The sequence below is a fragment of the Rhinolophus sinicus genome, chromosome 15, assembly GCF_057876585.1.
Source record: "Rhinolophus sinicus isolate RSI-liver-muscle chromosome 15, RSI-T2T, whole genome shotgun sequence".
NCBI classification, from domain to species: domain Eukaryota; kingdom Metazoa; phylum Chordata; class Mammalia; order Chiroptera; family Rhinolophidae; genus Rhinolophus; species Rhinolophus sinicus.
This window is the reverse complement of record NC_142515.1, coordinates 89,987,372-90,088,577: the sequence shown is the minus strand read 5'-3', so window position 1 is coordinate 90,088,577 and position 101,206 is coordinate 89,987,372. Positions and strand designations below refer to the sequence as shown.

The 101,206-nt window shown below is 53.2% G+C and overlaps 1 protein-coding gene across 2 annotated transcripts; it reads left to right on the top strand.

Annotated features, from left to right (window-relative positions):
• The first annotated feature begins 9,804 nt into the window (after nucleotides 1-9,804).
• On the top strand, nucleotides 9,805-96,203 carry GFRA2 (GDNF family receptor alpha 2). 2 transcript variants are annotated; one of them, XM_019744670.3, is made up of 9 exons: nucleotides 9,805-10,544; nucleotides 15,737-16,051; nucleotides 21,877-21,960; nucleotides 42,807-43,146; nucleotides 81,060-81,166; nucleotides 81,914-82,054; nucleotides 84,010-84,182; nucleotides 93,839-93,892; nucleotides 94,807-96,203. In XM_019744670.3, the coding sequence occupies exons 1-9, from the start codon at nucleotides 10,505-10,507 to the stop codon at nucleotides 94,927-94,929; spliced, it is 1,377 nt and encodes a 458-aa protein (XP_019600229.3). In that variant the 5' UTR covers nucleotides 9,805-10,504; the 3' UTR covers nucleotides 94,930-96,203. The 2 variants fall into 2 exon arrangements, with proteins under 2 accessions (XP_019600229.3, XP_074194375.2); XM_074338274.2 differs by lacking the exons at nucleotides 15,737-16,051; nucleotides 21,877-21,960 and having other exon boundaries at nucleotides 10,362-10,544; nucleotides 94,807-95,072.
• The last annotated feature ends 5,003 nt before the right edge of the window (nucleotides 96,204-101,206 follow it).

Genomic DNA, 101,206 nt, shown 5'->3' with positions numbered 1-101,206 from the left:
GCATCCCCTGGGGCCCACATGGTGTCTGTCTCCTGCTCCTGTGGAAATGCCAGGGCTGGCTTGGCTGCCATTGTGATATTGTGTGTGGCTGGCTCATTGTTGCTGCTGGTTCCTCATTGAGGGGGGAACCTGAAGGGAGGTTCTTTCTCATCCTCTGGTGGCCTGGGACCCATCCAGGAGCAGATGGATGCAGCATCCAGGGTAGTGGTCCAGCAGGGGCTATGAGCAGCACCTCGGGAAGAAATGCCCCTCCTTGAGGGCCGATGGGAGGTAGAAGCCCTTCTGTAGCAGAGATTTGTTCTAATTGGTCATCCGATTCCAACAGGGCTGATACTTTTTTTTTGGCACAATAGGTCTCCTGCAACAGACCCCTTCTCTGTCCTCCTTTGGGGAGTGGGAGGTCTCTGTCTTTTGAAAAGCCTTTTGGACACCCCTACTGGACACTCCTGGCTAGGCTGGGCGGCTCAGGTCAGCCCATAATGTGACATGAAGGGGGGAGGGACCAGCCTCCCAGTCACCTCCCAGAACCCCGGTTCTTAGAACTTGAGAGCATTCAGAACTCATCCAGCCAGCACCTGCAAATGGACTAGATGGACCTGTCTGCGTACCGCAAGTGACTGGTTGTGGCTGCCTGGGGCGCTGCGTTGAGAAGGCTTAGCTGCCATCAATTAACAATGTCTGCCATGGTTAGAAGAGGGGAGAGGCACGTGGATGCTGCAAATTCTCCATCTGGGTTCTCATCTGAATCCCTTTCTCCTGTGCCTGATTTCTATGATTAGAGGGTCATTACTTGAATTAAGGCTTTGTTGGTCCATATTTCTTTAAAATGTGCAGTAGTTAGAGAGGAGTACCCAGAAGATATAGAAGAATTCAATGATTGATTGATTGGGATTGATTGCAAAAGAAGAGACCATTATCAATTTTGCTCGTTCTGGAAAATGCAACGCATTGGCAACTCTTAAAATACATAGATTATTACTTGGCTGGGGGTCGGTTTATCGGACTGCCTTCCAAAGTGGCAGCTGGCGGAGAGGAAATGAGAGAGCAGGTCAGTTTGGTGGAAGGCGAAGCTGGAAACTAGAGGTCCCCCCCGACCCCAGCACAAGGTGTACCTTGCTGTGGAGACACAAGGGGCCGGAGGTAGGAGGCGCTGACCACTTGTGGGAGGCGCCAGACCAGTTCTGCTCCTTTGTTCAGAAACTCCTTGAGGAACTTGTGCTCTAGGCCCTGGCACCCGTTCTCTGGGGACTGTGCCCTCCGGCACCTACTTCAGGGGCGTCCAGCTGGGGGACAACCCACGTTGTAGCTGCTTCGTTTCTTTAGACCAAAAACGTATTAGGGTCACTGGCTTGGATAGAGTGTGGGGCGTGGGACTCACAGGCTAACAAGTAGGAGCGAGGCAATTCGTTGTGTCGATGGAGAATTTTAACGTGTGCACTAAATCTTTATAGAATTAGACTTTAGAGTGAAGAGCATAAGCCAATCTAGTTTGAATTAAAAGAACTTAAATGGCAAAAAAAAGAAAAAAAATCCTCTGGTCAGATTTATCAGGTTTTTTCTAAGGAGAAAAGAATGGAAGGGAAGGCATTTATGTGTGGGTCAGTGACACCCTAGTGAGTCCAGTAAAAGGGTACATGCTTTGAATCAGGGCAGCGATTCTGGCTCAAGTCCCTTTGCTAAGGTTATACCTATGAGGTAAGAGTCATCATTTCTTTCTCCCTCCCTCCTTCCCTCCCTCCTTCCTTCCTTCCCTCCTTCCTTCCCACAAGCACTTACTGAGCACTTTTGATGTGCCAGCCTCTGATGACACAGGGATGAAGATGACATAGGTCCTGTCTGCAGAGAGCTTTGTGTTGAGTGAGGTGTGCGGACAAGAAAACGGATATTTCCAGCCAAGTATGAAGAGCGCTGAGCTCTGGAGGCCTCGGGTTCTCCCATGGAAAGGGAATGTTCCTCGTTACCATGGAGCTCGAGTCACTAGAGCAGCAAGAGCTGTCCCAAGCCGGGCACTGGGTGGGGGCTGCCTATTCCTGAAGCAGGTGGGAAAGTGGCCGAGGGTCACCATGGAGTGTGGGCTGCCCCCAAACGCCATGACTCCTTCTTGCATCTGCAGTGTCTCAGACATTTCAAGGCACTGTCCCCTTCAGTGTCTCATTGTTCTTCCTTGTCCTGTGTGAGACAGGCAGGGTGGGGATTCTTGTCCCAGAGGAGCTGAGGTGACATATGTGGCTGGGGACAGAGCTGGGTGTTAGAGCCCCAGTCAAAGCGATAACCCGAACCCTATCCCGGCCTCTTTCTGCAATGCCACACTTGCAGTTGGGGTGTTGCCCGGGAGCCAGGTAGCAAGAATGTCAAGAGATGGGACTGCCCAGGGCTGGGAACACTGCAGAATCCTGAAGCTCCCATTGCTGTCAACACTGCAGACTCCCTACTGCAGCCAGCCCCTCCTTTCCAGGGAGCAGGGACTCACCCATTGTGGAGAAGGGAGTCCGCAGGTGCCTGGACCCCTGGGAATGGCCCCTCCTGGAGTGGGCTTTGCAGAGGTGATGACTTCTTCCCCATGGTGACTCGGGCTGGAGAGTAGTAGGTGGGCAGGGCTGATGGCTTTGTTAGGAGCAGCCTCTGTCCACTCTGCTGAAAGAACAGGCCTATGACCTGGGAGGCTGATGGCAGCTGGCTGCCCATGGGCATGCGCAATCTGAGGGACTCCTGGGACACTCCCCATATTTCCCATCCTTGTGGACATGGGAGGCAAATTCCGTCTTGGCCTAAGGAGGAACTCAATTATCTCAGCTGTCCAAGACCGTGGAATGCAGGCCCCAGGAGAAATAAACACCCTGTCCTGGGTAGTGTTTCTATGAAATTGTTTCTGTTTTTACAATGAAAAAGCATTTAATTTTAATTTTATTTTTCTGAAGTATTGAAGCCAAGGCCACCTCACAAATAGGGAATTTGGAATCAGAATGCCTGGGTTCAAGTCCTAAATCAATCAGCAATTCCCTGACTCTGCATCATGGACCAGTCGCTTGATGCCTGGACTTTGTTTGCTCATCTGCCCGCCTCAGAGGCTGTGTGGGAGGCCTAAGCGAGACGGATTTATAGAAAAAGCTTTGTAAGCTGTTGCGTACTCTACCCCTGTTGGCTGTTTATTATGGTTGTCCTGGAAGGTTCCTTCCAACCTGAAGAGCCTGAGGGCCCAAGATGATTGAAATTCTACCATTAGCAATTCACTCCTTTGGGTTACACATTGCCCCTCCCACTGGGCATAATTTCCTACTCAGGCAAGAGCTGACAGGATAGTGGGAAAGCACTAGTGCCTGGGGACAGTGAGAGTAAGGAGAGAATGTTCTGAATGATGTAACAGAAGGTCCCAGGACAGGAAGTCAGAGTGAGGGAGGTGAGCATGCAAGTAAATGTGCTTATGTGGCCAAACTCTGGGGAAGCATGTCTGTTCAGAAAGGGTCATTCTGGTTCCCATTGTCTGTCCAGAGCCCCCTGCGAGCTGCCTTCTAGACCCTGGTGACTGAGCTGAGCCCTTCACGTGACAGTCCATCTCAGACCTAGCTCCGATGCTCCACCTACCTTGTTGGGCTTAGCTAAATAAAGACACAATCCCTGTCGGGGGCCACTGGGGCTGAGAGCTTTCCTGGGGTTTCCAGGCAGCAGGAGCTGGCTCCCCACAGCTTGGCAGAGACAATCACTGCCCTCTCCCTGGATTCTACTACCTCTGACCTTGGGTAACCTGTCAGGTTGCTAGTGCCTAAGACCTGGGGTGGATGTGGGTGCTCAGGAGAGAGGCTGTGGGGTTGTTCCTGGCAGCTGGGGTTTGCCAAGCATAGTGCTGGCCCTAGTACAACGCCAAGGCGTGGCCTGGCAGGTGCCAACACAGGCGGAGTGCAGTGAAGTCAGTGCCAGTGGGGAGGAGGCTTGAAAGTCAGCTGGGATATTTTAAGCTGACAGTAGCTCACCAGAAGGGTCCTTACCAGCCCGGCTCCTGCTGCCACTGGGGAGTTGTGAAGGGGACGGGAGGAGTGGGGCATCACAGTTTTCTCAGGACGTCTGTGACTTCTGGTGAAAGAGGAGTTTCGAGAAACAGCCCTTCCCAGGCCCCTCCTGGATGGAAAAAAGGCAGTGCCAAAAATTGTTGGATGCCTCTTCCGCCCTATCCATGATCTTCTAGGAGGGAGAAAGCCGTGCAGGCGGATGAATCCTAGGTTTCTGTGTCAGAGGGAAACGCTCACGAGGCCGGGGTGTAGGAGGAAACACTTTTGAGCCCTGGCTCGGCCACTTGCTGGCTGTGTTGGGACCTTGCCCACGTCATCAGCTGTCTTCAAGCCTGAGTTTGTTCTCCTGGAAAGGAAGGTAATTGTGCCCCGCCTTCCTCCCAGGTATGTTGCGAGGTCTCCAGACCAGAGAGGAAGTTGTGAAACTGTGAGGTGCTAGATCCAGTACCGTGATGCTGATAGCTTCCAGCCAGTCACTTCCATCTGCATTCCTGCCTCCTCCCCCTCTAATGGGCTACCCTGGGGCTGGGGGCTCCCAGGCCTGGGTGGGGCTGCAGAGAGGTCTCTGAGGCCCTGAGGAGAGGCTAAGTAAAACCAGATTCCCACCTTCTTCGGTGTCTACCTCTAAAGAGAATGATGAAGCAGGAGAACATTGACTGAAATCAATTAGAGAAATCAATGCCCCTGAATGCAGCGGTGTGCATTTCTTCCCTCCTCCCAGGCCCGTCCCACCCACTCTGCCCGGCAGCCCTGCTCTCTCTTTGGGAATCAGATGGTTTTGTTAAATCCCTGCTGGTCTCCATTCCAGCCAGGCTGGGCCTTCCGGATCTGGAGTGGCCAAGGGGGGGCGGGGGAGGGAATGTTGGTGAGGGGGTCAGCCTGGCATTAGGAAGGAGACAGAGGCTGGCATGGGGCTGGGAAAGCCCATGGATGAGCTGGGCACTTGCTGGACAGGGTCCTTTCTAGGCTCCAGGCCAGACAAGGGCCACAGGACAGATACAGAGAAATTTCAGTTCCCTTGATGTCTCCACACTGCTGTTTTACAGGGCAGGGGGAAAGGGAGTATTGAAGGTGTCCTGAATCGGGACATGAAAATGTACAGCCTGGGAGAGCCATCACTTAGCTTATTTATTCAGCTCACAGAAGCTACCAAGGTAGGACCCTGGATCCCAACTGCTAGAGTTCGAATCCTGGCTCTGCCACTTAAAATATAACCTCAGGCAACTTAAATCACTTTTCTTGCTTCAGTTTTCTCATTCGAAGGGGGGCTATTAATAGGACTTACCCCACAGAGTTATTGTAAGAATTAAAGGAACACCAACATATATCATGCCATAAAGGTGGCTACTGTACTTTTTCCAATGACAAAGCCTCGGAAATCTGGCTGGTCACTTTATCCTGGCCTGGCCACCGTCTCAGGGGAAGGCCATTGCCCTCCTCCCTGTCGCCTGTGTTGCACCTGTCGTCACATCTTGCTGATTCATCTTCACAGGGCCTCTGACAGCCACCACCTTCATCCAGGCCCCCCATCTCCTGTTTCGGGCCCTCCTTGCCTTGGGCTGAGACTGTTACGATTGCCTTCTAACGGGTCCCTTGTCTCCATCCTTCACAGAGTTGTCAGATCAATCTTCCTAGAACACCATTCTCCGTCATGTCACTCGCCTGCTCCGAAAGTGTCAGTGGCTCCTAGGGGTACAAGCCTGAAGCCGTCAGTGCTTTCCTCCACTGCTCATCCCAGTTGGATCTTCCAGATCTTCTCCTCCCAGGCCCTCCCTTGCTTCCTCCCAACTCTTAGGCTGTTCCTCAAATGTTTCTCACCACTGTGCTTGGCCTATGCTGCCCGCTTCTCAGACTGCCCACCTCTGTGCTCAGCACCTTTCCACCATCCTTTGGGGTCCAGCGCAGATCCTGCCTCCTCGGCAAGTCCTCCTGACATCCAGGGGTGCTAACTCCTCCTTCCTCTCCCTGGCCCCAGTGTGCCCTGGGGTTGCCCACTCTTTTCATCGGTACCTGACCTAAGTCTATCTATACATGCTCCCATGGCAAGGGTTGGCCTGCTCAGGGCATATTCCCCATGACCCTGGCACTGTGCTGAGGACAGAGAAGGATGTAATAAGTTCGTGCTGGTTGATCGATTGTGGGAGGCCCTGGGTCAACGGCTGTCCCATGGCACCTCCACTTGCCAGCTCTGTGGCTCCTGACACATCTTAGTGGGCACCGTCTTCCTTTTATTCCTGGTTGGTTTTGATCTCTGGGGCAAGGGAAAACCCTCAGCTTTCTTCCCAAAGGAAGGGAAGGAATGAGCTTTTCCTGGGAATGGCACAAGTCTGGTCAGTTGACCTGTGCAGCGAATGCGTGCTTGTGTGTGTGTGTGTGTGTGTGTGTGTGTGTGTGTGTGTGTGCATGTACATGTGTATATGGGGGTGAGGCTGCAACCCTCTCCCCTTCCACTAGTTCTTCTGTCCTATCTCTGCTTCTTTACTGCTCTTGCCCTCCAGAGAACCCGTCCCATAAGACCAACAGGCCTAGAGAGGTAAGGGAAAAGGAAGAAACTAAAGGCCTAAACCAGGTGTCCTCTTTCCTGCCCCTGCACATGACAACTCCTAGATCTGTGATGGGGAGGGACCGTCTTGGGTGGGCAGGAGGCTCATGTGCTGGTGAGCTCAGCTGCCGCTGGAATGGGCCCTTGAAGGTGGTCCAAAGGATGCAGTACCTGCGGGCCTGTGAAAGCGTATCAGGGAACAGGGTTTGCATCTGCTGACTCTCCTCTCATGACTTCCTCTTGCAAGATCTTCTAGCCCTGATACTCTACAAGTAGTCTCTATTTCCCTTGAACCCCATAGCCTTTTCTCTCTGCCTTTTGTTTGTCACTTAGGTTTTATGTCTTGTCATGGGTTCCCAATTCTTCTTCTGGATCCCACAGGAAAGGGGTGGCATTTTATGAACAACTATCTGTGAACCTGGTGTTTCACTAGCTGCTCTGTGTATTGTATCTCATCTAATCTCTACAAGGTTGTTTTTTTTAATCCCCATTTTATAGATAACTGAGGTTCAGCAAGATGAAATTGCTTATGACTAGTAGGTGTTCATCTGTGTTTCCTCTGCAGATCCTGGCAGAGGGGCCCCTCACACATAGCAGATGCTCAGGAAATAACGGTGTGACACTTGGACTCTACCATATCTAAGGACAGCTCAGGTTGAGGGTTGGAGTTGGCAGAGAGTGGGTGGGATGTAATATGAAAAGCTCATATAGACAGGAGGAAAGAGAGGACCAAAGGTCAGAGAGTCCCACAGCCAAAACAGGCTGAAAGTTAGTCTGGCTGGTGTTGCCCGCTGTCCTTATGAAGGCGGGTGACCCCTGAGTCCCTGGAAAGCCTCAATCACTCACCTCCTGCTTCTAGATTCCTCTCCCTCCACCACAGGAAATCAGTGGGAGCCAACCCCTGGGTATCCACTGCTGCTTTCTTAGCCCCTTCACTGAAAAGAGGGCAGGGCAAAGCTCCCATATACAGAGTTTTCCTCCTTATGTCCAGTGAGGGTTAAAAGACATTTAAAAACAGTTTTGGAGGAGGGCAAGGGATGTACTGAGCAGTAATTTTGGAGCCTGGAGTAGAGCTCTTGGAAGAGGGATAAGCTGAGAGGGATACAAAAAATGTGGAAGTAATGGCGGTATCTGGGCCACTGGAAGACCCTGGAAGTAGGGGGAGAGGTAGAAAGTTCATACACGCCAGGCTCCCAGCTTCTGGCCTCTGGTCGGGGACTACCCAACAGTGTAATTCCTGTTGGGTTTTTCATCCTCTAACCTACACTTTTCTGAAGCCCGTCCCCGAAGTGTCCCAATTTTGGGGAGGAAGCCAGGAGACCTTGTCTGATCTTAACTGATTTCCTAGAACTGGAGAGGTATGACAGGAGGGAAGCCCCCAGGGGGCTCACCCCAGCTCCAACCCCCAAGCTCTCTTGGCCCAGGTCCTCCACTAACCTAGGGCCGTACCTCATCAGACACTATTCCACCGCTGCGACAGGGTGGAGGGACGGCCAACGCCCCGAGATGCGCCAAATGAGAGAGGCGTTCAGAGCTCAGCGCTCCCAAGGCAGGGAAAGCCACGTTCCCGCCTAAATCCGCAAAATGGAAGTTGCTCCCTCTAGCTTTCCCACGAGCGAAGGCTGCGGGTTTTGTGAGTGATCCCTCCCTTCGCGCCCAGGTCGATTTCTCTCTAGCATTTACTCTTTTCCAGAGTCTTGTACATTTAAAAATGCATCTTAAAAGGCACCACCAACTACGCCTTAGATGGAGCTCAGATACGGTTTGGGGTACAGCGGAAAGTTTTTGAAGCACTGGGTGTACCCCACCCCAGCACACCGGGTGAGCGCGGAGCTGCATGCAGGAATTTGTGCGCCAGACCGAGGGGTGCAGGCAGCGCTAACGTATTGAGAACGCGTCAGGAGGGAGCGTGAAACGGGAGTGCCTGGCGTGCATGCGTGGGTGTGTACCCCCGCGTGTCCCCAGCCCCGCCGCCACGCCCTTCTTGCGAGAACGTGTCAGCAACCTCACCTCTCCTCTTCAGCCCTTTCCCAGTTAGACGCTTCCTTTTTGGTGTTCCTGGGCGTTTATTGTAAATTCTGTGACTAAAACACACCAGTAAGCCTGGCCCTTCGACAGATGGATCAATCACCCCCTTCCCGGCTGGAGGAGGGGGACTCCACCCGAAGCCTAGGCTGCGAGGAGCTGCCCACTGCCCAGGAGAGCTTCCCGGTGCCCAGCCACTGCCGAGCGCGGAGTCGCAAGCCTGGCGCTGAGCCCTAGCTGGGTGATTTCTGGGCGCTCCCGCCGGCGTACGGAGCAAGCCCCCGCCTGCCCCATTCGGCGTGGTTCGGGCAGGTTTGGCTGCCCTGGAGGTGGCGGTCAGGGCGGCCGGCTCGGCAGCCTTCTGCCAGCGCCAGGGAGGAGAGAGTAGGGAAAGGGAATCTCGAAGGGTTGCGACGCTAGGCGTGCGGGGGGCGAGTGCGCCACGGGCGTGCGAGGAAAGTTCTCGAGCTTCGCGTGGAATGCACACGTGTATGTGTGCAAGGGGCTAGACCCGGGCCAACGGGCTGCACCGAGACGCTGGCGGCTGGCGTCCGAGGGGTCCTTCTTTTCCCTGGCGCCTCCGGGGAGACTCTCGGCTCCGGTTCCCCAGCCTTGGACGTAGCCGCGGGAGGAGGGTGTAGCTCCCTCCCCACACCCCAGCCGCCAAACGGGGTTTTTCTTTTCTACTGCTCCTCCTCCAACCCCCGGGATGACTGGGGGTCCTGGACTCGGCGGCCTTGAGCTTCCGCTGACCCTCCTCCGGCGTCCACAACTCGGTGGCCGAGGGGGCGGGGCAGGGGTGGGGTGGGGGTGGGAGAGCGCAGCCAGCCCGCGGCTGGAGGTGGGGGTGGGGTGGCAGGAGCGCGGAGGATTTGGGGGTTTTGCGCGGCAGCCGGGGGAGCCCGTCAGTTTTCGGCCCAGGCAGCAGGTCAGTCCAGGGAACAGCGGGCGGCCGAGCTCTTTCAGCCAGCGTTCCCCGCGACACCGCCGTGCTGCCGCTGCCACCGCTGCAGAGTGTCGCTGCTCCGCCGCGCCCGCGCCCCGCGCCGCCAGTCGCCTGGGAGCCCCAGCGCCGAGCCCCCGGCGGAGGAGAGGGGCGCGGGCGCGAGAGCCGAGAGCCGAAGCGAGGGAGCCGCGAAGGGGGAAGGGGGCGGGCGGAGGGAGGAGCGGGAGAGAGGGAGAGGGGAGGGAGAGAGGCGAGCCAGGGAGAGCTGGGGAGAGCGAGCAAAGAGCGAGAGCCCGGAGAGAAGCGGGAGGGAGAGGGAGGAAGACACTCGCACGCCGAGACTCGGGCACCAGAATTCCATTAGAAAAAAGTGAGCCGGCCAAGGGGTAGCGAAAGAAGGTTTTTTTGAATCTTTCCTTCGTCTTGGAGAGAAAGAAGCGACTCCAGTCTCGCGTCCTCCAAGCTCTCGCTGGATTGTTCCCTGGCGCTTCCCCCATCGGTGGATTGCTTTCTATTTGCGTTTTTTTTTTTTGTTGACCCCCACCCTCGCCGATTCCTTCCAGCCCTTCACTGTCCCATCACCTCTCCCCCCACCTCCTCCAGCCCCTCCAGAGGAGCACAGGGGATCGGACCCACGGGGACCCGCGCCTCCCGGACCAGCAGAGGGACGGCAGACCTCGGGATCGCTGTCGGCTGGGAAGCAGACATCCACAGATATACCTGTGCATTTGATTTTAGTGGGCAAGGGGGCTTCGGGAGGCGCCCACCGCCCTCCTCTCCCCACCCCCTCCAGCCAGAGGCGAACATCGCAGGACTCAGGATATTTATCGGGTGGACTCGCTGGGATCTCCGCATTGGATTTGGGGCTGATTATCACTGCTTGGGTATTATTACTGTTGTTATTTTTATTTTACCCAAGGGAGAAAGACAAAAAGAAACAAAAACACCAAACAACCAACCACAAAAAACCTGTGGGATTTATTTAACATGATCTTGGCAAACGCCTTCTGCCTCTTCTTCTTTCTAGGTGAGTACCTGCAGGCGACGAGGGCAGCAGGTCCGCTGGAGCCTGGGGTGCCGCGCGGGGCTGCGCGTACGGGCGCCTGCGAGCAGCCGGGGACTTGGGGATGGGCGTGCGGCGAGCGGGGCGCCGGGGAGCGAGGCGGCCCGGGCGCTGCCAGCCGAGCAGGGCCGTGCGCGAGGCTGCGGGCAGAGGGCAGGAGCCGGGGTTGGCTGGTTACACGAGGGGGTCTGGAAGGAGACTTAGCACACCCAAGCCATCCCCGCGCGCACACACTCATGCGCGCGCGCGCGCACACGCACACACACACACACACACACTCGTCATTCACACACAATGATAGCACTCATTTCTCTCAAAATAATGGGCAACTTAAGAAAAATAAATCCAACTCGATCTGGAAGAGAGGAGGGAGGGAAGAGACTCAGTGTCGGGAGAGAAAAATCCTGCCAATGAGAAAAATCCTGCCAATCCCTCCTTTCCCGGCTCCCCGGTGGATGGTGGTGGAGGGCATGGGTGTTTCACCAGTAGCTCCTGGTTGGACATCTCTGTGTGGGGAGGGCTGGCAGCCATCCCCCACCTAGCAATCAACCTCTGGAGAATGCACCCCGTTTCCAACTCCCTGAACCTCTTCCTTCGTCTCTACTCCCTGGTACACTTTTCAAGTTTCTCCTACCTTTTACCCTCCCCTATGTCCAGGCCCAGTCACAGGGGTGGGCGGGTGTGTGTGTGTGTGTGTGTGTGTGTGTGGAGGGTTGTGAGCTGTGTTCACTGCTTTCCCGGTCTTACCTCTGGAGACCGGGGGACCCTGTAGCTGGTGCAAAGAAGAAGGAGGGAGGCCAAAGTTTGGGTGATGTAGGAGCGGTAATGAAAAAACTGGATCGGAACTACTGCTTATTCTGTAAGAACCCCAAGGGCAGGAAGGAGGGCTGCCTGGTGCTGGGGACCCTGGGCAGTCTCTTTCCCACCCAGAATTCCCAACCCTGGTCCTCTCTTTTATGCTCTATGAGATCTCAGCTGCTTGGGAAGTTGGTAGAGAGGGAGCCTTCTGGGAGTGGAGCTGAGGAAGAGGGTGTTTGCAAGGCTGTGTGCTGACTGGGAGTCCCAGGCAAGGCTGCTCCAGGAGCAGGTGCTGTCCAGGGAGCTGGGTGACGGTGTGTGTGTGTGTGTGTGTGTGTGTGTGTGTGTGTGTGTGTATGTGTCTCAAAGGAGCACATATTTGCTTTAGTGTGGGTGCTATTACTACCACCCTGGCCTGCTGTGTGGCCAGTGGTGAGCCAGGCTGCCTCGCTGGGTCATGAGTACATGTTGTTCCTCCTGAAGGAGGGGAGAGGGGATGGCCTGGGGAGGTGGGTGCTGGTCTCAGAAAGATGTGGGTGGACTAATAAGTGCCCCCTGACTAGGACAGGGGATTCCGGTCACTGTTGGTTGGGCCCTGGGCCCTTGGTCCACCCCGTTTTCTTTCCCCTCTCCTAGGCATGAGTTCCCCAGGGGGCTTAGCCTTGCTCTAGGGTGTGGTCACCACTGTTCTGCTGTCCTAAGCCAGAGGCAGCTTCTCAGGTGGGAGGGGCTGAGGGAGGAAGGTGGGTAGGTGTGCTGGGCCCACTGAGATCCTGCAGCCCTTCCTGGCAACCCTCTGCAAGTGGACTCTCATTCAGAAGGGGCTGCTATAAAACCTGACCTTTTCTCCCACTGGTTTGAAAACCCAGCTTTCTGGGACCAAGTAGAAAATAAAATTATATTTCCTGGAAAAGCAGTCAGATTGCACGCTGCTGAGCTGCACACACACCCCAGGCCTGCAGGACTGCCAGGCATCAGTGTCTTAGGAGGACCCACAGTAGAGGCGAGCCGGATGGTTCCCTGTGATTTCCAGCCCAGACCCTCATGTTGCAGGCAGGCTTTTCCCAGCTGAGAGGGCTGAGGAGTCCACTCTGTTCTTATGGTGCATGTGTAGGGGTGTGTGTGAGAGCGTGTGCTGGTCAGAGATGCTCACCCTGGTGTATGCGACCCTGGGGGCTGAGGGGTGAGAGAAGGGGGTGAGAGCAGTAGAGGAGTGGGGTCAGCAGCCCTTTTGGTCAGAGCCCTTCAGTTCCTTGTCCTTGAGAAGTCCCTTTCCAAAACTAGGTGAGGGGTTAACCGAGTGACCACAGGACATTGAAAGGCTCTGGGTTAGGCCAGCCAAGAAGGAAGGGATAGGTTGGTGATAAGGAAACTCCAGCCCTAGGGCCCCTTTCCCAGCAAGAAGCGCACAGTTGGGAGTTGGTTGGTGATTCCATTTGGGGAGAGGTTTTTCTGGACTTGGGTTGGGGGCATGGTGAAGCATGTTCCCAGGAGCAGGGCCGTTAGTGTGCCCCTCTCAAGGTTCTGAGGGCGGTCTGGGGCACAGAGGCCTTTTCGGCCCAGCCCTTCTGATCTCCAGTGTTGACATGCCCAGGGACACAATGAGATGGGGAAAGCTACTTGGGTGGGGTGGGAGGGTCTGGTCAGAGGGCTCACTTCCCACTGGCATCACAGCTCTTCTGGGGACACTCATTGCAGGAGGGTGACTGTAGCTCTGTGTAGTTGCTCAGTCTCCAGTGTCTCTAGAAGCTCTTCCAGGTGTCTTTCTTGATGGATCTGAGTTTTCTCCCAATCTAGAACTTGGAAACATCATCAGGATACATTCTGACCTTCACTTTCTCAGAATTCTTGGCCCTGAGTTGCCATGATTTCTTTCTCTGGCTGGGCTTGAATGCTTCCAGGGGTCATGACACCAACTGGAAGAGTCTGGGACAGGTGGCAGTCAGGCAGTTTGGTGAAAGGATGCACCAGCATCTCCTGCCCCAGTCACATGTGTCAGCTGGCAGGATGGGGGAAGCCCTTGCTTTTGGCACAGGAGCCAGGATTCTGTAAGGATTGTCTCTAGGGCTCTAGACCCCACCTGTAGGGTAGGCAGGGTAAGTGTTATTGTCCCACCCCCCTGGGCTAATATCCTGATGGGCAAGCCTGCTGAGGGTGCCCCTTTCTCAGTGCACCTCAGGCACAGTCAATATGGGAGGTGAGAAGCCAGCTGGGATGCTGGGATGAGTGAAATCAGTGGAAAGCCAAAGACTGGGTTGGTCTTAAGGCTCCAGCCGGCTGGCTGGCTGGTTAGGTGGACGCAGCAGGTGCAAATGAGGCCGGGTCAGCTCCGCTGCTCCTGGTGGCCCAGGTGCACCAAGTTCTGCTCAGGGATCTAAGAATTTGCTGAATTCAGGAAATAAAGCTGCTGCCTCGGCTTGGGTGGTGGACAGGGTCTGGGCAGATGTCTTACTGTCCATGCTGGCACTCCATGCTGGTTTCTTCTCTGGTCTCGGCTTAGCCTTCAGCTTTTCCTGTCCTGAGGAAAGAGGTATGGTTGGTGGGGGAAGGAAATGTCTATTGCGCTGGCCCCCGAGGCTTCCTCCAGGCCTACTCTCTGCCCTTCAGTAGGCCTCCTCCCCCTAGGAGCCAGATTCCTTTCCCTCCGTGTCTCTTTCGGGAGACAAGTTCACAGTGCAGTGCTTTACCTCTAGGTGTCGCTGTCTCCCTGCGGTAGCTCCCCCCTGAGCGCGGAGCGGGCTGAGGGGGCAGTGAAAAGTGGCCTTTCTGGGTAGACGTGGGGGGATTCTGAGGAGGAGACTTCTGGCCTAGGATCATAATATGTTTTGGGGTAGGATGGAGTGGAGGAAGCTTTTCAAATCACTCCTTGGGTCTTGGAAAAGGCAGTCTTGACTATAGGCTATGGTATGGCCTTTATCTAGGGCAGTATCTGGAGTGAGAGGCTCGGAGAGGACAGGGAGACCGGGAAGATGTCTATGATATGGGAAAGCATTTTGGGAGCTTGATTTTGAAAAGATCAAGTGGACCTCTCCGTGCCCTTCCCCTCTGAATCTTGTTCCCTGATCTCCCACCCTCCTGAGGACTGTGGGTTTGGACACTGGGGGTGAACGATGAGAAGGGGGGACCTTCACTTTTGGAGAAGCCAGGTTTCATGTATGAGACCAGCTGAGGAGCGATGCTCTTTCCCTTTTGTAATTGCCTTCATATTTGCCTTTTGGGGAGAAGACAAAAGGGAGAGACAGAGGGCAAGAGGGTTTCAGGGGAGGGCGGGAAGTGAGGAAAGAAAGAGAAAAATAAATAGGAGGTGACTGGAGAGAGAGCGATTGAGAGACGGATAGGGAGAGACAGAGAACAAGATTATTCAAAGAGAAATGGTGATAGAGAAATAGACCTCTTAGGAGGAGGTGAGAAAGAGAAAAGTGAGATAGAGAAACAGGAAAAAGGTGGAGAGAGAGAAACGAAAATAAAATGAAGTTGCTCTCAGGCGTACCTGCTGGATTTTCTTTGGTGGGGGCTGGGGTGGAGATTGTCTGTGGAAGGCACGGTTTCAGGCGGTGGCTGCTGCAAAGTTAGACTGGGAGGTGTGGTGGGGCTGGGTGGGACTGTGGTACACCTCAGACATGGGGTCAGGCTGGTCTCTGGGTCTTCTCTTAAAGTCTAGGAACTCAGAATAAATAGGCTAGGGGTTCAAGGAGCCTTTGCAGCCTGTGTGTGACTTGAATTGTCATCTCCCTGCTTTGGGCCTCAATTTCCTCAGGGTAAAATCGGGCCGGACTCTGTGGTGTCTAAGGTCCTAAAGGCTATGACAGTTAATTACTGTCTGCCTCTTTCACAGTTTAACCAGTGCTTTGGTGGACCTCTGGCTGGAACTGAAGTTGACAGGAGGCATAGGGGCTATGAATGGGCTCCCGCCTCTGCACACGCCAGCAGGCCCTGCACCCTGAAGTTCTCTGCTGAGGTTGTCACTGTCTTCTCTGGCTTCCTGGCATCTTGGACTGTCTGTGGTCTTGCCCGAGGGGCTTCTGGCTTCACAGTGCTTTGCTTCCAGGTCCAGGGCACATGCTGAGGGGTGTGTGGTTGCAGCCGGAAGTGCATCTGATAGAGGAAGTACATCTGATAGTCTGGAAAGAATGGCAGCTTGAGTTCTCCTTGGGTTTTGAGGAGGGAAGTTGGTGCCTTGGGACCAGCAGCCCTTCCTGAGACCTGCTCTGTTGGGAGAGGTGGCACTGAGTGGGCCTTGATGTGCTTTGGAGTAAATGGGTGTGAGGTTCCAGAAGGGCCTGACCCCCAGCCCTGCATCTTGGGTGGGAGACTGTGGCGGTCCTCACTCATGCTTGTCTTCCCTCCCCACCACCCAGAGGAGACCCTCCGCTCTTTGGCCAGCCCTTCCTCCCTGCAGGGCCCCGAGCTGCACGGCTGGCGCCCCCCAGTGGATTGTGTCCGGGCCAATGAGCTGTGTGCCGCCGAATCTAACTGCAGCTCCCGCTACCGCACGCTGCGGCAGTGCCTGGCGGGCCGGGACCGCAACACCATGCTGGCCAACAAGGAGTGCCAGGCGGCCCTGGAGGTCCTGCAGGAGAGCCCGCTGTACGACTGCCGCTGCAAGCGGGGTATGAAGAAGGAGCTGCAGTGCCTGCAGATCTACTGGAGCATCCACCTGGGGCTGACAGAGGGTAAGCCTGGCTGGGTGGGGGAGGTGGCCAGATGTGTGTGTGTGTGTGTGTGTGTGTGTGTGTGTGTGTGTGTGTGTGTGGTGGGGGTGGGGAGCGCTGCGGTTCAGAGGAAGGGCTAGGTGATGGAGTGAACTGGCCAGCTTTCTAGTCCTCTCTGCTGGGGGGAAACTAGATCCCCAGGAAGTAGTTACCCAACCTAGGAGGGCAGCTGAGGAAGAGGGAGGGTCAGGTGAACACTGCTGGAGAAAGAAGCCAGGAGCAGGGGTTGTGGGGAGAGGAAGTAAGCCGGGGACAGAAGGACCTACGACTATATGAGGTGGTCACAGGAGGTGAGTAAGAGTCCCAGGAAGATGGAGAAGTGAGAACAGAAGCGAGAGAAGGGTAGACCTGCAGAGCTGAACGGCCAGCCCGCCAGTCACTGCCACTCCCATTGCTTACCCACCGAAGTGAGGCCTGGCCCCTTCCCGCTCTTCCTGCTCTCAGGAGGCCTGCTCTTCAGGTCGCTTCCTAATCCCGGGACTGGGCCTAAGCACCTTTTACAGAGCTTGGAGCAGTGTGAGGGCAGCACGTCCATATCATTCGGCAATCCTGTCCCCAAGTCCCAAAGCGGAACCTGTATCACTCCCCCCACAAGACCAATTCCCCCGTTGACTTCTCCTGCAGACTGGAGTGTAGAGGATTTGCATATTCTGTAGGAGGGTTGGCCACCTGGGTCAGACGTTCATTTATTAATTCAACAACTGTTTGAGAGTTTACTGTCTGCTAGGCATTGTGGGAACAGTCGTGAACAAGCTGGGGCTGCCTCTGCCTTGATGGAGTTCATAGTCTGGGGGTGCAGATAAGTGAGGGGCGTTCTGTTTTTTGGTGGTGAGAGTGCTGTCGGAAGCACTGGAGGCTGTGGTAGCACTGAAGGGCATCTAATCCCTTGTAACAGAACCCAGAGAGCCTTCCTGGAAGAGGCAGCCTCCCAGCTGAGCCTAAAGAGTGTGGTGCAGTTACGTGGTGAAGGGAGGTGCAGGGAGTGTGGGAGGTGCAGGGAGGGCTGGGTAAAGGCCTGCATGGGAGAGAGCTGAACTCGCTTACACACCTGCAGGTGACTCAGTACGTGGAGGGAGGACGTGGGGTGGGGTGAGGAGAGGTGGGGTGCATGGGATCTGGTGGACAGCAGGCCACCCTGGATGGTTGTAAGTGAGATCATCCTTGAGCTCTGCTACAGGACGATGCCTGTGTCGTTCCATGAAGAGAGCAGACCGGAGAGACCTGAGGTGCTGTGTGACACAGGCCAGGAATCATGGCGGCTGAACAAGGATGGGTCCGGAAAGGAGGAGGGTCCAAGAGCTAGACAGGAGGTGGAACCCACAGATCTTGGTGAAGGGAGTGAAGAGTCATGGAGGGACCCTGTTTCTGTCTTGGGAGACTGGGTGGGGGGTGGGGCCAGCCATAAGAGCAGCAAAGCTTTTGAGCAGGGGGAGGGCAGGGAGATGATGAGTTTATTTGTGGTCATGTGCCTCTCTTTGGCCATGCCCTGCAGACAGCTGGGGATGCAGGGCTGGAGCTCAGGTGACAGAGATTTAGAAGTTGCCATCAGCTTGTAGGTAGGAACCAGGGCCAAGGGAATGGGTGCAATCACCCTGGGAGGATGGTAGGGACGGAGCCCCCAGGACCCCCAACATTTACAGATGGGTAGGGGAGGAAGGGGGGGCCTGCAAGGGTGACTGAGGAGGCTCAGAGAGAGGTGGGGGGACAGCAGGAAACCAGGGAGGAGCTCACTCAGAAGGAAGGTGTGGATCAGCCTCCAGTACTTGAGGTTCAGCAGGAGAGAAGGTGGAAAAGTGTCCCTGATGCCTTGGGCGTGAGCTTCTTAGGTGGCTGGGAGCAGAAGCCTGGCTAGGGAGTGAATGGGAGGTAATTGGGGAGCTGGGGATGATGAATGTGGACAGCAACTTGTAGAATTTTATGTGTGAAGAGGAGAGAACAAAGGATGACTGTGTTTTTTTTTAAAGATATGAGAAGGTTGAGCAGTTGAAATTCTAAGGCACTACAGTGGTGATTGAGTTACTGAGGTGAAGGAAAGAGGGGTGCTCTGTGGATAGTGCCTAGGAGAAGGGACGAGGTGGGTTCAGTGAGGGGGTTAGCCTTAGGTCAGAGGAGCAACCCCGCCTCCAGGTGCTGGAAGGAAGGTGGAAATGGACCAGGTGTGGAGGGCAGATAGCGAGGGGTTCCTGACCAGTGGCCAAGATAGTTCAACTATGCCCTGAATATGGAAATAAGCCGTGCATATAATTATTAATAGTATCAGCACCATTCATAACAGTGATTCCTTATGAATCAGGTGGTCACTCTTCCCATTTCTGGCAACTTCAAGTCCTAGAACTGGAAATGAGTCAAGAGAGGGGCCCACACACTTTGTTCTCCATGTGTGGAGCTGTCTGCGCCCCAGGCTGACTCTGTATTGCACAGAAAATTAAGGTCCCTAATTCAGGGAGCTGGGCTGTCTAGTTTCTTGTTTTCTTTCCTGCAGTCTTCTGTTTCAACCCAAGGGAGATTGGGCAATAAGTTGGGGTGGGTGTCCTATGTGCTGCGGAATGCAGAGGGGAGGGAACAGAAGAACTGCCAGCCAGGAGGGCTGGGTGGGCCACCTAAGGACCTTGCCGTCTGATGGGCGCCCTCTGACATCACCGCATCAGAGCGCAGAGGACCTTCTGATTATACGCGGGTAATGAGGCGCTTGGATAATAGCAAGCATAATATACATTTATGCTGTGGATTGCCCTGTGGTCTTGAAGGCCCCTTTGACCCAGAAATGCCTGGCTGGAGTTGGCTCGGTTCTAAATCCTGAGATGGTTTGTTGGGTCAGTGACTCAACAAACATCTGTTAAGCACCTATTGTGTGCTTCAGAAGATAACAGCATGAAGAAGCCATGGTATGGTCCCTGTACCAGCCCTCACACAGGTTGGGAGGCCCTTTCCCTGGACCCATTCTAGAAAAGCAGACCCCCAGTTTTTCTCATTCCTCAGAACCCTGCCCCCTCCCTGAGTCTTGGGGGCCAGAGGTAGTTTCTGCCCAGGGCTGACCAGGGGAAGCCAAGAGGCCTTTTAATAGTAGGTACTGTTCCTGTGAGTGACAGGATCTATCTGAGACGTAGTTATTTATGGCACGGGGGAAATGGTCCACCGAGCACTTCCTCCCTATTCCTTAATAAACCGAATAATGTGGCTTGGGCCTGGGTGGGATAGGGGGAATCGGGGGAGACCTATGTGGGTCTGGGCTTTGATTCTTGGCTTCTCCTTGGCCCCTGCCGGTGGGTGAAAGTCCCCTGGAGACTTGGCCCCACACATCTCCCTCTGCCTGAGGCTGAGGCTGTGGCCATTGGAAAGAGCTCATGCGGGCAGCAATGTGGCCTCTACCGAGCTCCTACGTGGTCCCAACTGCAAAGAAGCTGGAGTTATTTGGTCCCACTCCCATTTTGATGGGGAAGCTGATATGCAGGAAGGTGAGGTGGTATCCCAGGGCACACAGCAAGCAAGTGCATGGCAAGCTGACTTTTCATCTGGCCCCTTTACCCTGACCTGGGGGAGAGCCTGTGGCCTTGGGCCTGTCTTCCCTTTTCATCCTCACCACCACCATCACCACCGGTATTTACAAGGTGGGGCTGTTGCTGTTGGCTGCATGGGGAACTCGAGACTACCTTGTTGCCTTCTCCAAAGGTGGCGCTGAAGTTCCGGGTCACTCTGGTCCTTCAGATGTGAAAAGCCAATGCCTCCCACATGTCCTCTCCCAGCTCATGGCCCAGGAGCCTGATGTCCTGTTTTGGTTTCAGTCTGGCTGCCGGGGATGCCCGAGTGGCCAGGCCTCAGATTTCCCACTGGTGGATTCTGTTGACTTAAATAGGATGGGCCCCTTCCAGCCAGTGCTGTGAGAGGCTGTTTTCCCCCAGAGATCCCCTAGCCAATCATACTGGCTGATCTGTACCTAGGTGCAGACCTGTACCAGATGCAATAGAGAAGGACAGGCCCTGCGCGGGGCCAGCAGTCCAGCTGGGGGAAGACCAGTCCTGTGAAGAGTTAAACCACAGCAGTACTTGTTTAAGAACAGTGTGGTTTCAATAACACTTCATGTTTGGAGACAGCGTTCATAGTGATTAAGTGCTTAGACTCGGTAGCCAACTGCCTGGGTCTGAAGCCTGGCTCTGTCACTTTACAGCTGTGTGACTTTGGGCAAGTTATTTAGTGTCTCTGTGCCCCAGTTCCTTATTGGTAAAATAGGGAGACTAATGATCCCTACCTCATAGAGAAATTAGGAGGATTGAATGAGTTAGTACATCTAAAACACTTTCAATAGGGCTGGCACGTGGAAAACACAGTGTAACATCATTTTTATTATAAAAGTGCTTCCTAAGCACTTATGTTATTTGGCCCCAATGACTAGCGCTGGCTGGTGACCCCACCACAGGGAGTTTCTCCAGGGCTGGTGGGTAGAGATCATACAGGCCCCATGGGGAAGGTTGGAGACGGGTCTGATGGAATGAGGGACGTTTGAATCAGGTCGATCGTCAAATACTAGTTTGGCACCCACTGTGCCTCAGGCTGTGTATTGGGTGTTGTAGGGCGTGAGGTGCTGTACTGCTATGAGGGCAAGTGAAGGGTGGGCCATTTCTCCAGGGGAAATGTACTTCCCGTGTTATCTGGGGGTCTATGCCCTTTTCGGGGGGTCTGTCAATATAGCTGACAGCTGCCTTGCTCTGTGCACTGCTGAAGGTTGGTAAGGCCTCCAGTCCTGGCCTCTGGGTGACCTCAAGGGCCTGGCTGACTGAGCCGCCCCCCCCCCCCCGCCCCCCAGGCGGATTCCCAGGCCTGCTTCTGGATGGCTGGCACTTTCCTGCAGGTGATCCCTGTGGAGTCTGCCCACATGGGCTCCCCTAGGCAGGGGCTGCCTGCCGTGGCCCCGGGCCCTGGGTGGGTGGGAGATCGGTGCGTGAGGTGGGTCTTCCATGTCTCCCCTGCCCCTCCACACACATGCACAGCCTGAGTGATTCTTCATTGATTTCTTCTCACAGTAATGTCTCAAGAGGATAGTTCCTTTCCTGTGAGGTGTTAGCTGAGTGGGCGGGAGTCCAGTGAGGTGGTGGCGGGTCTCTAGGGCAGCCCTGTGTCATTTATCTCCTGTCGCTCCCTTGCTTTTCCTGTCGCCAAGCCTCGGACACACTCAAAGCCCCCAGGAGAAGTCTGAGGAGCCAGCAGGTGGTGGTGAAGACAGGTAGGGAGTGCAGGAGGGGGTCAGGTTGCCAGGGGCCTGGCACTAGGCTTCTGCTCAGATGACCTTTAGCCCTGTGTGATTCTGGTGTCATGATGGGAAGCAAAGAGGACATTCTGTGCTCTCAAGTGGCCTGAGCAGAGCCAGCCTGGTGTGATGGGAGAGAAAGCCAGTGTGAGGGCAAGGAGACCAGAGTCTAGCTCCAGGGCTGCCATGAGTCGCTCTGCGATCTCAGGCTGATTGCTTCACCTCTCTGGGCCACCTTTGCGCCTTCTCTGGTGAAATGAGAGTGTTGTATTGACGGATCGGACCTGGCCTTCCACAGACTATCATGGTTCTACCTCCCGCATGCCTTCTTTCCAGAAGCATTTGGAAGTCCTTAGAAGAGGGCTAGTCATGCTGGGAGGTCAGGAGAGAGTGGATTAGGCAGTCTGACCTGCTTCGGGGGACTTTCTGCTATTCTAGCTGGAGGAAATAACTCGCCCATGTGACATGTCTAACATTTCATTCATAACTTGCCCATTCACTTTGGGAAGGGGGCACTTGTGCGTGACGCTGTTCTCTCTTCCAGGTGAGGAGTTTTACGAGGCCTCGCCCTACGAGCCGGTGACCTCACGCCTCTCGGACATCTTCAGGCTTGCTTCAATCTTCTCAGGTAAGTGGGTTTGTGCTGGGGCCTCACTGCTTCTCCTCGGCATGGCAGATAGAGCCCTGGGCTTGGCTCAGGCATCCTGCAAGCCCCTTTACGTTTCTGAGCCTCATATCCTCATCTGTAAACAAGGAGACATAACACTCACCCCAAAGCTGTCTGTGGAGTAAAGCGTTTATGGGAATTGCTAGCGTTAGCCGGCCACGCAGCCGGTCTTGAATCTGAAACTGGATGTCACTCTCCTATTCTGTCACCTGTGTTTGCCTTACTGAGTCCTTCTTTCCAGTTCCCCAGCTCTTCCACTTTGGGGCTCTTTTACTTTGCTTGAGTTGCGCAAGCTCTTTGGGCCTCAGTTTCCTCAGCTGTGCAGTGGCGCGAGTACCTACCTTGTGGATTGTCGTGAGCTCTGAATGAGCGAGTGGTGGTAAAGGGGTCCGCATGCTGCTGGGTGAGCATTCAGGAAGCGTTATCTGGGTTTGTTGGCATTAGTGTCACTGCTGTTCGTTGTGCTCTGGGTTCCTCATGCTCCTGAGGTCCCCATGCCCTCACTCCTTGCACCCACTGAGGGGTCACCTGAGGGAGAGCTCTGATCCCCGGCCACCCCCATCCTGCCTGCCCATGGAGTGAGAAGGCTCAGGTTGAGCTCCAGTTTTGCTTGCCACCCATGGTCCACTTGTGGGAGCCCAATGAGTATTTTTGATTCTTCTTCTTGGTCTTGTGCCCTCTGTCATTTGGGGGACCAGTGGGCAGCCAGCGCCTGCTCGGGCACTGAGAGGGGCTTCTGGTCTTTAGGAGGGCTCTTTGGGGGCTGAGGGTGGGCTCTTCCTGGAGTAATCGCTGGTGCCCAAAGGTGGCGGGGTGGGCTTCTTCCCTGGGGTCCCTGTGTTTCCAGATGGTTTGGGGCAGTATTTGAGGCCTTCTGAAGTTCCTTTTGCTGTAACCAGGGTTTCTCCACAGCACCACTATTGACAGTGTGAGCTGGCTAATTTCTGTGGGAGGAACCATCCATCCTGTGCCTTATAGGATGTTTGGCAGCAACCCTGGCCTCTGCCCACGGGTGCCAGTAGCTCCCCCTCCCCAAGTTGTGATGACCCAAAATGTCTCCAGACATTGCCTGGGGGCACAATCACTGCCAGGTGAGAAGTGGTACTCTAAAAGGTGACACAGAAGATTCTCCAGTGAAACCCAAGCCCTTTCAAACGAAGAATTCTTTAAGACAATGTTGCCCAGCCTCCCCCCCCCCCCGCCATTATCCCCCTAAGGAGAAAACTTAATTTTCTCTAACGAGAGAAAGTCTGTCTTAGTTGGCTTGGGCTGCCATAATAAAATATCAGAGACTGAGTGGCTTAAACAACATTAATTTATTATCTCACATTTTGGAGGCTGGAAGTTCAGGATCAAGGTCCAGTAGTGTTCGGTTTCTGGTGAGAGCTGTCACTGACTTGTAGAGTGAGAAGTCTCTCTCCACTTCTCACTGTGTCCACATAGGGCTGAGTGGGACAGGAGACCTGGTGGAGGTGGGGAGGAGAAGGGGGGGAGAGAGAGACAGAGAAAGCGGTCTGTTCCTCTTCTTATGAGGCTACAGCCCTATTGGATCAGGGCCCCACCCTTACGACCTCATTTAAATTTACCTCCCAAAAGCCCTCTCTCCAAATACTGTCACATACAAATAACAACTCTTTGCGACGCACAATTCAGCCCCTAGCAAATGCCAAAGAATGAAATTTTCTCCGCAAGATTCAGTTTTGGAGGGCCACAAACCATTGTCATATCTACTTTGTGCTGAATCCAATTTTGTTCCCTTGGGGGTGACACCCTCCTCTCCTGTTGAGAATGCATGTCGAATGGATTGAGATGAGATGACACACGTATACCTGGTGGGAGAAATCCTGGACCCCCAGGAGAAAGGAGTCACTGGTTAAAGGGGGACCATTTGGACATGCCCTTGGGCCTTGGTGGCGGTGGTGAATGGAATGGAGACTTCAAAGGTGCTTTGTGTGTTGGGCCCCCTGGCCTGGGCTCTCACTGTCATAGGCCCTCGGTGGGATAATAGCAGAGATGTTATTTTTGGATAGAAACTCGCCTTGGACCCCTGCTTTGAGACAGTGCTCAGGGGCACAGATGCAGGTGGAAGTTATGGTGGACCTGTGGATGCGATGGTGGGGGTGACTTCCTGGCTCCGATGTACCCATTTCCCACCCTCCCAGTAGCTCAGGTACCAGTTGAGTACAGCTGCCTAGGCGGGAGCCATTGGGTTTCCCTCCAGTGAAGAAATACCTTTAACTTGCTCCCTGAAGGTTGCAGGTCAGAGGTCCTCATCTTAGCCAGGCCCGTGCTGCTTCCCAGACTCACATTAAGTATCTTCTTAGCAGAAAATCTTTACGGAATGTTGACAAGACAAATGAGGAAATTACTGTGTCTGCCGCTCATGGAATCAACTTCCTTTACCTGCGGCCCAGATATAACTGGGCGCACACAACCCTGGGTCCCTGTGTCTGGAGACCGCTCCCCACAGTGAGGGCAAGGCTTTGGGGTCTGTGACGGATTCCTCCTTGCTCCTGGTAACACGCCCTAGAATTGATGTGTGGGCGGCTCTGTCTGGGGAAACTTGGGTGCGTAGCTGGGTGGGGATTGCTACCAAGAAACCAAGCGGGCCGTGGTGGGCTCAGCAGAGAGAAGGCTGCATGGGGAGCTGGGAGGCCCGGGTTCCAGTGCCTTCTCTGCCACAAATCAGCCGAGGGGCTTAGGCAGGTCACTACCTGCTCCAGACTTTACATTTCCTTTCTGAAGAAGGAAGACATGGGTGTAGAGCAGGATTCCTCAACCTTTTCCCGCCAGGCTGCCCAGACAGCATCAGTGTTCTTTAGTACACTAGGGTGAGCAGAGCAGCTCGGAGCTCATGTGGTCTCAGGCCCCTGCTTGGCTGCCCTGTGGGCCAAGGGGTCAGTATTGGGCACGTGTATTACTGCCTGTAGTTTGCTGGCTGGGAAGGCCTGGCCTGCACCCAAGCCTTGGGTGCATACAAGGCTGCTGCCCTGTAGGGTGGTGTGGAGACGTTCTCATTTCCACACCCCCATATTTGGCTGTATGCTGCCCCACCACCACCTCTGTGTGGAACAACGGTGGGGTGGGGGGGTATCTCCAGGAGTCTTGGTGGCCCTCCTCTAGGCCACACTGCCCCCAATTGGGGCCCCAGAGACTGTTGTCTCTGGGGGGCTCAGTTGCTACTTTCTCTTTACCATCTACTGTCTGAGAATTGGGAGCCCTGGTGCAGGGCCCCTAGGAATGTGTGTTCTTCTCTATCTCTGGCCTTCTCTTTCTGCTGGGGTTCTTGGAAAGTCCTACTGGGATTCTGTTGACAAAGAAAGCTGCCAGGATTCCCCCAACACTCTGACGCCGGATACCATGGGGGCAGGGCAAGTCCTCCCGTCCTCTCTGCCCAGTTCAGACACAGGCCCTGGCTCAGTGACTGGTTCTGGGATTCCTGGTGTCCAGTTAGTCCCAAGTCCAAGACCAGGAGGAGAGCAGTCTGGGTCTGCCCTGAACCATGGCGACGGTGATGTTGGAGGCATCCAATGGCCTGCCCCAGCCGTATAGATGGGAAGGGAGACTTCATGGATAAGTGACGTTTGTCCTGGTTGGAGCACTTCAAACTGCCCTTGAAAACACGAAATGGAGTGTTCAGGGCACCAGTCCCACCTGGTACGTGGGATGAGTGTGGGCCTTGAGCCATCCAGTTCTGGGTTTGAATCCTGACTCATCCACTTACGGCTGTGTGATTTTAGGCCTCATGGTGGCCTTTTGGAGCTGTGGTGCCCATGTTTGTCAAATGGGAGTGTGATACCTGCCCGTAGGGTTGATAAGGAAACTTCAATGAGAGTGGATATAGGCTGAGCGACAGTGAGTCATCCTCTGTCTACCGAGGGCATTCAGTCGTGGCAGCGTACCTTCTACAGGGGGTGCAGGGGAGGAGGAGCTAAAGGTGAGCGTTCTTCCATCTCCAGGTGTCGTGTGAATACTGATTCCCAGCTGGTCCTATCTGGGGAGGCAGGAGAGGATGGACTAAGGTGGAGAGAAGAGAGAAAGCCTTCTTAGGGCAAAAGAAAGATCCTCCAGGCAGAGAGACGTTGTGAAGGGATGATGTGGAGAGTGAGGGAAGCAGAAATGCCCCATCCACCTGGAGGGAGGCCATCAAAGTAAGGATGAAAGGCCTTGGTAGTCCAGGCAGCGGTTTTCCTTATAACCACAGGCCACGCTGAAGGGAGAAGTGACAGGCAGATGGCCTCGGCTGGGCTGTCAGCAGGCGCTGCCTTGGCAGTCTTGGTGAGAGGCCAGGGCCTCAGGGCCTCTGGCATCCAGTGCAAGCGTTGCCAGATGCCCGGGTAGGAAACATATTTACGCAAACATGTCTTTTCTGCAGCTGGAAGGGAACTTTGAGATCATTACCTGATAGGAAAGGAAACTGAGGCCCAGAGAGAAGGTACAGACAGAGACCAAGGTTTGAATCCTGGTTCCACTCCTGCCCAGTGGGTGCCTCACCTCTAAGCCCGTTTCCTCTGGTATAACATGGGGCCGATAGAAACCCCTACCTCCCAGGGTTTTGGAAGGACTGAGTGAGATACAGCAGAGAAGTGCCTGACCCGGTACCTGGTACATTGCACTAAAACATGTAGCTACTAAAACTTCTTGTGGAATAATTTCTCAAGGTCGAATGGCAGGCCGTGGCAGGGCCAGCCTGGAACCCGGCATTTAGGCAACACATGCCTATGGTGATGCGAGGCTGCCTCCAACCCCTGAGCGTGCTGGGTGGGGGCTAGAGTGGGAGGTGACTGGGTGGTTTTCAGGGGACAGGGGGCCCCAGGGTTCCTGCTGAGCTGCTATGGCCTTGGTTGCTCCACTATGACTGGGTAGCGACACACGGAGGCTGGCGAGAAGCTGGGCTTGGGGCCTTTTGTGGGTAGAAAGAAGAAGAGATGGTGGTGTCCACCTCAGTTGGCAAGGACGCCTCTGGGTGGGCCATCTTGCTTGGATGGAGCCAGGACATGTTCTTGTTGGAGGCTCAGGTGGTCCCCTTTTGGGGGGCTCAGGAGAGGAGGGAACCCTACCCCTGTCAAGAAGCCCTGCAGAGGGCCCCGGAGAGGTGAACACCACTCTGCCCCCTGGTGCCATAGCACGTTGTCCTTTAGCATGGTGCTCACTGTCATGTGTTGGGGCTCACGTAGGACTGTGGGTGTTGGTCTCTGTGTCAGTGCTGTGCTCCTAACACAGCTCCAGGGAAGGTCCTGGAATAGTGGGTGGAACGTGGATTCTGAGGCCTGCTGGTCCCAGTTTTGAATCCTGGCCTTGACCCACCAGCTGGGTGACCACAGGTAGGTCACTTGACCCCTCTGAACCTCATTTTTACCATCTATAAAATGGAACAGTTCAGGGCGGCCAGATGGCTCAGTGGTTAGAGTGCGAGCTCTGAACAACAGGGTTGCCAGTTTGATTCCCACATGAGCCAGTGAACCGTGCCCTCCACAACTAGATTGAAGACAACGAGCTGCCACTGAGTTGCCGGAAGGGCAGCCGGATGGCTCAGTTGCTTAGAGTGCGGGCTCTTAACAACAAGGTTGCTGGTTCAATCCCCTGCAACTAAGATTGAAAATGGCGACTGGACTTGATGCTGAGCTGCGCCCTCCACAACTAGGTTGAAGGACAACAGCTTGGAGCTGATGGGCCCTGGAGAAACACACTGTTCCCCAGTATTGCCCAATTGAAAAAAAAGGAACAGTTCGACCTACCCTGTAAGGATTGGCGATGACGTGTGCACAGCTCCCTAACACGGTGCCGGAGCACGGAGCAGTGGGATGGTGGCCACAGGTGGCACTGTCACCGGCTGGAGGGTGTTAGGCCTGCACAAGGAAAGGTAACTAGCAGGTGTCCCGTGTGTGTCATGCATAGCAGTCCCTGAAGCTGAGAGAGGCAGATCATGGCTGGGTGCTCAGAAGTGCCTCTGGCAGAGGTGGGGCTGGGGCTGGGGCTGTGTCTGGAGGAGCACGGTTTGCTCAGTAAACATTGAGTGCTCAGTGGTTTCCACATAGACGCGGCTTTGAAGTGAATCAGACCCATGTCCTCACTGTCCAGTGGGCTAACAGGCACCCCCTTAGACACCCATTAAGCGGTTTATTGGTGGTGGTGTAGACAGAGTGCTGCCCCAGGAATCCAGGGAGGCTGCAGCTGGCAGTGTCTGGGGAAATCCGCGAAGTCTTGGAAGAGGAGAGAGTGGGATCTGGGAATGATGGCCCTGGCAGCGTCATGGCTCGGAGGCCTGGCCAAGCTCAGAGTGTTGAAGGAACCACTCATCTTCTGAGCCCGGTGGGCTCAGGGGACACTGAATAGAGACCCTTCTGGCAGATGGGAGATTGGTCTCTCCGGGGTTTCCTCCCTGACTCCTGCCCAGGACTTTTCCAGGACTGAACTCAGGGTTACTGCTTGGCGAGGGGTCCCAGGTCCCTGGGGAGGGACCAAGCTGCCCTTGGTGGTGGAGGGCTTCAGTCCCCCATGAAGGTTGCCTCAGCGGCTCTAGCGGGGGTGGGAGAGGAATTGGATCTGACTCAGTTATGGTGGATGCCTAAGGGGCACTGAGGGTGCGCCTGAGCCTTTGTGCCCCGAGCCCCTTCTCCCCTTGGGTTGCAGAAGACTGGCAAGCGAGGGCTTTATCAATTCATCTCGTTGGTGGGTGCCTCACGGAGACCCCATTCTGAGGCAGCCCCTTTGAGGAGGTAGTGGTGGGTGTGGGGATGGAGGGCAGGGGAGGAACTGAAGGAACAAGCAACCTCTCTCCCTGCCCCCACTGCATGGTGGCTCGGCGATAAACTGCTTATCCTCAGGTTGTCTCCCTGAGCCAATGCAGAAGTGTGCCATTTAAATTTCGAAATCACATTCTTCTTCTAACAGCTGTCAGAGACTCTGAGTATCAATGAAAATTGGGCTTTTGCTGCAGCTCTGTTACCTCTTACCCCTCCCCTTTTAGGGAGAATTCGTCAGATGGCCAAGGAGAGGCTTGTGGGGTAGAGGGGACCGGGAGAATTGAGGCGTCTGGGTGGATGGGGCCAGGGGACCAGCGACTCCTGCTGAACAGCAGCGAGGAACAACTGGGAGAAGACCAGCTTTCCCATCACATGGTGCCAAGGCATCTGGGGGAAACGGGAGAAATCTGTTTTCCCCCTTCCCTTTCTGTGCCATTTCTGCCCCCTCTCTCAACAATGCCCGGGGACGTCAGGCTCCTGTCACACTGGCTAGAAGGATTTGCTCACATTAAGGTGTGAGCAGGGTGTTGACGTCATGTTTCGTTGCCTTTGTGTCCAAGGAAAAAATTGCTATATATAAAAAAAAAAAGAACAGAAAGAGAACAAAATTTAACCCTAAACAAGGGTTTTTCATGGTAGTATTTCAGGTGTCATGGTTGGGGTGAAGTTTTTTTGGGTGAAGGTATTTTCTGGTGCCCTTCAAATAATACCTCCTGGGGTTCACCTCCTTGCTTCCTCATGGGAACATAAGACAGGCTGTGCCAGCAATGGGATGTATGGTGTTCTGAGCTGGGTCTCCCTGCTCTTAGCTCTGCAGGATTTTGTGCCCTCTGAGCCTACTCCTGGCTTAGCCATGAGCTGTATTCACCGTATTTACTGGACATCTGCCCTGGGAATTCCCCTCCCCACCATATCTGTCAACATAACCCCAGGGGTAGGTATAGCAGGGAATGTGTCTGAGAGAGATCAGAATGTGTGCGCATGTATGTAGTGTGTAGGTGGGGGATGTAAAGTGTGCATAGTACGTGTGTTGTGTGAATGTGGGGTGATGTGTGTATGTGTGGGGTGGTGTGTGTGTGTGTGTGTGTGTGTGTGTGGTGGGTGTAGTGTATGTGTGGGTATGTGTGTGGGTGGTGTGTGTGGGTGTATGTATGTGGGGTGACGTGTGTATGTGTGAGGTGATGTGTGTGTGTGTGTGTGTGTGAGGGTGGTTACCAGTGTTTGTCTGTGGCCTCCTCTGCGTGTGAATAGGGAAGGAAGGGAGGCCGGTCGGAGAAGGCTGAGTGGGAAAATGGTGAGTGGGAAAATGGTGAGTGGAGATATGGCCCTTCCCTCAGAGCAACAACTGCTGCCCTCCGCTCCCTTATCTCTGGGGGAAACCCTGGGAACGGTGATCAGGGGTGACTGTAGACTGGCATTAGAAGATGGGAAGGTAATCTTCGCCTGGCCGACAAAAACGATGAGTGGACTGAACTTCGGCATGTGTATGTTGGTGCTTTCTAGTCTGGAGGTTATGACATTGAACTCTGGACCTTAGTTAGTTACCTTCTCTGCAGAAGCACAGTGTATGAACTTATACCTAAATACTCACCGACCATCTCTTGCGTGCCATACACTGAGGGTATGTCCATGAACAAGACAGAGGAGTCTCTTGCTCTCATGTAGCTTATGTTCAATTAGCCCGAGACAGAGGAAAAACAGAGAAAGATAAGCCAACAAACAAATTAACAAAAACATGTAAAATAGTGATGAATGCTAGGCCAAGAATTAAAATTGGATGACAGGACAGAGATTCATGGGTGCTGCTCTAGATTGGGAATGCCAAAATATGGTTCCCGAGAAGGATCCAGCCATGGGAAGGTCTGGGGAATGGCAGAGGGAGCAACTGGGGAAAGGCCCTAGGTGGGGACATGCGTGGTGGAGGGCGGGACCTAAGGCAGGCCGTGTGGCTGGGGCCCAGGGAATGAGGGGGAGGAGGTGGTTTGGGAGGTGGGCACAGAGCCAGGCAGGAGCCGGATTGCTACAGGCAAGTGGAGTTTGGAGTTCACTCTTAAGAGTGATGAGGAACCCTTGGAGAATTTAGACACTTGAGTAACACAGTACAATTTATGCTTTTGAAAAGATTACCATGTTTTGCTGTGTATAACGTGCTCCTGTGTATAATGTGCACCCATGTTTTGGCCCAAACTTTCAGGGGAAAAAAAAAAATCTTTCATTTTAATTTTTTAATTCGAATTTTTATTTGTTTACATTTAGGTACTTGGTTTTTTGTTTTTTTGTTTTTTGTATTATAAAGGAATGTTAACCTTTATTTTTTAACATATTATGGTACAAGAAATTTTATGTACTGGTAGCAAATTTGAGATATTTACACATCATAGAAGGCCAAGAACTCTTCGTTGTTGCAAGTTCATCGTAAGTTCAACAAAACTGATTGTCATATTCTAGGGTATTATTTTGCATATGGATATCGTTATTGATTTCTATAGTTACACTTTTAATTCATAAGCATAAAAGCATTAAAAACATTTATATACATATGGAATTAGTACTACCCATGTATAATACGCATCCTTATTTTTCCCTCTCAAATTTGGGCAAAAAAGTGCTCATTATACACGACAAATATGTTAACTCTTGTATCGTGGGAGACTGGATCTTGTGGTGAGGAGGGGCTTGGATAAGAGTGGTAGCAGGAGAGCAGAGAGAGGCTGTTGCAGTGGCCACGTCCCAAGACAGCAGAAGAGATGGAGAGGACGCTTGGATCTGGGGTCTGTTGTGGGCAGAGTTGAGTGGATGTGGGCTGGAGTTTAGGATAATGCTGATAATTTAGGATGGAACCACAGTGACACTGCCGTATGTCATGATGGAGCAAATGAGGGAAGGAACAGTTTTGGGGAGGGGAGCAGAAAACCAGAATTCTCTTTCGGCCCCGTTAGGGTTGAAATGCTACTCTGAAAATAAGACCAGGTCTTATATTCATTGTTGCTCCAAAAGACACATGAGGGCTTCTGTTCAGGGGAAGTCATCCCGACAAATCATGGCAGGGCTTATTTTCCAGTTAGGTCTTATGGGTGGGGAAACATGGTAGTTAGACATCCACCTGGAAATGCCAAGTAGGTAGCTGGCTGTAAGCCTGGAGTTCTGAGGAGAGGTGAGGGTTGATGTATAGATTGAGATTCATTAGCATATAGATGGTGTTTAGAACCAGGGAATGAGGTCACTAGAGAGTGTGGAGAGAGAGAGGGAGGCAGGGACTCTCCAAGCAATGAGGAAGGGGAAATCAAGTCAGGGATGCCGGGGGGTGGGGGGGGAAGGGGGCCAAGAGAAGCATGGGTCTCAGGACAAGAGGTGGTGTCAGCTGTGCCAGTGCAGCTCCAGAGGTCAAGTAGGAGAAGTTTAGAGAAGTGACCTTTGGGTTCGGCAGCATGGAGGTCACAGAGGACGTTGACTGGAGTATCCTTAGTAGGGTGGTGGGTTGAAAGCTTGTTTTGGGTAGGATGGAGGTGCAAAGGTGAGGGGAGAAGGTGGCTCACTATTGGTGGCTCTTGGGAATTTCTCTGTGAAGCACACAACGAAATAGGAGGATGTGGGGTTGGGTCATGGGAAGCCTTGTCGTGCATTGTTCTTGTCGTATTCTGAGATGGGCGGCCTGTCAGATGCTGTTGGAAATGACTCATTGGAGAGAGACTTTGAAGCAGAGAGGGAGGGGTCATTTCAGGAGTGATATCCTTGAGGGGGAGGAGGGATGGGACTTTCCTCTCTCAGAATAGAGGAGGCAGAGCTGGGGCCTAGCACAGGTGGCAGACGTTGGTCTTGCCGCGGAGGGAAGGCGAGGGAGTTTCTGTCCACACCTTCTGTTTTCTACGAAAGTCTGAGGCAAGAACAGGGGGAGGAGACAGAGTAGGAAGATTGAAGCAGGAGAAGATGTGAAAATGGCCACGATGGCATTTGAGGTGTGAAGTCAGGAATTTAAAGTGAGACCAGTCAGCCTGGTTGTGTGTATTTCTCCAGCTACAGACATTTGGCTCAGAGGCACCATGGGAAGTGCATGGGTTTAACCAGGATTGGGCAATGAGCATGATTGAGGAAGAGCGGGCTGAGGAGGTCCGGGTGTTTGCTGGGTGAGGAGGAAAATGAGGACAGTGTGTGTGTGTGTGTGTGTGTGTGTGTGCGTGCGTGCGTGTGTGTGTGTGTGTGTGTGTGTGTGTGTGGATGGCTGAGGAAGAGCAAGTGAAGGGGTTAGTGGGTTAGGGTGTGGGAGTGGGGTAGCAAGGAGGGAGGGAGGTGGTGAGGAGAGGGTGGTCTGAGGGGTGTGTTTGAGGGCACCGCTTCAGGAGTGCTACAGCTGCTGAGGAAGTCCAGAGGGAGGGTGTGACATGACAGTAGGGAGAGAGGATGGGCAGCGTCTCCGTAGGCAGGAAGGCTGAGTGTTGAGTGGGAGCCAATGGGAAGGGGAGGGAGGGAGGCGAGTGAGCCAGGGGTGAGGTCATCCCTGACGGCGGGCAATGGACATAGTGGGGTTGGTAGTGACAACCTCAAGGAGGAGCAGGGTGGTAGCCTGGTGACAGGAGACACACAGGAGAAGAAATGGCAGAGGTAGCATGAGGAGAAAGGCCTCCCGTTGTTCCTGGGCCCAGAGGTCAGCTGTCCATGAGCTGCCTAGGGGTCACTGTTTTCAAACTCAGTGCACTGAATGACCAAATTGCCAAGTTTACCAAATTTATTGATTGATCAAAACTTGTTTCTTTTTGTTATTTTAAAAACGTGTAGAAATTCACATTGAATGGTTTTCATTTCTTCTGAAGATTTTTGGAAATGGTTTTCATAGCTGTATTTTAAGGTATATTCAGGTTTTGGAATCTAACGGTCGTGGTTGATGTATACGTCTTATGGTGAGAAAAGTAGATTCATAATCAGTAAACAAAATGTAGTTTATGATTAAGGCCCCCTCATTCCTCCATTTATTCAACACAAATGAAAAATGCTGAGAAAAGATTTAGGTGAGTCACGTCAATATGAAATGCTTCAATTTTGGTTTTGAATTGTCATAAATACAAAACTAAAGTTCTTATACCATTGTGGGAATTGGTGTGAGAATGGTAAAAATCCTAAATATTAAAAAAACCCCAAAACTACCAAAACTAGTTGTAAAAGGATAAAAGTGGCTCAAAAGTGGCCAAAAAAGTCCCTTTAAATGTGAAATAATGAGATTAAAGTTTTTAATCTCTAGAAACACAAAATTAAGTCTAATATACTTTTCGTAGATTTGGAGAAAAGGTTCTGACAGTGGTTGAAATTTGACAAGATACCAAATGATATGCAAAAGCAATTGGTTTTTTTCGAACTGATTTTCATGTGAATTTGCCTTTCATCAGATTGACTTTGGTGGTTTGGCCTGCGTCCAAAATGCAGGTGGCCCTGACGGTGCTGGGGTGACCACCTCTTGGGGGGACTGGAAGGGAAGGGAAAGTTCGAGAGGAAGTCAAGGGTATAAGGGCGCCGGGCCAGTTTGAGGAGGATAGCACCCTGGCCGTCCAGAGCAGCAGGGGATGAGGGTTGGGGTCCCGCCGGATCCCTGGGCGAGGCATGCTGGGGCAGGATGGTCGCTTCTTGGGGAAACTGAGGCATCGCTTCATGCCGGATGGTTTGGGGCTCCTGGCCACCACTGCCCACTTCTGGTGGGGCCCAAGGTGAGGAAGGTCCCTGAGGCCCTGCTTTCTTAAGCTTCCTGGATGAGCAGCGGGAGCTCTGAAGGTTGCTTCTTGCTCACCAAAAGGAAGACCAGGGACCCTTTTACCTTCTGGGGTGTGGCGTGTGAGGCTGGAGCACGAGACACATGAGACGGGCCTCTGCTAGCAGGGCCGTGTGAAAACCAAGTGATAGAGGGGAGGCTTTTTCCAGCCAGGGACCATGTTCTCAAACAAGCTTATGTTGTGTGTGTGCTATGGGCTGGGAACAGCGTGAGGCAGTTTCATCTACATTTTCCCATCTGACCTTTAGCGTGGTCCTGTGTGTAGGCAGGGTGGGTGATGGAGCCCATTTTGCAGATGAGGAAAATGAGGCTCAAAGAGGTTGCATAACCCGTGCTCTGCTAATCGGTGGCCCAGCCAGGTCCTCTGCCTCCCAAGCCACTGCTGGGCCAGAGGACCTGCTCTTTATTGCCAGCCCAGCCCTGAGCCGAGTGGCAGGGACCCTTGTGAAGCCCAGTGAGCGAGCCTCAGGCCAAGGAGAGAGTTTTTATTTGTTACTTGACTATACTGCACGACCATGTAAGCTCCATTCAGCCCGGTCAGAGTTTGTGGAGTCCACACCTCATGGGTGCTTGCTCCTCTGCTTACGCTTATGCCCCTCATTGTTTGGACGCAGTTGACTGTCCTCCTTTTTGAATGCTTGTCTTGGCTTCCATGCACCGGTATCTCCTGATTTCCTCCACCTCATGGTTCCCTCCTTCCCACTCACTAAGAGATGGTCCCTGGAGCTCTGTCGTGACCCTTTCCCTCTTTCTCACCCTCGGCCCCCTCACTTAGTTATGTGGCTTTGAACAGCTTCCAGTCAGTCAGGCTCCCTTTATGTCTGTAGCACAGATCTCTCTCCTGAACTCCAGACTCGTTTATCCTTCTGCCTCTTGAACGTCTCCACTTGGACGTCTAATGGGCGCCTTAACCTTATGTCCAAACAGAATTATCCATGGAGTTTAGCCCCTCCTTCTTCCCTCCAAGTCTTCCTGTTTCACAACACGATTCCACCATCCACCTGGTACACAGGCCCAAAACCAGGGACTTTTCCTTGATTTCTTTCTTTTTCCCCCATTCAGCTTCCAACCCATCCCATTGGTTTATCTCTAAATTACATGCAGAATGGGCTCATTTTTCACCATTGCTGCAGTCACCACTGCACCAAGTTGCCACCGTCTTTCACCTGCTACTGCAACAGCCTGTATGTAGCTGGCCTCCTCTTTAGCCCCGACCCCCCGTGTCCTCTGTCTTCCGTGCTTCAGCCAAAGTAAATAAGGTCAGTAGATTCCCCTCCTTAAAACCCTCCAGATACTTTGCATCTTAGAATAAAATCTGAAGTTCTTATGCTGCCCTACAAGATCCCATATGATCTCCCTGGACTGTCCCTCCGGCTTCTTCCCCCTCCTACTTCTGATTCATTCGGGAAGCTCCAGCCACCTTACCCTTCCTTCTGCCTGTGAACACGCCAGGCTCATGTCTGTCTCAGGACCTTTGCACCTGCTTTCCCTGTTGCTTGGGATTTTCCTACCTTGGATGTTTCGAATGTTTCATTCCTGCCTGTCCTTCTGTCTCAACTTGGATGTCCCCTCCTAGGAGAGACCCTCCCTCATCTCCCAGTCATTCTTTTCTAAATTCCCTTATTTTACTTTCTTCATAGCACTTATCAGTACTTTAAATTACTTTATTTCTTTGTTATGTGTTTATTACCAATCTTCTTGTCATGAGAATAAATGGCCCGGGAGAGCAGGGACTCTGCCTTTCCAGCTCACAGCTAGATTTCTAAGGCACATAGTCAGTACATGAAAATATTTGCTGACTGACAGCCATCTGACTGATGGTTAACCAACGGGGATATAGGTAACGTGCGTAAAGGATATAGGTGCCTATGTGTAGATGCGTGCTGCTGTTTGCATACCTGCAGTGTTTGCACAGCGTCAGGCTGGACTCCTTTTAGCCTGCTCATAGGAATCGGGTGGGACAGGGAGCTTCCTCGCTCCCTGTAGCCTGCAGAGTCTTGTGTGTGTGTGTTCGTGTGCGTGCATGCACAGGGGAGGTGGGTAAGCAGGAGAGTCACAAAATGTAGGAGACCATATCGTTTCAGGTGAAGAAACGAGACCCAGATTGGGTCAGGCTTTGTCTGGGGTTTCACACAACTGCGAGAGGCAGAGACAGAATTAGGGCCCAGGTCTCTCACTCTCACTTTAGTGGCAGAGCTGCAGACCATAGCCCAGGAGCTCGGTGGGCTCGGGGATGGACACTGCAGCTGGAAATGGGATTAGTGGCCAGCAACCAGACTGGCAGGTTCCTGGAAGGCCAGAAGGGGAGCTGAAGTACTCGGAAGTATCACAGGATGGTGAGCATCTTATTTCTCCTCTTGCAGGGAGAGGCCTGCTTGTAGTTGCAAAATCTACCTTGATGACTCTCTTGGTTGGGTGGGGAGGTGAAGTCCCGAGGGGCATGCTCTGGTGACAACACAAGGCCACCAAGTTATTTTCTGCTGAGAGGGAGTCTGGTAAATTGTGTGCTGGGTCGGGCGCGTACATATTTGGGAAGCAGGTCACAGGCAGTTCAGCCTCTCCTCGGTCATTGGTTCTCCAACTTTGGAAAGACAATCTCAGAATCACAGGGAGCTTGGAAAATCCAGATTCCTGGGTGCCAGCCATGGAGCTTCCAATTTGGAGGGTCTGGAGTGGGGCAGTGCATCTGTGTGTCACAGGCAGTTCTAGTGAGTCGCAACGCACGACTGTTACATCAGTTCCCTTTGAGTGCACACACACCCCTGCTGGAATGGGTGATGGGCATGAGAATAAATACTTTTGCTTTAATAGCAGTGCTTTTGAACACATACTAGAAAAATCCAGAACTAACATAGTTGTTATTATTTAGAAAAAATCTAGGTAGGTATTGAAACATTTAACAAAAGTGAGTGAATTGAAGAAATTTAAACATTTCATTTAATTGAAGAAGTAAAGGATTTAAAGAACAAAATAATTAAATATTATTACAGGTGGTACTGGAAACATGGCCAAAATGATATAGGTGGTACCTGGGTGATTGAAGCACTATATACGTGTCAAGCAAATATTTGGGGGATATCAGTTTGAAGATCTAGGGACAGTTGGTCATTGGCTCAGGGCAGCCGCCCAGGAGGGAAGGGGGTGGCTGAGGCTTGTCTGGGGTGAGGCAGCCCCTCTACCGTTGTCCTCTGAGTTCCTCCCCAAACCCCCTCCGCCTTTGCCCTCACCAGGGAGAGGAAGGGAATGGGATGAAGATGCCAGAGCATGTCCCCAGAGGCTGGAGCTGGGAGGTTTTGGAAAGTGCCAGGTGTGGTTAAATTCCGCCTTACTCTCCTGGGGGCAGCTGTTACCATTTACTCCTTGGCTGAGTCTGCCCATCTGACTCCTCTCAGCAGGCCTGGTAGGAGTGGGAATGAGTCTGGAGAGTGGGTTGGCCCAGGCCTGGGATAGATTTCTAGTTCCTGAGTCCCTGGCAGTTTCCTGTGTGGTCTCAGCAATCTGTGCAGGGATGGGGAGGGGTGTAGGGGTGTGGAGTTGGGGGCGGTTCTAGCAGGGGCCTCTGGCTGTCCTCCGGACATTTTAGTTCCGGGGCTGCTTCCTCCACTGGCTGAGTCTGGTGTTTGCAACCCAGCACCTCCTCCTTGCTTCCCAGTGGGGACTCTTGAAGAGGAAAACACAGCCTTCTGGAATGGAGGGGAGGGTGCCTTAGTGTGGATGGAGAGGCAGTGATGGGTTGGGAAGGGGCTGTCCAGTCCGCCTGTCAGTCCCCCCCACCCCTCCATGTTTCCTCACCGACAAGGAGAGCCAGAGCCGGGCCCAGCTCCCAGGACCTTTCTCCATTGTGGAGTAGAGGCCCCGTCGTGGGTGCCGTGTCATCGGGCCCACTTGCCCCACGTACCCACTCGGAGGACCAGAAGGGACATCTTCCTGGTAACTAGGCAATTACTGTTACTGTTGCCACATTTTTTTTGTTTCTTGTATTTTTCTTCTATGAAATTTACCAAGTTTTGGCGCAGGGGTTTACATCTGCCACCCCCTAGCAAAAGCTGTCACTATTCAAGCTCCAAATGGAAGCCACTGAGGCTATAATTACACTGGCATTAGCTCAGGAACATGCTGAGAGGAGCGGGAACGGAGCACCTGGGGAACCTAAAAGCAGCCGCAGGGCTAAATTAGCTGCTGTTCTGTTCGTGGTTGTCGCCCTGCCCCTCGCTGGGGTCTCTCTCCGTCTTCGCTCTTCTCCACCTCGGCCCAGGCTGCTTCGCTCTTCCCTTCTGCCAGCCAGTGTCCTGACAGGTGCACTGAATGGGAAAGAACCACCTGATTGGCTGGGGAGAACCCTCCCGAAGAGGCCGAGCTTCCAGAATAGCTTTTGTGTGGACCGGCATCCTTGGGTCCTTGCCGGGCCCAGGCAGAATGGCTTGGTAGCAGCTCACGGAGCTGCTACGACAGTCAACCGTGGCTGGCAAGCCCCAGCTTGGCTCTCCAGCGTCATCTCGGCTCAGTCCCTCTTTCAGTCTCTCAGTACCCATCTCCGGGTGCACCGAGAACTGTCAGCACCTCCCAGCCTTTTCCCTTGCTGTCAGTTTCCTCTCCCTGGACACCCCTTTCCACTCCCTTTTCTCCCTCAGACTAATCACCCTGTAGGTTTCAGCAGAGATGTCACTGCTTCTGTGTGTCTGGGCAGGATGCTTTCCTTTGCTGCCACAACAGCCCAACTTCCCCAATGCATGCCTTGTACCTTTGTCCCCAGCTGTGTCTCTGGGGAAGTGCCTGCGCATAGTAGGCCTTCAATAGATTTGTTAACCGAATGAACAGGAAAACCAACCTTAATGCCCTTTCTGCCTTAATTCTCCTTTTATTTTTATAAGAAGAGAGAGAGTTTGCTCTTTCTGCCTTTGTAGGGCTATTGTTAGAGAGGCAGGGTGTTGGGTGATGGCTCAGTCTTTGTCGATTTTCCCTGAATTTCTCTTCTGAGCACCTCTGGGCTGGGCTCCACACTAATTCCGGATCAGACATGGTCTTGTTTTGACCACCATTGCCAACTCTGCATCAGCTGCGCTTCCTTAATCATGTTAACCGACACTTTTTGAGCACTTAATATGAACTAGGTATTCTAAGTACATTTATTCTTTTACTCCCCAAACTCGTCTTCAGTACCCCATGTACCAGACACTGGGAAATATGGATACAGCACAATGAGCACAGCAGACAAAGCCCTTGCCTTCACAGAGCTTATATTTGATACAAACGAACAGATGAGTCAGTAAATATCTACTATGGCAGATGGTAATGGGTTCTGTGGGGAAAAGAGGTCAGAGTAGAGGGGAAAGGCAGTGTGACTTGTTATTATGTATAGGGAGGTCAGGAAGGACTCACAGATAAGGTAACATTTGAGCAGAGACCTGAAAGAAGTGAGGAAAGTAGCTTTGGGGTGGTGGGGGTGAGGGAAGCAGGGAGTGCAAAGGCTTTCAGGTGAGGGCGTGTTTCAGGAAGAGCAGGGAGGCCAGTGTGGTGGAATGGAGTAAGGGAGCTGGGGAAGAGGAGGAGGTGAGGTTATAGGAAACAGTGCTGGCTAATAGCAATATCATATGGGTCACAGGTGTAATTCTGAATTTTCTAGTAGTTACATTCAAAAAGTAAAAAGAAGCAAGTGAAATTTTAATAAGGCATTTGTTCAACACGCTATTTCCAAAATATTATCCCTTCGACATATATTCAGAATAAAATATTACTGAAATGCTTTACTTTTTTTTTTCTCACTACGTATTCAAAATCTGGTGTGTATTTTCAAAATCCAGTGGGGACAGCTCATTTCAGGCTCGCCGTGTTTCAGGCTCAGTGGCCACTGGTGGCTAGTGGTTACCATATTGGACTGCACAGGTATGGAGCGCCGTAGGCTATACCAAGGCCTCTGAATGAGATGGGAAGTCACTGGAAGCTGGGGGGGCCCAGGAGCCTTATCTCTCTGCCTTGGGTTCTAGAAGGTTTGCTCCAGCTGTGATGAGAGGATTGTTTTGGGGCAGGCTGGCCTGTGTGTGTGTGTGTGTGTGTGTGTGTGTGTGTGTGTGTGTGTGCACGTAGCAGGGAGCCTGGGCAGGAGGTCCTTACCAGCACGGAGTGGCAGTGGCTTGGACCAACTGGTAGCAGTGGTGGTGGTGAGAAGTGGTTGGATTCTGGAGGTATTTTGAAGGTAGAACTGCCAGGTTTTTCTGTCATGCTGTGTGAATGCGAGAGGGATCGGGGAAGCAACAGGAGTTTTGGCCTGAGCGCTGGAAGGGTGCAGCTATTTTCAGAGGGATGAGGAAGACCAGGGCTGGGGCAGCCTTGGGGGAACATGTGGGGTTTGGTGGGGGGCATAAGTTTGGGATGCGGGTGTCAGCTTTTTAGGTGGAGCTAGTGAGCAGGCAGGTGGACGTATAAATCTGGGGTTCAGGGGGAGGTCTGCTTGGGGATATATATTTGGGAGTCAACAGCGTACGGATGGTGTTTAAGGCCCTGGGGTGCAGGTGCATATAGAGAAGGGGGTTTGAGCCTTGGTGGAAAAGATGGAACCAACGAAGCAGGCTGAGGAGAGCACAGGGAGGCAGCAGAGGACCTGCCGAGAGCAGACAGCCAGGAGGAGAGGGGTTGAGGAGAAGAAGCTGAGGGTCCCTGACCGCTGATGAGGGAGGGACCAGTGCCAGGCTGCCGTGGGTCCAGGAGAGAACGGAAAGGGAGAAGGAGACCGCTGGTGTATGTGACTTGTTTGAGGGGCTTTGTTTTAAAGGGGAGCAGGAATATAGGGTGGATGCTTAGTGGTGGGTGTATAGGCAGGGGGAGGTCTTTTTTCTCCTTAAAGATGGGCGATGTCATAGCTGAAGGGGATATTCTAGCAGACAGGGCAAATGGATCACGTAGCAGAAAAGCATTTGTTATGTGGATGAAGAGTAAATGAGAAGGTATGGCTCATCCTAGAACCTAAGCCAGCGCTTCTCCCTGCCGTACCACAGTGCTGCTGAGGTCTGGGTCCCTGGCCTGCGTTGCTCCCCGTGTGCTGGGTGACCTTGGACAAGCGCCTTCTTTCCTCAGCACCTCAGTCTCCTCATCTGTGAAATGAAGAATTAGAGTTCAGCGAGCGCCCATGTGCCGTCACCAGAATGTCTCTGGGGGCATGTGCAGACTGGAGTCCCACCTCCCCTCTCTGTCTGTCATCAGGATGGACAAGAGGTGCTCTGGAGGTGGGAGTTGGCTGGCGGTGGAGGGTGGGGTGGTCCCTGTGCTGTATGTTCCCCTTGGAACAGCTGAGACTTGCGAGGGGGGGCAGCCACCCCAGGGGAACCTAACGATTCCTGGGGGTCCTGCTTTGTGCCCAGACGATCTGCTCTGCGGGCAGTGGCACAGGACTCAAAGCTGCGGCACTGACACCAAAGTCCCAGTGTCCCGCACTTCTGCCCTGTGGCTGGTGGTGCACTCAGCTTGGTAGCGTCCGGGGCTGGACTTCAGCCTGCATCTCACACTGCCAGGCTCCCTGCCAGGAGTGTCCTCTTTCGTGGGTTATGACACTGACTCGTGTGGTAGCAGGGGCAGTCACGGTGGTCACAGGGGTAGAGGGTGAGGATGGTGGCAGCGGTTCTGTGTGAGCCCCGGCTGCTGAAGCTCCCATATGATAGTTGTTCCTCCGTAAATGCCAATAGTGTCCCTGCCAGAAGCCCTGCTGCAGCGTGCTGCCGCTGGTACTCAGGGGCCCCACACTCGTCTGGGCTCCGCTGCCACGCAGCTGTCTGATCTTTATTTTTTATTTTAAACTTTTATTTACTTAAGTGTGTTTTTCCAGGACCCATCAGCTCCAAGTCAAATAGTTGTTTCAATCAAATTGTGGAGGGTGCAGCTCAGAGTGGCCCATGTGGGGATCGAACCGGCAACCTTGTTATTAAGAGCACCGTGCTCTAACCAACTGAGCTCACTGGCCGACCCCCAGCTATCTGATCTTAAGGCAGCATCTTATTTCCCCATTTCCTGCATTTGTGAACAGAGCCACGAGAACACCTGGTTGCTCTCCTTTTCAGCTTGTGATAAGTCTTAAATAAGACATTGGCGTAACAGTCCCCATCGTAATAGCTCACCACACAGGCGTACTCCGCTCCAGGCACTATTCTGGGCACTGTGTGGACCTGTACGCACACTCAGGTAATCCTTGCCACCACCTGAGTAGGTGGGGCTGGGATGCGATCCCATTTCACAGACTAGGAAGCTGAGGCCGGTGCTAGTGCACGTTGGGAGGTGCGTGTGCAGGCCTCTGAACCTCCCTCTCCCTGCCTCTCCAGGGACAGGGGCGGACCCGGCGGTCAGCGCCAAGAACAACCACTGCCTGGACGCTGCCAAGGCCTGCAACCTGAATGAAAACTGCAAGAAGCTGCGCTCCTCTTACATCTCCATCTGCAACCGCGAGATCTGTAACCGCCGCAAGTGCCACAAGGCCCTGCGTCAGTTCTTCGACCGGGTGCCCAGCGAGTACACCTACCGCATGCTCTTCTGCTCCTGCCAGGACCCGGGCTGTGCCGAGCGCCGTCGGCAGACCATCCTGCCCAGCTGCTCCTACGAGGACAAGGAGAAGCCCAATTGCCTGGACCTACGCAGCGTGTGCCGCACTGACCACCTGTGCCGGTAAGAGCGCAGGCCCCTGGGGAGCCCTCCCTTCCTGGCATCCTGCGGGTCTGCTGGGTGATGACTGCGCCCAGCAAAGAGGGTGACTTGGACTTGTGCAGAATGAACGGTTCATTCATTCATCCATCCATCCATTCATTCATTCATTCAGCACAGGTTTATTGTTTGCCTTCTCTGTGCCCAGCCTCATGCTAAGCACCCTGGAGAAACCAAGATGAACAACTCTAGGAGCTTATAATTTAAATCACACACCCCCTAGAGCCGGGAATAGGAAGGGTCCTTCTGTGAATTCAGTCCCCACCTCTAAAGGATGCCCCCCCCTCCTAATATATGAGGTCATGTGGCCATTAGGTTGGGGCTCTCGTTAAGTCACAGAGGCAGCTCCTTCCATACTGAGAACTAAGTCCATCCAGTACTGGGGTGGACAGTCCTGGGTTTGAATCCAGACTTTTCCACTTACTAGCTATGTGACGTGGGCCAAGTTTGAAAAATGTCTCCGGTCTCCATTCCTTCATCAGCAAAACAGGAATAAAAATACCCACATCCCAGGGTTATTTGCGGACTGATTACATCCTGTGTGTCCAAAGCTAAGCACGGAGACTGGCGTATAGTAAATGCTTAATAAGTGTGTCCTAATTAGTAGGAAGGTTTTTGTTGTTGTCACGGCAAGTTGAAATTTGCCTCTTTATAATTCTTATGTTTCCCCCGTTTGTTGCTAAGCATTTATCAAGTCCCTCCTGCATCCAGTGCTGGCTTCTAAGGCCTGGGCATGCTCTCTAAGGAGCATCCAGTACAGAAGGGGAGACAGCTAGGATAGCATTGATCCCAGTGCAGTGGATCAAGGGCTGAGGGCTTCCTGAGGAGGGACATTTGCCTCAGCTTGGGGGTCCAGATGAGGGGCTTGAGCTGAACCTCAGAAAATGAGACGGGAAAGCCAGGGAACAAGTCAGCTGGGAAAGCATAGGCAAAGGTCAGAGGGTAGGAGAGAGCCTGGGCAGGTAGTGGGTGCATATGGAGTGTGGGCCACGAGGTGGGGAGGCCAGAGGTAAGGCTGCTGTACACACAGAGCTCACAATAGTTTAGATAGCCAGAGTGCCTACTGTGTGCAAGACACCGGTCTACTATGTGGTTTATCTCATTTAATCCTTGCAACAGGCTATGAGATAGGTACTGTTGCCATCTCTATCTGCCAAACGAGGAAACAGAGCGATAGGAAGTAATCTGCCTAAGGTCATACATAGCTGGGATTCGGTCGATACTGCTTTCATCCCTGTATAGCATAACTGGACTGGACTAAGATAGTGGCTGTGGGATGGAGATAAGTGTGTCATTTCGGAGATGTCTGGTAAGTGGACTTGACAGGACTGGGTGACTGGTTGAGAGTTCCCTGGAGGCAAAAGCTGTTGTTTCTGTTGTTACCCCACATCTCATCCTGCACTTAGAAGCTGGCCGTGCTCAGCGCTCCACCAACATTACTTGAATGGATAAGTGGATGGTGCCCGCCATGTTTCCTGGCTGAATATCTCTGGGGCATTGGAGCCATTCAGTGGGGTGATGTTGGACGTGCAGTGTTTGAGGTGCCTGGGGGACCATGCCATCCCCATGGCAGTGTCTGGAGGCATCTGCCCATGTGGGCCTGGAGCTCAGTGAAGGGGCCAGAGTGGAGAAGTGGGTTGGGAGCTGCTGGGTGCCTCGCTGGTGTTTAAAGCCACCGCAGTGAATGAGAGGGCACAGAGGAGTTGGTAGAGCCCAAGAGGGAGTCTAGGCAGGGTATGCCCACCGATTTGGGCATCCTCAGTGTTTAGGTGACAGAGACAGTGTTGCATGTGGACAGTGAGGCAGACTCTGCTGGAAACGGCAGGTCTTAAGGGAGGGGCAGCAGAAGTGGAGCCTGTGAGTTCTGATGGGGAGGAGGAAGTGGAGGCAGAGGGGGCACCCCGTGTTGAGAAGGACAGGGTGGGTGGGGGCAGGTGCAGTACATAGAGGGGAGGGGAGGTCTCCTGTGTCCCACGGGAACGCTGGGCGGCATGTACACTGCAGGGGAGGCACTATGTTGTTTTGGAATAAGTGCTGCTGGAATTGAGAGACGGGGCCGCAGTGCTCGGGAAAGCCAGGAAGAAGGGGGGCTCTTCTCTCTTGCTTACTTAAAAAATACACCTTATAGTCCCCCAAACCCCTGGATTGAGGTGACTTAAACTCTGCATAAACAAGAGGGTGGTTGGAAGTAAAAAATTGGAGCCTAAAGAGGCCCGGGGAGCACATGCTGACGTGTGCGATCTGGCGGGAGCTCCGAGCTTTCCTGGTAGCTGAGAAATTACCAAGACTCGATGGGTAGGTAGCACGACTCCCCAACTGGATGGAAAGGAGCATGATCATTCTCTGTCCTTGTTCTAACTGCTGCCATGACCCTGTCAGCATATGTGGAATGACAGGATGGATGAGAGCCTGGAAGGGAGCTGGAGGGTCAGCCTGAGGCCAGGCCCAGTGACCTTCGGGATGCAGTGCACACCTGTGGGCCAGGTGTATCCTCCTCAAGGCCCGTGGGCTGCAGGGGTCTGGAGCCAAGTTCATGCAGATGTCACTGAGGAGTTCTGAGCACAGGAACAGCATGGACACTAGCACCCCCTTTATTAGTGTTATTTCAAGGAGGGACAATATGTGTGGCTCCTGAGGGGTCTTCGGCTCCCAGTGAGACAGAGACGGGAGAGCTTGGAGCAGGCTGATTTTGGTGGCTTATAGGCTTGTAAAATATCTATATCTGTTTAAGAGCCAGAGGGGTTTCTGGTTGGTTGGTTTGTTTGTCTGGAGGTGGGGGAGCCAGGGACAGGAGTATTGGGGGATAAACTTCAAAACTTAGAATGAGAAAAGGTATTTAAACAAGACTCAGTACTGGGCAGGTCAGGGAGAGGCCTCCCAGGAGTTCAAGGCAGGCAGTGTCTGAGAGATGCTCAGCCTAGAGGTTAAGGGGACACACGCTGGCATGTAAATTTAAACAACAGCTACTGCAGGACCCTTGAACAGTGTGGTCTCCAGAGTTTTGAACTGGGTCTTGTGTAGGAAGTTCCAGGTGTTCCTGGCTGTGGCCAGGTGAGCTCCTGCTCCAGAACCAGGGTATTTCTCTAACCTGTCTCCCATCCCCATGGTCCTGCAAGCAGTGGGGCAGGGATGAGGTCAGAGCCTGCATCTAGAACGAGGCTGGCAGGACCTGGGGGGTTGTTACAGCATGGCCAAGTGTCCTTTAGGGAGTTTTGCCTAGAGTTGAGGCTTGAGGTGGGGTGAGAGAGGTGCACTGGAGAGAAGCAGAGGCCGGTGGGTCATGGGGTGGAGCGGGTTGCCATGGTGGCCCTGGAGCCAGGAGAACTGCCTTCTGTGCTCACTCTGCCCCGATCTCCTGAGTGGTTCTGGGTGGACCATTTCCCTCCTTGCAGTGGCCTTGATTTCTTCATTGATCACACAAGTTTGCTCACCTGTCTCTAAGGACCTGCCCAGGTCGATGGATCTGAGTATGTGGAAACAGCTTTCCGGTCTGCCTTCTCCCTCTGTGCCTCCACCTGAGATTAAATTCTGGAGAGATTAGCTCCTGGTACAAGAGGAAATGACCAGAGACACCTCTTCAGGGTAGATGGAGTGGGGTTGGGTTCCAAGGAGAGGAGCTGACCTCTTGCGATGTGCATGTAGGCCTGACTTACTGACCTGTGGACCCTGGGGGATTTAAGGAGGAGCCTGGGAGGTGACAGGAGGCTGGAGAGGGCCATCCAGAGAACAGGCAGTCCTCTGCTATGCCCAGAAAGGAGCGCTCTCCCTTCTCTTCCTGGCCTTGGCTTCCTCCAGTTTTCTCCCCTCTCCCCAGAGTGGGTGCCCCAGGTGGAAACCTTTACTGTGAAAATGGGAGAGTCCAGTGCCGTGTTGTTCGGAACAAGAACTGGGGATACCCCCAGCCTTCCTTTCCTGGATACTTGAGTGGCAAAGCTGGCCTTGATGGGGGTCTTGGGAGAGCCTCTCTGGGCTGAGCCTTTGGGAATGACGCCCTCCTCCATGGGCATCTCCCTGCTTCAGTGCTATAGCACCTAGGCCTGCCTGGCCCCTTCACGCTTCTGCTTGGGGAATTGGCACGGCTATGCCCACCCAGGCTTCTCCCTGAGGGAATCTTGGCTCAGGATTCTTGGAGGGGTGGAGGGCAGCTTGGCCAGGGCCCACCTCAGCTGGCACTACATCAAAGCAAGTCCCTGGACATGCTGTGTGACACCCCCAGTGGGCGCCTCATACACCCCCGTGGGATAGTAACAGACCCTCTTGTGTTGTCTTATGAGATCTCACTAACAACAAAGTGTTGGGGATTGAAAAACCCTTTGGTTACACCAGGGTGTCCTCTTGCTGGGGTCCCAGGATTATTGGAAGCCCTTCCGAATCCTTCTCCCCCCACCCTCTCCCTGCTCTTTGGATCAGGATCACTTTGGGGTGCGAGTGGATGTTTCCTGCTCTAGCCACCTTGTTCCGAAGGTGCAGCCTGGGAGCCCGTGCTCTGCCGTTCACCTTTGTCTGGTTTCCAGCCCATGAGGCTTCCAGGCTGTGGACTTAAGACCAGGAGCGGCTTTTCCTTTAAAAGTTTCTGACATGGAGTCTGGAGAATCTTTTAGAATGAGTCCCTGGAACTTGGCCGAATTCTCTCACCCCAGCCCCCAAATGCCTATGACCTACTTCTTTTTTTTTGGTTTCTACTCTTACAGCTTACATTCATTCAAGGATGAGTGCGTAGAGGTCCAGTTTTTTTTTTTTTTTTTTTTTTTGTGTGTGTGTGTGTGTGTGTGTGTGTGTGTTGGGGAGCTGTGGGAAGGAGGATTCTGTTGTCCTGTAAACTGTGTCCCTTCTAGGCCTGTTTGGAAGAGGCCCCCTATAATGTCCTGTTCCTCTTGGTCTGCCAAGAAGATAAAAATAACTCAGTGCTGGCCCTGTGCCATATCCTGGGCTGTAAGCTAACCTCTGGGTGCTGAGGATGTGTATAAATAGATTCCAGCCTGGGGCTGCCCGGGCTGCCGGGGCCCCTCTGTGCAGTGGACACTGTCCTTGTCTGAGGATTGCTGGGATGGCAGAGGGCTTGGGTACCTCCCCTCCTTTAAGGCTGTCTACAAGGAGTGGGGAGCAGTACCTTTAGCAAGCCCTCTGTTACCTGGCTTGGGGCATGTCCGGTGTCTATAGGCAGTGTGGATGGACCAGTCTGGGTTTGATTTTTGGCTCTTTGGGGCTGTCCCTTAGCTTCTTTTGGACTCTCCATAGAATCTGTTGGCTGATGCTTTTAGCAGGTTATCTCTAAATGGCAGCAAATAACTATTTGCATAGAGATAGGTGGGCTGTGGAGCTTCCAAACCTTCACTTTTTTGAAAGGAAAGGGTCTTGAATATTTTGAAATCACACACAAGGTTTTGTGTGTATGTTCCAGAGAGAACTCACTGCTTTTATTAGATTCTCCAAGGGTCCCTTGACCTCCCAAAACTTAAGAACCTCTGCCTTCTCTAGATGGCCAACTCGGATTGGCTACCCCTGGGCCCAGTAGCAGAGAGGGCTGTGATTGATTAGTGATGCGTGCCATGGGCATGGGAAGGGCAGAATTGATGCCCTTGGACTCCAGCCCGTTGTTCCTGAGGCCAGTGGGTCACCTGTAGCAGGAGGATGGGGGCCTTGGGAGCCATTCCTTTATTTTACAACTGTTTATTGGTCTTCGACTCTGGGACAGGCCTTGTGTTGGGATTGGAGAGTGAATGAAGTAAGTAGTCCTGGCCCACAGGGTGCTTCCAGCCTAGTGATGGGACACTGTGTTTATTGTCTCTGCAATGGGAATAGAGCCGCACAGTAAGCGAGATGATGGTATTTCCACTCAGGGCCTCTTGACATCCCAGTTCTACTCTGCTACCTACCAGGTCTTCCCCGGGCCACTCCAGTGGCACAGGGGTGTCGCCTCTTCTTGAAGGAGATGAGACACACAGATGAGGACCTTGCTCAGGGGTCTACCTGGACTTGTGCAGAACTTGGAGCCCGACAGCCCTATCCATACTCAAGAGCAACACTGTGCCCAGAAGTGCCATGGGGTAAAGAAGTACCATCTTCCTGAAGAAAACCTAACCAGGAAGGTTGCCAGTAGAAGGAGACTCTCTCTGAGGGAGGGGCCTTGAATCCTCAGTCCTGCCAGAGATGCTGAGACCCGTGCTGCTTCCTGCTGCTGGCCTCCCTGGGTAGGGGCCTCTCTCACCCTTGAACTCAAGGTGAAGGGTGCCCAAAGGACTCCTCTTGGAATTTCCTATGGCAAGTTGAGATAAGGCTGGAATGTTGACCATTACTTTACTGAAGGCTCTGGGAACATAAACACAGAGAAGCTCCAACAGAGATGTCTAGTTGACAAGATCTGGTTTCTGTGTCTTCCTGCTCTGGCTCCTACAGGGATGTCAGTCCAGCTGGACAGAGAATGCCTTTAACCTTGGCTGTCCAGGCTGTTCTCTGGGCATCTGGGTTCCACAAAGCTTACACCCCGGAGAGATGAGGTGCGCCCCTTGTGTAGCTAAGGCTCCCACTTGTGGAGCTCCGCATGAGAACCCACTCTACTGGGCGAGCAGTAGGAAGAATGACCCATTTGGGGAGATGCTACTATGCAGAAAGAGTCAGAATACAAGTCGGTGAGGTTTGTTTAGACCCGAGGCATCACCTACAGGTGTGTGTTTGCTTACACAGGGGCAGGGCACACATTCAGCTACCCTGAGCTTGCAATGTTCACTGGCTCCTTAATTATTTCTGCTTCCATTCATTGCCATGGGCTCTTTCCTTGCTAGTTAGTGTCTAAGTCTGCTTGGCTGCTATAACAAAATTCCATAGACTGTGGGGCTTAAATAACAGACATTTCTTTCTCACAGTCCTGGATGCTGGAAACCCAAGATCAGGGTACCAGCATAGTCGGGTTCTTGGTGAGGGCTGGCTCTCTTTGGGGTCATGTCTCCTCAGATGGCTTTCCTTGGTGTGCGCATGAAAAGAGAGATCTGGTGTTTCTTCCTCTTTCTATAAGGGCACTAATCCTATCATGGAAGATGTGCCCTCATGATCTAATCACGTCTCAATGACTCCATCTCCAAATGTCATCACATTGGACAGGAGGGTTTCAAGATGTCAGTTTGGGGTGGGGGGAGGACACAAGCATTCAGTCTACAAATCCAGACTTATGCCTCATTCGAAGCCTGTTTGGTCCTCATCTCCCTGAGCCCTGTTTTAGCCACTCCTTCCACTGATGCTTTCTAGAAGTTGTCTGTGTCTTTCATGTGGCATTGATCACGTGGCTTTCCTTTAATACTTTATCTTTGCGATTAGGTCTTTGATTTTTTTATTTTTATATCACTACCATGTTAATTTATTTATTTAAAAATTATTGGGTGCCAGGCACTGTATAGACACTATATGTTTACTGGAGAACAAAATGGAGATGGTCCCTGCCCCCTTGGAGCTTATAGTCAGTCTTATGGAGGAAATAGACACTAATCAAGTAAAGAGGCAAGTACATAATTCATATTTTCAAACTGAGCAGGATGTAGAAATAGAGAATAAATGGGGAAGGAGGGTAGTCCTACTTAGAAAGGGGGGGTCAGGAGAAGTTTATCTGAGTACGACATTTAAACAGACCTGAAGCATGAGGAGCCAGAAGTAAGACAGATGGGAGAAAGAACAATTCATGAGGGAGTAGCACGTGCAGAAGTTTGGAGGAAGGAAGGAAGTTGGCATTGCTGGGGAAGCAACAGGAGGCTGGTGTGGCTGGAGCAGAGGGCACTCGGGAGAGGGGTACGGGAGGAGGTTGGGGCCAGGCAAGGACAGGTCACATAGGGCTTTACAGGCCATTACAAGGAGTTTGGACTTATTCTGAGTGCAGTTAGAAGGAAGCTTCGGAAGCTACCTAGTAACATTATTAAAATTGTGGTATAAAAGACGACTCTGGCTACTGTGTGGAGAATTATGGGAGGAGGCAAGAATGACCCGAAGCGATGGGGAGGAGGTTATTTTAGTTCACTAGATCAGAGAGGATGGCAGCTCACCCTGGGGGGTGGCCATGTGGAGAGAAAGAAGGGGGGTACATTTGAGGTATTTTGGAGCTAGAAATGATGCAGTTTGATGTGGGAGGGAGGGAGATGGAGGAACTCAGGGATAACGTACGGCTACTGGCTGAAGCAACTTGGTGGGTGATGGTGCCATTTTCTGAGATAGCAAAGGCTTGGTGGGGGCGAGAAATCAGGAGTTCCACTGTAGGCATGTTAATTTTGCGACGCCTTTGACATATCCCTAGCTGGAGCTTGACTGGAGTTATACATTCTGGGTGTCATTGGCGTATTTATGGTGTTTAAGGCTCGGGGGAGGGGTGGGATCTCCCAGGACAAGGCTAGCATAAGAGGAGGTACGGGATCGTGCCTGCACCCCGGAAGTGCTTGATAAGTGTTTGGTGGTGTGATTAGGACCCCAAACATCCCCACCTCCCATGTCTCTGGGCTCTGAGAAGCCATCGTATAATCGCCACTGACTCAGCTTCTCCAGTCATGGCCAAAAGAGACCTTAGATTGTGGGAAGAGACCTTTCTCTAAACCCCATGCTCTTCTGAGCAACCTAGATGGCCCACCCTCCCAGAAGAGACAGCTTGGGATGCCCAGGGAGGCCTTGCTTGTTTGCCTTCCTCGTAGAGGAGGCACTTAGAACAGCACTGAGGACACTTGAGAGGTGCCCCTGGGGGTGGACCTGCCCTGGGCTTCCTCTCCGGGGTGAGATGTGGCTTTTTCCCAGGACGGGCCAGGATATGTTCTTTGTCTTCCTGGGCATTGTCCACACGCGTGAGGCAGTCCTGCTCCCTGATTCTTATGTGGCTTTAGCCTGGTGTCCTGGAGCCAGCTGTCCACCTCAGGGCCCTTTTAGAGGCTGTCTTGTAAGCCTTAGCAGGTAACTCTGTTATTCCTGGTCTCTGAAGTGGGCAAGCCTATTACTACCCTGGGTGCTTTCCCACTTAGAGCAGAGCCAGGATGTTGAGTTATCCACAAAGAACAGTAAGTTATTTGCTCCTTGTATAGCGCAGGTGAGAAATTTTTGGAGAGCTGCTCACACCGTGCGTGGCCTGAGATCATTGCTTTAATCTGGCAAGCATCCTCCTGAGTGTATGATTTCTGCACCCGTAGGACTGCTGGGCATACTCTCTGAGCAGTGTGACATACCCAAGGAAAGACCCTACCCCCTGCCATGTGGTCTTTAGAAGGTGCATGAAGAGACTGGAGTCCCACCCCGGGAGTTCAGATCTTTGCCTCCGCACTTTGCATGAGCTTGGTTAGGTTCTTTAATATGGAGGAACCTCTGTGCTCTGTGTCAAAGTAGGGGCACTACACTGAAGCCTGGTACCCCATTCTGTAGGACTGCGTTGCAGCTCCGTTTCCACCGACTCAGCACCTAGGAAGCTGGGGTGAATCACAGCCTGCCCTGAGTAGTCTGCAGGCTGCTGCTGGCTGTGAGGTGGAGGCCGGCCCCACGAGGCTGGTGGGGCTGGTGGGGCAGGCGGCTCAGAGGAGATATGTGGGCCTGTACTGGGAGTGGCCCTTCTGGTTCTTACAGAAGGAATGTGTGTATTAAAAAAGGGAGCCTGAGGGCAGCAGGGGGGACCAGCTTATAAAACCCTTATATAGTTTGCTGATGGGTTTGAGTTTTCTCAGGAAGACAATAGAAAGCCATGAAGTATTTTAAGCAAGAGAGTGACCCAATCCAGTTGGTGGTTTCGAAAGATCCCTTTGGCCACTGTGTACACAGTGGTCAGAGGAGAGGGAGTCTGGGGATGGAGAGTCCTGCTGGGGACCCACTGTGATTGGGCCAAGGCCGGGGGTGAGTGGGGAGGGCCCTGAATGGAGACACGCTGCAGAGGTCCGTTCCTGGGGACTTACTGATGTGGAATGTGAGGGAGGGGAGAAGTCCAGGGTGATGCTGAGGTCTCTGGCCTGGTGGCCATCTGGCTGGCCGAAGCCATCATGTGAGAGAAGAGAGGGGAGGAGGAGGAGGAAGTCTGAGCATAGAGGGAAGATGTTTGGGTTTGGAACCTCTTGTTTGATAAGCCTTTGGAACATACAAGCGGAAGTGTTCGCGACGTATTTGTATAAGTGGGAGTTCTGGAGAGACGCTGGGGCTTGCGATCGAGATTATGGGATTAAGTGAAATACCGCAGGAAAAGCAGTGAGCCTAGACCCTGGCACACAGGCACATGGTCAACATTACTTCCTTCAAAGTGCTTATAAGCTCATTTGGGGAGACAAGTCTCACCCCTGTGTAAACACTAACTACAAGGAGGAGGTCCTGTGTAATTAAGTGTTGTAAGGATTAAACTGCTTGCTGTGGGCATTCAGGGAAGGGGAGCGTGTGGCTGGAAGAGCCCTGGAAGATGCCAGGGAGACAGGGTCCTGCAGCTGGGGTGGGAAGGAGGGTACAGCACCCTGGTGGCAGAGCCTTCCAGACAAGAGGGGGAAGCTTGAGGCAGAAGGTGCAAGGAGGCAAGTGTGTGTATGTGTGTGTGTGTGTGTGTGTGTGTGTGTGTGAGAGAGAGAGAGAGAGAGAAGAGCTTTGAGATGCCTTGGGGCGACACTGAGCAGAGAGGGTCTCCCCCAGTCCCTTCCAGTCTCCTACCTGTCGGTCCCCAACTCCAAGAGGCTCAGGGTTCTTCAAACTTGTTGCTTAATAAGAGGAAGAAATAGAGTCAGGTGGAAAGAGTTCTGGGTTAGTGCAGTCCTAGCATTGCTTCTGCCTATAACTGACTCTCTGATCTCGTTGGAAACTGGAATGAGTTGCCTTGTTAGGTAGTGAGTTCCCCATCATCAGAGGTACAGAGACAGAGGCTGGAGACCCCTTGGTAGGCCTCAGATGAGTGTCAGGTTAGGGACCTTTTTAGGTCCCTTTTGAGCAGGTATAGTGAGGATGTCCTATTTCAGGATCAAATGAAGGGAAAGGATTAGTGATCTAGGAGTACCCCCCTCCCCTCTCTTCCCCCTTTACTCTCTCTTTTTCTTTTTTTCCTAATTGTCAAAATAAAATTCCCTTTACTGATTATAAAAGCTGTGTGCGCTCACTCTAAAACATAACTCAGGCAAGGCAGGGTGGTATACTAAAGAAAGTAGAAATCACCTGCGATCCTAACACCCTGAAATAACAGTTAACATTCTGGAAAATGTGTACTTTCAGACTTTTCAAATATGGATACACAGATTTTTAACAAAAACGATGTCATGCAGTACATGCTGTTTTGTAAGCTATTTTTTTTTTCTTCTCTAAACATACTGGTAACATTTCAGTCTTGGGTAGCAGCTCCATGCATACAGGTTTACTGGCTTCTCATGGCGGTTCAGTTTTCCCTGTGGCTTTGCATCCCTGTGGGTGACATGCACAGTTTGTCTTCGTACACGTGTCTGTTCATTCTTACCATGTGAGAAACTCATGTTCAGACCGAAGACTGACTGATGGTGGCAACAGCACCTTCTAAGCCCTCGAGGGAAGGCCTGACTCGGGCAAGAAGGTCCTCAGAGAGCTCTTCACTCCCTCCTCTGAACTTCCTTGAGGTGAAGTGGGGGATAGGGGGTGGGGGGGCTGGAATGGAGCAGCGTCTTCACAGTGGGTGGGAGTGTTTCTGGGTAGTTCCCATTTGTGGGTTTGGGCTGTTCTCCGCTGGGCTGGGTGATTAGGAAAGTGTGGTCTGTTTCCTCTTATACCTTGCGGCAGTGCACAGGTGAGGGCTGCAGTGCAGCCAGTGACTTGTAGAATGGAATATGGGGGGGCCTCTTTAGCAGCCATGCAAAGACAAGGAAAGATGATGCCCTAAAGTGGAAGATTTTAGGAATTGGTACGTGTGTTGGCATCATTACAAGCCACGCTGGCTGGTAACGTTGAGAGTGGGGCATGTTGGAGAGTGTTGGGGGGCTGAGCCTGGAAGGCAAGGGCAGTGGCACATTCCCTTAAGGTGGTTTTCCTAAGTACTTTGTTTCTCTGGGGGAGTTTTAAGTAAACCAAGCCTGGATCATCCAGCAGGAACAGCTGGAAATCCCTATGAAATCAAGTGGTACCCAGTGAGCTCAGGAGACTTGGGGCTGTGGCAGCAGAGTTAATTAGCTGCTTGTGGACGGGTTGGGTCATAGAGCTGTGTTTGGAGACCAGGTGGGCTCTTATCTCTGAAGGCTGTAGGGAGGAAACTAGGCAGGTGAACAGGTCTCAGGGACCCTGTAGAGAGGGCCTCAGAGAGGGAACCAACCAGAGCACCTTATTGGGCCTGAAGGTGGGGGAAAGGAGAGCCTTGGAGATCTCTGCCCACTTGCCTGAACACCCCACTTCTCCGGCATGGCCTGAAGGAGAGTTCCTGGTGTGATGGGGCTCTGTTTTCTGTCTCTAGTGTGGCTCAGTTTTATCACAGGAGAAAGATGTGCTATCTGGAAAGGTGGCAGCTGTGGGCAGAGCAAGGTATCACTGTGCCTGAGAATGTGTCTGGATGGAGCCCCAAAGAGAGCTGGAGGAGAGATTGAAGTTCATCCCAACATTTCCCTTTATAGATGAGGAAGCGGAGGCCCAGAGGAGGGAAGTTATCTGCCCACAGTCACACAGCTGGGGAGTGGCAGGGCCCGGACCAAAGGCCTCAATGCCCTGGGCAGTGTCCTGTGCTGCGAGGCAGCTTGGCGTGGCGGAGGGTAACTGGACAGGGAATCAAAACTGGGGGTCCCAGACTTGGGACATGGAACATTTCTGAGCCTGTTTTTTTTTTTTTTTTAAATTAAAGTTTATTGGGGTGGCAATTGTTAGTAAAGTTACATAGATTTCAGGTGTACAATTCTGTATTACATCCTCTATAAATCCCACTGTATGTTCACTACCCAGTCAGTTCTCCTTCCATCACCATATATTTGATCCCCCTTACCCTCATCTACCACTCCCCTCCCCCTTACTCCTCAGTTTTTTTTTTTAAGTTTAAAATAATGGACAGAATCACGTCTGTCTTGTGCACCTCATGAAGCTGTTGTAGAAAATGAGAGATCGGTGAAGGTACTTGGAATGCTGCCAAGAATCTGCCCCTGGCACCCCCTCCCCACCCCTTGTTTAGAAGTGTGATATCTCCAGCACAGAGTGCTGGCCTGTGGATCTGAGAAGAAAGGTGGAGCAGCAGTGGGTAGAGCCCCCAAAGTGGGAGGGGCAGAAGGTCAGGGAAGCTTGGTGCTTGAGTACCTGTCGAGCCCTGGAGATAGCTTTTTGGCTTCTGGCCTTGGGCAGAAGGTCTAAGCCCAGTTGGATCACAGGCTAGACCAGACCTCTGCTCCCTTCCCTTTCCTTCCAGCTCTTTCCCTGGAGCCCAGACAGTCCCGAATCCCTGTAGTCCTGCCAGGAGCCAGCCAGTCCGTGGACGGGAAGGGGTGGGGGGCCCGTGGGGGTGTCGCCCACGGGGGTCCTCAGTCCGCAGCCCTCTCCCTCGCCCCTTCTTTCTCCATAAGGGCTATGCCTGCATTGCTCTGGTCCCCTCCACCTCCCTCCACTTTGGATCAACCTCCCAGAGGTCAGTGGCAGAAAGGAGGGGGAAGCAACAGAAATGATAATGACTTTGATGTTTTCTTCTGCTGGAGCCTGGGGAGGGTGGTTGTTTTGCTTCCTGGACCTCAGCGGAGAATTCTCTGCCAGACAATCATCTCGGCGCTTTCACTGCTTTCTGATGCTCCTATAACTGCACAGGGTCGGCTATTAAATGGTCATCAAACCTCAGCCTCTATCCCATCAATAGTCATAAAGTTGGGGAGATAAAAGCCATCAGTTTTCCATTATAGCTGAAAGCAATACTGTAGATAGCTATTTTCTGAATGCTGCAGATAGATGTATTTTAACTAGATCAGGGTTTCCAGTGGCCCCAGCTCAGCTGTGGGCCTTGCTGGGCGTGGGACCACCTGGCAGGTGGTTAAAGTGGAGGAGGGGCCAGGGCTTTGTCTTCCTTTGTCTCCTCTCTCTTCCGAGCACTGAAAGGGCACATCCTCAGGTGGGGGGTGCTGGGCAGAGGCCTGCTAGTGGGACTGTGGGCTGGGACCCTTCGTTCTAACCCGATACTGTGGATAAATGCTAAGGCTGTAATGTGCTCATTCTAATTACCGATGACCCCACTCCCTGAAGCTGGGACTGCGGCAGGCCACGAGCTGGGCCCCTGGGTGGGTGCCCAGTGATTCCAGAGACATCAGGGCCTGCTGGCTGCATGGTGAGGAAGCTGGGAGACGGATACGCCGTGTTGGAAGGGTAGCCACTCTTGATATACAGTTCCTGTACCTTCTCCCAGAGGAGCGGGCCATTTGGGAATGGATTTTGCAATCAAACAGCCTGGTAGTGAGCAGCCCTCAGATAAGTCCTCAGAATGAAATTTTCAAAGCACTTAGACCCCGGGGCCCTTCTGCCTCTGGTTCCAGAAGAATCTGTGGTCTGAGCCCTATTCCCCCTGCCCCCCCCCCCCACTACAGCCCCCTTCCCTGGCACCCCTCTCAGGTGCCTGCGTGGATGTGTAACTTGCCTCTGCTTTTTCTGCCTCTGGGATTCTGCAGGGACAGGGCCCCTGCCCAGAGCGTCCTCCTCACCAAATGGCAAGTGCCCGTTCATCTGAGAAGACCCTTCGCGGTCAGCACCTCTCCTAAGCGTGTCTGCCTTCCAGGAAGCTGTGCCCTGCGCCCTGTTCTCCAGCCCCACGTCCTAGCCCCTGTCAGAGCTATTCTTAGGATGACTGCCCTTGTGAAATATGTGGACTTTCCTCCACAGTACTCTGGGGTCAGATCACATTTCCTGATTTTTCTAAACTGGCTGCAAGTTTCCCTGCCCGCCCTGGCCAGCAGGAAATGAGATCCTAGTGGATTGAGCTTCCCCTGTGTGTGGGCTGCAGGATCCAGGCTCCCAGCAGGGGTGGGGGGCTGACCTTCAGCCTGTGGTGTTGCTTCTCATCCAGCCTCGCAGCACAGCGGGGCTAGGCCTTGAGCATGTGCTGGGCACTCCTGTGCCCCCACAGTTGTAAATTCCACTGACCCCAGGCTTGTCCAGAAAGGCCATACAGGCGATTGGGCTTGCTGTTCAGCAGCTCCCAGGGTCTCTCGTCTGGGCCCCGGGCAGAGAGCCCAGGTTTCCTCTGGCCTGGGAAGTGGCCTTCTCTTCACCTGATGGCCTTTTCTGCCCTCCCCATCACCAGGCCCCCGGGCATCTCCAGCTCTTAGCCTGCCTTCATGACGCTTCTGAAAATCAGGCCTCCTCTTAGCAGCAGTGACCCCCAGCCTTCCGGCCTCAAAATCATGCTCGCCTTGTAGAAAGGACACATGGGTGTGTGTGGCAGGGAGGAAAAACACCGTTCACCATCTTAGTTCTTTCTCGTTCTGCTGCACCTCGAGGAAGGTGAGACACAGCTGCCTTCTCTCCAGGTTATCCTGCCCGCAATGCGCCCCATGCATCGCTCATGGTTACACCATGGCTCAAGCCCAGGCCTGGCACAATGCAGGGTGTAATAAATACTCGTGGAGTTCCTGAATGCTCTTTGTCTCCTACAGAGATTGTAAAAGGTAACTTACCCTTTTCTTGATGACACAGTTCTATCCTTGACTCCCAGTTAAGCCACACAGATGGCGTTGGCAATGCCTTCTGGAGGGACCGACTTGGAGAGAGCTGTTTGCTCCACACTAATTAGCCCCAGAGACTGTGAGTTTGGAGTCACTGTGTTTTGCTCTTTTAAAACTTCTGTCTCCTCCACTGTGTTTGCTGTCACTGCTTGCTGAAGGTTCTGTCTGCCCCTGGGAGTTTCCTTCTGTCACTCTTTCTCATTGGCTGGTTTTCCGTGGAGCAGAGAACCAAAGCCCCTAGGGATTAGAGCTAGGTATGCACCGGGAACCACTAAAGTGAGGCGATAAGAGATTTTCTTTGGAGTAAAATATCTGTTTGAGCATACAAACTTTATAGTCTGTGCAGGTGGCTGCCTCGCTCTTGGCAGGCTGCCAGATGAGTGACCTACAAAAGTGCTATTAGGCTGGAGCTCTTTTCGATTAAAAATATATATTTTAAGATGACTTTGGAAAAGAGACAAGAGAGCATATTAAGGCCTCTTGGAATTAGAGTTGGCTATTGAAATGGATAAGGATATGCAAACGCTGTTCTCTACGCCAAGGAATATGACCAAATCCTCACCGTCCTCAGTTTCCCTGGTGACTTTGGGTAATAGCACAGTTCTAACCTGGCTTTTTGTCACTGACCGCGGGCCCAGGGATTGGGATGAAGGCAGTTTTGGTCTCAGGGGATGGAGTTGTCTCATCTTGGAGCTGTCGCTTGGTCACTGTGTGACATTGAGCGCCCCGGTGATGGCGAAGGAATGCCCTCCCTCAGCAGGTTGCTGTGCAGACCAAGTAGAAATAACGCACAGCGAGAGCTTGTCTTTGAGTATGAGGGAAGTACGAGCTGAGACAGCGTCAGCAGCTTGATGGAAGGGACACGTGTGGGGCCAGAATTCTGGGGTCCTACCCCCAAGTCGATACCCTCTCCTTGGAAAACTCAGGGGTGCTATCACCTCTGGGGGTTAGCTCTTTATCTGAAAACAAAGGGGCTGAATGAAATGATACTTATCCCAACTTCTGTATTTCATAAACTGTGACGCCTTATTTTTGGAATTGGGGGCAGGGCAGGAGGGAGGATATGAGGAAAACTGGGCTCAGGGCATTACTAAATTTCCTACCACCCTAGGAGGTCGAAAAGCAGAGGGCTTTTCTCTGTCTTGTGATTCAGTAAATTTGCATGAGAGGACACAGGTTTGCGTATTTGTGGATGCCACACGCATGTGAGTGGCTGAGGTATGGGGGACAGATATGGAGGAGCCACAGCATATGGGAGGAGCCACAGCATATGGGAGGAGCCACAACATATGGGAGGAGCCATAGCATATGGGAGGAGCCATAGCATATGGGAGGAGCCACAGCATATGGGAGGAGCCACAGCATATGGGAGGAGCCACAGCATATGGGAGGAGCCACAGCATATGGGCGGTGCTGAGTGACTTCGTTGTGAGGAGGAGCTTGCAGGTGGCATGGCAGTACCAGTCTCTGCTGCCCACCCCACCCCCACCGCCTGCTCTGGCATACAGACAGGAGCTGGGCCGGCTGTGGGTGAGCTGCTCCCCTCTGGGCAGCACCTTCATTTCTGGAGTGGGCTCACTGGCCTCAGGTCGCTTCTTGGGCCACAATACTGAGAGCCCTGGTGACACCTTTACAATTGCTCCTCCTCTGGCCCAGAGAGGACACCCCTCCCTTGATTCTCTGGGTTGTCCAATGGCAGCTGTTCTCTTCAGCGTATCCTGGGCCTGTGTCTCCAATTCTAGATTTCCCAGGTCTGACGTCAGGTCTGTGGGTCTCCCGGCTGGCATGCCAGGGTGGGATGTGGCCTCTTCATTCTTGTGGTCCGAGGAGCAGAAAGGAGAGTCATTCGCTGGGTGCACCCAGGTCACCGAGCCCTTTGAGGGTGGTGGGGGGCGGGGGACTCAGCCTGTGTGTTCTTCGGAGGAGGAGTGTGCCTTCCTGTGAGGGTGCAGGAGTGAGTGCATGTGTGTGCAGCTGGTAAGAGGGATTCTCTCCGTGAGTGGGTCTGTGTGTTGGCTGCGGATTTTGTCAGCATGCCCCCACAGTGCTGCTGGACTGTAGGTGCTGCTTCTGTAAAGAAATTGCCTTCCTCTTTAGTAGTAACAAACTCAGGCTCTGCGCAATTGTAAAAGGGGAAACCTCCAAGTGGAAGGAAAGGCAGGTGGGCATCCTGGACCCCAGCCTTGTATCCCGGGACCTTCTCCCTTGGGGATATTTCATGGTGACCCCTCTGCCCCCACCGCATGGGCCTAAAGGAGCGGCACAGCCCTGCTCTCTTGTAACGCTCAGCTCCAGTGTGAATGCCTCTCCTCTTTCTTGTCCTCCCCCCCCAACCCCCCCCACACACAGCTGGGATCAGACTGAGTTCTTTATCTTTATCGACACTGAATAATGGCTTACCGGAGACGACAGGAGATAAACCCAGGGAGTAAGCTGCCCCTGGGTGATCTGTTTTCCCCAGGCCTGGTATGCTGTCTGGGGCTCCCCTGCCTCATCCTGCCCTGGTCTTGGTCTGCCCCACATGGTATGTGCCCCTTGGAATTTACTGGGCACAGGCCTTTGCTGCCCAAACCCCAGAGCAGGGCTGGCAGATGGGACCTGCCCCTTCCCCCTGTAGTTGACACTACCTCCTCAGGAGGCAGGCTTGCCCCAAAGGGTGTGGCCTATCAAAGCAGGTGACATTGATGGAGCTCCCCTGAGTCAGGTACCCTGTCACCGTTAGGAATTTTCATGCCTGGCCTCCCATGGTCTTGACAACCTTTTGAGGCAGGCACTGTGATTATTTCTCCATGTTCACATAAGGACACTAAGTGACTTGCCCAAGGCCATATAGCTTATAAGGTGGAGCAGGGCTGGCTCCACAGGCTGCATTCTCAGCGTTAGTCTGCATCGTTCCTCCAGATGTGGCTCCATCAACTGCGGGGCTTATGCATACTGTGATTCCAGGGCCCTCCGAAAACAGATTGAAACAGACTCCCTGGGTTTGGGGCCCAGGGATCCAGTTTTCCCCAGCTCCCTGGGTGAGCACAGCGAGGGCTGAAAACCCCGGCTGGTGCAGCGTGGAACAGGGCCCCGTAGAGAAGGTGCTGGCCACCCTGAACACGCCCAATCTCATCTGATCTCGGAAGCTAAGCAGGGTCGGGCCTCGTTAGTACTTGGATGGGAGAAGGTCCTGGAACGTGCAGCCTGACAAACTCATCTGCGTCCTGCGTCCCCCTGCGAGGAGGACTTTGCTGGTATCTTTACCTTCTCTGTATTCTCTAGAATTCTTCCGATGGGAGACGGAGTGTGCCGGGGCTGGAGAGTGGCCCAGATTTATCTGCCGTTTACTTGTGTGGAACATCCAAACACTTTTGTTTTAATATCCAGCTGGCATGTGTACCATTAAAGTGACCTCCGCTTGTTTATCCTTTGGAAAATAATCAGAGTATTTGCCGTGAATCCAGACAGTCATTGAAAATGGGATGTCAGCACACAGAGACCACTGTGGCATGAACGGAACAGACGGATGGGCCTGCTCCTCCTCCATGACAAACTGAAACTCTGCTTAGAGACCAGTATGTGGTCAGACGGAGTGGCAGCACTTCTACATGGGCCCAGCTGACCCCATTACAGCCAGCCCACCACCCCATGCCGCATCCCGTCGGGCGTCTGTAACCCCTGCTGGGGCACACCCCGCCTTGGGGGACATAGCATTGGCGTCTGGGACCCTGAGGAAGGCAGGCCAAGGCCCCCCAGCTGTCCTGCTCTGACAGGACACAGGGAGGGGAGAGAGCACAGTGTGAATGGCTCCCCGCTGGGGACCTGGTGCTGGGGGGTGGTGGGTCCCACTCCTCTCCCCCCAGGGCAGCCCCCAAGGCCCTACCCAGAGGAGGCCCCCCAACAGGGGCAGAGGAGTCCCTGCCTGTCTCTTGTGGGGCGCTGGACCCAGCTCCGGGTGGGTAGCAGAGGCATAGATCCTGGGGAGGGAAAGCCTGTCCTTGGAGGAGTGGCTACCCCAGCTGGACACACAGCGGGTCTCAGCCTGCATCTGAACCCAGGTTAGGATGTGGGGAGAGGAGGTGGATCAAGTGTCTGCTGCAAGGGGAAGGTGACGGATGAGTGTGAGTGGGTGGAACAGTGTCCCTCCAAAAACTTATGTCCCCCTGGAAACTTGCAATGTGGCCTTATTTGAATAAGGTCTTTGCAGATGTAATTGGTTAAAATGAAGTCATGCTGGGTTAGGGAGGGCCCCTGAATCCAATGACCAATGTCCTTTTAACAAGGGGAGAGCAAACCCGGAGACACACAGGGAGAAAGCTGTGTGAAGATGGAGGCAGAGCCTGGAGTGATGCAGCCCCATGCCCAGGAAGGCCAGGGATTGCTGGGAGCCACCAGCAGCTGGGAAGAGATGGGAAGTTTCCTCTCCTGGTGCCTTCAGAGGGAGCACGGCCCAGCTGAAACCTTGATCTCAGACTTCTAAGCCTCCGGAATAGGAGAGAATTAATTTCTGTTGTTTTTTTTGTGACAGCTCTAGGACACGAATACACGGAGGAGGTCCCCACACTTCCCCGGGGGGTCACCAGTGAGAGAAGGGTGGTCACCAGCAAGAGAAGGGTGGTCTTGCTGTTGTCACTGTGGCCCGGAGGCTGGCAGGCCCTACAAAGTTCATGACAGGTACTATTCCATGAGAGGAGAGTAGGAGGAGGCTGAAATGGGTGAGTGCTCCCCAAGAAAGGCTGGGAAATGCTATGGAGCCTTGTGAGGAAAAAGAGATGGAGAGGGATGGGGGGGTGCCACGGCTCTTATTTAGGAAAAGATGGTCTGGGGTGTTGTTCTGAAGTGAGGGAGTACTGTGGTTTCCCAGCAGACAGAAGAGCAGGAGAAAGACCACGATTTGGAGGGCAGAGACCAAGCTGGACAACAGGCCTGAGAGGGGCCAGCCTTCCTCAGGGCAGCAAAGCCTAGCACCCTGGGTGGAACTTGGATTTGAGTCTCAAGGGGAAAGGGGCAGAGTGTGTTGAAGGGCAGGCAGCACTGGCTCTGCCCTCATGACTGACATGCCACCTCGGAGCCTCTCTTGGATTCTGCTGCCACAGTCAAACCCCAGAGGGTGATGTCTGTCCCACAAGGGAACAGTGGCCCAAACTCATCCACTTCTGAGAGGACTGGTGGCTTTTGGCTTGTACCACAGGCCTGGCCTTAAGTCCCAGCCCCAGCCCTTCCCAGCTGGGCCACAATCACAGCTTCTCTCCAAGCCTAAGTCCCCTTCTCTGTGAAATGGGGAACTTTGTGTTACTCCCTGTCTCAGGGTGTTTGTGAGGATTAAATGCGTTAATGCTTTCAGAGGTGCTTGGCGGACATGCAGTAAACACTCAAAAACTGTTAGTTCTCGTTATTTAGTATTAGTTAGGTAGGTCTCAGTAAACTGAAAGGCAGCTCTGAAAGGAAATAATCACAGAAATATAAACAGCATACAATACTGGTTTCCATGGTACAGGTTTCACATCCTGATTGTCTGGGCGGGCTCAGCATCCTCACGGCTCTCTCCGCCCAGCGCGGGGCTGTGGGCTGGGCCGTGGGCTCCTTGAAGGGCTTCCGCCCTCGCCCCTGTCCTGGGAGCCTCAGCCTTTCCAGCTTCATGTCACTGGCGGCAGCAGCCCATTTCCTTGTACTGGGAGCAGGGCTACGGGTCTTGATTTTTGGCTGGAGCTGGATTTGAATGACCTAGCTCTGAGGTCTCTTTTGGGAGGAACTCAAAAACGTCATTTGGGATGAACTAACCGGTGTCAATGTTTGACTCCGCAACCTCTCCAAGCTGGCTAGCTCTGTTCTGAAGATGCAGGCTTGGGTGGCACCCTGTTCTCTCGTGTGTACGTGTTGCTGTCCCGTCTGCTCCCTTTCAGAGCAGGGGGGCTCCGAACGGGTAGGTTTTGAGAAGGTCTGCTATGTGAAGGTGAGTGGGAGCGAGTTCTAGCCTGGAAGGCCAGTGCCCAGAAAGTGAGCCTGGGTCATGACTCTGCCCATTGCAGCCTAGTTCCGACACTGACTGTGTCCCACTCTGTGTGGTGCCATTACGTGTGGCTTTCTGTGTTTGAGCCCAGGGTGGGTCGGGGGACCAAGGACACTATTGTATCCTTTACCAACTCCTGAATGTTCCCTGGGATAAATTGTTTTTTTATTTCATTTATGTTCAGTTCTATGCACATAGACTTCCATTGTCTCGGTGTCTTGGACACCTTCGTTAAAATATCAGCCTTCACCCCTTGTAGACCCTTTGCCCGCAGATCACCAATCACCAGATCTCAACTTGCCATTCCGTGTTCGCCTCCTGGTTTGGGAGGGCTCTGTTTTAAAGCCTTCCAACATCATGTTGCTCTTTCCACGATTTGCAGACCTGCTGTTGCAGAGGAACATATCAACTGGGTATTCAAAGGATAGCCCTTCCATCAGCTATCAAACGGGTCTGCCTTCTTCTTTGCCACAAATTCACATGTATCAAAGCTCAGTGTATCCCATTCCAGTGCAAAAGTAGATTTTGCTTTCTCTTTCCTTTGAACACCAACGTCTCTGCCACCAGTGATATCCAGATGAAATTCAGGTTGCCCGTAAAGATATCCGGTACACAACCAGTAGGCCAAAGGACAGCAGGAAGGAATGCCGTGAAACACCAGGCCCCCGTGTTAGACCATCCACTGGGTTACCGTCCTGTGTAGGTAGGACTGCTCCTTGAGCCCTTAGATTCGACATCATCAGCCGGATTGGCTTTTCTCCCTTCAAGCTCTGTTCCACTCGGGGTGTCGTCCTCTTGTGGATCTCTTTGAGTAGACCCTGACTGCCCACCGTCCCTCTTGTTTCCTGGTGGGTCTGGGCCGTGATTGGCAGCTTTCTATCCACTGTGCCCCACCACCGTCATTATTTCTTCTGCCCTGTTTGACTCCCTGCCCTGGGGCCTTGTCTACTGAGTCAGCTCTGCCTTCTGCCAGCTGTGGTGTGGTTCCATCTTGGCTGACACACTGAGCTGCTGCCTCCTACCTTGGGCGACAGCGGTATGGGATTAAGGAACTAGAGTTTGTTTTACCGGATATGCTGGATATCCAATGGTGTTATGGACAACCTACTTTCTAGCCTACTGGGAAGAGGACTGAGTGAGCGAGCAGTCTTGGGGACCTACCTTCCACTTCCAATTCCCTTGGGGAGCTTAAAGCTTTCTAAGTGCATCTGGGCTACCCTGCCCCTTACATCCACTGGAGAGAATGGAGGTTGGTGGTGGGCCTTGTCTCAGTCCATTTGGGCTTCCATGACAGAAATACCACAGACTGGGTGCCTTATACATAACAGAAATTTATTTCTTACAGTTTGGAGGCTGGGAAGTCTAAGATCAAGGTGCAGGCACATTTGGTATTTGATGGGAGTTCACTTCCTCATTCATAGATGGCCGTCTTTCTGTTGGGTCCTCACATGGTAGAAGGAGGAAGGGAGCTCTGTGTGGTCTCTTTTAGAAGGGTGCTAATCCCAGCATGAGAGCTCCATCCTCAAGTCCTAATCACTCTCCTAAGGCCTCACCTTCTAATACCTGTACATTGGGGATCAAGTTTCAACATATGAATTTGGGGGGGTGAGAACCAACATTCAGTCCATAGCAGACACCTCAGGGGCTTCCTTTGGTTCAAGTTGGAGCACAGGTGCCCTGGGAAGGCTTCTGTTCTTTGCAGACTCTGGGACATCGCTCTAGATTCTGCCTCAATAACCCAATCATGCATGCTTTCTCCCATGGCTGGATCCCGTTTCTGCTCTCCGATGCACCATTGGGCATCATGGCTTTCTCTCATTCCCTGGGTCTTCCCCTGATTCTGTCTCAATTTCCACTCAGGTTTCTTTTCCCCTCTGTACCTTGTACTCCTTGGCAGAGCCCTGCAGGGCATGTGTGAGAGACTCAGTAGAAGCAGGGAGGAACTTTACCGGGCCTCAGAATCTGCGTGTTCCAAGATAAATGCATTCAAACGCTTGATGAGCGAAGAGTCTTCTCAGTCCTCTACTGGCGGTATGTCTTCACATGGTAGTCGCCGTCTTTTCCCTGCCATCTGGGAATGGTCTACCGGCACGCTTTATCTTCTCAGATGAAGCGAGAGGCTCCAGTTCAAACCCTTAGGAGCTCCAGGTCCTGATGTCTCATTGACTTATAGTAGCAGTTTTCAGAGGGCTGGTGACTCATCCAGTGGGACCCAGTGACCACTTGCTTTCTCTGAGTGGTTTGTCGTGTCCCCTCTGATTTCCATCCAGCCCACACCCCATGAGAGGCACTGGTAGAAGCTGACTCATTGCAGGACTGCAGCTCTGTGTACTCAGTGCTGGTACAGTACCTCCCAGGTGGGCGGTGGGGGACATGGCTCCGGGCCCTTTGATGTCAAAGGGAGACCTAATGTTGTTGCTTGGTTTGGAGTTGGAGGGCCCATGCAAGATTCAGGGCTTAGGGGAAGGGCTTGTGATTGGGGAGGAACGAGGACTCTTTACCTGAGGGGCAGTATGGCCTTGTGTCTGTCAGGGTGGCAGAGCCCTCACACGGCATGAGTGTGGTAATGCACTTGAGTGAGCACCCTCTTTACAGGTGAGACAGATGGCTTGTGTTCTCCTCCCTGGATGCTGCTTCTGTGTGCTTGACCTTAGCTGACAGGTTGGAACCCCCAGTTTATAGATTTTATTTTTTTAAAGCCCTTTTTTTGTAAAACACTAACCTCAGCGAAGGAGAAAGAAGGAAGAAAGAGAAAAAAAGCTGAGTTCTGCAGCTGTAGTTTGCTGTGTTTTTCATCTTGCCTCAGCAAGTTGGGACCACAAATAATCTGGTCTTATATGCTTCAGTAATACTGCCGCTCACGGCTTCGCTCTCCTCCTAAGGCAGTATATTCTGGGGATCCAGCACCCCTCCCCTTCCCCAACCTGCAGCTCAGGAGGCCCTGTGGCCCAGGCAGGGGGTCTACGTGGGAGGCGGAGCACAGAGGGAGCGCTGACCCACAAGGGGGTGGGCCATTCATTTCAGCATGGTTTCTGGAATCCGCTAAACATTTCTTTTTAACCAGTTTCCCCAGCCTCACATTCTTTGTTAGTTCAGGGAAAATGTCATGTATAATGGATGCTGCCTTGATGAATTGCTTCAGAGAAGCACAGTATTCTCATTAGTCTATATAATGAGAAAGACTCCAAGTGGTGGCATAGCTGCCCAGATATTTGCCTGACGGAAGGAATATTTGCCTGTGCAGTTCACTCTAGAAGGCCTGGAATGGAGGACGGTCGGGAGGAGGCTGAGGGTCCCGAGTGTGTGTTCTCCCAGTGCTCTCTGAGAGCAGACGCCAGCCACACCTGGTCCTTCCTGCTTCCCGGTGGGTGCAGGCTGTGGTGTGCAGGCTTCTCATCTGCTCTGCCACATCTGCATCCTGTCCCTGCTCCAGCTCCCCGTGCTGGGAGCTGGTCCCTCGAGTCAGCTGAAGAGGAGAAGCTGGGTACAATAGTCTTGCCTCATTCTCTTTTTTATTATTCCTAACAACAAAAAGAATAAACATGTAGATAGTGAACTCTATTTTCCAAAAGTATTTCTGTGTGTATGGTTTCACTGTTCACTTTGGCATCTATGGTTTTATTCCAAACAGTCTTCTGTGTAGGTGTCCGAGCCAGACACTGAGAGGTGTGGTGATGTTCTCAGGGTTCATGACTTGTAAGCTGCAGGCGTTTTGACCTAAACACTCCGTTGGCCCTATCGCTGATTCCCTCTGTGCTCTGCCTGTATGAGAATGGACAGTTTACCCAGCCTTTCTCCACCGGGGCCCATTGGATTTTCTCTGTAGGTCCTCAAGGCACTTCTTCATGTTAAGAGTGGTGCTTAAAGATGTGTGTTAATTCTCGCAGGCCCCTGGGGCCTCCTTTAGAGAATGGCTATTACCAGACATAGCAAAGATGTTATTCCAAGTTCCCAACAAACACCATGCAGGACCTGAGGAGGGGAGGAAGACAGACCCACCAAAGGGCATTGTGGGGGGGCTGAGCTGTCTTGGTGCCCAAGTTAATGCAACGTTGCTGCATTTTGCTGTGCTGTCAACTGGAAATTGCTTGCGATTTTATTTTTCAAGGGGAGATGTTAGGGCAGTACTTGGCTGTCTTCCTGCTTAGATACAGTTCCTTCAGATATCGCCCCCATCCATCCACCATCCATCTATCCATCCATCCGTCCTTGCCGCCTCTCCCTTTCTTCTTCTATCCAGTGGCTACTGAGTCCCTATCTGGTGTCAAGCACTACTCTGGGAACTGAAGAGTCAAACATGAATAATCCGGTTTCTTTTCTGAAAGAACTCATAGTTTAATGGGAGAAACAGATAGGAAAAGGTAAAGTTATGATATGGTTGGTAGTGTAAGCACAGTCATTGGAGTTTGTGAAACGCATTCAGAGTTGGGACAAGGCATTCACAGAAGGTTTTCTGGAAGAGCTGGCACTGGAACTGGGTTTGGAAAGGTGAGCTGGAAGAGGCTTCAAGGAGAAGCTGTTTGGGGAAAGGCATGCCTGGCAGGAGGAGCACCACGGGATAAGGCTCTGCGAAACGTCCTAGTTGGGGAACCTGTATCGTTTGATATTGCTGCGCGGGTTTGGGACGGGACAGAGGAGGATGAGTAAACACACAGATGAGATGATAGAGATGAGGAGGGAGCCAATGACAGATGGGGATCAGGGTGGTAACCGATGAGCTGTCCAAGCCCAGGGAGTCCTCCCTGGGCGGGAGGGGACGCGTTAGTGGGGCTGCAGTCACCAGAGTGTCGTACCAGGCATGGTCCTCGGTGCTGGACGTGAAATCTGGGTTATTCCTACCAGAAACCAGACCTCCTTTATGGATGAGGGCCTTCACAGAGGATGAGTAACTTGCCCAGGGCTATAGCCCTGTGATTGCAGAGTCGGGGTTTTGGTGGCTGGGATGTGTAACCTGTAATCACTCTGCTTCTCTTGCCGGTCTACAGGTTAGGCTGTGCGTGCATGTGTTTTTTTTCCCCTCCGAATGTGATGTTTCAAGAAATGTGATTTGATGTAAAAACCTATCTGAATCTCTGTAATAGTATGCCATAGAATAATAGGGTTTGGATGGATTGTGAAGGCTGAGCAACACATTCCGTGGAGAGTGAAGGGAGGGGAAGTGCTGGGAATAACAAATGTGGGGAGGGAGCTGGGTCTTCAAGTCGGATGTCCTCAGCATCGGGAACAGGAAGAATAAGGTCAGAACAGCTAGACCTAAGAACAGAAAAACTAAGCTAATGAGAGCCCAGGTGTCAGAGTCTCGGGACTAATTACCAGGGTTAGGAAGACCTTGTGAGAGGCTGACCACTGGTGACTGGGCCCTTGCCCACTCCTCGGCTACCACAGAATCACCTGGTACCCCTGGCTTCAGGGAGGCGGACTGGAGCTTTCTGCTCTGCAGCAGGGGAGAGGGTGGTGATAGGGAGGGAGGGACAAAACCTAACCTCCTTCCACCAGCAAAAACCATATCAGCATTCAGAGAAAGTTGAAAGAAATCTTTCAGCTGGCTGGCTACCTAGCTCAAGGCTAACCACACTCTTAACACAATAATAAGTCAATCCTTACTGAATAATTAAATAGAGAGCCTTCATAAGTATTGACTTAATGTGACAGCAAGTCTATAGTGACTTGGGGTTTGCTTATGTAAACACAATCTCTTGTTCAGCTTACTTAGCAGTTCAATGAAATAGAACAGTCCTTCAATTAAAATCAAATGATGCATACATTTAATTCTTTTCTTTTCTTACCAGGTAATAATAGGTTTGGAACATAGGTGAAGGGATTGGGGAAAAATGGAGAAAAGGGTACCTGCCCACCTGCCTGTATTTTCAGAGGACACGAAGGAGTGTAACCAATTGTGGTCTCCAGAAGAAGCAAGTGGTCTTGGCTCCCACTGCTGGGCCCTGGGTGGGAGATCCATGTGGGCTTAGGATGACTTCTGTCCCATCCAGACCCTCCAGATCTCTCCCAAAGTGGGCTTGGGTTGGCCACTGTGATTGGTGTGTCAGTCTCTTGATGGTGGCCTGGGTATGATCGATTATTTCTGGGCAGCTGGAGTCCAGTGGCTCCAACCACCATCCTCTTCAGGTTGTTTCCTGTGGATTCCCTCATGGCTCACCTAGAAGACAGTGGGGATGCTGGATGGAAAAGGGGGCCAAGGAGGAAGGGGGCACCCCACTGATTCCTTTGGATGCCACCAGAAGGGACGTAAACCTCCCTGGTTCTGTGGCTGTAAAATGCTGGGAGAGGGGGAGCGTAGAGGGGGCTGGAAAAGAGTGGCTGGGAAAGCTAAGGGCAGGGACAGAGTGGTGGCAGGGAAAACCCATTGGCCCTGGAGCTAAGATTTGAAACTAAGTCTCCTGGCCTTGCTGCTGTGATGTTAAGTGAGTTAATTAACCTCTCTAGGCCTCTGTTTCCTTATCTGTAAAACAGGGTAATAATGCCAACTTCAGAGACTCGTGGTCAGAGTAAAACGTGGTGATGTCAGTAGAAGTGCTTTATGTGACACTGCAAATGCAGGAGGTGCTTGTTAATAGATTAGAGATACTATGCCCCTTTGGCCTGAAGAGAAAGAGCTCACGCCTTCTTCACAGTGCTCCATGTTCAGGACTGGTTAGCGGAATCCCAGTGACAGTGGCAGCAAGCATTGATGGGGCACCCGCTATGTGCCAGGCGCTGTCCGGGCACTTACCTGCATTTGCTCATTGGACATCTCATTCAGTCCTCGCCATGACCCTATGAGGTAAATACTGTTATTACCTCTGTTTTGCAGATGAGGCAACGGAGGCCTGGAAAGGTTTAATGACCTGCTCAAGGTCACATGCTAGTGAGTACCCTGTTTCCCCGAAAAGAAGACCTAGCTGGACAGTCAGCTCTAATGCATCTTTTGGAGCAAAAATTAATATTAGACCCGGTATTATATTATATTATATTATATTATATTATTATATTATATTATATTATACCCGGTCTTATAGTAAAATAAGACCAGATCTTATATTAATTTTTGCTCCAAAAGACTCATTAGAGCTGATTGTCTGGCTCTGTCTTCAGTCTGCCAGATCCTAGCAATCAGGACCCCAGAGTGAGGAGCCCGTTCTCTGAGCTGGTAGCTTTTCTCTCTCAGCCTCTTTGTCTTGGGACAGTGAGTCCGTTATACTTGTTAATGCTTCTGGAACCAACAATGGTTTCTCTACCAAAGGCTTAGAACAATCATGATTTATAATAGGCCCTGTTCAATTAAACTTAAAGAAATAACGGCAGTCTTAAAGCAACTTTATTACAAGAGAACATAACGAAGAGTGTGTTAGCATCTTGTGAAATTTACATCTGGATCTTGTCAGTGCCTACACTTACCGTATTTCCCTGTTTGTAACCAGGGGACGTAGACTCTTGCTTTGTGTTTCCTGCTTTTTATCCCTTAACGTGATTTCATGTTTGAATTTTCATATATTGGCATAACCTGCATCCTCGTCAGTTTTAGTAGCGACGTAGCTTTCTGGAGCTTATCTGTCTGAGCCATTCCTTCCTAGATGAGCTGGGGAGAGAACCCAAAGCCAAGAACATGTTCCTTCCCGAATTTTACCTTCATCCACGTTCCAAGTTGCTCTCACTGAAATGCTCCTGCACGCGTGGCTCTTCTGCGTAGGTTAGTCTGACGCTTTGCGGGTTTGGTTTTTGGCCTGTGTCCTTTTCACTGTGTGCCCTTTCTGGTTGCTTTGAACTTGGACAGAGAAGATCATATCAAATCAGAGAGTGAAGCTAAATAGTAGTCAATAGTTTTTCTGTTTTAAGTGACAGAGACCCAATTAGCTTAAGAAAAATTAAAGAGGAATTTATTGGTTTCCAATAAAATATAGAAAGGGCAAGAGAGTATCCAGGACTCAAATACAAATAGGTCTCTGTGTCACTGTCTGTCTTTCTCTCTCTTTGTGTCTCCTTGTCTCTCTCTCTCTTTTTTTTTAAAGATTTTATTGGGGAAGGGGAACAGGACTTTATTGGGGAACAGTGTGTACTTCCAGGACTTTTTTCCAAGTCAAGTTGTTGTCCTTCCAATCTTAGTTATGGAGGATGCCATTCAGCTTCAAGTTGTTGTCCTTTCAGCCTTAGTTGTGGAGGGTGCAGCTCAGCTCCAGGTCCAGTTGCCGTTGCTAGTTGAAGGGGCCAAGCCCACCATCCCTTGCACGACTCGAGGAGCTGAACTGGCAGCCTTGTGGTTGAGAGCCCACTGGCCCATGTGAGAATCGAACCGGCAGCCTTTGGAGTTAGGAGCATGGAGCTCTAACCGCCTGAGCCACCGGGCCAGCCCCTGTCTCCTTGTCTCTTGTTTCTGCTTCTCTCTGCAGGTTAGCTGCATGTTTATTCTTATTAGGACCATGGGGCTAGAGCTAGGGTCTCTGGGCTCACATCTATGGTGTCCCATAACCAGAAGGAAAGAATGTTCTCCTGTGCCTGCTCCATTAGGAAAACCTCAGGGAAAGGCTCTGTTTGGCCTAGCTTCTGTTACTTCCTTCTCCCTGGACCAGTCAGTGTGGCCAGGAAAAGAGCTGTGTGGTTGGCCCTGCCTGGGTCGTGTGTCCACCTGCGGCCCAGGAGGGTGGAGTGCCATGGTGGGCAGCTTGTCTGGAGGAGGAAGGCCCCAGCCTGCCCCTAGGGGAGAGGCTCATCCGGGCAGAAAGAATAAGTATCCAGCATACACTTACAGAATAAACAGGGGAGAAGGAAGCCCAGCTGGTACCTAATGTCACAGAACAAGTGGTGGTCGTTTCAGGGAGGAGGCGGGGAAAGGATGGAGGTCCGAGCTATCCACAGTGAGCCCAGAGGCGTCAGAAAGCGGCCATGTGGGCGAAACGCACTTTCCCCTTCCTCAGTGTCACATCACATTGAACCCACTTAATGGGGTCCTACGCTGCTTGGAGGGGACCTCAGAAAGCCATTCCGGAGGCACATGGGTCTATTAAAACCATTCTCTCTGCGTTTCCATAAATTGCCTGTGAAGCCCAGTATGAGTAATTTGCCCTTCTTGGGAGTCCTTTTTCGCCTCCGTGAACTATTCCAGTGCCCTGTTAGTTTGCGGGAGGCAGTACTGGTGGCTGCCCTGGAAGCCTTGTGAGCAGTGATGGCTCATGGCAGCAGAGTCAGAGGAAGGACCTTGTCCTCACTGGCACGTGCCTGGCCCAGGTGTGCTGGCTGCATGAAAGCTGTGTATCTGTGCGACCTGCCTCTCGGAGCTATCCTGTCCTTGCTGGGAAATACGTCTACTGTGTGGGGTTGTGCAGAAAATTCAATTAAGATAACAGTGTCCGGCACATAGTAGGTCCTCAATAATCATGATCTCCCTTTCCTCTTTTTCCAGTTCTCATACCAGTAGGAACAGTAGGAATGAGAACTGGAAAAAGAGGAAAGGGAGGGCAGGGGAACTTTGGGAAGTTGCTAAGAACTTCAGACCAAAAAGCCATGTATTGGCTAGCATTGGAGTATTTTGGGGTTCTGTGGGAGCAGTTCACCCCAGAATTAGATGAGGCCAGAGAGATGTGAGAAAGTATATGTGTTCAGGAAGCTGTTTACAGTATGGATCAAGGTAGTGTCTCATTGATAAGAGGTACCTGTGCACTCTCTTGGCTGAGGCCAAAGCATGGAACTGAGAGATATGTGTCCAGGTGTAACTGTATGTAACTGTGTGTCTGTGGAGATAGGGGCACGTACGCCAGCGTGTGTGTGTGTGTGTGTGTGTGTGTGTGTGTGTGTGTGTGTACACAAACACGCATGCTCTTTTACCATGTAAACTGAGCCTTTGGGCTATGGCCGGAAGCATTACTTTCTTCCTTGGCTGGGCTATGAAGCGGGAAAGTGAAAGCTGAGACCAGGGCGTGGTGTCTGGAGGGTCCCCGCAGCCCAACTCTGGAGACTGTGTAGATGGCCATATCTCCAAACTGTAGCCTGTCTCCAAATCACTGAGAGGACTTGTTAAAAGCACAGATTGCTGGGCCCTACCCTGGAATGTCAGATCTGCTTAGGTCTGGGTTGGGGCTGGAGAATTCTCGTTTCTGTCAAGTTCCCAGTTGATAATGTTTTCGTCTGTAGACCACCCTTTGAGGACCATTGACCTATAGGAAGCCCCCCTCATGCCCCCACCCCCCACCCAGTCTGGATGATTTCTGCTTGTGGGGGTTGGTCTCTGTACATCCAGCATGCCTCTTTTTCTTTTTGCGGGAACACATCTTCCATCAAACAGCATGGCCTGACCTAACAAATAAGAATACAGGATACAGAATACCCAGTAAAATTTGAATTCCAGATAAACAATGGAAAACTGGTCCATATAAGATTAGCTCAGATATGGCATATACTTATACTAAAAAAAAAAAAAAAGGATTATTTCTTATCTGAAATTCAAATTAAATGGATGTCCTGCATTTAATCTGGCAACTGTTTAATCAAATTGGGGGTCAAGGGTCTCTCTTGGTCTCTCCCGCTGCTTTCCTGTGATTGAATAGGCTACAGCTGCTGATGAAACAAGCCCGAAGAGGGTTTGTGTTTTCTGTATGGACCCACCTGCTGCCCTGAGCTCATCCGGCACTCTTCACTTGACCTTGCTGAGATGGACTTGGCTTGTGTTCATACTGCTTCTCTTGCTGGATCTCTGTTTTCTTCTTTTTTCTGTCTGTCTGTCTGTCTCTCCCTTGTGCTTTCTTTTATACCCTCTGTCTTATGGGCTCTGAAAGGAAGAAATCTGCGAAGTGATGGGGCTGATCCGGGAAAGTCTGTCCCCGGCAGGTAGAGAGGAGTCCAAGAGACGGGTGACCTCAGGGCGTCTGTAGGGAAGAGTGGCGTCTTGCCCGAAGATGGCTCTGAGAGTCCCAGCTGGCTCGCAGTGCACTATCAAAAGGACAACGTTTGCCTTGGAGTTGTACCTACCAGGGCTGGACCGGGCGTGGTCACTCGGCTGGTGTGCATCGTGGTTGGAGTTGCGAGTGTCACGGGCTTGAAGGAAATGGACACCGTGTGGTTTCTGATGCTGACAGAGGGCTCCGGCTGCCATGCACTTCAGCGTGTCTTGAGGGGCAGAGAGAACCTGAGCAATAAAAAGCCTCCTGGAGACTCGGACAGCGTATCCTCCTAAGTGGCCCCATTTGTCCCTCTCGCCTGCCCAGGCTGCCGTGACACGTGAAAATGGAGAAACGGAGGAATGGAAGGCCTAGCTGCTTCGCCTCACCCCACCCTTCCCCTCTGCCGTCTGCTGGTCTTGGGCCTGCTTCATCCCCTTCTCGGGCTCTGAATAGAACCATGGGCCTGCTGGAAAGGAAATAGGCCACAACCTCAGAGGAACAAGACAGCACTTCCCTGTGGTCACCCTGGGCTCTGGCAAAGTGACCGCGTGCCTGTGGGCCGTCTTCGGGGGCCTGTGCTGCTCCTCCTGTGTCCTCAGAGTGGCATGGAGAGTGACGTTGGAGTAGGGAGGACATCATTCCCCTGGGGTCCAGCAACGTGACTCTGGGGCCTGGTGGTGAGGTGGGGTGGGGAGAAGGAGCCATCTTTCCCTGGTGTGTTGACATCACCTTTCATGGGACCCAGACCCACCTTGGCAGGGGGAACAGGTAGATCTTTCCTTCGGTCAGACATAGGGAAAGCTGTTTCCTGTTTGTACTTGCCAGTGGCAGGCGCAGTGCTGGGGACAGCACACCGAGATAGAGGAGGAAGAGAAGGGTACACAGTGCCTCCTCTCTGGGCCCCGGCTCTTTAATGTCACCCTGTGAGGGAGGGAGGAAGGCGCGGCTCACGCCACTTGATAACCGGGGACATTGAGCAAAGAGACATGACAGGCTTGCCCAAGGGCTCACAGGGGGCAAGAGATGAACAGAGCACAGCGGCATGAAAAACCCTCTCCTCTCGCACCATCAGTACCTGCTCTCCCCTCACTGGGGGTGGGGGGGTCCCACCGGCCCCTCCCCCAGGTGCCACGACTCTTTCACCTCCAGTTCTGGAAGGCTTGCTTCCGTCACACCCCCTCTTTCCTCTGATCATGGCCGTGTCTCTCTTTATGGGCTGTCCTCTCTTCCTTGTTCGTGCTTTCAGTCCTCCAGCCTGTGGGGCCTGGGGACATTTTGAGAGGCCTCGTGGATGGTGAGGCCAGGCAGGGCTCTCAGGGTTCCCAAAGCCAGTGCTTGCAGCACTCCCCTTGCACAATGGATGTGAACCTGTGTGCCAGGTGTGAGTGGAGCTGTCTGGGAGGCTTCCACACCTGCAGAGGGGGCCCTCAGCGGTGCATAGTGGGCAGTGTGCTCCCGCAGGAGCCTGGCCTGGTGGGCGTGCTGCCCTGTGCCGATTAGCTAGGATTTCCTTCCCGACATGTGTGCCCTTCCCATCCTCAGTCTCTCAGCCACGTGGCAGGGGCTCAGTACATGTTTGGAGAAAGGATGAGTGGCTAGCTACCTCCTCATCCTGCCCCAAGGGGTCTGGAGGAGACGGATGAAGAAATCAGTAGAGTCTGCTCCCTGGGAATGTGTGTTTCTGTTCGAGAGCCCAAACAAGACAACATCAGTAAGTCTCTATGCAGTTAAGTATGGAATGGCCTAGTGCAGACGATGTGTGTAGCTGGAACACAGAGGTGAGTGGTCAGAATGGGCTTCACGGGAAGGGCTGCAGGTGGGTCCTGTGGCCGGAGGGAGCCAGGCCTTCTGTGTGAGCAAATGGCATTAGAATGCACTCCTGTATTTCAGCTAGGAGATGGTATCTGGACGCTCTTCGGCCGGGAGGTGATGATAACTATTGGCTCTGCTTGTGATCTAGCCAGCAGCCCCATATCCCGCAGGAGCTCAGTTCTGGCTCGATGCTGCCCACCTAATGCCCTCCTCAGTGCAGGGGTCAGACCACATTCCTCCTTCTGGGGGGAGACGTTTGGCCAAAGCAAACAATGCAGTGCTGTGAGTGTCCTGTGGCTGCTGTAACAAAGTGCCACAAAGTGGGTGCTTAAAACAAAAATTTATTCTCTCATAATTCTGGAGCCCAGAAGTCTGAAATCAAGGTGTCAGCAGGGCCGTTCTCCCTCTGAAGGCTTGAAGGGAGAATCTGTTCCACGCTTTTCTCCTAGCTTCCTGTTGCCGGCAATCCTTGGCGTTCCTGAGCTTTCAGTGCATCGTTCCAACCTCTGCCTCCGTCTTCACGTGCGTTCTCACTGTGTGTCTGTGTCTCTTTTCATCCTCTTATAAGGACACAGGTCATTGGCATGAGGGCCCATCCTGCTTCACTGTGACCTCATCTTGGTTACAACTGCAAAGAGTTTATTTCCAAATAGGGTCACATTCACAGGTCCCAGAGATTAGGACAACGACATAGCTTATTTGGGTGACACAGTTCAGCCCACAAAAGGTGCTTAGAGGTTTTGTTGGCCTCCAAATTCCCTCTATTAAAAGTCTCTTTCCTCTCTCAGGTGTCTGGAGATCTAGGTGTGGGCAGAGACCACCCCCTGTCATCCTTTCATAGCACCTTCTCTCATGTGCTGGGTTGTGGAGTGGGGACATTCAAGACCACGTCTTATTCTGTGGGAGTTGGGGGGGAAGGCTTGGTTGGAAATACTGCCTTTTGCTGTCTTGGGGCTGAGTGGTGAGGAGCTAGAGGGTGTACTTATGGGCAGGAGAGAGGGTGGAGATAGCTGCAGATTCCCGTCTCATTTCCTGTGAAAGACAAGATGGGTTTACAGAGACATAGAATAAGGGCTCTGGAAGGACCTTAAGAACTTTAGCACAGGAGCAGTGGGACCTGCGAGAATGGGCATCCACCTTGTGTGGGAGGTCTGGGACGGGGTCCTGGCTCCACAGCTCAGTAGCTCCGGGGTCTTGGGCAAGTTATTTAGCTTCTCTGAGGCTTGGCTTACTGCTCGGTAAAGGGGGATAATCCTAAGAACTGTGTGTCAGACTTTTTGTGACAATTCAATGATAAAAGATGGGTGTACAAGTACCTTTCCTTAAATCATTGTTTTTATTGTGGTCAATGATACATATCATAAAAGTTACCCTGTTAACCATTTGTAAGTGTCCAGTTCAGTGGCACTAAGTACATTCACATTGTTGTGCAACCATCACCACCATCCATCTCCAGAACTTTTTCATCTTCTCAAACTGTGAAAATATCTTTTAAACTATATACTAAGATCACTTCCTATCTATTTGCTAAGTAAGGAAACCAAGTCCCTGAGAAGCCAGGACTCACCTAAGGTCACCTTTGAGTTAAGGGCACAGCTGATGTGAGAACCCCGGCCCTTTGACCCTCATCATTTCCCATGGCCCCCACCTTGCTGCCTCTGTGGGCTGCAGGGGTTAGGGGCACGCGAGGCCTGGTTGGTGTCGAATCCCTCTGGAGAGCTTCTTCCCAAGCGAACCAGAACGTGTCCTGTGGTGGAACCCAGACAGCTGCCTGCTTTGAAGGTGGTCGTCCTCTCAGTCTGCCTGGTGTCTTTCTCTCTCTCTACCTGCTCAAATGGGACAGAGTCCAGGGCAGCTGAATTCAGCATGACCTTTGGGATAGTTTTGTGAAGTACCTTATGGTGTGGAAAGAGCCGGCACAAGGCGTCAACAGCTGGGTTCTGGTCCGTCTGTAGTGTTCTCACTGAGCATGTATTTGTTGAGGTTCCTACTATACGAGGTCTGACAATTAAGTTCGCGAACTTGTTGCAACAAGATGTAGCTAATCTTTTTTGCTATCAGAGGGATTATTCATTATGAAGTTGTACCAACTGGACAAACAGTTAACTAAGTTTACTATTTGCAAGTGCTGAAAAGGCTGCACGAAAAAGTTAGACAACCTGAACTTGTCTCCAACAATTCATGGCTCTTGCATCATGACAATGCACCAGCTCACACAGCACTGCCTGGGAGGGAGATTTTAGCCAGTAAACAAATAACTGTATTGGAACACCCTCTCTACTCACCTGATCTGGCCCCTAGTGACTTCTTTCTTTACCTGAAGGTGAAGGAAATATTGAAAGGAAGACATTCTGATGACATTCAGGACATCAAGGGTAATACGACAATAGCTCTGATGGCCAGAAAAAGAGTTTCCAGAAAAAGAGTTCCAAAATTGCTTTGAAATGTGGACTAGGCGCTGGCGTCAGTGCTTAGTTTCCCAAGGGGAGTACTTCGAAGGTGACCGTTGTGATATTCAGCAATGAAGTATGTAGCACTTTTTCTAGGATGAGTTCGCGAACTTAATTGTCAGACCTCGTGTACCATTATTGGGAAAATCCCAACATGAGCAAGACCTTATTATTCACCGCTTGCAGCTCCTTTGAGACACAAGGGATATGACACTTGAGGACACCATGGCAAAGGGAACTTACCTAAAGGAGGTAGTGATGGCGAGTGGAGGTGGTGCCCCAGCCCAGGCTGATGGTGACAACCTGAGGCCAGGGTGCTAGTGGTCAGGGCAGGAGGAAGAAGGAGCAGGAATTGCCGTGTAGGTTAAATATGGTTCCCCGGGCACCACGTGACCCTCCACATGCAGTGCTGGGAGCTGGGGACAGACTCAGTCTGACAGCACCTGCCTCTCGGCGGCTCATAGCTGAGGGGGGAGCCCAGGGCTGTGCGCATACAGTTCTGAAGCAGCGTCACTGGTGCTGACACAGAGGAATGGGTGATGGCAGATTACGTTCCCAGGGGAAGAAAGGCTGATTCTGCTTAGTGGGATCAGGAAGCTGGTGGAGGGGGAACCAGGGGGCTTTGGTTTAGTTTGATGTGGAACACAGGTCAAAAACACCCTCAGGATGTGTCACCTAGGGGAAGTCTCATGCCTCCTTGGGGTGTGTTCCTTGGACCTCTGATACATCGTATGAGGTAGCTGGGGCTGGGTTATTGTACCCATTCTTCAGGTGGGAAGACTGATGTGTGATAGGACTTGGGCAAGGTCCCCAGGAGTGTGGTTGAGCAGAAAGCAGAGCTCAGCTTCCCTGACTTGGTCCCAGGCACTCTCACAAACCTGCTATGGGTAGGGGGTCTCTTTGTTCCTTTGACTCAAAGATCCATCCAGAGTGTACCATGTCTAACCCGTGTGCCCAGCTCTTGGAGAGTCCTGTCCTTCAGGAGCTGCCAACCTTGAGCCCCCATGGCTTGGTGCCTCCCCCCAGTCCTCCTCTCCGTCTTTTTGGCTTCCTCCACCCCAGGAAGATTCGGGAGGAGCCCTTGTACCACAGAGGAGGCAGGAAAGCAGCCACACTAAACTTCTCTCCATGGGTCTTCTCCTGATACCAGGTCTCGGCTGGCGGACTTCCATGCCAATTGTCGCGCCTACCAGACGGTCACCAGCTGCCCTGCTGACAATTACCAGGCGTGTCTGGGCTCCTATGCTGGCATGATTGGTAAGCCATCGCCTGTGCGTCTAGGCTCACAGTAGGCTCCAGGCTGCCCCAGTCTCAGCAGGCAGGGGCCCAGGCCAAGCTCTGGGCCAGTGGGTAGACAGCCTGAGCTCGCCCTTCTCTGCGGCGTTTCAGCCAGAGATGCCATGGGAAACCAGAGGTGAGGCCCTTTATCAGGCGAGGAGAAGGCTCCAGGGACCTTCAAAGCTTTTGAAATAAGAAGAAAAAGTAACATTTATTGCATGGTTTTGATATTCCAGGTTCTGCGCTAGTCAGTTTACAGGGACTGTCTTATTTAATTCTCACAACAGCACTTAGTAGGGAGGTGTTGGGATTTCCATTTTACAGATGGGGCAACTGAGGCTTAGAGAAGTGGAGTAACTTGTACAGGTTCACCTAACTAGTACATATGGGCACTGGGATCCAAGCCCAGGATGTGAGCCTAGCTGCCCTGAGTCCCGAACACACTCTGCTTGGTGGTCAAGGAGAAAGCAAGGTCCACGCTGAGGTGTCTTCACGGGTGTCCTGGCCTGTCCTCTGTGCCAACAGCCCTCTGCCCACTTTGATCCCCGTGGCTGCTGGGACAGAAATGCTCTGAGTTTGGATTGTGAGTTGAGATGATGTCGGTTTGGGGGCAGGTGGGAGGGAAGGAGAGTCCCAAGCCTCTTCTCTGTGGTGCCTGAGGCCTGGGGGCCTCAAAAGGAGGCCTCACTGCTCCCCTCTCCTTTGCCCCCCTTTCTCCCTGCCCAGGGTTTGACATGACGCCCAACTACGTGGACTCCAGCCTCACTGGGATCGTGGTGTCCCCCTGGTGCAGCTGTCGTGGTAGTGGGAACATGGAGGAAGAGTGTGAGAAGTTCCTCAGGGACTTCACTGAGAACCCCTGCCTTCGTAAGTCCTGCAGTGCCCTCCCCTCTCCACGGGACCTCTCACCCCTCATATCCCAAAGGGGCCCTAGAGGGCTGCCCGAGCCATTCCCTTCGTTCTCTGTTGGAATGGCCAGTGGTCTGTGTGGGGCTTCTCCAGTGTGGATGTTGCCTGTGGAGACCCTGATTGTGTGCTTGTGGAGAGTCACACCAGAGCTGTCAGTAGGCCAGCCTCCACTTACCACTGGAGGCCTTGGGCCCCTGTCATGCCAAGGCCGAAGGTTTCTGCTCTGCTATCCTGCCAGCTTCCTTTGGGGACAACCCTATGGTGAGAGCTCAGCTGTCTATCACTTCTCCTTTAAGGAGATATTTTGAAGGATCTCCTTGGAATCGGTGACTTTCTTTGCAAGTCACCAAACTCCTAATGTAAAGGCTGCAGAGCGAGGTGAGCCACAAGCTCCATGTGCCTGATCTCTCCAGTCTGACACCCTTGCTACCCACCCCCCCGAAGCTCTCCTCCCCCTTCCCTTCCCTCCATTCTTCTTTTTGTCCATCTGTCCATGCTCCCTTTCTGTACGGCCCGGGGATTCAGAGACTCAAGTCCCAGTGTCTGTCATGGACAGCTTACAGTCTGATGGAGGTACCTGTGGTCACAGTCCGGGGTGAACATGCTGGGCTGGGGGTCTGAACAGGGCTCTTCAGGAGCGCAGGGTGGGGATGCTTCCATCAGCCGTGAGGAGAGAGGCCCTGAGGACTTCTCAGAGGCTGACCCATTGAGGTACAGGGGCATCGGTCAGCTGGAGAGGGCAGAGGGGGTTTGGGGAACCGCAGACCGCTGAGCCTTGTTACAAAGCATGAGGACACTGGGAGGTGTCTGGACAGGTGGAGAGAGTCTCCCTCCCAAAGGGCTTTGCAGACCTGAGGGTCAGGGTCTTCCAGTCCTGCCAGTGTCCAGGGGTGGTGTGGGCCACTGCAGCGGGTCAGGGCGTGGTGCTGTGGTCAGAGCTGCACTTCAGAAGGCTCACTCTCTGCTTCTGGAGTTGAGGGGGTGGGGGGTAGGGATGTGGTTCTGACGGGACCCACAGAGGGTGAGCCCCCTCAGAGGGTATAGTAGCTGTGATGGGAGAGGACAGTGACGAGCGAACCAGGGCAGTGTCAGGAAGGGTGGAGGGGGGAGATGGGGTGGAGAGGTCTTCAGGAGGTGGGCTCCAATGACGGCAAGTGGGTGGTTAGGGAGGCATGCTGGGGGACTTGGGTGGGGAGAGATGACACCTCCAAAACTGGAAATGTGGGAAAGCAGTGTCACAACGGGAGGGGGCGATGCTCAGTTCAGGTGACGTGATGAGTTTGAGGCACATCTAGGGCATGGAGGTGAGAATTGATTTAGGCTTTTGGTTATCGGGTTTAGCCTTGGGGACGGAATTTTGTCCAAGGGGTCCCATTATTTATCCCCGAGTGAATTAGTGCTGATGGTGCCGGAGTGGGTGGAGCTACCCAGGGAGGAGGGCTGAGTCTGGGGTACCTGGATTGCCAGTGGTGGGGACCTGGAAGCATCTGAGGTGGATAAGGAGCCAGGAGAACCAGTGTCTAGGGGGCTGGGGGTGGGGCAGCTTCTGAAGGGGGCGTGGTCTGCAGCACTGACTGCCCCTGAGAAGAGGGTGTCCTAGGCACGGCCTGCTCCTCCCTTCCAGGCTTCCCGCTTTCCCAGCTCTTCTCCTTTCCTTCTCTACATTCCTCATCACATACATTTCTTTCTTTTCTGGACTCTTGTCTTTTTCAACCTCTCTCTTGCTGTTTTCTTCTCTACGCATGCGCCCTGGTGTGTGAAGGGGAGCTGCAGCACAGTTAAGTCTGGAGAAGCTACACACCGTCCCCAGCTCTGGGCTGTTACAGGGCAGGTAGCAGCTGGGATGGTGAGAGGCAGAAGTGATGAAAGTGGCCTTGATTTCTCTGCGTCTACGTGCTCTCTCCGCCCCACAGGGAACGCCATCCAGGCCTTTGGCAATGGCACAGATGGGAACCTCTCCCCTAAGAACCCCTCATTCCAGGCCACGCAGGCCCCTCGGGCAGAAAAAACGCCTTCTTTGCCAGATGACCTCAGTGATAGCACCAGCCTGGGGACCAGCGTCATTACCACCTGCACGTCTGTCCAGGTGAGGAGGTGTGGCTCTGTAGCTGGGGAATGGAGCCAGGGTGAGCTAAGACCCTTGACAAGCCCCGTGATGTCAGAGGTGGGTGTGGGAAATGAGAAAACTGGGGGCTAGATGTGAGGTGCACACGTTCCTCCCTTTGGATAAGGGACCAAGGGAGTGGGGAAGAGCTGGTGGGGGCTAGTGACCCATGTATTCATTCACCTTGCAAGTATCACACACCCGTTTGATCACAGGATAGTAGTCGATAGCATGGGGACCAGGAGAAATGGAATGGTTTCCAGGTGTTAACCACCTGCTGCTTCCCGGGTATGTGCTCATCGACTCCAGCTGCTTTGTTGAGTCCTCGCATGGCGAGGTGCAAGCGCTCTTGTTTTACACACAGGACACTGACTCAGAGAGGTCAGGCGATGATGCCCAAGGGGTCACAGATGGTTAGAGGGGGATAAGATTTCACCTACCTCTGACTCCAAAGCCTGCGATGTCCATTGGTCTGTCTGTCCGTCGTCCATCCACCTGTCCATCCCTCCGATGCATGTTATGTGCGTGGTACGTGCCAGGCCGTATGTGAGATGTGAGGTATCACTGCTGAATGAGTCCATCAGGGTCCTGGGTTTGGTGGTCCTTAGGGTCTTGTCCAGGGTCAGGCCGTTCAACAAGCGTCAGGCGTGGACTGTGGTCAGTGCCACAGTAGGAGACAGGTGGCTCCGTGGAGGTGCCTCGTAATGCTCCCCACTCAGCCTTTCTGCGGGGCTCCCCTCATGCCATCACACCAGGTGCTACCGTAGAGGCTTCGTGTAGGGGCCACAGAACATACACACACACACCTTTCTGTCTCACACACAGTCTCCTCTCTCTCTCTCTCTCTCTCTCTCTCTCTCTCTCTCTCTCTCTCTCTCACACACACACACACCCTAGAACAAAGAATTTAAAGTAGGACCCCATGTGGTGGGTGGTGAGGCACAGGGACATGTTTCGGGCAGGAGTTGGGACTGGTATGGCCAAGACGGTGGGTGGGGTGTGAAGTATAGTGGGGGGCACCCCTTAAGGTTAGGTGCGGGGGCAGGGGAACAAGGCCTGGGTGTGTGAGGCAGCGAGGACCCCCGCCTGGATGGGACGGTGGGCTGGTGGACCGACAGTGGGCAGGCATGCCCTCCAAAGTTTCCGTCATGCAGGATGGGTAAGTCCCAGGGAAGTGGTGGCGTACAGCAGTGGGACTGTCGTTGGCGGTATTCTACTGTGTACTTGAAATTTGCTAAGAGAGTAGACCTCAGACCTTAGGTGTTCTCACCACAGAAAAGAAAGAAAAAAGGAAAATGTTAAAGTGGTAAAGTGATGGGTATGTTGATTGGCTTGTGGTAACTATTTCACAGTGTGTATATATATTGGGTTGCACACCGTAAACGTATCCCAGGTTTGATGGTCCATTATAACCTCCGTAAAGCAGCGGGGGAAAAAACCAGTGGGCATTCCCAGTGCCAGTATGAGGACTTGAGCAGGGAGGGGGCTGGCGGAGGTGTTCAGGTCCCCGGGCACCCACTGCATCGTGGGAGCCAGCTGCCCCTCCCTCCCTGGTGGGTTCCCCTGCGCTGTCACAGCTGGCTTCCACGTGCTCTCTTGGCAGGCTCAGTGGGCCCTTCCATGCCCTGCTCCCCTCCATTAGGTTGCCCCTCCTGATTTGGGCTGAAGTGCCAGTGTCACCCTTGGGCTGCTCCTAATTACTCCGAGCATGCTTGAGTGGTGGCTGGCAGGGGCTCGGGGGCCTGCTGCACAGACGGTTGCCAGCTCAATTTCATGCTAGAGTGGAGGGCAGCTCGGCCGGTCAGGGCGGTGCCACCTATCAGGTGACCAGGCTCTGGCATGGTCCACATGTCCCTTTGGGCACCACCAGCTTCCCTGTGTCACCCTTCCTCCCCTAGCCCTTGGGAGATGCTGACTCAGCAGCTGGCTCTCACTGTGATTGCCTATAGGTGTGGAAAGTTCAAAGCCATGGCCTCCTGCCCCACTGTAGCCCCCTCAGTGCCTGGTAACTCTGACTCCCCTTCCCCCCACCCCCTATTTCCTCTTAGACGTTTGCTAAACCGTTGCCTGGTTTCTTTTGGATACACCTTGCTTTTCTGCAGCCTCCCCATGTGGGGCTTGTCTTACCCCTCGTTTGATTCCAGTAGAGTTCATGCGTGGGCTGTATGTGAGGTGATGTACGTTACCGTACCTGGTAAACAGAACCACGATACACACTTGGTGTTATGAGTCCTGGGGGCTCGGCTGGGTGGCTGCCTTGCGGGAGCTCCCCAAGGCCTGGCCCCCGTGACCCTCCACTTGGGGTCTATTGATTCCGTTACTCTGGGCAGGAAAGCTGGGGACAGCCATCTCAGGAGGAAAGGGAGAGAAGTATCCCCTCAGAGGCAGCCCACCCTCCATCCCCCCTGGTTCCTTCTCCCAGAAGCTGAAGGGAAAGGCCCCTTATTCTGTTTCGATGACAGTCTTTTTGATGAGCCCCTACTGCTCCATCCCCGGTGTGGGAGTACAGGTGGATGCGTGGTCCCTGCCCTCAGCTCAGCGAGAGGCTGCCTGGGTGGTTTGTCCCTTCCCCAGCCTACACTCCCTCTCAGCTCTCCTGCCATAGAAGCGCTCCGTCACCATTGTGGGAATGACAGCAAGCCATGGCTACAGAGGGGGGTCCCTGAGTGAGGGCGGAGACAGGAAGCTGAGGCCAGGGTGGGAGGGAGCAGGGGGAGGCCGTTCACCCCAGACACCCCCCTGTCCTTTCTATCCACAGGCCTGGAGCTTCCCTAGGGACCCTTCACTGACCCAGAGATGGCAGCCAGTTGGGGGTGTGAAGGCAGGCACAGGGACTGTGGGAATAGGTGACCCACACTGAGGTGCCACCAGAAGCGTGAAAGAACTGGCTGTGCAGGTGGCACTGGGGGACCTAAAGTGGGGAAGGAACACAGACACGGAGGGAGGACAGCAGCAAAGGCAGAGTTTGTCCTTCAGGAAATTTCTCCCAGCCGGGCCCTTTACACAGGAAGTTGGAAGGAAATTGTCCTCTTCCTCCTGTTCCTTGCCCACCTCTGTCTGCAGGTCTGGCCCAGATGCTAGAACCAAGTCCAGTGTCGTGTCTATGGGAAAGCTGCTGGCTGGCTCTCTCCTGTGTCCCTGCTTCTGTTCCTGGCCCCAGCCCCAAATCTCAGTGCCCTTGGCCACCACCCTCCTACCCCCAGTAACTCACACCTCCTCCCCCTCCGCTCCCTGCCACTCCCCGAGTTCAAGCCCTCCTTTCTTACCCAACTATCTGCTAAGATCTCTCAGGTCTCCTGTCTCTCTCCCTTGCCAACCAATCTCCACCAGCTATCAGATGTCTTCCCAAATCGCAGTTCTTATCTCCTCATCCGACACTCCCTGCTCCAAAGCCTTCAGTGGCCTCTCAGCACTCAACACTTGAACCTACTCATTGGGCTTTACTGCCTCCCATACCCCCCCCCCCCCACATATAAGCACTCTGTGCTCTCACCCAAACCCACCACCTGCCAGTCGCTCCAGATCAGGGGCAGGCAAACGTTTTCTGCAAAGGGCCAGATAGTAACGATTTTAGGCTCTGCTGGCCATGCAGTGTCGGTTGCCATTGCTCCACTCTGCCTGTACATGTGGACGATGTGTAAACAACAGGGTGTGGCGGTGACCCACTAAAACTTAATTTGTCTAGACAGACAGCAGGCAGATTTGGCCAGCGCACCCTCTCCTGAGCCTGCTCTGTGCTGTCCTGACTCCCCGCCTTTGCTCTGCTTCCCCCCTGCCTGGGACGCCCTCACGCACCCCACCCTGCTTCCACATCTCCACATGGTCAGTTCTCCTTTTCTTCCAGATCTAGTACCTTGTCCACGAGTGCTTTGCTTCCACTCCCAGTCCAAAGCAGCCCTCCCTCTGGAGCCCCTAATATGGGACCCGTCCTCTGGGGGCGCTCATCACTTCTCTGCCATGATTATCTGAGCCCGCAGCCTGTCCGTCCCGCAGTATTGGGACTGAGGTCCTGGCCTGGTAAGCTCGTCAGCCTCAGTGCCTCGACTGGAGTGACACACGGAAAGAATGTGTGTTGAATCAATGCGTGAATACACAGATGGATGAATAAATGACTACCAGGGAGAGCTGGGGGGAGGGAAGAAAGAATGCACGGAAAGGGAGCTGGAGGGAGGGAAGAAAAGAAAGAATGCATGCAAGTGTCTCAGAGCTTTGAAACAAAACATTGTATAACTCAGAAATGTGTGCCTAATAGACATATGGCGACATGACGGGTCTCTGGGTCCCACTCTGGTGTCCGTGGGCCTGTGCACTGGGCGAGAGACCCAGCCCAGAACAGGCAGGACGAGGAGGACACAGGCGTGTCCATGCAGGCGTGTGGGGAGAGACTGTGGCAACCCCTCCAAACGCATTTTTAATTCCCCCAGATGTGATGGGCGGTTTCAAGGGTAACAGCAGAAACTGGCTGGTGGGGACACGAAGAGCAAAAGAGATTGTGTTGCTGGGGACCGCTCAGCCCTGGGAAGGGGGAGACTCCAGCTGATCTGATGGGACCCCGCAAACTGGCCCAGAGGAACCCATGGGAGGGCCAAGGAAACTGGGAACAAACCAGGGCCAGGAAAGGCGCTATCCCCCTTCCAGCCCCCCACCGCCCGCCCCCCACTGCAAGGGCCTTCTAACCAATCTTCCTGTGTTCTCCATAGAAAGACTTCATCTCCATGCACGGGCACACACGGAGGGCATCTGGGAGAGGAAGGAAAGTGTGGTCAAGAGCTGCCCTCGAGCAATAAAACAGACCCTTTTCTAGACTGGAGAGCCGGAAGTTCTAATAGAGCACATGAAATGGGGACTCTGGGTTCTTTCCCTCCCTGTACGGAGCCCTACTCCATGCCAGGCACCATGCACTCGTTTATCTGGGGCTGCACAGAGGGTGAGCTGCGGCCAGTTTTCCAGGGATGCTCGCCTGGTAGCGGGGAGCAGAGCACATGGTGATGGGGCCCATATGAGGCAAAGCGGGAGCCCAGAGTAAGAAGACAGCTGTGCCCGAGCACAGTCAGGCCACTCCAAGAGGTAACATCCAGGCAAAAAGGGGTGGGAGGGAGGGGAAGGGGACACATTGCTGAGAGAGACTGACAGTGCATGGCCAGCATCTTGCTCGCTCAGCCCTCAGGCCTGCACCAGAGGACAGCCTCACTGGGCTTCAGAGACCCAGGGCCTTGGATGATGGTACAAGGCTGGCTTGCCTCCTGCAGATTCCTTGCTCTAGGCACCAGGGGGAAGGAGGTGTGTGTGTGTGTGTGTGTGTGCGTGCGCGTGGCAGGGCCGGAGGCAGAGGGCACAGACCATTCTGCAGATCCTGCTATGCCTTCTCCAAGTTCTAGAGGCACAGGTGGGCAGGGCTGTCCAGTGAGGGCACAGCAAGGAGTGGACGTGTAGGAGAGCAGAGCTGGAGCTAGCACCAGGGCCAACTCGGGGTCTCCTGGCTCCTCTGTGGACACCTGCACGTCTGCTGAGCAGCCCCAGGAGGAGGACAAGAGTTCTTCTGGTCCCAGAGCCAACGCCCACTATGGGAGAAGCCCTGGGGGAACAGATCCCCAGGAGAAGCAGGCAGGCACAGTGTAGCTAGAAGGAAACTGCCTTCTGCAGGCAAGTTACTGTCCTCACTGGGTTTCCATCCTTTGGTGTTTGAGAAGATTTCAGAGGGCCCTCTGGTCCTAAGATCCAACTTCCTGGGCGAAGGGCCCCTCTGGGAGAAATTTCTAGAAGGGTGAACCCTGCCTTTGCTGCTGCCCTCCCTCCATGTCTGTGTCCCTTCCCCAGTTCAGGTCTCCCGGTGCCACCCGCACAGCCAGTTCTTTCATGCTCCCACTGGTACTCCGCACTGTGGGTCAGCCTTTCCCACAAGTCCCTGGCCCGCCTCCACCTCAGAGCCCTGCCACCTGCCCCGCCAGCAGCCCAGGCCTGTGCCCTTTGGACACTACAGACTCCTGGACCCTGAGCTTGCCTCAAGGGGACAAGAGGCTCACACTAGGATCGGGACAGGGGCCAGAACAGCCCATCTCTGTTCCCCTCGACTCATTCCGTTCAAGAAGTTCAAGAGAAGTGGTGAGATGGGCATGAGGGCGGCCTGTGGGCGGGGCCTCAGGATCAGCCTCTCCTCCCCCACCCGTTTATTGAACTGGTGTGGAGGTGCCCATGTGGATGTTTATTTTTCTCACTGGGGTGTGAGCAGGGCTGTGACCATCCATCCCTGGCCCCCCTTCGGGAGTTAGTGGTGGGGGAGAGTTAATGGTCAGGGAGGGAGCCCAGGAACTTGAGCCTCCTGTGGTTTTTGCATTAGATGGTAGAACATCTTTCTCTCTGCACCGCCCCCCCCACCTCCACCCCATGTGCCACTTTCAGAAAAGGGCAGCTGATGGGCAAACACCACACTGTTCTCTGTGCCTGGGACTGGGTGAGGGGTCTCAGATCTGCCATTGGGGAGGTGACTGCAGCCTTCACTGTCTGCTCTGTGTTTCCTGGATGTCAGGTGGTGGCCACCGGGGACAGACTTCTCCCTGTTTTTACTCCCTGAGATGCTGGGGTAGAGAAGAGAGCAGGAGGCCCTGGGCTTCACCTTCTAGTTCCCTTCCTGGGCCCTGCCTTAGGAGGCCATACCAAGCGTGGCTCAGCTTCGTGCCTTGTAGAACTAAGGAGGCCTCGTATTTGTGCAGTGTACCATACCCACTGTCACATCCTCCCTTGGGTCAGGGAGGTACGTTTGTTTGTCCCTATTTTGTAGATAAGGAAACAGATGAAGGGACTTGTCCCAGGGTCACTGGCTGACCCAAGACCGGAGCCCAGGGCTCTGGCGTCCCAGGCCCTTCTTTCCTTGGGTCAAGGAGTGATCCCATGGGGCTGGGCCCCGAGGATTAGGACCCTTCTGTCTAAACAGGACAGGCTGGAGGTGTCTGTGAGGACAGACATCTCTGCACCAGAACCTTAGGACAGTCAGAGGAAGCCTACTGTGCCACCCGCATGCAGTGCACAGTGTATGGCCCTCAGCCCTGAAGCCTGTGGGACTGCAGCGTCCTCGGTGCAGGAGGGCTTCTGTGAATGCCGGGCAAGGTGCATCCATGATGGGTCACTCACGGGGCATGGGGAGGGGTACTAGCCCAGCCCTTCTTGGAGACCAATCCTTTCCTCCCCCAAAGTCCCTGTGGCCCCTGTCGGACACCACAGCTGCACTGGATTCCCTTGGGGCTGGTCCAGGGTGGTGTCTGTGCTTTCTTATTGTAATGTGGGTCAGAGCAGAGGGTGAAGGGTGCTCCTCTGCTCTTTTCTCCTCCTCCTATGTTCCCTCCCCCCTCCTCTGGGGCCCTCCCTTTCCTTCTGTTCTCTGCCCCACTTCTTCCCCTTCCCTGCTCCCCTCCCCCTCTATTTCCTGCTCTTCCCCCTGCACCTTCCCCTCTCCCTCTACACTCTCTCCTTCCCCACTACTCATTCCCTTCCTCCCTGCTCCTGCCCTCCGTTCCCCTCCCCTCTCCCGTTTCCTCCCTTCTTCCCTCCCTTCACCTTCAGCTCCCGTCCCCTTCTTCTCCCTTCGCTCCCCCTCTTCCCTGCCTGTGCCCCTTGTCTCCTGGGAGCTTCCTTTCCCTTTTCTGTCTACTTCTCCCATCCTCTTATTTTCTCTGTTCTACCTCTTCCCTCCTTCCTCTCCCCTTCCTTTGACCTCTGTAATTGATGACAACACTCCATTCCCCCCCCCCCCCTTTTAAGAGGAGCCTGTCAAGTGCCACTCACGCTGAGCTGCCAAGTCCAGCCATAGGCCAGGTTGCTCTCGAGTGTCCACACCAGGTCTCACCTCCTCACGCTGGCTGAGGCTGTGGTCCTGGGACTCCTGTGCTTCGCTGCTGCTGTCTGTGGGGGTTGACCTGGGGTGCAGCGTTCCAGAGCCAGTAGTGTTGAGGATCCTGAGCTCCCCAAGACCTGGCATCCTGTCACAGAAGGTGGTCTGGCCAAACATTTAATTGAGTTGTTTTCTCAAACCTTATTTAGGTTTAAGCAGTCAACTCTTTCTAAATGCAACTTGGTGCCTAATTCATATACAAAACAAAAGCAGAGCTGCGTTGGTTGAGTTGGGGCTGAGGACCTGGATCCTGGCTATCTGACTGCACAGGCTCCACGTTGAGTGCGCAGTGGGGGGAGGCACACAGGAGGGGGACCTGCCACCCCTGGGACAGTTAGAGAGGGAAAGGATGCCAGGAGAAACAGGTGCTGGGCCATGTGGCACAGAGCCCGGCAGGCCGTAGGACATCAAAAGGGGGGGACGTAGGAGGCACTGAGAGTGGCTGAGGGAGGTGACCAAGTGAGGACTGGTGAAGGTGGGGTGACAGCACAGTCTCTGAGGGGGGCATGCAGGCCATTCCAGCAGTGGCCTCCCACAGCCCTAGCTGGAGCTACACTTGGTCCTGGGCAGTAGAATCCAGTCCTTGGGGCCAAAGGGACCTTAGAGCACAAAGCCTTTCCCAGGCGTGCAGGTGGGTGGCTCGGCTGGGCTGGATCTTGGCACCTGGGGACACTGCTGCTGTGGTCTTGAATAGGACGCTCCTGGGTGTGGTCCCTAGCTCCAGTCCTGCTGCACTTGTCGTCACTGCGGTCACATCTCTACCATCCGTAGTGACTCTGCTCTTGACCTCTGTGTGACAGCTACCTGGTGCCTCGTTTAGCTACCCGGATGCCGTGGGTGGTAGATTGTCTGTGATGTCCAAGGGATTAGTACTACTTCCGGCCAGGAGCGGTGATTTAGGCATAATTTCTTGGGCTTCCCAGTTGCTTCTGGTGACCAGAGATTCCCCACGGGTGGCTTGAGCAGCAAGGCATTTGAAGCCAGGCTAGAAACACCACATCTCCCAGCTGGTTCCCATGGTCACTGTTAGGGTGGTGATAACAAAAGGCTGCCCTTCACGTGCAGCCTCTGGTCCTGCATCTGATGGGTCATGCCGGGGGTAGAGAGCCCTGGAGTCATCACCACGCCAGCTTTCCTTTCTCCCAGGTGACCACAGAGCTCCAGCGGCCACACATCTGTTCAGGTGGAATGGCCTGCACTGTTGCCAGATGTCTGCCTCACACACACCAGTGGCAGACATCACTAATCAATCACAGTTCTCTTCCCCATGAGCCCAAATGAGGACTCATGGTCTTTCTGGAGCTGACACTCAGATACCAGTTCTGATCTGCGGCACTCATTCATTCACTCATTCATTCATTCGTTCATCAAGTAAAAGATTTACTGAGCTGCTGTTATGAGCCAGACACTGCTCAGTGCAGGGACAAGAAGACATGGTCCCTGCCTTGTCCAGAGGAGCTCTGAGTAGGGTAGAGAGACTGGCGAATGGTTTATTACTATATTACGCTGTAAGTTGGAGAACAGAGTTAGAGCCCAGAGGAGACAGGACTTAGTCACTGCGGGTGTCAGGAAGGGCCAGGCTCTTGTGCTGCATGAGGTGGAACCAGCACGCTGGTGATGCGCCCTGTGCTCCATGAGACCAGCCATAGATGGCAGAGCCATGCATGTTGGGTCTCGTCTGAGTCACGGGGCAAAGTCTGGCCAGAGACCCAGCGGCAGTGACCTTTCCTTACTAGTGCTTTCTCTCCCACAGGAGCAGGGGCTGAAGGCCAATAGCTCCAAAGAGTTAAGCATGTGCTTCACAGAGGTGAGTGAGGGCTGAGTGAGGTGGGGCAGGGCATTGGCCACAGGGGCTGTTTCCAGGCCAGCCTTGGACTCAGAGCCTTCAGATGACATTGTGGGCCTGGCCAGCTGAGCTCCTGGCCTGCCAGGACCCGGGTGGGCACTCATTGTGCTGGGGTGGGTACACAACCTGCAGCCAGGGCCCTTGGCTGTCTCCCTGGGAGAGACATAAGTGGCTGTTTTGAGCAGAGGCCCTTCCAGGCCTTTCTGACTCTAAGACAAATGCACGGAGCACCTGCTTGGTGCCGGTTCTATAATCTCGAGGTGATAGAGATGGAGAAAGATCCAGACCCTTCCTAGCAGGAGCTCCAGCACACGGATGTATCTCCGCCTACATATGTAGTCTGTGTGTAACTTAGAAAGGCAGCATCAGATTTACAGGAGGAGGAGAGTAGTCAAAGATATGCAGGGAAGCTTCCTGAAGGAGGAGGGATTTGAACAAATTTAGGAACAGGAAGAACAGAGCTTCTCTCTCCCCTCAAGAAGCAGGTCCTTGTGGACTCCAGGAGCTAACTTCTCCTGGAGATCTTTATACCATCCGCTCCTCCTTGGCCTGCATCTGCAGACCCTCATCCTTGCAGGGCAGTGTCAGCCAGCTTGTCCTGGGGACTAGGCCTTGTCTGCCCCAGCCTGGGGGCTGAGGTGGTGGAGGTATGAAGCCCAGCTCCTTGGAAGTCTGGCTCTATGTCCAAGCTAGAGTGCAAAGGCACATGCCTCTGGGGAGTGGGGTGGGGGCCGGGGGTGGGCGGGAGGACGGGCGTGAGGAGTCCAGCTCCCGCGTCCTTTGCCTGCTCCCAGCACTGCTGACTCATTTTTTTTTTTTTTTTTTGGTCTTCTGTATTCTCTTTGCTTCTGTCTCCCCTTCTGCCATGGCCTCAGCTCACGACCAACATCATCCCAGGGAGTAACAAGGTGATCAAAACTGAGTCAGGCCTCTGCAGAGCCAGACCTTCAGCCGCCTTGACCGCTGTTTCCTTCCTGATGCTGAAGCTGGCCTTGTAGGCTCTGGGCACCGCGTCTGGAGACGACTGAAAGCTATGCGGACAAGAGCAGCCGCCTGACGAAATGGAAACACACACACACACACACACACACACACATACACACACACGCACATAGACACACACGCACAGATGCACACACACGCGCACACCTTGCAAAAAAATTTTTTCCCACCTTGTCTCTGAACCTGTCTGCTCCCAGGTTTCTTCTCTGGAGAAGTTTTTCTAAACCAAACAGACAGCAGGCAGGCAGCCTGAGAGCCACCTGGAGGTCCCCTGGTAAGGGCACCCCAGGGCCAAGGAGGGCACGAGGGTCTAGACATGCCCTACGCTTTCTTCTGGTATTTTCCTCTCTGGACCATGCTGCCGGAAGAGACCAAGACGAGACCCCTGTGGCCCAAGGGACTTCTGGCTGTGCCTGATGCAGTCTGGGCAGGACAGTGGCCGCTGCTCTTATCAAGCTGCCCACTCTGGGGACCTGCTAGGGGCTGGCAGGGGGCGAAAGGTGATGGAGCAGGGAGGCTGGCTCTTGGGGTCCAGTGGGCACCTTTAGCCCCTCCATGTGGCTTCAACGGTGGAGTTTATTTTGCCCTCCCTCTTGGGCCGGGCAGATGTGCGCCTGACCTGTGGAGGTCTGTGACACAGGTCTCCCCTCTCCCACTGTAGCAAAGGGGGCTGGGCAGCTCCAGAGCCCACCCAGGAGACCCTCTGGGACAGAGGGAGCAAAACTCGGGCTCTGCTCTGAGCTGCTGCTTGCACCTTGGTGGCAGGAATTTTGAAATCAAAGAGAAATGATTCTTTGTTGGCTCTTTTGGTTTTTCGTGGGTCCATTTGGTGGGTTTCCCTTTGGAGAGAGGAGCTGCTGAGAGGGGCAGAAAAGACCATGGTGGTATGTGTACTGCCCCACTCTCTGGTCTCCGCAGCTCTCTCTCCCCTCTTCCGCCTTCTGTTTCCTCATTTCCGAGATGTACACCAACTGTATGTACACAACACATTTCCCTTCTCAACATATATGTATATACACATCCATATACATATATTGTGTGGTTCCCCTTTCTTTCCTTTTTTTAAGAAACAAAACTATCAAAATAATACCCCCACAGATGAGCGAAATGTATTATTGTAAAGTTTATTTTTTTTAATAACGTTGTCTATAATGGGATAAAAGGAGATTGACTTGCTGTGTCCCGGCCTGTCGGGCTGCCAGGCCGTGAAAGAGGGCTTCTGATCCTACTCACGCTGAGCCCAGGCTCTAATAAACGTCCTAGGAAACAGCTTGTGTTCTGCCTCACTCCCGTGTGCCTTCTCCTCTGGTTCCTGGCCCAGTGCCGCATCTTGCCTGCTCACCTGGGGCTCCCGGTGGGCCTTGGGGAAGAGTGTGTGTGCACGTGTACGCGTGTCTCCATCCATCATTTGTGTTCGGTGTGGGTGCTGCAGCTCCCTTAGGAGATGGTTTTACACTTTATGTGTCTGAGGGTCCCACTACGCTGAGTCTGCTGGGCCATTCACCTGTCTCCCATCCCAGCCCCCTTCCCAGTCGGTCCTTGTTGGTCCCAAACTGGAAGGGAATGGAAGTGGCCATGGGGATGGAGGAGGGAGAGACAGCTTGAAGTTACGCCTTGGGTATGTTTTTGTGTTACGGATGCCTGAGTGGTCTTGTTAGGTGGCCCTTAACTGTTAGGGGGCAGTGTCTTCCCGCTGGGACTCTTGGTTTATTTAAGGTACGTATAGGAGTGTGAAGGCAGGGACCTGGACTCGTGGGTCCCACCGGGGAAAGAAGACAATGGTGGTCCACCTCTTCTCTTTGTCTTCATTTGCCACCCAGCTGGCACCAGCTGCTGGGCCTACCATGTCGCCTTGGAGAGAGTCTCCCTGGAGGGGACACGGAGGATGCCTGCCAGCCGAATGTGTGTCATGTGTAGGCTCGCAAGTGTTCGCGGGTGTGTGTGAGAGCTCGTGGCCGGAAGGAGGGGGAAGACAGCCCAGGGAAGGATGTCCCCGCTTTCCGTGTGGCCTTCAGGACTGCACATGATCCCATCCTGTCACCATGGGGAGATCGGGTGCCGTTTTCCACTCTCCCAATCCTGGGTCCCCTCCAATGGCGCTTATTTCTGGTCACACATTCACCATGTCCATGGTGGTGGTCACTGATGTACTGTGTTCCGGCCTCTGTGTAGAGGGACAGGGAGTCAGCCAGCCCCCTTCCCCGGCCACCATGGGCCTGACTGTGGAGGCCCCTTGGGATCCGTGTGTTTTGCAAACAGCGAAGTCTGGCTACCTGAAAGGCTTTGGGGGGAGGTGGCTCAGCGTCGGTGGGAAGTGGGAAGATGGGGGAGGCTAAGGTAGGCACCGAGGACATCTGAGGGTCTAGACAGTAGGATCTACAGGGTCAGCGTGCTGCTGCCTCTGTGATGGCTGAACTGGGGCCCTGTGGCTACTTCCTGCCATTCTCGGGTGTGAGGCTGTATCACGTCTGGTATCCCGAATGGGAAATAAGGCCTTGGATTGCATAATGGGGGGCATTCCCCAGAGGAAATGGAGGTGCGATGATGAAGGAGGAATGGATGTAGGGCACTTTTACTCTGCCTTCCAGGCATCGCGAAGTGGAGATTTTACCATTCCGTGAAGTATTTATTCCTCTGGTTGAGATGATTCCCGTTCTCTGTGATCCTCTCCAAATGTGTCGGTAAAACTGGAAGAATAAAATGTTGCCATCTTAATGTTAATTAGCTCCATGCTTTGAATGGTCTTAGTAACAGTAAGGCTTTTGGGCCTAGACGTTAAGATTCTGCTTGGGGGACAGATTAGGGGAAAGAAATAGGAAAGAAATCAGGAGAAGGATGGTGGGGGCTGCCAGAGATCTTTAATTATTTTGGAGTCCTTTTGGGGAGAGTCGCCACGTGCACGTAGGCCCACTGTGCATTTACCCCACAGTCAGCGATGTCTATGAAATGAACTTTCTTTGCTGCCAGCCCCCTGTGGACTCCCGATCTGGGACATGCATTGTCTGCAACGTGGCGTTGTCCTACGTTTTCTAGGCTCTAGTACCTTGTTGAGTCGGAAGCACATAGGAATGCGTCTCCCCTCTCTGGGAAAGCTTACAGCCTGGGGTGAGTTTGCTCAGCCATGAAGCCAGACATCAGCTGCGCCCCGGCTCTTGCCCCTGCTGCTCTCCTCTCAGTGCTGCTAGGACCGCACGGACCAATCCAAAGGCCCAGCAGAGCCCCGTGGCCATGGAGGATCCAAGGAGGCTGGTGGAGGGGCTCAGGGAACTCGGCATCCAGCGAGCCCCGGTCCTGTGCTGATGCGGTGGTCGGCTGCACAGCAGGCCTTGTTCCCACACCAGACACGGGGGTGTTTTCTCAGTTTCCTGCACTGCAGGCCCTGCCTTTATAACCTGCTTGGCAACACAGGTTTCCCAGGTCTGAGCCCAACCCTGCCCTCTCAAGTCCTTCCCAGTCACAAGCCCTGACTTGGTCCTCAGGTCCTAGCTGGGCCCTGCTGTCTCCGTCAGGCTGTCCTGAGACCAGGCAGCTCCAGGCCTGCCAGGGTGGCTGCCTCTCACCTGCTACCCAGCTCCTGCCCATGGCTCAGCTGGTCTCTGAGATGCCCCCCTGGGAGCTCTGGTTCACCTCCCCAGTGCTGGTTCCCAGGTTCTAATGGTCCACCTTCAATTCTGAACTTCATGCCAAAGGGCCGTGTGTGTGTGTGTGTGTGTGTGTGTGTGTGCAGGCTCGTGCACGGGCACACACACCACCTATCTGTCTAGTTCCCAGCCCTGATCACCAAATGTCTGTATAAGACAGTCTTTCCTTTACTCACATAAAGGCAAAGCCCCCATGTCGCCTGCTGGCTGGAGAAATTCTTTGTAGCCATTTCTAATCTGTGTAGTGACCTTCACATAGGCGTTCCCTCCAAGTCAGTCAGGATGCTAAGGGGGCTGAACGGGTCACGTCCTCTGTGATGATACAAGGAAAGGTGTCTGTAATCTGTTGCCCATTCTTTTAAGTCTCCGTGGGGGTAGATATTTGTCTTTTAAAACTAAAGTTTTTAGGAACAGCCAGTCATTTGGGGCCGAAAGTGGTAAATAGGGTTGGTAACCTTCTTAGTGGTGGGTTTCAGGGGTAGAGAGGCTGGTTTCTAAGTCACCTGATTCAACCTGGGTTACCGCACCTACAAAGGTATATTAGATGATGGTCAAGATCCTTCTCAACTCGGAACAAGCTCCAGTGGGGAGGAGAGGGGCAGGGAGAGGAGAAGGACAGAGAGAGACACACAGAAATGCACAGAGGCGACACTGAGGTTCCCTGCCCGGGCCTCCTCTCTGAGCAATGGCAGGGAGTCCAGTCTGCCCCGCAGACCACCTTGAACTTCTAAGTTCTGATGTGTTTTCTAAAAGCCTGGCCGCATCACTTCATCATACACTTCCTGTGTTAAAACAAATGAACTAGAAAGGACGGTGCAGGCTTCACAGAGGTGCTGTTTACAGAATCAGGGCCGTGCAGGCGATTCATATTAACTACCTAGAACATTACTTGCCACATTCTACTTCTAGAGTGCAGTGTTTTTGTTTGTTTTTTTTGTGCTGTACCTTCCAGAGCAGCAAAAAGGGGATTGGGCATTTTAGGAGGCTTGTCATAGCATGACTGAAACCCCAAACCAAAATCAAACGCAGATACTTTATATGTATGTAAGATGTGACTGACACTCACACAGCTCTCACCCTGCGCCAGGCACTGTCTCAAATCGCATGAGCATGAACTCCTTTCTTCCCACTGGGGTGCAGTCAGATCGGCGCTGTGTTGCCCTTCTACAGAACAGCAGGCTGAAGTTTCCGGCTTGCCTAAGATCGTACAGAGGGGAGGTGGCCACACTCAGATGCAAACCAGGCAGGCTGGCTTGTGGGTCTGTGCTTGAACCGCCATACCAGCCTGTCGCCCGGATCGAGCTGGCCTGTGGCTTCCCCCTCGGGGAGGGGGGGCTCCAGTTAATCTGGCCTTTATTGCTACGCTCTCCTCTCCCTCCCCAGCGTGCAGGGCACGTGGCAAGGCAGATCTATAAACTAGTTCATTAAATCAAGTGCGGTGTGTACTCGAGAAGGGAGAAAAGTACAAGGAAGATGCTGCCTCAGACATGGCCCCCGCCCCAGGGCAGTGGAGGGTGGGGGTGAGCACTCCACCTCGGGGTTTGTCATCCTGATTTTCTTGCGATGGATCATGACCGTGTCAGAAGATGGCTTTGGCTGGAGGATGAGCTCTCCAAGAAAGAGACTGACCAGCAGGGAGCCTGCTCGCTTGACTCCGCACTGCTCCTGCCTTGGGGGCAACGTGGTGACCAGGAAAGAAGATACATTTGGGGGTCAGGAAGATCTGGGATTGAATTCCACACCTGCCACTGACCAACTGAGGGACCACGTCCAGTCTGAGCTGTACATGGGGATGGCAGTCTCTGTCTCACGGAAACACTGTTGGCACTAAATGGGATACCCTAAGTGCCAGGCATACCATGCCATGCCTCTCCCGTGGCCCGTGGGCAAGCTACCCTGGGCCTCCATGGATTCTCCACAACTGCCTGGCTGGCCCGGGCTCCTCCTCCTGGCAGTGGGAGGAGCTGTGCTGGGTTTCATCTTCGGAGCTTCTTTCTGCGCCCTGAGCAGCTTTCACAGATTCCCTGTGACAGACACATGCCTGCCCTCAGGCCCCTGGACTGTGCTCTTGGAAGCATTGCCAAGTGGAGTTGAGAGGGCAGGAGGAGTGGGGAGAGAAAAAAGGGAACCCCCTTGTATTTGTACATCAGAGTTGACTTGACCTCGTCGCTGAGGACAGTGGCTACGGAGTATCCAAATATCATGCTCTCTGGAGTTCCTTTGATTGGCCACCCACTCTCCACCCCTGGAGGCAGAGGACATGCCACAGCAATGAGTGCACCGGCTCCAACCCAGAACAGGAAGCACTGATTGGCCATGGGAGCTGGGACAACATCAGCACCATCGGGAGGCAGGCTGGTGTGGGTCCCTGTGAGGCCAAGGCAGGCGCAGAGCGGCGTGGCTACCACAGGGTCTCTGGAACTTTCTGCAGGGAGGGAGCCCCAGGCTCCCAAACTTAGCTTTTGGGAATGAGCTCAGAGTCACCTCGATGCTTTCTGAACAGAACCATCTCTTCCCGGTGATTCCCCCACAGGAAAAATTTGTCAATGATCGGAGAGAGTCTGATGACGTGTCCTAGTCCATTTTCTCTCTGCAGGAAGTCTGGGGTAGACTAGGAAGGAAGTCAGGGGAC

Coding starts and splice junctions, on each gene's coding strand:
- GFRA2 (XM_019744670.3), top strand. CDS start 10,505: ATGATCTTGGCAAACGCCTTCTGCCTCTTCTTCTTTCTAG. Junction 10,545..15,736: donor CTGCCTCTTCTTCTTTCTAG/GTGAGTACCTGC, acceptor CCCACCACCCAG/AGGAGACCCTCCGCTCTTTG. Junction 81,167..81,913: donor CTCCTATGCTGGCATGATTG/GTAAGCCATCGC, acceptor CTCCCTGCCCAG/GGTTTGACATGACGCCCAAC.